This window comes from Hylobates moloch, unplaced genomic scaffold, assembly GCF_009828535.3.
Source record: "Hylobates moloch isolate HMO894 unplaced genomic scaffold, HMol_V3 SCAFFOLD_8, whole genome shotgun sequence".
NCBI classification, from domain to species: Eukaryota; Metazoa; Chordata; class Mammalia; order Primates; family Hylobatidae; genus Hylobates; species Hylobates moloch.
The window spans coordinates 77,180,098-77,297,320 of record NW_026652283.1 but is presented as its reverse complement, the minus strand read 5'-3'; the positions used below and the strand labels follow the sequence as shown (position 1 = coordinate 77,297,320).

The window sequence follows — 117,223 nt, the reverse complement described above, 5'->3', positions numbered from 1 at the left end:
GACACGTGGGTTGCTGTGACCAGATTGCCTTAAAGCACCCCCGCGCGCCGGCGCAGCCAGGTTTTCCCCGCAGGAACCTATTGAGAGCTGAGTATTCGCCCCTCGGGAACTCTCAGTGGTTCGCCCGTCCGAACGTTCTTAAGACAAGTGTCGATTTAAAATAACATGAGTTACTCGGATTCATAACCATGGAGTGGAGAGATCAAAGTTCGATTCTCAGTTCTCGCCCTGATTGGCTGTGTGTTCTCAGGAAAAACGCCTCTGCTCTGTGCCCCAGTTTCCCCATTTGTAACACGAGGGAGTGTGGTGCAGCCCGGCCCTGTCAGGATCCTTAAGGCCTGAGAAGCTGTTAGAATCCCAGTCTTTAAAAGAAGGAGAGGCCGGGCTCAGTGGCTCACGCCTGTAATCTCAGCACTTTGCCACTTTGGGAGGCCTAGGTGGGTGGATCACCTGAGGTCAGGAGTATGAGACCAGCCTGGCCAACATGGTGAAACCCCATGTCTACTAAAAATACAAAAATTAGCCGGGCGTGGTGGCACGCGCCTGTAAACCCAGCTACTCGGGAGGCTGAAGGAGGAGAATTGCTCGAACTCCGGAGGCAGAGGTTGCAGTGAGCCAAGATCTCGCCGCTGCACTCCAGCCTGGGCAACAGAGGGAGACTCCGTCTCAAAAAATAAATAAATAAATATAAAATAAAATAAAATTTGAAGGCCACCAGCAACCATCTGAATAGACTCCCTGCTTGGCCAAGGCATTCAAATTTAACCTGAAAGAGTGGTTCAGGCCATGATGGGAAGTGGGGGTTGGACATGCCTCATTATACCCTACAGCATTAACATCAACAAAAACCTTAAGTCTGATAAGAAACATTTACGATCTATTTTCTCTGAAACCTGCTACCTGGAGGCTTCATCTGCATGGTAAAACCTTGGTCTCCATAACCCCTTATCTTAACCGAGATATCCCTTTCTACTGATGATAATTCTTTCAACCAATTGCCAATCAGAATATGTTTAAATCTACCAATGACCTGGAAGTTTCCCACTTGGAGTTGTCTTGTCCTTCCAGATCAAACCAATGCAAATCTTACATGTACTGATTGATGTATTTTGTCTCCCTAAAATGTATAAAACCATGCTGTGCCCAGGCCCCTTGGGCACATGTTGTCAGGACCTCCTGAGGCTGTGTCATGGGTGCGTCCTTAACCTTAGCAAAATAAATTTTCTAAGTTGAGACCTGTCTCAGATATTTTGGGTTGACAGTTTGGCAACCACGAAAGGATTCTGAGTGGAGGTGCCCCTGACCTTTGACAGATCTCCTGTCGGTGCTTGGTACCAGCTTGAGCTATCTTTATGGCTCAAATCTACAGGACAATTTGCTAAGGCCTGGGAGCCCCCCTCCACAAAATTCCTGATCTTCCCAAATTTGGTTAACATCTAAAGTTTATTTTACTGTACAACTCCTTTTTCTGGAGTTTTACTTGTTTCCAACAAGGAAGGCAGGTTTTCCTGCTTCCCTGACGATGGAAGGCAGGTAATTCCTTTCTGGAGTTTGAGCTCGCTTCCAACAGAGAAGGCAAGTTTGAGTTTTCCCTACTTCTGGGTTGGTAGAGAGCAGTCTTTAGCCTAAGACCTGTTCTTAGGTAAGTAGCCGAATTGGAGATTTTCTTGGCTGAAGTTAAGGTTAACAACCAGCTGGTCTTAATTTTCCTTACCATTAGAGTGCTCAGTAATCATATAAATTGTGCGATCAAGCCCGGCGCGGTGGCTCACGCCTGTAATCCCAGCACTTTGGGAGGCCAAGGCGGGTGGATCACGAGGTCAGGACATCGCAGACCATCCTGGCTAACATGGTGAAACCCCATCTCTACTAAAAATACAAAAAATTAGCAGGGCGTGGTGGCTGGCACCTGTAGTCCCAGCTACTCGAGAGGCTGAGGCAGGAGAATGGCATGAACCCGGGAGGCGGAGCTTGCAGTGAGCGGAGATCAAGCCCCTGCACTCCAGCCTGGGCGACAGAACGAGACTCCGTCTCAAAAAAAAATAAAATAAATAAAATAAATAAACAAATTGTGCGATCTTTTTTTTTTTTTTTTGCTTAACTGATTTTTGTTGTTGTTTGTTTCTGTTTTTGTTGTTTCATTCTTTTTCCCATTGAGGTTGATGAATTATATCTGACTTGATCAAATCTGAAGGAAAGTTCCAAAGTTTGGGGAACAAGGCCTCTGAATTGGCTAAATTCCCACAACAGAAAAAGAAAAAACCTGGGCATGGTGGCTCATGCCTGTAATTCCAACACTTTGGGAGGCCGAGATGGGTGGATCACCTGAGGTCAGAAGTTCGAGACCAGCCTGGCCTACATGGTGAAACCCCATCTCTACTAAAAATACAAAATTAGCTGGGCATGGTGGGGGGCATCTGTAATCCCAGCTACTCAGGAGGCTGAGGCGGGAGAATCGCTTAGAACCCGGGAGGCAGAGGTTGCAGTGAGCCGAGATTGCACGACTGCACTCCAGCCTGGGCGACACAGAGAGATTCCATCTCAAAAAAAAAAAAAAAGGGAGAAAAACAGCCAGCAAAAAGAAAAAATAAGGAGAGATTTTTTATTTTGATTACCTAAGGGGCTTTATTTACATAACAAGGCCACCTTTTTGCTAACCAAGCCAAACTGAAAGAGGAATGCCATTGCCCCAAACTGCAGTCCCGTAGCTAAGGTTCTGCCCACTTTTTTTCACCAGGACAGCCTGGGTTTGGTTCCTAAATCAAGCCCTTTTTGGTTTGATATTTGTGTTACTTTTGAAATACCAGCTATTTGTTCTAGCTAAAATATGGTAATGATATTTAAAAGGATTTTTTTTAAAGGAGCTTAATGGCTAAAAGTCAGCTTACTTAAAAGCTAACATCCAAGATGATGTGTGTGTGTGTGTGTGTGTGTGTGTGTGTGTATTTAAAAGGCTTTTATGGTTTTTTCCTCTCCTAGTACTTTGGTTTCTTTCAGAAAAAAAATTATTTCTTCTCTATCAACTGAATTATTTTTTATTTTTATTATTTTTGTGTATGTGAGATGGAGTCTCACTCCCGTTGCACAGGCTGGAGTACAGTGGAGCGATCTCAGCTCACTGCAACCTCCACCTCCTGGGTTCAAACGATTCTGCTTCCTCAGCCTCCCAAGTAGCTGAGATTACAGGCGTGCACCACCACACCCAGCTAATTTTTGTATTTTTAGTACAGGCGAGGTTTTGCCATGTTGGCCAGGCTGGTCTTGAACTCCTGACCTCAGGTGATCCACCTGCCTCAGCCTCCCCAAGTGCTAGGATTACAGGCATGAGCCACCGCACCCAGCCCTGAATTCTGTTTTCTTTATTTCTTTTTTTTTTTTTTTTTGAAAAGGAGTCTTGCTCTGTCACCCAGGCAGCTGGAGTGTAGTGGCTCAATCTTGGCTCACTGTACCCTCCACTTCCTAGGTTCAAGCAATTCTCCTGCCTCAGCCTCCTGAGTAGCTGGGATTACAGGCATGCACCACCATGCCTGGCTAATTTATGTTTTTTTGTTTGTTTGTTTTTTGTTTTTTGAGATGGAGTTTCATTCTTGTTGCCCAGGCTGGAATGCAATGGTGCAACCTCAGCTCATTGCAACCTCCACCTCCCAGGTTCAAGCGATTCTCCTACCTCAGTCTCCCAAGTAGCTGTGATTACAGGCATGTGCCACCACACCCGGCTAATTTTTTTGTATTTTTAGTATAGACGGGGTTTCTCCATGTTGGTCAGGCTGGTGTCAAACTCCCGACCTCAGGTGATCCGCCTGTCTTGGCCTCCCAAAGTGCTGGAATTACAGGCATGAGCCACCGTGCCTGGCCAATTTTTATATTTTTAGTAGAGACCGCATTTCACCATGTTGGCCAGGCTGGTCTCAAACTCCGGACCCCAGGTGATCTGCCCACCTCAGCCTCCCAAAGTGCTGGGATTACAGGAATGAGCCATCGTGCCCAGCCTTTTTTTTTTTTTGAGACGGAGTCTCGCTCTGTCGCCCAGGCTGCAGTGCAGTGGCGCAATCTTGGCTCACTGCAACCTCTGCCTCCCGGGTTCACGCCATTCTCCTGCCTCAGCTTCCCGAGTAGCTGGGACTACAGGCGTCTGCCACCACGCCCAGCTAATTTTTTGTATTTTTATTAGAGACAGGGTTTCACCATGTTAGCCAGGATGGTCTCAATCGCCTGACCTCGTGATCCACCCTCCTCGGCCTCCCAAAGTGCTGGGATTACAGGCGTGAGCCACCGCGCCTGGCCTTTTTTTTTTTTTTTTGAGACAGAGTCTCACTGTGTGGGCCAGGCTGGAGTGCAGTGGCACAATCTTAGCTCACTAGAGCCTCCATCTCCTGGGCTCAAGCAATTCTCCTGCATCGGCCTCCCAAACAGCTGGGATTACAGGCATACGCCACTATGCCCAGCTAATTTTTGTGTTTTTAGTAGAGATAGGGTTTCACCGTATTGGCCAGGCTGGTCTCGACCTCCTGACATCAGGTAATCCACCCACCTCAGCCTCCCAAAGTACTGGGATTACAGGCGTGAGCCACCACTCCCAGCCTGAATTCTGCTTTCATTTATTTCTGCTGTCTCTCCTTTCTCTTGCCACCCTCTGCTGCATGAGGAACCTAAAATAGTTTCTAACAGCCTGAGATTCCTTAAAGAAAACAGAGAAGGTGTAAGACTCCCTTTTGGGGAGAAAACTCTGTTTTTCCTTAGGGAAGCCCAAGAGTGTATATGGACAAGTTTATCTCAGATCTTAAACTGCTTGCTTTTGTATTGTGTTACCTGATTTCTTTTCTTTTTTCTTTTCTTTCTTTCTTTCTTTTTCTTTTTCTTTCCTTCTTTCCTTCTTTTTCTTTCTTTCTTTCTCTCTCTCTCTATCTCTTTCTTTCAAATAGTTATTACAAGAGAGGTTACTCTTGGGTGTTTAGGAAAAGTGTGTAGTTTAGGCACTTAAAGAAATGTCTTGTTTAAAAAAAAGGTGCACTGTAAATCATCATGTGGTCTAGCCTTATAGTAACTCTCTTTTCGGAGACCCAGTATTCAGACTGGGCTCTTCCCAGAGCTCAGAGAGCCAGTTAAAAGATAAAGACTAAATTTAGAACTACCTGTCAAAATAAAAGTGGTTTCCTTATACAATCTTATGATAGATTTCTGTAATTTTATGTTTGATTTGGCATCTTTTTTTTTTTTTTTTGAGACAGAGTCTTGCTCTGTCACCCACAGCCTGGAGTACAGTGGCGTGATCTAGGCTCACTGTAAACTCTGCTTCTTGGGCTCAAGTGATTCTCCTGCCTCAGCTGTAATTACAGGTGCATACCACCACACCCAGCTAATTTTTGTATTTTTAGTAGAGATGGGGTTTTGCCATGTTGGTTTCAAACTCTTGACCTCAAGTGATCCGCCTGCCTTGGCCTCCCACAGTGCTGGGATTACAGGCACGAGCCACCACGCCTGGTTGGCATCCATCTTTAATCTCTTTAGTACCACTAGACTTTTCCTCTCTGTACCTTGAGATGTAAATTTAGCTATCCAATTTTTCACCTAAGAGTTTCCTTTATTTTTATTTTTATTTTTTTCAGACGGAGTCTTGCTCTGTCACCAGGCTGGAATGCGGTGGCACGATCTCAGCTCACTGCAACCTCCGCCTCCTAGGTTCAAGCGATTCTCGTGCCTCAGCCTCCTGAATAGCTGGGATTACAGGCACGTGCCACCACACCCAGCTAATTTTTGTATCTTTAGTAGAAAAGGGGTTTCACCATGTTGGCCAGGATGTTCTCGATCTCCTGACCTCATGATCCACCCGCCTCGGCCTCCCAAAGTGCTGGGATTACAGGCGTGAGCCACCGCGCCAGGCCAAGATTTGCCTTTAATATGCAAATTTAAGACTGTCTATCTGACAACTAACTGCCTCAGGTAATAAAATGGGTTATCAAGAAATTGGAAGTCTGAAATAGAAGGGAAAAAGGAGGACTTATGAATCTATAAGATCTATTTCTGTCTACATGTCTAATACATCTAGGCATTTATGTGTCGTGTAGATGATGTTTCACTGCTAAAAATATATATATGTAAGAGCTCTAATTAATTGGCTTAAAGGAAAAAAGGCACTTAAATCAAATACTTTATGTGAAAAAATACAGACTTTTTCTTTTTTTTTTTTTTTTTTGAGACAGAGTCTCATTCTGTCACCCTCACTGGAGTGCAATAGTATGATCTCAGCTCACTGCAACTTCCACCCCCAGGTTCAAGCAATTCTCGTGCCTCAGCCTCCCAAGTAGTTGGAATTACAGGCATGTGCCACCATGCCTGGCTAATTTTTGTATTTTTAGTAGAGAAATGGGTTTCACCATTTGGCCAGGCTGGTCTCGAACTCCTGACCTCAGGTGATCTGCCCCCCTCAGCCTCCCAAAGTGCTAGGATTACAGGTGTGAGCCACCACACCCAGCCAGAATGACTTATTTTACAATGACCCATGATCCTATTTTGTGACATAGTTACTGGATCTCTGGGATGTCAATTTTTCTGCCTGGAAGCCTCCGTGGCCACAGCACCTTTGCCCAAATTCTTGTCTTGCATCCAGGAGGAATCAGGTATGCAGACAAATGAAGGGTGAAGAAGAGTTTTTGTTGTTGTTGTTGTTGTTTTGAGATGGAGTTTTGCTCTTGTTACCCAAGGTGGAGTGCAATGCTGCAATCTCGGCTCACTGCAACCCCTGCCTCCTGGGTTCAAGTGATTCTCCTGCCTCAGCCTCCCAAGTAGCTGGGATTACAGGCACCCACCACCACGCCCAGCTAATTTTTGTATTTTAGTAGAGACAGTGTTTCATCATGTTGGCCAGGCTGGTCTCAAACTTCTGACCTCAGGTGATCCACCCACCTCGGCCTCCCAAAGTGTTAGGATTACAGGCATGAGCCACCACACCCAGCCAAAGAAGAGTTTTATTTAACGTTAGAATAGCTTAGAGGAGTGGGTAGCTCCTGTCTGTAGGCAGGTCATCCTGTTGAGTGCTCAGCTCTCAGCAGAGAGGAGGACTTAGAGAGGGTGGCTCCTCTCCGCAGGCAAGTCATTCAGATGTCTCTGCAGGTCTCTGAAGCTCTCAGCAGAGAGGGTAGTTCCTCACTGCTGGCAGGTGGTCTGTGAAGCTCTCAGCAGAGAGATTACTCCTCTCTGTAGCTGATCATCCCATCCTGTCATCTCTGCCCTCTTCATCCTTTGGCCATGCTCTGCCCTACTCTGACTGAGCCCAGGGCTTTTATGGACCTCAGAGGAGAGGAAGTGTGTGCCAATTGGTCCATGGGCAGCCATGGGTGGGCCCAGGAGAGGCACCATGAGTCCCCACTCCCCACCCCATGGGACAGGCAGCCTGGACCCCAGCCTTCAGGCCTTCTCTGCCCTGAAGGTGGGACCTTACTAGGGACCTTCCCCCTTCCATCCAGGACTCTGCCTCCCACTGCCATTCAAATCTCCGGGGCTTAGCCCCAACCCTGCTCTGAGATCAGAGCAGGCGCCAGAAGTGAAGAGAGGCCAGGCAGTGAGAGCAGACACCCCCGAGCCTGCAAGGATGGGGTTAGTGGGTGGGGGGAGGTCCTCCCTGGGGCCCCTGAGGGTGCAGGCTGCAAAGACAGCCAGGTCCTGTGCCCTAGAGGACAGCTGCACCCAGGAAGGCAGATCCTGCCTGCTCCCAGCCCTCCCCCAAGAGCACAGGGAGGTTAGGATCCATAGCTGCAGTTTGGGTGGCTGTAGCCCTGCCCAGGAGGGTGGAGCTCCTGCCTGCTCCATAAAGCAGGAGCCCTGGGTCTGCAGCTGCAGTTTGGGCAGCTTCAGTGGCACCTGAGGAGCTCCCGCCCCAACTCAGAAGAAGCGGGGCTCCCAGAGCTCCCACCATCTCCATGGTGTATGCAGCCCGAGCCGTGTCTCTGTGCTGCAGCCAGCCTGATGGCATAGCCACTGCCATCAGTATCAAGTGTTTTAAGCTTTTTATATTTGACAAACTCCCCAAAAGCACATTCTAACTTCAGTTTGCATTTTTTTAAATTAGTCACCTGAAGTCCAGAAGAGATATATTAGACTTGTTTGAGATAAATAATAAAATCATACGGGAAGTATTGTCAAATATGAAATGGTGTTTAACCTTCTTTGGATTATATTTATATAAATGTGTTATTATGTGTTCCAGAATTGTGTAAAATTCCTGTGATTCTGATATGTCTTAGCATATGTTATCAGAAGTGATTATGGGTCAGGCACGGTGGCTCATGCCTGTAATCCCAGCACTATGGGAGGCTGAGGTGGGTGGATCAACTGAGGTCAGGAGTTCAAGACCAGTGTGGCCAACATGGTGAAACCCCATCTCTGCTAAAAATACAAAAATTAGCTGGGCATCATGGCAGGCGCCTGTAATCCCAGCTACTTGGGAAGCTGAGGCAGGAGAATTGCTTGAACCCAGGAGGCAGAGGTTGCAGTGAGCTGAGATCGCGCCATTGCACTCCAGCCTGGGTGACAAGAGTGAAACTCCATCTCAAAAAAAAAAAAAAAAAAGTAATTATGGTTATTATGTAAAATTGTTGTATGCCACAGAAGTAACCAAATTTCCTTGTCAATTGTGTCTTTAACTATGACTGCTCTCAGACTTTATCATCCACAGTTGTTTTACTTTTATCCTTTACAAAAGATGTTTTTTGGCCGGGCGTGGTGGCTCACGCCTGTCATCCCAGCACTTTGGGAGGCCGAGATTTTCACCCCAACAGCAGAGATGGGGGCCAAAACTGTCCCAAAGTGGCCAAACCCATACCAGAAAATCCTTTATTGTCTCATATTTCATCTTTCATCTTTTTTGTGTGTGTGTGGCAAGGTATCACTCTGTCACCCAGGCTGGAGTGCATTGGTGCGATCTTGGCTTACTGCAACCTCCGCATCCTGGGTTCAAGCAATTCTCCTGCCTCAGCCTCCCGAGTAGTAGGGATTATAGGTCCATGCTACTACACCTGCCGAATTTTTTTTTTTTTTTTTTTTTTTTTTTTGTATTTTTGGTAGAGATGGGGTTTCACCATGTTGGCCAGGCTGGTCTTGAACTAGTGATCCTCCAGCCTCGGCCTCCCAAAGTGCTGGGATGACAGGCGTGAGCCACCATGCCCGGCCTGTCTTGTATTCCATCTTAAACAATAAGTAAGTTTAGCATCTATTCCATAGTGCAACTGCGTCTTTTTTTTTTTTTTTTTTTTTAAGGGAAAGGGTCTCATTATGTTGTCCAGGCTGGAGTACAGTGGCTATTCACAGGCGTGATCATAGCGCACTACAGCCTCAAACTCCTGGGCTCAAGTGATCCTCCTGCCTGCCCCTCCCAAGTTATCTGGGACTACAGGTGTATGCCATCGCACCAGGCACAACAGCCTCTTTTTAATATCAAATTAATATTTTAATGATGGACTAGTTAACTCCAAGTTAGGCTGATACTCAGGAACATGCACTATTTATGCTTTTATGGTTTCATGTCCTCCTCTCCATGAGTTTGAGAAGCAGGGTCACAGCTGGTCATTAAATGGGGCAAGCCAGTCAGGGCCAGGCCCACAGGGGGCTTTGAGCACAGGGTTTCCAGAATCTAGGGAATAGCTGATATAAATGCCCCTTGCCAGGACTGTCAGAGTCTGTTTTGGTGGGTCTGGGTGGGGCCAGGAGTCTGTATTTGTAACATGTCCCTTCAGTGAAAAAAACAGCCCTGCCTTGCCCTCAAGGAGCAAGGGGACTGTCACCTGGCTATGATGCCCTGGCCAGGGACACAAGACTAGACAAGTCCCAACTCTGACCCCAGCTTGCTGGAGCCCTTCTGGTTTCAATGGATGGATGTGGTTAGGGGCCTCCCTGGAGGAAGCGGCTGGAGGCCTCCTTCGCCTCCCCTTCCTCATGATGGCACACTGGCCTCCTCACTGCCCTCCCACAAGCCAAGCTCAGGCCCTCCTTAGGGCCTTTGCACAGCTATTCCCTCTGCTTGGGCTGCTCATCCGCCAGGTCATCATTCTGCTGGCTCATGATATTTCAGGCCTCAGCCTGAACATCACCTCAGAGTCGCATCCTCTGACACCGCCCCAGCACCCTCTCATGCCTCTCTGCTCCTCACTCCTGACATGTTGTGAGTTTATCATTCATTTCCCCCTATGACTATGAGCTCCCTGAAGGCAGGGACCACACCCTGCCCATCACCGGTAAATGCGGAATACTTGGCCCTGGCCTGGCACAAAGAAAGATCACTCAGATTTGTCAGACGAATCAATCCCCAGAATCAGTGAGCCTGAGTGCACCAGGGAATCCCTCCCACCATCTCCAGTGATGCTTCCACTCAGGGACTTTCTGTAGAGTGAAGAACAGGGGATTCAATTCCACAAGTGTTCGGGGAATGCTAGCTGTGTGCCGGGGCCGGTGCTGGGGTCACCAGGCTCTAATGGAGTGGCAGGTGTATACCAGCCCCTGAGCCTGCCTCAGCGGGAGAAGCAGGTGACTAGCACCAGAGTCCTTGCTCCAAGGAAGCCAGAGAGGAAAAGGACCACCAAGCAGGTTGAGCTCAGGGAGTGTCCTCACGGGGGTTCAAGCTCAGCACCAGGAGGGCCCCTCAGGTGGCAGGATCGGGGTTTCTGAGAAGAGGAGGAGAAAGCATTTGGTGTGTTCAGGGGGTACTGAAAGACAAGCAGGTATTCCACAGTGACATGGGTGCCCCAGACCATAGAAGGATAAGTGTGGGACAGAAGAGATGCACAGCTTTTTTGGGCTGAGACAGGCAGTAGCAGGCCTGTCTGGTGCAGACTCACTTCTGCTGCCTTCTGCCCATCAGCTTCCTTGCCTCTCAGGGACTGTCCTGCCCCCCACAACCCAGCTCAGCTGCAAGGAACTGAGGGGGTCATTCAGGTGACAAAGGCCCCCCTCTGATGAGTCATCTTTGGGTCTCAGGTAGGCCTAACCCCCACAAGTCATTCACACACTCACTGCGAGAGCAGCCACCCTGTGCAGGGGCGAGACTGATCCCCAGAGCGGATGGACCTTGTCTTCCAGTCCTGGACAAGCACAAAATGGACTCGGACAGACGTGGGGTGATTGTACTTGTCAGCCTCCCTGGGGCTCACTGTGTGCTCCCTCACGCAAAGCCCTTCTATGGTTCCCCATGCTCTTGGGATGAGGTCAGACTCTCCATTGCCCGCCTGCCCCACCACCTCTTCAGCCTCGCCTTGCACCCTGCCCCACCAGGATCACCCCATGGGCCAGACCTTTCCAGCCCATTACCTGCTCTAAGCTGTTCCCTCTACCTGGGAGTCTCCTGTGTCTGGGCTCTTTTGGAAAAATCCTGCCCCCAACGTTGGTTCAGATATCCCGACCTCCCATGTGCTGCCTCTCCTCTGGACCTCCCACCCCCACCCCGGGGCTCTGGCTGCTCAGCCTCCCTCAGGCCGGCTCCTCCTCCACTACGGCTACAGGAGCCAGATCTTAATCTAGCTGAGGATCCCTGTTGTCCTGGAGGGAGGGTCCTGTCAGTTCACTCTGCTGCCCTCTTTATCAGACGTGATGGATGAAGGTGTGTGCACCTGTGTCTGCATGCATGGCTGAAAGGGCGTGCATGTCTGTGCATGTGAGTGTCTGTGTGCATGCACAGGTATGCGAGTGTGGGTACAGCTGTGTCTGTGTGTCCACGGCTGTGCCTCTGTGTGCACGTGTGTGTGTGTTTGACTGTATCTGTATGTGCATCTCTGAATCTGTGTGTGCATGGCTATGTCTCTGAGTGCTGTGTGTGGTTCATGTGTGTGTGCCTATGTGAGACTCTGTGCATGATCCTGTGCCTGTGTATCTTGGTCTGGGTTCCTCTAGAGGCCAACCCTGGGAAAGGATTCAAGAATAACTGTAATTCATTTATCTGGAGGTGATTCTAGGCAACAACCGGAGGGGGGCGTTATGAAGCAAGTGACTTCTGTGGGAGAGCCGGGCTCAATCCTGCTGGAGAGCTGTGGACAGGCTGCAGACCATGCCAAGGTCACCCCAGCTGAGGCATGAGGGAGTCGAGAGGTTTTTCCACCTATTCTCGGCAGCCCTGGTTGAGATCCGGCATCTCTTGTCTGCCCTACACACAGGCCTCAAGGCCCCTGGGCAAAGAAAGCCCTCAGGCACAGGGTCTCCAGTACTGGCAGCTGGAAGTCAGGCTTGTGTCACCCAGATTTGTCTGACAAATCAATGGTGACACATTTTTTTTGTCTGACAAAAAAATGGCGAGTGGGAGGGGCCCAGGTGGAAAGTCAACACAAGCCTCTCCACTGTGTGTCCATGTTTATGTGTATGCGCTGTGCCCTGTCGTGACACCTGGACACAGGGACTCCAGTGACCTCTCCTTGCACAAGCCTCTGCTGGTTTGGGAAAGATTGGCACAACATCAGCCAAACTCTGGCCTTGCCTTTTTTCCCTCCCGGAACCAGGCTGGCTGAAGATCTGAGCCATGGATCTGCACCCACTTTGGGGAGTTCCCGCCCTTGGGCTAGAGTAGAGGCCAAGAGTCAAAGTGTGGTGGGGGCTGAGGCAGCAGGATCGCTCGAGCCCAGGAGTTCAAGGTTACAGTTATGTTTGCATCGCTGCATTCCAGCCTGGGTAAGAGAGCAAGACCCTGTCTCAAAAAAAAAAAAAGAGTGGTGGGGGTAGGGACAGGGAGATGAGGAAGGCCCTACAGTGGAGAAAGCACCAGGACCAGAACCCAGCCCTCCTTTGTCTGAATCTTGCTGCTCACAGGAGCCTGGACAGTGGCCAGGGAAGGTTCGAATGCCACACAGGTGAGCTTGGCCTCTGCCCTGTAGGCAGTGGGAAGTGCTGGGAGCTGGGCATTCCTGTAAGGCGCATAGTCAACGTTGTGAGTAGGGCTGGATGTCGAGCTGTGAGAGGGAAACTAGAAGGTGGAACATCTAGAGGAGGCTTTTAAGAGAAGCAGAGCGGCCAGGTGCAGTGGCTGACACCTGTAATCCCAGCACTTTGGGTGGCCGAGGTGGGCAGAACACTTGAGGTCAGGAGTTCGAGACCGGGGTGACCAGCGTGGTGAAACCCCATCTCTACTAAAAATACAAAAAAAATTAGCCGTGCGTGGTGCTGCATGCCTGTAGTCCCAGCTACTTGGGAGGCTGAGGCAGGAGAATTGCTTGAACCCAGGACATGGAGGTTGTAGTGAGCCAAGATCGAGCCACTGCACTCCAGCCTGGGTGACAGAGCAAGACTCTGTCTCAAAAAAAAAAAAAAAAAAAAAAAAAAAAAAGGAGCAGAGCTGGGCAGATAGGGCAAAGTCCGAAGTGTGAGAGGTGACTAGCCCAGGGCCAAAAGGTGTGTGACTGGGATGACACCGGCAGGGGGTTAGTTCTCCTCTTTGGGGAGAGGTAGTGGCCAGTTACCACTGTCTCAGCAAGGTTCAGAAATTCAGGAGCTATGGGACAGGGCCAATGACAAGGGGCCAAAGAATGAGGAAAGGGGGAGCTGCCAGGTCTCACTGGGAAAATCTAATGGTTATTGGGCCAAGGGGATTAGAAGGGGTTACGGAGGAAGTGTGAGAATAAATTCGGGAGGGTGTCAAGGAGCAGAGGAGGCTGGGGTGACACTGGAGGAGTTTCAGCACCCTCAACAAAGAGGGAGCATGGAGGCCCCTAGGCCTGGGGACCTGAGGAGCAGCAGGTAGAAGGGGGCCCAGCCCCAGGGAGACGGTGACAGCACAGAGATGCAGCAGGGGCACTGGGCAGTGCCAGGCTGTGAGGCACCAGAATATCCAAATGCACAGTTGGGAGCAGTATCAAGGACTGAGGCAGCTGTGGGGTTTAGGGAGACAGTGAGAGGCACCCCTGACGCCTACTGGGGCAGAGCAGAAAGGAGCTGGGGCTGGAGCCTAGGGAAGCCAGGACCCTGGGGGAGTCTTTAGGAGCTAGCAGGGAAGGGATGGGTCTCCCCTGAGGTTTACAGAGTGGGGTGCTGTAGAGGGTCAGGGGATGGGATCAAGAGAGAGGGTGACAGGTCAAGGGGGTCCATAGGGGTGAGCTGAGCTCATGGGCTTAGAGTTGCGTAGATAGACTCTAATCCCAGGTGCAACATTAGCTTGCTGTGTAACCCTAGGCAAGATCTTGAACTCTCTGAGCCGCAGTTGCCTCATGTGAAATGAAGATTGTAACTGAAGCCAGGTGTATTATTTTCCAAGAACTGGGTGGCTCGAAACAACAGAAATGTATTTTCTTATAATTCTGGAGACTGAAACTCAGAAATCAAGGTGTTGCCAGAGCCATTCTCCTTCCAAAGGCCCCAGAGGAGGACCCTTCCTTGACTCTTCCAGCTTCTGGTAGCCCCAGGAGCTCCTTGGATTGTGGCAGCATTACTCCAATCTCTGCCTCCTTCTTCACACGGCTGTCTTTTTTTTCTTTTTTTTTTTTAAGATAGGGTCTCGCTCTGTCACCCAGGCTGGAGTGCAGTAGTGCAATCTTGGCTCATTGCAACCTCCGCCTTCTGGGCTCAAGTGATTCTCTCGCCTCAGCCTCTCGAGTGGCTGGGATTACAGGCATGCGCCACCATGACCAGCTAATTTTTTTTTTTTTTTTTTTTTGGGATGGAGTTTCACTCTTGTTGCCCAGATTGGAGCGCAATGACGTGATCTCGGCTCACCGCAACCTCTGCCTCCTGGGTTCAAGCAAGTCTCCTGCCTCAGCCTCCCAAGTAGCTGGGATTACAGGCATGCACCACCACCCTGACTAACTTTTTGTATTTTTAGTAGAGATGGGGTTTCTCCATGTTGGTCAGGCTGGTCTTGAACTCCTAACCTCAGGTGATCCACCCACCTCGGCTTCCCAAAGTGCTCAGATTACAGGCATGAGCAACTGCGCCCGGCCTAATTTTTGTATTTTTTAGTAGAGGCAAGGTTTCACCATGTTGACCAGGCTGGTCTCAAACTCTTGACCTCAAGTAATCTACCCGCCTCAGCCTCCCAAAGTGCTGGGATTACAGGCATGAGCCACCACGTCCGTCCTATAGTAGATTGATTTATAATCCTTTATACTCAGTAATGGGATTGCTGGGTCCAATGGTATTTCTGGTCCTTGAGGAACCACCACACTGTCTCCCACAATGGCTGAACTAATTTACACTCCCACCAGCAGTGTAAAAGCGTTCCTATTTCTCCACATCCTCTCCAGCATCTGTCCTTTCCTGACTTTTTAATGATCGCCATTCTAACTGGCGTGAGATGAAAAGAAAATTTCAGGCCAATATCCCTGATGAACATCGATGCGAAAATCCTCAATAAAAGACTGGCAAACTGAATCCAGCAGCACATTAAAAAGCTTATCTACCACGATCAACTTGGCTTCATCCCTGGGATGCAAGGCTGGTTCAACATACGCAAATCAATAAACGTAATCCATCACATAAACAGAACCAAAGACAAAAACCACATGATTATCTCAATAGATGCAGAAAAGGCATTCAACAAAATTCAACAGCCCCTCATGCTAAAAACTCTCAATAAACTAGATATTGATGGTATCTCAAAATAATAAGAGCTATTTATGACAAACCCACAGCCAATATCATACTGAATGAGCAAAAGCTGGAAGCATTCCCTTTGAAAACCAGCACAAGACAAGGATGCTTTCTCTCACCACCTCTATTCAACACGGTATTGGAAGTTCCAGTCAGGGCAATCAGGCAAGAGAAAGAAATAAATGGTATTCGAATAAGAAGACAGGAAGTCAAATTGTCTCTGTTTGTAAATGACCTGATTGTATATTTAGAAAATCCCACTGTCGCAGGGCGTGGTGGCTAAGGCCAGTAATACCAGCACTTTGGGAGGCTGAGGTGGGCAGATCACGAGGTCAGGAGATCGAGACCATCCTGGCTAACATGGTGAAACCCCGTCTCTACTAAAAATACAAAAAAATTAGCCGGGCATGGTGGCAGGCGCCTGTAGTCCCAGCTACTCAGGAGGCTGAGGCAGGAGAATGGCGTGAACCCAGGGGCGGAGCTTGCGGTGAGCGGAGATCAAGCCCCTGCACTCCAGCCTGGGCGACAGAGCGAGACTCCATCTCAAAAAAAAAAAAAAAAGAAAGAAAAGAAAACCCCACCTTCTCAGCCCAAAATCTCCTTAAGCAATTTAGCAGTCTCAGGATACAAAATCAATGTACAAAAATCACAAGCATTCCTATACACCAAAAATAGACAAACAGCCAAATCATGAGTGAACTCCCATTCACAATTGCTACAAAGAGAATAAAATACCGAGGAATACAGCTAACAAGGGATGTGAAGAACCTCTTCAAGGAGAACTACAAACCACTGCTCAAGGAAATAAGAGAGGACACAAATGGAAAAACTCTTTTTAATTTAATAACATCTGCAAAGCACCTATTTCCAAATAAGGTCATATTCACAGGTACTGGATGTTAGGGTTTGAATATATCTTTATAACAACCCTAGGGCATAGGGTTGCTGTAAGGATTTAACCATAGGCCTAGAACATAGTAAACTGTCAATAAATGGTAGCTTTAAAAAGAAGGGCAGGCTAGGGGAGGCTGAGGGAGCTCAGGCTGGCAGACTTTCCCTGCATGTGTCCACATACTCACACATGCAGAGGAGGCAAAGGACCACCCATGGAATCCACCCAGGAGGGCCAGGACAGGGGACTCAGGGGCCTCAGCCTGCGCTCACCTGCTCAGCAGAGCTGAGCTCAGGGCATAACGTCAGCTTCCTGGGCAGAAGAGCTGCCAAAGTCAAAGCTTTGCTCGTCAGAAAATTCCTTGGGAATGTTGAGCAAGGCCACCACTGACATCGTGTGCAAATTCGCAGACAGCCTCTGCACCTAAGGCTACTCAGACCCACAGCCTTGGCTTGATGGGATGGCAGCCTCTGTATGCCACCAGCACACCCACCCACAGGGCAGAGGGGTCAGGACATAGAATCAGAAAGGCCCCAGGGACCCCAGTGAAGATTATAGGCAGCCATTCCCCACTCAACAGAGGAGTAGGTCAGAGCCAAGTCTGACATTCCCCCATCCCCTCTCCATACCACCCATGCATCTGGCAGTCAGACAGGCCTAAGCTAAACCTTTTCCCCCCAGGTACCCACCGGGGTCATCTCCAAGCCAGGTCAGGGCCAGTGGAGGTTGGGGTGGAGAAGACAGGCTTGGCCCTAGTTCCTGCCCAACTCAGAACCTTCTGGTTTCTGCCACAGGATGCCTTGCGAGCTTTTCAGGGTCACTGTGGGCAGCTGGGTGAGCTAAGTTCATCTGTACTGCCGTGACCTCTGTGCAGATGCATCAAGAACACAGTGCTCCAGGGTTAGGATGAGGGCAGCGCTGATAAGGTTCATGGAACCAGTGACAGAGCACATAGCTGCCCACAGGGTCACTCCCCTGTGCCCCAGCCTGGACACCTCAGCTCCCTCTCAACCCCTTCCCAAGGTGCTAGGCGTATATGGGACCAGAAAGCCCCCTCTGTGTCCTCTTGTGTGAGAGCCCAGCTGCTTAGATGTTTGTGACTCTGGGCACCTGTGGGCCTGGGATTATGTGTATCTGAGAGATATTCAGGGCATGCATCTACGAATGTGACCAACAGGCTGCCCTGCCAGAGCAGGCAGGGGTACAAGAGTAGGGGTGGAGGAATTGGGGGATGGGAACAGGTTGCCCCACCAACATCTGGGGCAGGACCATTATGGGCAGAAGGGAACAAAGGCCTGAGGTGCTCTTGAGGATTTGCAGGGTGGGTTTAAGGGACAGAAAAGTGAGTTGTGAGTGAATGTCAATGAGGTCAGTGGGCCTTGTGGACTCCTGTAAGAACTTGGCTTCTACCTTGAGTGACAGTGAGCCCTGGGAGTGCTTTGAGCAGAGAAGGAACTTCACGCAGCTTAGCTTTTAAAAGATCACTCTGGCTGCTTTGAGATAGATCAGCGGTTTTCCACGTGTGGTCCAACAGCAGCACCTGAGAACTTGCAGAAATGCAGATTCTCAGGCGCCCTGCTAAATCAGGTCACCGGGGCAGGGCACAGAGATGGCGTCACAGGAGCCCTCCAGGGATGGCTTATACTCCTCCAGCAGCCTTGCTCCAGGACTCCTGGAGAACTCCAACCCCACCAGACCCCACCAGATAGCTGCTACGAGCAGAATGAGTTCTGTGGTCAGCTGCATGTGGGAAATGAGGCTCCTGCACTCACACCCCTAAGTTCTCTCAACACACAGCTTTTTTTCTTTTTGTTTTTCTCTCTTTTTTGAGACTGAGTCTTGCTCTGTCACCCAGGCTGGAATACAGTAGTGCCATCTCGGCTCACTGCAACCTCTGCCTCCCAGGTTCAAGCGATTCTCCTGCCTCAGCCTCCTGAGTAGCTGGGATTACAGGCGCCCGCCATCACATGCTCAGCTAATTTTTGTATTTTTAGTAGAGATGGGTTTCGCCATGTTGGCCAGGCTGGTCTTGAACTCCTGACCTTAGGTGATCCACCCACCTCGGCCTCCCGAAGTGCTGGGATTACAGGCTTGAGCCACCAAACCCAGCCTAAACACACAGCCTTTTAAAGCTTCTTCAAATCCCACAAAAAAGAAACCAGTTCACCTTTGCTCAGGCCAAGTGAATTATATAATACCCTTTCTTAACTTACTTGACTATGGAATATTTTTTCCAGAGACCACTTCATGAACATAGGCCACACTGAAAAATGGTACATTTTGGTTTATTTCTCCGGGCTCCTACACTGCACCTAACACAGAGTGACCACCCAACAACTAACTGCCCTTTGAAAAATGCATGAAGCTCCCCCATGGTGACCCTGATGAAATTCAGGTGATTTATAAACCAGCTGACCTTTCCGCAAGCTCTGGAAGGACTTGGCTTCAGCACCTCATACACTGACTCCCTGGGCTGCCCTGGGAGTCCAGGGGACTGGAGGTTCCAAGCACAAGAAGGGGAAGAGGGAGGGGTTGCCGCCTTGGCTTTCACGGAACAATAACCTCTCTGGTGCTCAGGGTCCCCACCCTGCCTGAGCTCAGGGCCAAATCACAAGGCAGCTTTTGTAGAAGGCTTTTTTTTTTTTTTTTTTGCCCCGAGAACCACCCACTCAGCCCAGATGATGTGTTGTTTGTAGAAAGCTTAAGTGGGTCCCAGGAGGTCAGTCCAGCCAGCACCTGCCTCCAGGCTGGGCAGCCACTCCTCTGGTCCTTGCACACAGCCAGGCATCAGGCCTGCCTCAGGGGCCCCTTTGAGGCCTCAAGAACAACTGAGCTCTCCTTTGTTCCCAAGGAAATCTCAGTGGAGGCCCATTCATTAGTGAGAGGCACCTGGCCATGAAGTTCAAGTAGACTCAGAAGCCTGAAGGTCCAGGAAATGCCAGAGGGGCCACAGAATCATAGCTTTCCCCATCACGGGTGCCAGAAGAGCCTTGAAACCACCAGGTTTATGCCTGTATTAACAGGTGGAGAATATGTACAACTATTATATATCAATAACATTTTTTAAAAAAACAGATGGAGAATCTGAGGTCCAGAAACGAGACAGGACTGTTATGGTCACAGAGCTTGGCTCTCATGCCCTTGGGATCTCCCTGGTCCACGCTCTGGTCAGTTTAATAGTTCTCAGGGGTGTACAGAGCCATCGGGACAGACCTGAGCAGGATGGCCACAGAGGAGGCAGGCAGAGGGGGGCCCAGTCAGGGGCTCATGATAGTCCTGACTTCATCAGGAATGAGGGCAGGGGAAGGGATCACGATCCCAGGGAGCCAGGCTGCACTTGCGGTAGGGAGGTGGAGGTGAGGGGTGAAGCAGAGCAACCCTGTGGCCCTGCACAGCTCAGCCCATGTGTGTGACCCCATGCATGATGATGTCCCAGTCATGGCACACCATGGCTGCACATGTGTGCCTCTGTGACAAGGTCACAGTCCCCGGGGCACGCTGTGATTACACCATGTATCTACCTGTCACAAGGTACTGCTATCCCTATGACCGGAGCGGTTGGCCATGTGGCCATGTGTGAAAGGGTGTTTGTGACTCTGGGCACCTGTGGGCCTGGGATTATGCATGTATTTGAGAGATATTCAGGGTGTGCACCTAGGAATGTGACCAGCAGACTGAGCTGCCAGACACCAGGCCCTAAGAACTTCCAAACTTGAAATGTCACTTCAGAGTGGCCAGCAGTTTTCTGTCTGCTAAGACACAGGCAGGCTGTGGGAAACTATTTTCTAAATGTTGTTACACAAATATAGAGTTAGAGCCCTTCTGCTGCACAGCTATGGTCATCTTCTGAGGTGGTGGTCAAGGAAGACAGTGGGAGAGGGACCAGGAGGGGGAACGAGGGTCTGACTGCAGCCTCCACCCCAGCTGAGCTTCAAGGGGCTTCAGTTGACTCCTGACCACACCGTCCACAGACCAGGCTGAGATCAGAGGTGGCCTATCCCAGGGTGAGCTTAGAGAGAGCCATTGGAGAGGATGACATAGACACCCGGGAGGGCCCATGGGAGCTTGTGTATGCATGGGTGGCAGTGCGTTGGGACATGGGCACTTACAGATCTCCCCAAGGAAGGCTCCTGAAGATGCTCAACTGGGCCCCTAGTAAATTACCTTGCTCTATTTCCCTTGGCCTTCTCCAGGCCATCTGCTGACCAGCCATCTGACCCTAGCTCTCCACACTCACCTCTTTGCTGACACAACCTGCCCACAAATGGCCCCATCTCTGGGCCCACAAATGGCCCTATCTGTGGGGCCTAAGGACCCACCCACACACACTCACTTGCACATAGTTCACAGATAATCCTCGTTTATTTACCCACTCCATTCATTCATGCATTTATTCATATGTTCATTCATTCGTTCAACAAATGCTCATTGGGTACCTCTTGTGAGCCACCAGCCCTGCTGAACTTCTCCAACTCCCCAGGTCAGAGACATGAAGGCACAGTCCCAGTGGACCCCAGTGTGAGTAGCTCAGCAAAGAGGAACCTGGGGGTTGAGTGGGCTGATGGCCGTTAGCTGGGGGGAAGCACTGAGGGATGTCACAATCAGGCCACTGCATCAAGCTGGATGGGCTTTGGAGGTTGGGTAAACACTGTGGCTGCCTTCACCCAACCCCAGGCTGGATCTGGCACCTAATGAGTCGGGGTTGAGTCCCAAGGCTTCAGAGCTGTCCTCTAATCCCAAAGCCTACAGAACAAGACCTATCTCTTGGCTGGTTCTCAGGGCCCCCTCAGTTGGGCCCAGATTGCCTTAGCTGCCCCCATGCCCCCTTCCCACCAGCTACACCTGATAATGTGAGTTCCCTGAAGGCTTGGAGGACTATGGCCTTCCAGCTCCTCCGCATTGCCCCCTCCCAAGGGGGCCTGGAGCCCAGCTTCCAAGGCTCCCCATGTCCCTCCAACTTCTCTGCCATGCCTCCTTGCTCACATTTCAGTCATGATAATAGTAATCATAATTAGATCTATCCAGCACCTCCTTGGCACTGGGCATGGATGGGTGATTACTTCCAACCCTCCCATATTCCAAAGCATAGTGGCCAGAGCTGGAGGTGACCAAGAGTGTGGCACTAGATCCCCAGGCCTGGGGCACCAGTCAGCTCCTGGCCTGCTCCACCCCAAATCATCGCCAGCTTGGCTCCTCCTTCAAGACTCACTTTAAACATCCTCTCCTCAGAGAGGCCTCTCCAAGCCTCCAAACAGAGCAGCCACTGTCGTCACTCAGAACACCATGTGAGCTCTCACCCTCACAGGATGAGGGTGAGGATTATGTGTCTGGATGACGTGTCCTTCTGGACATCTGTCTCCCCCACCAGAGTGTCCACTCCGCGAGAATAGGGACTACATCTACCTTGTTCACAGCGGCCATCCCAGAACCTAGTTCAACACTAGGCAAACAGTAGGTACACAGTAAGTATTTGCTGAATAAAAAAAGCCTATTGATCCATTTCCTGGAAGCTGCCTCACTCCATCAAGGATCTGAGGCCACTCACAACAACACACTCAATTCAAGAGGAGAGAAAAAAAAAAAAACATAAAGTTGGAATAAAAGATTCTGACCTGGCCAGGCGTGGTGGCTCACCCCTGTAATCCCGGCACTTTGGGAGGCCGAGACAGGGGGATCACGAGGTCAGGAGATCAAGACCATCCTGGCTAACATGGGGAAACTCCGTCTCTACTAAAAATACAAAAAAAATTAGCCGGGCGAGGTGGCAGGTGCCTATAGTCCCAGCTACTTGGGAGGCTGAGGCAGGAGAGTGGTGTGAACCTGGGAGGCAGAGCTTGTAGTGAGCCGAGATCATGCTACTACACTCCAGCCTGGGTGACAGAGCAAGACTCCGTCTCAAAAAAAAAAAAAAGATTCTGACCTTTGACCTGGTGGTTTTGTTTCTTCTTTTTTTTTTGAGATGGAGGAGTTTCGCTCTGTCACCCAGGCTGGAGCACAATGGCGTGATCTCGGCTCACTGCAACTTCCGCCACCTGGGTTCAAGCAATTCTCCTGCCTCAGCCTCCAGAGTAGCTGGAATTATAGGCGACTACCATCACACCTGGCTAATTTTTGTATTTTTAGGAGAGATGGGGTTTCACCATGTTGGCCAGGCTGTGTTTTGTTTCTAAATACCCCACAGAAGTCCTCACCCCACATAAGGAAGCATGTTCAAGGACACTGATAGGAGTAACCCATTGGAAACTAGCAAATGAACAGTAAGGGGCTAGACAAGTGAATCATGGTGCATCAGCACAGCAGAATGCTATGCAGCTGTCAAAAAGGATGCAGCCCTCTTCAAGGCATAGTATGAAATAGAAAAAGCAAGGAGCAAATAAGAAAGACTTTTTTATATGTTCAGTGCTGGACTTGTAGTAGGTGATCAACTGATAAATGTTGAATGAATAAGTAGAATCTTTCTGAAAGGACCTATGAGAAGTCGGGAGCAGTGGTCGTGTATGGAAAGAGACCTGGATAAGGGAAATCTCTTTGTTTACTCTGTTACACTATTTGCATTATCATATGCAAATATCTATTCAAATAAGCTTTTGTTATAAAAAAAATGAAAATTCAAAGAGCTCATATAAAAATCCGGATGTGATTAGGTCAGGCCTAGTGACTCACACCTGTAATTCCAGCACTTTGGGAGGCCAAGGTGGGAGGATCACCTGAGGCCAGGGCCCGGCAACATAATGAGACCCCATCTCTATAAAAAAATAAAAAATTAGCCAGGCATGGTGGTGCACATCTGAGTCCCAGCCACTCAGGAGGCTGAGGCTAGAGGATCACTTGAGTGCAGGAGGTTGAAGCTGCAGTGAGCCATGATTGTATCACTGCACTCCATCCTGGGGGAGAGAGCGAGACCATGTGTCTTAAAAAAAAAAAATCTGGACATGAGTCTCTTCTAGAAATACAGGAAGAAGCCCTGGATGCACCAGGCCCTGTTTCTAGGGATAACAATGGCCAGAGCTGAAATGTGTCTGTCCTTCAGCCCAGGGGTCCAGGGTGCCCACTGTCCTCACCTATCTGGACCCTACAGGCCTCTGCACTGCTGATCCCAGGTCTATGCTGCAAAAGCTAAGGCTTATTAGGTCTGCAGAGTGAGGAGCAGGGCTGAAAAGGCTTCCCCAAGATAAGGGGTTGTTACTTAGCTCTCCTTTGCTGATTTCACTCTCAACTCCAAAGGCCCCATCAAGGCCATGACAATTCTAAGGCAGGTGAACGTTGGTGTTGACATCACAAGCCTGCTAATCTTGCGTAAGAATCTGTTAACTCAGTGTCAGTGGGGACACAGTGGCCTCTGGTCTCACTTCCCATACCAGGGCCTGAGGGTTTTAATTAAATTCAAAGGCAAGCCCTGGAGAGAGGATGCCACCAGCAGCCCCTTGGGCAGCTTTGTCCGAGGGTCTTGACAAGGAGGTGGATGACAAGGTGAGGACCCAGTGATTGAGGTGCAGCTGCAGGTAGGCAGGCCAGCTTACATCCTGACTTCAGCTCTGAAACTTTGAACAAGTCACCTTCCCAATGCTCAGTTCCCTCATCTGTAACCCACAGCTAATATTACCTGCATGCTATTTCCAGGAACAGGTGCCTCCACCAATCACAGCAGCAGCGTCTCATTGACCTTTCCACTCATTGAGAGTGGAAAGCATGTCAGGGTTCTCCAGATAAACAGAACCAATAGGAGAGAGAGAGAGAGATGGATTTTAAGGAATTGGTTCACATGACCGTGGAGGCTGATAAGCTGGGACTTGGTAGGGCAGGCTGGCTGGCTTGAAACTCAGACAATATCTCTACGTTACATCTTGTGACAGAACTTCTCCTTTTCCAGGAAACCTTGGTTTTTGCTCTGAAGACCTTCGGTTGATTGATTGAGGCCCACATTACTGGTGATAATCTCCTTTACTTAAAGTTAACTGGTTTTAGATATTAATTACATGTACAAAATACCTTCCCAGCAACATCTAGACTAGGTTTTTTGTTTGTTTTGTTTTGTTTTGTTTCTGTTGTTGTTGTTGTTGTTTTTGAGATGGAGTCTCACTGTCGCTGAGGCTGGAGTGCAGTGGCTTGATCTCGGCTCACTGCAACCTCCGCCTCCTGGGTTCAAGTGATCCTCCTGCCTCAGCCTCCAGAGAAGCTGGGATTACAGGCACATGCCACCATGCCCAGCTAATTTCTGTATTTTTAGTAGAGATGGGGTTTCACCATGTTGGCCAGGGCCTCGGCCTCCCAAAGTGCTGGGATTACAGGCATGAGCCACCGCACCTGGCCTAGACTAGTATTTAATCAAACAATGGGCACCATAGCCTTGCCAAGTTGACACACAGCATTTAGCCAGTACAGAAAATATCACTCCCTTTCTGTACATGAGGAAACTGAAGCTCAGAGAGGCTGTGCCAACTGCTTAAGGACATAGAGCACACAGAGGATGGAGAGGGGAGTCGAACTCAGGCAGCACACTGCCTCCACAATCTGAGAATGGGGCTGCAGGTAGCTGCTTCACAGGGGGCCTTTGAGAGCTGAAACACACAGTGCCCGGTACCACACTACAGTAGAGACACAATTCAATTTGGTAGTGACTGTTATTACTACTACGGTTAACACAGATCACTCAATAAGGGGGTGGCTGTGGGAGCAGGGAGAGGAGACAGGGAGGAGGGGCTGCTGTTCCCCACCACTGGAGATGGGTTTTAGAGTGACAGAAAACCCTTTCCTCTTTCCAGAGGGCCCCCTTTCCTCCTTCTAGGAACCTCCAAGGAGAGAGCCAAGGAGGGTGGGAGGCTTCTGCCAGGCTGCGGGCCCTGGGTGCTATGCAACTGGGCCCAGAGCAGCTGGCCAGGTGCAGGGGAGAGAGTGAGCAGTGTCCACCAGTGTGTGGGGTCTGGAAGGAGTCCTGCCTTCTGAGGATGTGGCTGGTTGCTCAGAAGTTCCTGGAAGTGGGCAACCTCTCCTGAGTTGGGTGGCCGGCAGCTGGCCAGAGCCTTGGCCAGCCTCTGCCTGTCTGAACTGGCCCTGTCACCCAGAAACAGAGAAATGCCTCCCCTGAGACCTGAGACCCTTGAAGCTGCCCCAGCCTCATTCCTCCCAGCTTCTTCACCCCGCCCCCACAGGGTGGAGCGCTGGACCAGAAGCCAGAAGGGCCAGGAGGTCAGCCACGCTCCCCACTTGCTGGCTGTATGACCTTGTGCAACTTAACCATTCTGAGCCTCTGTTCCTTGTATGGGACTGACATCTGTAGGGTGCGCTGTGCAGGGGGTCTGGGGTCGTGCACACAATCACAGAGCCGGGTCAAACATTCGCACACAGCAGCTGCTGCTGCCATCTTTGCTCAGCAGATTCTCATGCTCCCTGGCCTTCTCCTTACTGGCCCTGCCCAGCCGATCAACATTCACTCTCTTCTCACTCCTCCTCCCCTTTGTTCCAGCTCCCTTGTGTCCGGGCAGAAGGGGTGCTGGGTAGGCCTTTAAACGTCAACAGGGCCAGAGAGAAATAAGGTCCCTGAATTGGTGGATAATTGCACTGTTGATGATGGCGAGATTCTAATGTCTCCCGGCCTGGCTCTGCCACACAACCCCCCTCCCCTGCTGTCTTGACTCCAGCCTCCCTGTCTTCCTCCATGCCCCTTCTCCATATCAGGCCCCCCCAGCCTTCACTGGGGGCCCCTCAGCCTGGTCGCTCTGTCCCAGGTGGCATCTCCTTGACACCAGGGTGCAGCCCTGAGGTGGGTCCCCCTTCCCGTCTCGCCATTCTCTAATCGAGCACCCTTGTCCACACTGGTCACAGCCTGCTACGGCTTCTTTGCTGATGTCTATCTGCCCAGCAGCTCAGGAGGACAGGGAGGGAGGCTTCCCCACACTGCACATCCTCATCCCGCCAAGCCCCTGCATGTGGATCAGGCAGACCAGGGCCCCTTGAAGGTGATCAGGCAGGGGCAGGCACAGCCAGCAATAGGAGAGGGCTCAGCCTGTGCCTGCCCCTGCCCCGTTACCTTCAAGGGGCCCTGATCTGCCTGATCCACATGCAGGGGCTTGGGGGGACGATGACAAGCATGGAGGAATCCACCTCTGGGCTAGTCCGTTCCAGGGGGCCCCTCATAGCTAGCCTGATTCTTCCCCTAGCCACTGACCCCAGACCCTCCTCCAGAAGCTGTGAGTGCAGTGTGGGAGACATAGAAATCAGGACACCAGGGTCCCCCTGCAGCCCAACATCACTTTCTGTGTGACCTCGAGCAAGTCCTCTCCCCTCTCTGAGTCTTAGTCTCCCTGGCTGTAAAATGGCTTAGGGCTGGGAAAACACACTGATGCCTACAAGGCCAGGGAGGTGTCACTGCTTGGATATTACATTCCTTAGGGTTGGGGATGCACTGAAGGGAGAGCTGATAGAGAATTGGAGACAGCACACCCTGCCTGGGCTAGCCCAGGGGCTCCAGGTCTGCTGATTCCTCAAAAGAAGCTGAACATCTGAGGCTTGATGAGAAATCTCCTGCTGGTTAAATATTGACAATGAATTCACATTTTATTATAAAACAAGAATGCCGGGCGCAGTGGCTCACGCCTGTAATCCCAGCACTTTGGGAGGCCGAGGTGGGCGGATCACGAGGTCAGGAGATTGAGACCATCCTGGCTAACATGGTGAAACCCCGTCTCTACTAAAAATACACAAAATTAGCTGGGAGTGGTGGCGGACGCCTATAGCCCAGCTACTTGGGAGGCTGAGGCAGGAGGATGGCATGAACCTGGGAGGCGTCGCTTGCAGTGAGCCAAGATTGCACCACTGCACTCCAGCCTGGGTGACAGAGTGAGACTGTCTCAAAAAAAAACAAAAAAACAAAAAACAAAACAAAACAAACAAACAAAAACTACGTGGGCCACACAGAACTTATCTGGGCCACAGTTTGTGGGTGCTAGGCTGGAGGGCTGGGTTCAGGGGTCCTCTGGGGCTCTCTGGGCATTTTCTGCTCTCTAGGATGGGGGCTGCTGCTACCTGCAAAGCCCCACCCCCCCCACTCCAGACCTACCTCCTGAAGCATTTATTGGCTTTGCTCCACTCCAGCCCCTCTCTCTCTCTTCTCACAAACCAGAGTTCACCCCTTGCTCTGCAACCACAGTCTAACGGGATTCTAAAGGCAGGGTTAGGACAAGGCCAGCGCCAGAGACCTCAGAACGCTTTTGCTCTGCCAACCCCGCAATTCCATCTCACATGGTGGCTCCTGGGCCCCATCATGGTAAACTGGAACTCATGCCTCCAACTGTTCAGGGCAAAGCTGAGCTGTTTCCAGATCCTCTACCCACTGTGTGAGGCTGGCCCCCATCTACCACTGTATAGAAGGGCACTGACACCCCAAGGAGCAGCAGCAGCACAGGTTGGAGCTGTCCTATGTCCACCTGGGGTCTCCTTGAGAAGGATGCAGGATTTCTTGCTTGGCTGACAGATGTGGAAACTGAGGCCCAGAAGAAAGCAGCAGTTTTGCCAGATGGAGCTACCTCACCTTCTTGGAGGAGTGCTGCTAAAAATAGTTCCTGGGAGAAGGGGTCCTGGTGACGAGTGCTGCGTTCTCTCCTAAGTCCACTCGCCCACCTGCCACCCTCCACCACCACACCCTGCAAACCCACCCCTCTCCTGTGCCAGGAACTTGCTAACACCGGTACCATGCCCTACCAATATCCATTGCTGACCCCAGAGCAGAAGGAGCTGTCTGATACCACTCATCGCATCGTGGCTCTGGGCAAGGGCATCCTGGCTGCAGATGAGTCCACTGGGAGCATTTCCAAGTGGCTGCAGTCCATTGGCACCAAGAATACCGAGGAGAACCAGTGCTTCTACCACCAGCTGTGGCTGACAGCTGACAACCGTGTGAACCCCTGCATCAAGGGTGTCATCCTCTTCCATGAGACGCTGTACCAAAAGGCGGATGATGGGCATCCCTTCCTCCAAGTTATCAAATCCAAGGGCAGTGTTGTGGGCATCAAGGTAGACAAGGGGGTGGTACCCCTGGAAAGGGCAAATGGCAAGACCACCACCCAAGGGCTGGATGGGCTGTCTGAGCACTGTGCCCCATACAAGAAGGATGGAGTCAACTTTGCCAAGTGGCATCATGTGCTGAAGATTGGGAAACACACCCTCTCAGCCCTCACCATCATTGAAAATGCCAACAACACCTGAGCACGGTTGCTCACGCCTGTAATCCCAGCACTTTGGGAGGCCGAGGTAGGTAGATCACCTGCGGTCAGGAGTTTCAGACCAGCCTGGGCAACATGGTGAAACCCCATCTCTACTAAAAACACAAAAATGAGCTGGGCATGGTGGCACACACCTGTAGTCCCAGCTACTCAGGAGGCTGAGGCAGGAGAATCGCTTGAATCTGGGAGGTGGAGGTTGCATGAGCTGAGATTGCACCACTGCACTCCAGCCTGGGTGACAGAGTGAGACGCCATCTAAAAAAAAAAAAAAAAGAAAGAAAGAAAAGAAAAGAAAATGCCAGTGTGTCAATGTCCTGGCCCGCTATGCCAGCATCTGCCAGCAGAATGGCATTGTGCTCATCGTGGAGCCTGAGGTCCTCCCCAGTGGGGACCATAACTTGTAGTACTGCCAGTATGTAACCGAGAAGGTGTGGCTGCTCTACAAGGCTCTGAGAGACCATGACATCTACCTGGAAGGCACCTTGCTGAAGTCCAATATGGTCACCCCAGGCCATGCCTGCATCCAGAAGTTTTCTCACGAGGAGATTGCCATGGCAGCTGTCATAAGCGCTACACTCTGGGGAATAAGTGGCCTAGAAGGATCACAACTGGGCCAGAACAGGGCCCACCCAGACTCATCACTGAGGCAGGTGGGGTCAGTCTCATTTCACAGACACAAAAACTAAGTGATACACTGCACAGTGCCCCCCACTGTCCGTGGGATCACCTTCCTGTCTGGAGGCCAGAGCGAGGAAGTCTCCATCAACCTCAATGCCATTAACAAGTGCCCCCTCCTGAAGCCCTGGGGCCTAACCTTCTCCTATAGCTAAGCCCTGCAGGCCTCTGCCCTGAAGGCCTGGGGCAGGAAGAAGGAGAACCTGAAGGCTGTGCAGAAGGAGTATGTCAAGTGGGCCCTGGCAAATAGCCTCGCCTGTCAAGGAAAGGACACTCCAAGCGCTCAGGCCGGGGCTGCTGCCAGTGAGTCCCTCTTCGTCTTTAACCATGCCTAGTAAGCGGAGGTGTTCCCAGGCTTCCCCCCAACACTCCAGGCCCCATCCCCTCCCACAGTCTTGAAGAGGGGGACTCCTCCTCGGGGCTCCAGGCTGGCTTGCCCGCGCTCTTGCCTCCCTCATGACAGTGGTGTGTGTTTTCTGTGAATGCTAACTCCATCACCCTTTCTAGCACATTGCCAATAAACAGCTATTTAAGGGAGAAAAAATAGAAATAAAAAAATAGTTCCTGGGGCCCAGAATAAAAAGGGTGAATTCTAGGGGCTGGGGTTGACATTTTCCTTTTGCCTTGACCATTGGGTGGGTACTATGTGCAGCAGCCCCTGACGGTGATAGTGATGGTGACGATGACCATGATGCAGACTGGGTGGGAGGGAAAAAAGGCCCCAGCGTCATCCCTGGGATGGGGCCTAACCTTGCCTCAACTCTAGCTGCCCAGGGCCAGAGCGAGTGATAAGATGAGTTTATACTGTAGCTCTGAGAAGGAAGGGAGGGAGGGAGGGAGAAGGAGGGAAGGAGGGAAAAGGGAGGGAGGGGTAAGGGAGGGAGAAAAAGGGAGAGAAAGGGAAAAGAAGATGGGGAAGGAGGGAAGGACAAGGGAGGAGTGAGAGGCGAAGAAGAAGGAAAAGAAGAAAAAGAAAGAAGAAGAGGAGGAGTGGGCGGAGGGGGGGAAGAAGAGGCCCAGAAGGATCACAACTGGAGCAGAATAGGGCCCACCCAGACACATCACTGAGGCAGGTGGGGTCATCTCATTTCACAGACACAAAAACTAAGACTTAGGGCATGAGGTAATTTGCTCAAGATCTCAGAGTCAGGACTAGAACTCATGGCTTACGCCTTGCCCTTCAGGTCTCAAACCTTGAACCACTCAAGAAACATATCCCAAAATACCTCACCCTTACCTCATCAGAAAAGTGAGCTGGTTAAAATGCAGATTTCTGGGTCAAAATCAAAGGAGTGTGGCCCAGGAATCTGCATTTTGACCAGTACCCTGGGGGTGGTTCTTTGGGCCCTGACACTGGGAAACCCGTGGCTCATTTAGGGCCTTTCTGGTCTGACCTCTTGGCGCCAGGTCCTGACCGTACTCCCGTTGCCCAGCTATTTGGGCTGACTCACCCCCAACCACCACCCCCACAGGGCTGAGCCTTTTCCATCCAAGGCTTCACCCACAGTCTCCCAGTCGCATGTAGATCCACCCTTCCAGCCAGCACCCGCTTCTCTTCTGGAAGGCTTCCTCACGGTTGGGATCCTCCTCTTTCAGCGCCTGCTGGAGTAATAGCCTCCTCCTCTCTCTCCATCTGGAGTTGCTTACAACACTCTATTTCACTTTCCATGTGAGTCGGCCTTGTTTCCCAATCTTTCTCTATATTAAACAGGAAACTCCCAGAGGGCTAGGGACTTGCTGGTTTAAACAATAAGCCTCTGACATACAGGACTTCACCTGACCCTCCTGCCAGCCACAAGTGGCAGGACTGGGAGAGCTTTACAAATCAGAAAACCAAGCCTTGAAGAGGTTGTGGCCTGCCCAAGTCTATGGCCAAGTACGATTCAGAGCTGGGTTTGAAACCCATGCCCAACTCCACTATCCAGTTCTTTCTGCTTTGGCTTTGCCTCTGATCACCCCAAAAAAACCTTGTGCGGGCCAGGCGCAGTGGCTCATGCCTATAATCCCAGACCTTTGGGAAGCTGAGGGTGATCACTTGAGGTCAGGAGTTCAAGACCAGCCTGGCCAACATGGCGAAACCCCATCTCTACTAAAAATACAAAAATTAGCTGGGCGTGGTGGTGTAATCCCAGCTGCTCAGGAGGCTGAGGCAGGAGAATCACTGTTACCTGGGAGGCAGAGGTTGCAGTGAGCCGAGATTGTGCCACTGCACTCCAGCCTGGGCAACAGAGGGAGACTCTGTCTCAAACAAACAAACAAAACAACAACAACAACAAAAACAACCTGTGAGGCAGGCATTTCAGGGATTATGATCCTATTGCCCAGATAAGGAAAGCAAGGCCCAAAGATGAGCAAAGCACTCAATATCATCCTTATTCTGTTCTCACTTCCAGCTGCACTTGGGTCCAAGTCCAAGTGCTGACCTTTTTTCTCTCATCTTCTCTGGGTGATGGGCACTGCCCAGGATCTCTTGGCTGAATGGCACAGAACTGGGTCTCGAGCTCTCAGACCAAAGCCCTCATCCTGGACTGGTCCCACTGCCACTCTGAACCCAGGTGCCTCCTCTGAAGGTGGAGACTCACCTCACCTGCCTTGCAACCAGCTGGGTGCTCAGAGACGGAAATGCAAAGTACCTGAACACACCCTAGTCACCATCATTCTGGACTTTGTCCCTCTTGTTAATGCTCAGCTGGGAAAGGAATACCCTCAAAGGCCCTTTCCTCAAGAATGGAGGAGAGTACCTTTGAGACGGAGTCTTGCTCTGTCGCCCAGGCTGGAGTGCAGTGGCGCGATCTCGGCTCACTGCAAGCTCCACCTCCCGGGTTCACGCCATTCTCCTGCCTCAGCCTCTCCGAGTAGCTGGGACTACAGGCGCCCGCCACCACGCCCGGCCAATTTTTTTGTATTTTTAGTAGAGACGGGGTTTCACCGTGGTCTCGATCTCCTGACCTCGTGATCCGCCCGCCTCAGCCTCCCAAAGTGCTGGGATTACAAGCGTGAGCCACCGCGCCCGGCCGAGGAGAGTACCTTTCAGCCTGGCACAGGCCCAGCCCAACACAGCCCAAGCGAAGCTGGGAAGGGTGTGGAGCAAGGAAGCCAGACTGGCATTCCTGAGAGGGGTTTGCCAAGCCCTACTCTTCATGTGTTGTACCGGGGAAACTCAATGGAGGTATGGTCCAATGCTGACCTTTGGGATGGAGGCCTAAGCCACCCTGCTGGTGCCCAGGGTGGCCAGCAAGGGGCTTCAGACAACCCTGGGTGGAAAATTAAAAGTGGCTAATATTTGTTACGCGCTATTGACAGGCCCTGTGCCTTCCCCTCCTCCCCAAGTGCTCAGAGCTGTGGAGTGGATGGGTTCCATCCTAGCCCTGTTCCTCTGTCCCCTCTAGATCATCTTAGACCAGAAAGTGCCACAGCTGAGTGTCCCGCTTCCAGCTGAGTGTCTCGCTTCTTCCGCATCCTGCCAGGACCACTCCATCTGTGGGCGATACAGCCAGCTCCACCTCCTCCGGGGAGCCCTTGTTCACAGTTTCCAAAGCAAGCCGCAGGTGGGATGGATCCTGCTTAACACACCGGCCCAGAACCCCGTGGATCTCCTTCTTCCTCCATGTCCAAGACACCCAGCTTAACAACCCTGTATCCCTCAACTTGGCCCTAGCGGCACCTCGCCTGGACCTTGCCATTTTATACCCCACAATCGGGGCGTAGGGTTCTGAAGCCCAGGGTAGTTGGTGGGGAGGCAGCACGAGGGTGCAGGATGAGGTCGGGAAAAGAGACCTCGTCCGCCCGCCGCCTGACGCTTCCTACTCCCAGCAGGCGAGCCGGGGAATCCCCGGCGGCACCGATATCCGCAGAGCCCAAGAAGTGGCCCTCTCTGCCCCACCCCCCCGGCTCGCCGAGGGCTACGCGGCGCGCCTGCGCGGAAGAAGGCAGCGCCCATGGCGCAGGCGCAGCGGTCACTCCCGCTGTATATTAAGGCGCCGGCGATCGCGGCCTGAGACTACTCCCGGACAAGGGCAACGAACGTTTCGTTTGGACTTCTCGGCTTGAGTGCCCACCTCCTTCGCCGCCGCCTCCGCAGAGTCCCCAGTGCAGGTGAGGGCCCGCGCGGTAGGTGCGGCGCCGGCCGAGGAAGCCCCGGGGTATCCTGCCAGCCGGGACACCGCTCCCCCGGGAGCTGGGACCCCATCCCCCACTGTCCCAGTCACCCACCGCCTTGAGGTCAGCGTTTATCCTCCAGATCTTTTGCCTAGACGGCCGCCTCAGTTTCCCCCTTTCGGACCCTTCCGGCTATTCCCGGTTGAACCCGCCTCTTTAGAATTCCCTTCTCATACCCCTCCCGTCATTCTCGAGACCTCGACCGCGGGTCACCTCTGACCCCCACTGCCGGAGGACTGCCTTCTTTCTCCAGACTCCACTCCCTCGACTTTATAAGCCCTTGCGCTCCCCAGTGAGTCCCGAGGCGCTGGCCCTCATACCCCTACCCTCATTTATGCCCCTCCTTTCTCAGTTATGCCCAGTTCTTCCCGCTGTGGGGACACGATCGCGGAGGAATCCTAGCTTCAGGGACTCGGGACCCTGCTGGACCCCTTCCTCGGGTTTAGGGGATGTGGGGACCAGGAGAAAGTCAGGATCCCTAAGAGTCTTCCCTGCCTGGATGGATGAGTGGCTTCTTCCCTACCACCCCTTCTCCAGCTAGATGTAAGCCAAGATGTCTTATCTGCACTGTGCATCTCCCTAAGAAACCTCTGGCCTCCCAAACCTGTTCTTGACGTTTCCCCCATCCTTCCGCCCCCTTGGTTATGTACTGTCAGTATTTACTTCATTTGGTGAAGTTGCTTTGCAGATGCCTTTGTGTAGCGCTGGGGAATGAAGAAGCTGGTGACCCGGGTAAAGTGTGGTCACCATTCCTTAGCTGAGTCTCACATCGGTGCTGTCCTTAGGCATTTTTGAGGGAGAAGTGTTAGTATTCCAGGGTACCCTTTATATAAACTGCAGTTGACACCTGAATCCAGTGAGCTTGCGGTGATATTTGCCTGATTATTAACAACTGTTGATGTCACTCATCATCAGTCTTTCCACAGGAGCCAGCATATTTCTTGAACATGGAGACTGTTGTTCGCCGCTGCCCATTCTTATCCCGAGTCCCCCAGGCCTTTCTGCAGAAAGCAGGCAAATCTCTGTTGTTCTATGCCCAAAACTGCCCCAAGATGATGGAAGTCGGGGCCAAGCCAACCCCTCGGGCATTGTCCACTGCAGCAGTACACTATCAACAGATCAAAGAAACCCCTCCGGCCAGTGAGAGTAAGTGTCATTGACAATGAAGGAGCAGGTATGGGTGTTTGTGCTCATTGGTAGACTAGAAGCAGTCCCCACAGTGGTGGTGAGGGTCACACTCAACTCACAGAGGTCTGCTATGTGCAGGCTGGGCTCTGAGCACAGATTATCTCATATGATTGTTGCCCCAAGGGTAGGCACTTTTAGCTTTTCCATCTTTAAAGGTGAAATAGTGGCCAGTGTTGCACATTACGGGTTTTTGGATTGCATGTTAGTGTCTGTTGGGGTTTTAGTGTTTCCTCAGTGCCTCGTTCACGTAAATATTAAATTGGAATGTTCTAATTTCCCTCATTAAACATTTGGCCATCGGCTTTTTATTTATCTATTTTTTCTTTTTTGAGACAGAGTCTTGCTCTGTCGCCCAGGTTGGAGTGGTGATGCAATCTCGGCTTACTGCAACCTCCACCTCCCAGGTTCAAGCGATTCTCCTGCCTCAGCCTTCCAAGTATCTGGAATTACAGGCATGCACCACCACGCCCGGCTAATTTTTGTACTTTTAGTAGGGTTTCACCTTGTTGGCCAGGCTGGTCTCGAACTCCTGACCTCAAATGATCCACCTGCCTCAGCCTCCCAGAGTGCTGGGATTGCAGGCGTGAGCCACCGTGCCTGGTCCCTTTGGCTTTTTAAAGTAGTGATTTTTTTTTCTTTAAAAGTTTTTGTTTTATTGTGGTAAAATGCCCAAGAAAAAACTACCATTTTAAGCACTTAAAAATGTGCAGTTCAGTGGTACATTCATATTGTTGTGTCATCACCACCATCCATCTCCAGAACTTTTTTCATCTTCCCAAACTGAAATTCTATACCCATCAAACAGTAACTCTCCATTCCTCTCTCCCCAACCCCTGGCAACCACCATTCTGCTTTCTGTCTCTATGAATTTGACTATTCTAGGTACCTCATATAAGTGAAATTGTACAGTATTTATTAGTGATTTTTAAAAACAAATTTATCCTAGCTGTATGCAGTGGCTCACTCCTGTAATTCCAATGCTTTGGGAGGCTGAGGCGGTTTGATCACCTGAGGCCAGGAGTTCGAGACCAGCCTGGCCACATGGTGAAACCCCATTGTTACAAAACATACAAAAATTAGCTGGATGTGGTGGTGTACGCCTGTAATCCCAGCTATTTGGGAGGCTGAGGCATGAGAATTGCTTGAACCCGGGAGGTGGAGGTTGCAGTGAGCTGAGATCATGCCATGTATCTTTATTTGTATATACATTTGTTGTTGTTGTTTTTAACAAAGAGAGTAGAGTTGAATTTAGTTTGCTCTGGTTCTGATAGGAGAGAACAAAGCTTTTCAGGTTCCACTTAATCCTAGAGAATATCTTACAGGTTTTTCTTAGGCGTGTTCTCTGGGTGTGGGCTTGTAAGAAAAGAAATTTTTTTTTTCTTTAAGCAAAAAGGATTTAATCCTTTGTAGGGTTTATTTTCAAGAGTTAGTTATGTCTTTTTTACCAAAATGCTTGCAATGGTTATGTTTTAAATGATAGGATTTTTTTTCTTTTTCTAGACTTTAATGAATATGTGTTACTTTTATAATAAATGAAATTAACTTCAAAATAATTTTTTTGGCCTTCCTTTATAGAAGATTTTAATGAAAACTTTATTGAGACATCTTACCCAAAATTATAGGAAAGGCTAGCCAGTGACTCACAGGAGTATTCCAGAATGATGAAGAAAGACTTTTCTAGAAAGAAGGTGAATGAATTTGCTCAAGGGGAGAGGGAAGTCACTGTAACTAGAATTATAATTACCAGCCAACTGTGTTAAGTCAGCAGACTTTGATGAATTTAGATGAGAAAGTAGATGAGGTATGTGAATGTGATATACCCCTATTTTGCTTACTTTATTAGCAATCTAAAGACCTAAGTTTTAGTCTAATTTCTTTTGTTTAGATGAAAACCAATAGCTTTTATGTTAAGCAACAGCAAGCCTCTTTGTCAAGAATCTGTTTAGAAAATGTCAGCAGGGACAAGATGTGGTGGCTCATGCCTGTAATTCCAGCACTTTGGGAGGCTGAGGTGGGAGGATTGCTTGAGCCTAGGAGTTTGATAGAAGCTAGGGCCACATAACAAGACTCTGTCTCTACAAAAAATAAAAAATAAAAGAATCAGCTGGGCGCAGTAGAACACCTGCAGTCCAAGCTACTTGGAGGGCTAAGGTGAGAGGATCACTTGAGCCTGGAGGTCAAAGCTGCAGTTAGCTATGATTGCACCATGCACTCTAGCCTGGTTGACAGAGTGAGATCCTGTTTCAAAAAAAAGGAAAAGAAAATGTTAGCAGAGAAAAAAATGTGTGTGAATATTTCCATTTACCTTACAGAGTGTGTCCTCTCATAAAATAAGCTGAGTGTAGTTGGGGTAGAAATTACTGGAAATGATCCAACTCAAGGATTGCGAGTTGTCTAAAACTAGAAAATGGTACTTTTTTGGATTTATGAAGAGAAATACTATGGGTTTAAGAGGCAACTGGAATGTGCCAGTTAACTCTTCATAGAAGCATTGTTTCCTGTGAAGCAGATGAAAAACTAGAGAGATTAGCAGAACTTAATAACAATAAGCTTGTGGCTGAGTGCAGTGGTTCATGCCTATAATCCCAGCACTTTGGGAGGCCAAGGCAGGTGGATAACCTGAGGTCAGGAGTTCAAGACCAGCCTGGACAACATGGTGAAACCCCATCTCTACTAAAAATACACAAATTGGCCAGGCATGGTGGTGCACACCTGTAATCCCAGCTACTTGGGAGGCTGAGGCACGAGAATCACTTGAACCCAGGAGGTGGAAGTTGTAATGAGCCAAGATTGTGCCACTGCACTCCAACCTGGGGTACAGAGCAAGACTCCATCTTAAAAAAACAAACAAACAAACAAACAAACAAAAACTTGTGTCTGGATGGTGGGGTAGAGTAAGTATTACGTTTATCTTTGAGGCAATAAAAGAAAGAAGTGGTTTTCTTACACACTGTGCAACCAGATCTGATGCTTCACTTTTTCCATTTCCTCCCTCAGAAGACAAAACTGCCAAGGCCAAGGTCCAGCAGACTCCTGACGGATCCCAGCAGAGTCCAGATGGCATGCAGCTTCCGTCTGGACACCCCTTGCCTGCCGCAAGCCAGGGCACTGCAAGCAAATGCCCTTTCCTGGCAGCACAGATGAATCAGAGAGGCAGCAGTGTCTTCTGCAAAGCCAGTCTTGAGCTTCAGGAGGATGTGCAGGAAATGAATGCCGTGAGGAAAGGTAAAAGATGAGTTATGAACCATCAGTGGTAGTGAAGGGGTCCTTTTAGTTCTTTTGGGCCCTCAGATTTGTGTATGAGCTATTATTAGGGTAATATTTGTGGAAACACCTTCCTCTTTTAGGGCCAGAGAGGAAGGTCTTCAAGATAGACAGTCAAGGGACTGTATTGCGAAAGTGGGACTTTCTTTCTGGTGCGTGTGTAGGATGTGACCAGCTTTTATAGTTACTACTTAATTTCTGAAAATAACCTGCAGTCTTGAGCTGCCACCAGCTGCCTTTTGTCCCTTTGGTCTTTCCCATCATCTGGTAGGATAAAGATAGAAAACAATGGTTTTACTGCAGTAAGTGCTGGTCCTAGGGCTCCCAAGCTGTGTGTCTTACTGATGGTCATTGAATTGCAACCTTAACTCCACAATATATAGGTGTGGCTATATCTGCAGAGAACTCAAGGCTCCCCAAAAGCCTAACCAGCAGAAATTATGCATATGGCCAAAATTGTTTTCTGTGAAGAAAGTTGAGATTAGGACCAGGCCCAGTGGCTCACACCTATAATCCTGGCACTTTGGGAGGCCAAGGCAGGTGGATCACTTGAGGCCAGGAGTTTAAGACCAGCCAGGCCAACATGGCGAAACCCCATCCCTACCAAAAATACAAAGATTAGCTGGGCGTGATGGCACAGGCCTATAGTCCCATCTACTCAGGAGGTTGAGGAGGGAGGATCGCTTGAACCCAGGAGACAGAGGTTGCAGTGAGTCGAGATCGTGCCACTGCTCTCCAGCCTGGGTGACAGAATGGGACTCTGTCTCAAAAAAGAAAAAAAAAAAGAAAATTGAGATTAGGATTCGGGTGGGGATGTAGTGGAGTGAATAAAACATGCCAACCAGCAAGAAAGCTTTGGACTTTATTGTTCATTAAAGCTGGCCAGTAGCTCTGAAAACAACACCAAGAGTCTGCCATTACAGTAACTAAAATAGAAGAGATGCTTTGTACACTCAGTTACAACTAACTTTGGTTATGCTTGGCCTGTTTTGTGAACTAGGCCATAAGCCATTTTTGACAATATGTTTGGAGAAGATATTGTGAACTCAGAATAGAAAGTTGGTCCCATTTGTTTCTTGTTACTTTTGTTCCAGAGATTGCTGAAACCTCAGCAGGCCCCAGTGTGGTTAGTGTGAAAACCGATGGAGGGGAGGATCCCAGTGGACTGCTGAAGAACTTCCAGGACATCATGCAAAAGCAAAGACCAGAAAGAGTGTCTCATCTTCTTCAAGATAACTTGCCAAAATGTAAGTCTCCTTGTTATTTGCCTGAGGTAGGAGAGAATTTATAATTTAAATGTGCATTAGATTAAATATAAAATTGCATGGTGAGGCTGGGCACAGTGGCTCATACCCATAATCCCAGCACTTTGGGAGGCTGAGGCGGGAGAAGATCACTTGAGGCCAGGAGTTTGAGACCAGCCTTGGCAACATAGCAAGACGCTATCTCTACAAAAACAATTTTTTTAATTAGCCAGGCATGATGGCTTGCATCTATAGTCCCAGCTACTCAGGAGGCTAAGATAGGAAGATTGCTTAAGCCCAAGACTTCAAAGTTCAGTGAGCTATGATCACGCTATTGCACTGCAGCCTGAATGACAGAGAGAGACTCTGTCTCTAGGAAAAACAAAAAAATGTATGGTGAGTTGAGGCTTGAAAGCCATATCCCTTGCTTGCGTGAGCAGGTGCTTTTGGTCGTGGTGACGACAGGCGCTGTCGGTAGCCTGCCTTCTGTCCTTTAATACCTACCGTCTACACATGGCACTGGGCCAAACACGACATACAGTCTTTCTTACTTACAAGATGAGGACATCAAATAAGCTGCCCAGAATCTCCCTCAGTTGCCAAGCTGAGACTTGTTGTCTTTCACCAAAACGCAGCTGTGTTTCACAACCATCATTCTGTACTGTCTTTTGTTCAATTTTTAGCTGTTTCCACTTTTCAGTATGATCGTTTCTTTGAGAAAAAAATTGATGAGAAAAAGAATGACCACACCTATCGAGTTTTTAAAACTGTGAACCGGCGAGCACACCTCTTCCCCATGGCAGATGACTATTCAGACTCCCTCATCACCAAAAAGCAGGTGTCAGTCTGGTGCAGTAATGACTACCTAGGAATGAGTCGCCACCCACGGGTTTGTGGGGCAGTTATGTAAGTAGCCCTTGGCTTTCAAATATTACTGGTGTTATTTGGCAAGCCAATGATGCTGTATAGGGGTTGGATCTTTTATGGAGGGAACATTCAGTAGCTGAAAGTGTGCCATAGCAAAATACTATTCTTAGCTTCTGAAAAATATCTACAGATTACTTTTAAAGGAACTCTAATATGCAGGTAGCTGCTGGAGCCCCTTAGCTTGTGAGGGTTCAAGCTTATAGGCTCAACGACCACGCACGTCAGTCCACTTTCTATCACTTTGCAAGTGAGTGTGCCTTTAACACCAGGCAGTCTTTCACAGAGACATCCTTGGATGTGGCTGTGAGCGGAGAAATACGAATCTAGCAGCGCTAGAGAAAAAGCTACTTCAAAAGACCTGTTAAAAAAGATGGTAGATCCCATCACTCGTCCTTCAGGAGGCTCACCATCCTAGGGATGCTGGAGAGAGTTGCTTGCCAGATTCTCCAAAGGCTTGCTAAAGAGGATCTCGGTTTGAGGTTTAATGATAGTGATGTATCCTAACATTACATGACTGGCTTGCAGAGGGTAACCACCATCCAGGATGTCCCTCTAGAGTTTGCTTTTTCTTAAGCTAACATGTTATTGGAAAAAATAATGTTTCTCAGAGAAAATAAACCTTAGTTTCTTAGAAAAGAAACTCAGCTAATACCAAGCACTTACTGACTGTTAAATGAACACTTGTTCTTGATGATTCCTGGAGGTATCATCACCCTAGCATTGACACCTTGTCCCACCTAGTCTGAAGATGAAATCAGTTGAAATTTCTGACCCCAGGTTTCACAGTGAGAGAGTTGCTACATCAACATGTTTCAGTCTCCTGGATCCTAGAAAGAGGAAAAAATTCACATGGTGTTTAGAACCATGAGCTTTATTTTCTGGTTTTGTTTGTTTGTATTTTTAAACAGGGACACTTTGAAACAACATGGTGCTGGGGCAGGTGGTACTAGAAATATTTCTGGAACTAGTAAATTCCACGTGGACTTAGAGAGGGAGCTGGCAGACCTCCATGGGAAAGATGCCGCACTCCTGTTTTCCTCGTGCTTTGTGGCCAATGACTCAACCCTCTTCACCCTGGCCAAGATGATGCCAGGTAAGGAAGCCTGGCATGGGTGCCTTAGAGTTTTTTGGGTTTCTTAGTAATAACAAGAATATTGGCAACAAAGAAGGCTTACTAGAACCTCTCCATTGAAAATCATAATCCTATCTGGGCATTTGTTCTGGGGTCAAGCATGAAATGCTAACTGTACATTATGGGTTCCAGGAGAACGTGATACCAGTGAAAATTCAAACTTGAAACGTCTCGTCCTTGAGCTAATTGCCTCAGATATGTTTTATATTCTAAGATGATCCTTTGGAGAAGTCTCTCTTTCTTTTTTTTTTTTTTTTTTTTTTTTTATGAGACGAAGTCTTGCTCTGTCGCCCAGGCTGGAGTGCAGTGGCGCAATCTCGGCTCACTGCAAGGTTCGCCTCCCAGGTTCACGCCATTCTCCTGCCTCAGCCTCTCCAAGTAGCTGGGACTACAGGCGCCCGCCACCACACCCGGCTAATTTTTTGTATTTTTAGTAGAGACAGGGTTTCATCGTGGTCTCGATCTCCTGACCTCGTGATCCACCCGCCTCGGCCTCCCAAAGTGCTGGGATTACAAGCGTGAGCCACCGCGCCCGGCCTGGAGAAGTCTCTTAATCATTTAGTTAGCTCTTGATTGAGTTTGGAGTGAGGCAGTCAGATTTAAGAGCAGATTAATTGCCTGCCACAAGGTTATTCTACACCTTTGGGCCTTCTCACAGGGGAAGCACTAACTAGTTATTTTGCCAGGAAGAAACTGGCACACAGTGTCTTTTTCCTACTAGGCATTTTCAAAGCATCATTTCCAAGGAAAAGTCTATTAGTCTCTCTCTAGGAAATAATTTGTCTTCGATGACATGGCAATAAATAGCATTTTTGTTGTCTTAGGCTGTGAGATTTACTCTGATTCTGGGAACCATGCCTCCATGATCCAAGGGATTCGAAACAGCCGAGTGCCAAAGTACATCTTCCGCCACAATGATGTCAGCCATCTCAGAGAACTACTGCAAAGATCTGACCCCTCAGTCCCCAAGATTGTAGCATTTGAAACTGTCCATTCAATGGATGGTAAGTGTGGATAGAGGTTCCTCTGAAACCTAAGATGAGAAACTACGCCTGAACTCTTTAAAAGTATGGTGTTTTGTTGTGTTTTTTATTTTTTATTTTTATTTTTTTATTTTTTTGTGACGGAGTCTCACTCTGTTGCCCAGGCTGGAGTGCAGTGGCGTGATCTTGGCTCACTGCAAGCTCTGCCTCCTGGGTTCACGCCATTCTCCTGCCTCAGCCTCCCGAGTAGCTGGGACTACAGGCACCTGCCACCATGCCTGGCTAATTTTTTCTTTCTTTCTTTCTTTTTTTTTTTTTTTTTTTTGAGACAGAGTCTCACTCTGTCACCCAGGCTGGAGTACAGTGGCGCGATCTCAGCTCACTGCAAGCTCCACCTCCTGGGTTCACGCCATTCTCCTGCCTCAGCTTCCTGAGTAGCTGGGACTACAGGTGCCCGCCACCACACCCAGCTAATTTTTTGTATTTTTAGTAGAGACAGGGTTTCACCGTGTTAGCTAGGATGGTCTCGATCTCCTGACCTCATGATCCGCCCGCCTCAGCCTCCCAAAGAGCTGGGATTATAGGTGTGAGCCACCGCAACTGGCCTAACTTTTTGTATTTTTAGTAGACGGGGTTTCACCGTGTTAGTCAGGATGGTCTCAATCTCCTGACCTTGTGATCTGCCCGCCTTGGCCTCCCAACGTGCTGGGATTACAGGCGTGAGCCACCGCGCCTGGCTTGTTGTGTTTTTTAATTTTCTTTTCCTTTCTGCCAGGATTTTTTTTTCTTCTTCCAACTTTTAGGTTCAGTGGGTACACGTGCAGGTTTATTATATGGGTAAATTATGTGTCACAGGGTGTTAGTGTACAAATTATTTCATCACCTAGGTAATAAGCATAGTACTCGATAGGTAGTTTTTGATCTCACCCTCCTCCTACCCTCCACCCTCAAGTAGGTCCCTAGTGTCTGTTGTTCCCTTCTTTGTGTCCATGTGTTCTCAATGTTTAGCTTCCACTTATAAGTGAGAGCAATACTTGGTTTTTCCGTTCCTGTATTAATTCACTTAGGATGGCCTCTAGCTCCATCCATATTGCTGTAAAGGACATGGTCTCATTCTTTTTTTATTGCTGTGTAGTATTGCATTCTGCCAAGATTTGTAATTGGCGGACGTTTTTTAAATAGATTTGGGTGAAAGTGGATTTTCTATTCTGGCTTTTACTAGGCTCTGGGACCCCAGGTAACCTAGAAATTGGAGGAAGTTCATTTTCTTTCCAATATTGAAAATGATACCTTAGAATATAAGTTTACATTGTTCTGACTCTAACCAAAACAGAAATTTCTGAAGTGGCAAGCTCTTCAGAGCAGTCTCTGGTCTTTCCTCAGGGGCAGTGTGCCCACTGGAAGAGCTGTGCGATGTGGCCCATGAGTTTGGAGCAATCACCTTCGTGGATGAGGTCCATGCAGTGGGGCTGTATGGGGCTCGAGGCGGAGGGATTGGGGATCGGGATGGAGTCATGCCAAAAATGGACATCATTTCTGGAACACTTGGTATGTATACATTGCATTACATACACTAAAATTCCATTATCCTAACAAGGCCAAGGACTAACTAGTCTAACTGGGATCAGGTGAGGAGACAGCCTGACAGCATATGAAGCCTGGGCCACTCTTTCTTTTGGCCCAGCTTAGTGGAATCCCTTGGGTCATGGAGGCATGGGTCTTAGAATCAAAGTAAATCCCACAGCCTAACACACAGATAGACCATTTATTGCCATCTGAGCTCATTTCAGACATAGTCGTGGGTCTAGCCACATGCCATGGCAAGAGCCTGTACTCTGTATGCCTCAGGCTGTTCTTATTTAAAAAGAAAAAGAATTCTAGTACTTTTCTCCTGGAGCACTTGTTAGGTTCAGGTGTTGTGAAGTGCTGAGCTCTGTGCCTGCCATGTGGGAACATTCTAATTCATCCTGGTTTTCCTCTGCTCTTCCTCATACAGAGGCTCTGTCTCGTGGTAGGTGGGAGCTAGACTTTGGAGTCCTGCCACCTCACTAGTTGTGTGACCTTGAGTTGGTAGTTAACCTTTCTATACCTCAGTTTCATCATCAATATAATGGAGAAAACAATAGGACCTAAATCAAAATTTGTGTGGAGAAGGTAAATAAGTTGTATGCAAACAGTTACTATAGACATTCCCTCTGAGAACCTATGAGAACCCTAAAGAGATGAAAGTTACATAAATTTGAAGGTTTTTTTTTTAAGCCTTCAAAAGTGGGCAAGGCAGTTGGAAACCCATCTAGCAGTTAGCTAAAATGCCAGTTTATAGCCTACGCTTGGTAAAGGAAGGGCAGGCTTTTTAAAAAGTGTCCTTCAGCACCGTCAAGGGGTATGAGAACCTAGTGCAGACCCAGAAAGCCTGGGAGTTCTAAGGGTGGAACCCCTACCAGGAGAAAAGCACCTGATCACGTGTCCTAATTCAAGAAGCTCTTTTCTTTTCTTTTCTTTTTCTTTTTTTTTTTTTGAGACGGAGTCTCGCTCTGTTGCCCAGGCTGGAGTGCAATGGCGCAATCTCAGCTCACTGCAAGCTCCACCTCCCGGGTTCATGCCATTCTACTGCCTCAGCCTCCCGAGTAGCTGGGACTATAGGCACCCACCACCATGCCTGGCTAATTTTTTGTATTTTTAGTAGAGACGGAGTTTCACCGTGTTAGCCAGGATGGTCTCAATCTCCTGATCTCGTGATCTGCCCGCCTCAGCCTCCCAAAGTGCTGGGATTACAGGCGTGGGCCACTGTCCCTGGCCAGAAGCTCTTTTCTTTTAATGATGTCTCCTGATGTGGGCTCTTTGAAGATATGGTCATTGTCAGATGGAAAAGGCTGGAGAGAGAAACTTTGTACCATAGGAGATTGAACCAACCCAGCTTTGCATGTGGTTTTAGCAAAAACATTAATTATAGAATGTAATATTAAGATCTATGAAGACTCTTCTGGAGTTCTTTTTGTTTTTTGAGACAGGCTCTCACTCTGTCACCCAGGTGTGATCACAGCTCATCTGCAGCCTCCACCTCCTGGGCTCAAGTGATCCTCCCACCTCAACCTCCTGAATAACTGAGACTACAGGTGTACGCTAGCATGCCTGGCTAATTATTGTATTTTTAGTAGAAACGGGGTTTCACCAGTTGGCCAGGCTGTTCTCTAACTCCTGAGCTCAAGCGAGTTGCCTACCTCGGCCTCCCAAAGTGCTGGGACTATAGGTGTGAGCCACTGCGCCTGGCCTCTTCTGGAGTTTTTAATCCTGAAACTTGAGATGTAAATTATACAAAAGGACTCAATGAGAATTGAAAACCAAGTCCGGCCCTAAATCAATCCTAACAGGCTCTGAGTTTTCATATTTATCTAGCAAATGCATTAATTGTCAAGAGTTTTGTTCTTAAGTAGGAAATAACACCAGTCACACCAAAATAGTTAATGCCTTAGCTGGGTAAAATTCCAGCTTCTGGGATAATGTTCGCTGTGGGAGGATGGTGCAAGCACTGCAGAGCCAGTCTTGTTCCAAAGAGCACATGCAGTGCAGACATGGGGAGTGGAGCTGTGCTGGCTGTCAGAGCAGCAAGCCTGGGTGAGAAAGGGAAAGGAGGATAAGATGGTGGGAAGGGAGGCAGCAGCAGGGTATTTGGGCACACTGGGACCAGTCACTGAGGTTTCAGGTCTGATTGGAAGACCTGCATTTTGATCCTGGTTAGACATCAGCTTGGCCATATGACTTTGGGCAAGACCCTTTTGTAACTTTCCTTAGCTTTTTTACCCTTTTAAAAATGAGTAGTCAGGCACGATAGCTCACACCTGAATCCCAGCACTTTGGGAGGCTGAGACAGGAGGATCACTTGAGCCCAGGAGTTTGAGACCAGCCCTGGGCAACGAAGCATGGCCTCCTCTTTACACAAAATAAAAATTTTAAAAATTAGCCAGGCATGGTGGTTGGCTGTCCTAGCTACATGGGAGGCTGAGGCGGAAGGAATACTTGAGCCCAGGAGGTTGAGGCTGCAGAGAGCTATGATCATGCCACTGCACTCCAGCCTGGGTGACAGAGCAAGACCTTGTCTCTAAAAAAAAAAAAAAAGGAAGATTAGATATCCTTTTATAGTCATGCGTCGTTGCTTAACGATGGGGGATGCGTTCTGAGAATTGCATCACTAGGCAATTTCATCATTGTGCAAACACCATAGAGTGTACTTACATAAACCTAGATGGTATAGCGTACTGCACACCTAGGCTTTGTGGTATGGCCTGTTGCTCCTAGGCTGCAAACCTGTACAACATGTTACTGTATTGGATACTGTTGGCAACACCATGGTATTTGTGTATCTAAACATACCTAAACATAGAAAAGGTACAGTAAAAATACGGTATTATAATCTTATGGGACCACCATCATATATGTGGTCGTCATTGACTGAGACATCATTTATGCGGTGCATGACTACTCCAATCAGTCCAGGAACAAATTAAGAAGATAAGGAGAAAAGTCAGTGCTTTGAGGCTCCACAACACCTTGCTGTGTCCATTTAGAGGCTGTTGCTGTAATTAATGAAGCTGTCTCCTCCCAGGCAAAGCCTTTGGCTGTGTTGGAGGGTACATCGCCAGCACGAGTTCTCTGATTGACACCGTACGGTCCTATGCTGCTGGCTTCATCTTCACCACCTCTCTGCCACCCATGCTGCTGGCTGGAGCCCTGGAGTCTGTGCGGATCCTGAAGAGCGCTGAGGGACGGGTGCTTCGCCGCCAGCACCAGCGCAACGTCAAACTCATGAGACAGATGCTAATGGATGCCGGCCTCCCTGTTGTCCACTGCCCCAGCCACATCATCCCTGTGCGGGTAATGGCCTGTCTCTGATTGGACTTGCTGTGGGGTGTGCCTCTACACATGATGTACGGATGTTCTGCTTCATACCTTCCTGAAGTTGGGCTTCAGCGGGGCGACTGCCAGGGCAGGGTTATAGCCAGCCACCCTCTGTCATGTTTCTGCCATTGGCTGACTTCACCTTGAGAAGAAAGCCTTTGAACCCAGCAGGCTGGGGCAAAAGTTCCCTCTCTGGAGCACTGACCTTAACAGGGTAAACACAGAGCTTGTATCTAGAAAGCTCCAGAAGCCTGAGCTTGGCCAGCTTTGAAGTATGGCTTTCTACTTAGTAAATTTCAAAATAGGTTTTGCCCTTCCTACTACAAATGGTAGCACTGTTGATGTCACAGTTGAATTAGTGTAATGAATACAGCTAGTATAACTGAATCTAGATTATACATCCTGGGTACGAGAGTCTGCTGGTATGAACAGAACCAGTGTTTTCTCATTAAAAATGTATTTCTTTTTAATAAGGTTTTGGTTCTCTGGTGTTCACGAAACAATACTGGCTCCTTTTAAATGACAGGTGTTTGGGCAGCGCTTTCCCTCTGCCCCAAGCTTGCGTATGTTGCTACAGTCTGGTCTTGAGCCTGAGCATTGTGGGGACTGTGTTCGTTAGAATCTCTGCTAAGAGGTGGTCCTTCTGTTGTGACCTTACCTTCTGCTCTCATTGAACTTAGGTTGCAGATGCTGCTAAAAACACAGAAGTCTGTGATGAACTAATGAGCAGACATAACATCTACGTGCAAGCAATCAATTACCCTACGGTGCCCCGGGGAGAAGAGCTCCTACGGATTGCCCCCACCCCTCACCACACACCCCAGATGATGAACTACTTCCTTGGTGAGTACCTGGGGAGCTGCTGGTGCCTCACTGAGGAGTTGCATAAAGCTGTCTTTGCAGTGTTTACAATTGAAGCCCTTCAGAGGCATTCAGATTTGTTTCTTCTTCGTTTTTCAGTTTTGTTTTTGAGACAGAGTTTCGCTCTTGTTGCCCAGGCTGGAGTACAATGGCACAATCTCGGCTCACCGCAACCTCTGCCTCCCAGGTTCAAGTGATTCTCCTGCCTCAGCCTCCCGAGTAGCTGGGATTACAGGCATGTGCCACCATGCCTGGCTGATTTTGTATTTTTAGTAGAGATGGGGTTTCTCCATGTTGGTCAGGCTGGTCTTGAACTCCCGACCTCAGGTGATTCGCCCACCTCAGCATCCCAAAGTGCTGGGATTACAGGTGTGAGCCACGGCGCCCGGCCTGTTTCTTCTTTTTCCAAGTAACTAAGCATGCCCTCAAATGGTTCAAAACCCTAAAAGATATTTATTGTCTGATTCACATCAAGAGGGTGGAGAGTCATTTTGGGAGCTCTGAGGGAGCCTGGGAATCCGCTCAGTGTTCCCAGTGCCCCGTTGTCTACGTGGCTAAAGGATGCACGGTAATGACTTGCAGGGAGAAGAGGCCTCTGAAGGCTTGAGTCCCTGCTGGCCCTCCAGAGTCCAGCTCACATTTGTCTTCGCCACTGCCCTCTACTCCGTGATGTTGTATAATCCTTGAATAACCCCACACCTAATCGCCTCTGATAAGAGGAATTGCTAATATTTTCAACTGCCCCATGGTTCTATACTGCCCCACCCATGTCCAACCTAAAGGCAGAGACGGAAGGGGGCTGTTAGCCACAGGTCACCTCTGCCTCAAAGGTACCTTGCCCTCCCAAGCCCGCCCAGCATGGCTCAGCTTCCTCACGGGCTCTCTGTCCTGTTGGAAATGCTGCGTTTAAACTGTCACGTGGCGGTGTTGAAACAGCTTCTTCCCTACAGGCCTGTGAAATCAAGCCCAACTCTAGGTTTTATTTTTCTCTTTATTTATTTTTATAAAAGCCTTAAAATTTTTATAAAAGCCTTATCTCAATAGAGATATAACTCACATACCATAAAATTCACCCTTTTAAAGTATCCAAGTCCATGATTTTTAAGTACACTCCCAGTGTTATGCAGCCATCACTTCTATCTGATTCTAAAACATTTTCATCACCTCAGAAGCCCCTACCCATTAGGAGTCACTCCTCTTTTCCCCATCCCCAGCCCCTGTCAACCATGGGTCTTTCTGTCTCTATGGATTTGCCTTTTCTGGACCTTGTGTCTAAGTGGAATCATACGGCCTGTGCTCCTTTGTGTCTGCCTTCTTCCAGCATCATGTCTGCAAGGCTCATCCATGCTGTAGCATTCATCAGCACTTCATTTCTTTCTATTACCAAATAACCTTCCATTGTATAGATTTACCACATTTTGTTTATCCGTCTATTGGTGGACATTTGGTTGTTTCTCTTGTTAACTATTATGAATAATGCTGCTATGAACATTTGTGTACAAGTTTTTGTGTGGACATATGTTTTCATTTCTCTTGTGTATATTACTCCCTTTGATATTTAAAAACTGTTTCTTCTCAGAGAATCTGCTAGTCACATGGAAGCAAGTGGGGCTGGAACTGAAGCCGCATTCCTCAGCTGAGTGCAACTTCTGCAGGAGGCCACTGCATTTTGAAGTGATGAGTGAAAGAGAGAAGTCCTATTTCTCAGGCTTGAGCAAGTTGGTATCTGCTCAGGCCTGAGCATGACCTCAATTATTCCACTTAACCCCAGGCCATTATCATATCCAGATAGTCTTCAGAGTTGTCTTTATATGTGAATTAAGTTATATTAAATTTTAATCTATAGTAAAAACATAGTCCTGGAAATAAATTCTTGCTTAAGTGGTGGTTCTTTCTGCTATTGGCTACTGAATAAAATTCTTCATTGGCTAGACACAGTGGCTCACACCTGTAATCACAACACTTGGGAGGCCAAAGCAAGAGGATCACTTGAGGCTGGGAGTTTGAAGCTGCAGTGAGCTATGATTGCTCCACTGCACTCCAGCCTGGGTGACAGAGCAAGACTGCCTCTAAAATAAAAAATAATGGTCATCATCCCTGTAAGTTCAGTCTGTATTCTAGGAATGAATAAACTGAATAAAGTACTGGAGCTCTGGTAATGGCTTCAGAGCAGGAGCGGCAGAACCTCCCACTGCTTGAGCCCTGCTACCTCCTTAATGCCTAGTGTATCCAGTGGCTGACCCAGCCGCACCCGGCAACTGAACAGTTTTGAGTGACACCACCTTGGCGGCCAGTTTCACTTTAAACTTCTCACTTCACATCTTCAATGGACAGTCAGTGCTGCCCAGCAGTCCTGCTACAGCTGCCTCCCCCCGACTTTCAGCTACTGCCTTGACCCCATTCTTCCCTGTGAAAGTCTGGGCGTCAGAAGACTGGCTTGTCTGTCACCACCCCGTCCTCCAGCCTGTCGGCTTCCTTCACCTGTAGTTGTGTCCCATCCAGCAAAAGCGGAGGGGTTTGTGCTCCTCACCCTGCCTCTCTCCATTTGTATTTCAGGTCCTGTTGTTTCTTGTATGGTCCTGCAGCCATCTCTTTGCCACAGAATTTCTCCCCCTCTGCTAGTTCATTCTCCTTGGCCTGCAGAGGCTTTGTCCCCCTTCTGAAAAATAAGCTCGCTCTGTCTAGACCCCCTTCTTGCTGCCCCTGCCCCTCTGTGCTGCCCCTGTTCTAAGCAGTGGCCCTTTCATCTCTGTTCTCTAGGAAGGCTGCTCGTCTCTCACATCTGTCTCTATCTTGCCAAGTCCAGTGGCCAGTTCTGTCTTCCTTTGTTGGATCTCAGTGGTATTTGCAGTGGTTGTCCTTGGCCTTTTTGAAGCTTCTCCTCTAAGCGTCTGTGCCACTAACCTCTGCTGATTGTTTTCCCCCTACCTCATGAGCTGGTCCTTGCTCCATTTGGGTGGGTCTTCCTATGAATGTTGATGGCCCCACCAGGCTCGTCTCTTAACTGTACTCAACTCCCCCACCCCACGGAATCTCTCGCAGCCTGGGCTTTAAGCTGCATCTGTGCACTGCCATCTCTGCCTGGGTGTCAAACAGGCACCGCCAACCACACAGGCACGGAGGGCACCCCGGGTCTGCCGCCCCTCCCTGCTTGGTCTTCTTCTTGCCTTATGATCTGCCCAGGCACCCAGACCTCTCCTGTGGAAATCAACCCTTTCCCTCACATGCACACTACTAGCAAGTCCTGTAAGTTCCACCTCTGAAGTGCATCTCAGGCCAGGCCACGTCTCATTCCCTCCTCTGCCACCACCCTCGTCATGCCACCATATGGCATCTGCCCAACTCACCCCAAGAGCAGCCTGAGAGATCTTTTAAAAATGAAATCAGATCATGTCCCTGCCCTGCAGAAAACTTTCCTGGGTCTTCCAGTCACGCTAAGGTTAAATTCTAAATTCAGGCTGGGCATGGTGGCTGATGCCTGTATCCCAGCACTTTGGGAGGCTGAGGTGGGAGAATGGTTTGAGCCCAGGAGTTTGTGAGAGCAGGCTGGGCAACAATGGGAAATCTTATCTCTACAAATAATTTAAAAATTAGCCAGGTGTGGTGGTGCACACCTGTAGTCCAGCTGCTCGGGAGGCTGAGGCGTGAGGATCGTTTGAGCCCAGGCGATCGAGGCTGCAGTGAGCTGAGACTGCATCACTGCACTCCAGCCTGGGAGACAGAGCAAGACCCTGACTCAAAAACCCTAGGCCAGGCATGGTGGCTCACACCTGTAAGTAATCCCAGCACTTCGGGAGGGCAAGGCAGGTAGATCACTTGAGGTCAGGAGTTCGAGACCAGCCTGGCCAAGATGGTGAAACCCCCTCTCTACTAAAAATACAACAAATTAGCCAGGCGTAGTGGCATGCACCTGTAATCCCAGCTACTCGGGAGGCTAGGCAAGAGAATCACTTGAGCCCAGGAGGTGGAGGTTGTAGTGAGCCGAGATCATGCCACTGCACTCCAGCCTGGGTGACAGAGTGAGATTCCATCTCAAAACAAAACAAAACCCTAAGCTCCTCACACAGGCTGACAAAGTTGGGATCAAGGTCCCATCCAGTTCTCCAGACCCGTCTCCCATCCTACCCTCGTTTGTTCACTGTGGGCCTCAAATACCTAGGTTCTCTGCAACTTCCAGGCCCTGGTGTGAGCCATTCTTTCTCTGCCAGTATGCTTCTCCCCTGGATCATGGTGTGGCTGCCTCTCTTCACTCAGACAAGGGTCCCCAAGGAGACCCCCACTGAGCATGCCGGCTAAGGCAGACCATCTTGCAGTCTCACCATTGCTTGGCCTCTGACGTGATGCCCTTCAGAGCTCTCGTCACCACTCACAATGACTTTTCCCCTGCTGGCCATTTGCCCTGTTGTAATGTCATCTCCCTGAGGACAGATGCCCTGTATTCTCGCTTCCGTGTCCTCAAAGTCCAGCACAGTGCCTGATACATAGTGGATGCTAAACAAATGTGTACTGAACGAAAGAAAAAGAAACCCAATGGCAACAGGTCAAGTTTACTAGAAAGACTGAGACAGCTGAAGCAAAACCAAGCAGCTGGAGTTGAGCAGAGTCCTTTGACCTTGCCTCCCTTCTCGTAGCTCTAGAAACGGCAGCTGTGTTTTCTCCTCTCTGTACAGAGTTGGGCTGGCACCCCTTCCCAGGAAGCTGGCAGTGGGCCTGGGGCACACACCCTCAGAGCTCGGCTGAGTCACACTCCCATCAGATAAAACCATACACCTAGGCAGGCTACAGGGCTTGATGGAAGCCACATCACCTCGGAATCATGATTCAGTTCCTTCCTGCTCAGGAAACGAGCCTCGCTCAGCATTCCTGGCTCTGCTGCCTCACAGGAGCTTTCAGGGCTTTCCACTGTCCCTCTCATTCCCACGCCCAGGACCCCATCACCTCCCTTCCTTCAAATGGGATTGTTTTCCTCCAGCTGGGGTAATGTTGCTACCTGAATGCTTAGGAAGATCCACTCTTCCTTCGTAAGACCCAGAGCCAGCAGAAGCAAGGCCCTCAGGTGCATGTGCCCCTCCCTGCTTCTTGGGGTTATGAGAACAAAGGACCAGGTGATCTGCAGGAAGTAGGCGGGATTCGTGAACTGCTTAAAAATGGAAGTTTGGGCCCGGCTCCATGGCTCACGCCTGTAATCCCAACACTCTGGGAGGCCAAAGCAGGTGGATCACTTGAGGTCAGGTGTTCGAGACCAGCCTGGCCAACATGATGAAACCCCATCTCTACTAAAAATACAATAAATTAGCCAGGCGTGGTGGTGCGCCCTTGTAATCCCAGCTACTTGGGAGGCTGAGGCAGGAGAATCGCTTGAACCTGGGAGGTGGAGGTTGCAGTGAACCAAGATCACACCACTACACTCCAGCCTGGGTAACAGAGCGAGACTCCATCTTAAAAAAAAAAAAAAGAAGGAAAGAAAAAAAGGAAGTTTGGCTTTTATAAGCAACTCTAGTGTGAAACTACGATGTCATGAAAGTTCTCTAAGGATATTTAGAAGCTGACGGCATTAAATAAGGTGTCCTAAAGGGAAAAGGGCGAACTGTATTTGAAATCTTAGTGAACAGACATTCCTCACCTTGAAGTTTTCCTCCTGTCAGGTTGCCTGAGTCTCATGCCTGCTCCTCTACTTCCTTGTGCTGGGGAGCGCTCTCTGCTCCCCAACACGAGGGGACGACACCAGGTCCATGGACTTTCCCAGGAGCCCTGGTCCTGCTCCCAGAGTCAGGTACTGTCCCAGCTTCATGTGCCTCTGATGCAACCACATCTGAACCCTGTCAGTGCCCTGGGAGGCACCGGGTGGAGAGAGAAACACTGAAGCCACATCAGTTGAGGGTCCTGCGTGTAAATCCCATCACCTAATAATAACTCAGGCCTGCTCAGCGTTTCAGACCTTTACCCATAGTATACAAACCCCTCCAACGTCCTGCAGAGTGGCGCTGCGCATTCCCATTTATAGAGCAAGCAAGCTGAGGCTCCAGAAGGGGAGGTCACCTGCCCGAGACAACCTAAATGGCAGAACTGGCAGGCAAGCCTAGGCAATCTGGCCTGAGTCCTGTCTCTTTCCTGGCCGTGCTGACGGGCAAGGATGGCCGCTGTGTGGAGGAGAGAGCCTGGAGCCATCTCTGAGCACCCTTCCTGACTACAGTGCAGAGGGCGCTGCCTCCCACCCAGCCCCACCCTGGCCCAGCTCCAACCACTTCCTGCAGGACCTGAGATAGTGGTGCTCGGCTTCTCTGATCACGTAGGTAGCACAGAGCCAAGTGCCACAGACCCCCAGACTCACTCGAGCCGAGCCCAACAGCCCCCCACCATGGCCCGTGTGCTTCCTCTCCAAATGCTGTCCTGAATCTCCAGCCCCAAAAGCATCAGGACTGTGAGCGTGGACAGGGGATGGGGAGATGGAAGGTCCACCAGGAACTGCTGGAGGGTGGGCCTGGCAATCCCGAGAGAGGCAGGTCTGCCTTGCCTCCCACATGCAAAATGCGGTTCCCTGAATGGGACTCTGTTTCCAGCTTCCTGGCCCTGCCCCTGATTGTGGCCAGAATAGTCTCAGAGACACTCAACAGGGGACTCCCCTAGACTCCAGCCTGGGGGAAAGGACTGATGTTTTCTTTTCTCTGCAGGCAGCCAAGGAAGGATGATAGGTTGGGTCAGAGCCCACGTGGGGTACGGGGCTTCCGATTGGAAGGTCGGAGACCCTCCTTCTTTCAGATGAGCAGATAACAGCGATCTACAGCCCACCACAGGAGCCCCTGTACCCAAGTCAGAAAGAGGATGGCAGCCTAGACTTCCCCCACAGCCATGCCCTGGGGAGTGGGGCAAAAGCAACCCTCCAAGGGCCTGCCCATGATCAGCCCACCAAGTTAGCTGTCTGCTGCCAGCTCCAGCTCTCCCCTCCAGAGGCCCTGAGTGGACGAGCAGATCTCAAACTGGCCTGGACCGGCCAAACCGGGCCCCAGCTCCGACCTGTCAGCCTGCATATTTCTCCCCTGCTCCTCAAAGTGCAGGTTTGGCAGTGGTAATGGTGTAGGCTGCCAGCCCAAGAGAGGGCCCCTCGGGGGCTCCAGGCCTGATGCTCCTCATGGCTCCACGCAGAGTGTGGAGGAGATCCTGCTGAGGACAGACCCTGACCTCCCCAAACACTGGTCATTGGGGCTCCCAGCTCTATCCTGAAATGTACACTATCACATATAGACGCCGGGTGCAGTGGCTCACACATGTAATCCCAGCACTTTGGGAGGCCGAGGCAGGAGGATTGCTTGAGCCCAGGAGCTTAAGACCAGCCTGGGCAACATGGTGAAACCTGGTCTCTACTAAAAATATAAAATTTAGCTGGGTGTGGCCTGTAGTCTCAGCTACATGGGAGGGTGAGGTGGAGCACCTGGTCCCAGAAGGTTGAGGCTGCAGTGAGCTGTGATCCCACCATTGCATTGCACTCCAGCCTGGGTGACAGAGCAAGACTGTGGCAAAAAAAAAAAAAAAAGTCAGCCTTGGTGGCTCACGCCTATAATCCCAGCATTTTGTGGGGCTGAGGCCGGAGGATCACTTGCATCCAGGAGTTTGAGACCAGCCTAAGCAACATAGTGAGATCCTGTTTCTACAAAAAAATAAAAAATTAGCTGGGTATGGTGGGCACCCCTGTGGTCCCTAGCTACTCAGGAGGCTGAGGTGGGAGGATCGCTTGAGCCCTGGAGGTCAAGGCTGCAGTGTTCATGCCACTGTACTCCAGCCTGGGTGACAGAGTGAGACCTTGCCTCAGAAAGGAAGGAGAGAGAGAGAGAGAGAGAAAGGAAGGAAGGAGGGATGGAGGGAAGGAGGGAGGGAGGGAGGTAGGTGGCTTGCCTAGGTGTCCCTTTAATATCAGAATGGAGAGACCCAGCAAGCACCTGTAGGTGGAAAGAGAAAGGAGTGGATTCTCCTGTCTGCGGCTCCCAGCTCCCTGCTGCAGGGATGCACCCACAGGCCTTCCTCTCCCCACCCTGAACCAGCCTTCTCCGCCTGGCACAGGCATGGCCACCAGAGGGCGAAATCACCCCTCCACCCTTGCTGCAATTCATTCTCCCCCTCCGTTTTGGAATGAACAGTCCCCATAGCTGCTGCCACTCAAGACTTTGCTGAGCGCCAGAAAGGAACCAAGCCTGCAGCTTCTCTGCCCTCAAGGCATTCCAGTCCAGTAGGTGAGGGAGACAGACAACCTGAGACCCATACACAACAAAGGGGTGCTGCCAAGTCTGTCAGGGGCTGCCCGGTTCTGCATGGGAAAGGTAGGGCAGGGCATTCTGCGAGGGGCTAAAAAGAGGCCCCTGCTTGGAAAAGAGGGTCCTTGGAAGGACCAAGACCACATCCAGTGACCATCATCAGACTCCCCAGAGAACAGAGCTTAGCAGCTTCCTCCCCTGCAGACCTCTGTCCCGTCTTTATGGCAATTTTCCCTGAGCTGCTTCGTGGAGGCCTGGAGAATTCTCCCTTCCCTCCTCCTGTCCATGCCTCCAGGGAGCTCAGGGTTAGCCATCTAGCCTTCGGTAGCATTTATTGAGTGCCTGCTCTGTGCCAGGTATGGGGTGAGGGAGGCAAGCAGGGGAGGGTCAGAGCCAGGCAGGCAGAGGTGAAGTGAGTGTGGAGGTGGCACCGTGCAGGATTCCGGCTCAGGGCTATTCGGCCGTGGGTCCCTGGCAGAAGTTCTGGTTATAGAAGTGGTGGTTGTCTCTGGTCAGGGCCATGCCCAGCTGGGCCCAGAAGCTGCGCTGACCACTGGGCTGGTGGGGCCAGAGGAGGACACTCTGGCGGCAGAGGCGCTGGCGCAGCCGCACGTAGCGGGAGCGGCGGCCGTCGGGGCTCAGGATCACCAGCACCACGACGTCCTTGCGGTCCTCCAGCAGGCGCTGCTGGGCCAGCAGGAAGCTGGCGCGCAAGAGACCACTGACCCGGTCCGTGTGGGCCAGCACAAACAGCGTCTTGCGGCTGCCATAGACCGAGGCCCACAGGTTCTCAAAGAGGGTCTTGCCAGGCAGCCAGTCACGCTCCTCCAGGCACAGGCGGAGTGCCCAGCGCCCACGGCGCTCCTCCAGCTGCCCCCGAAGCTCGTTGTACACCCAGTCTGCCACTGCGCTCTGCGTCTTGTCGAAGACCACGAAGGCATCGTAGGGCAGGGCATCCTCACCTTGCCCACTTTGCCGCCCCCGCCAGGGAAGCCAGGCCAGGCACAGGTGGAAGCAGTACCAGAGGTCCCAGCCACAGAGGTGATGCAGCATGGGCACACCCAGGCCCAGAGCGACAGCCAGCAGCGAGAGGGCGAAACAGTCCCAGGAGAGGGCCTCATCCAGGCAGAGGCGCAGGTCCTGCGCAAAGATGCTGAGGCCCTGGAGCTGGCCCGGACTGCCACACTTCACCCGGCTGGGCAGACCAGGCACGGCAGCCTGCACCTCCAGCAGGAAGTCCATAAAGGCCGCCCCACAGGCGCAGTGCAGAGGGTTGGCGCTTACATCTAGTGTTTTCAGGGCACTCGCCAGGGGCCCAAACCAGGCGTGGTCCACTGTTTTGAGGGCGTTGGCGCTGAGGTTGAGCTCTCGCAGCTCCTTGGCCTTGGAAAAGAAGCCGGGGGCCACGAAGCTGATGCTGTTGCAGCTGACGTCCAGCCTCCGGAGCCGGGTGCCAGCAGGCAGGCTGCCATTGGTCAGGGCCTTCAGCTGGTTTCCCGCAAGGTCGAGGACTTCCAGTTTGGGCAGGTATTTGAGGCTCCACCACTTAAAGAAGGCCAGGTAATTGTCACGGAGACGCAGCACCTGTAGGCTCTTGGGGAGGTTCTGCAGCGTGCGGGGCAGGAGGGTGTGCAGGCGATTCTGGGACAAGTCCAGCCAGATCAAGCCGCTCAGGCCTTGGAAGAAGTGCAGATAGAGGTCTCCCTCGGCCCACATATGGCCCAGCGCATTGCCGCTGAAGTCCAGGGCCCGCAGCGATGTGCTGCAGAGCTGCTGGGACACTTGGCTGTGGATGTTGTTGTGGGCCAGGCTGAGGTGGCGCAGGGTACGCAGGTGAGCCACGAAGCTGAAGTTGTGGCCCACGCCCTGCATGCCAAAGGGCTGGCTGTTATAGCTGAGGTCCAGGGCCTCCAGTCGCGGTAGCTCCGTGAATGAGTGCTCGTGGTACAGGTCCAGCTTATTGTGGGACAGGTCTAGCACCTGCAGATCAGTCAGCGGCAGGAACTGGGAGCCATTGACTGCCTGCGAGATGCAGTTGTAGCTCAGGCGCAGGCACTGCAGGTGCGAGAGCTGGGCAAACATCTCCGGCTGCACGGTCACCAGGTTGTTCCGTGACAGATCCAAGGTGAAGTTGAGGGTGCTGCAGTTGGGCCTGAAGTCTTCAGAGCTGGGAGTGTCCACCGGGGCCGGAGCAAGGTCCCCGGGATGCAGCCAGACCTTCTCCCCTCCATCTGCCTCCCCCATGGTGGCTGTCAGCTTCGAAGCTCCGCTGATGCGGTTGTCCGACAGGTCCACATAGCGCAGGCCAGGGAAGGCCCTGAAGATGCCGAGCTGGGCCTGGTTGATGAAGTTCATCTGCAGATGCAGAGTCTGGAGCATGGGCAGGCGGGCCAGCGGCCGGAGCGTGGTCTCATCGAGTGAGCGGAAGAAGATGCCGTGCATGTCCAGCTCCTTCAGTGCGACCAGGCTCCCGAAGGAAGGGGCCAGAGACAGGTGGGCAAAGGACACCCTCTTTTGGTAATTGAAGGACAGGTTAAGCTTGCGCAGCTGTGTTAGGCCCTGGAAGGCCTTGGTTTTGGTGATGCATTTGTAGAGGAAGTTCTCACTCAGGTCCAGCACTCGGAGGTTTCCCAGCCCACGGAACCAACTGGCATTCAGCCAGGAGAGAGAACTGTCCTTCAACACCAGGCCTTCGAGACGGCTCAGGTGGCTGAAGGTATCGGGATGTAGCTGGGGAAAGTGACGAGGGCACTCCATGCAGGGGTTGGGGGCGTGGTCGCAGCGGCGGCAATTTCCGCCCACATCGAGCACACGCAGGGCGGTCAGATTGGCCAGGTCCTCAGGCGCCAGTTTGACGATGCGGTTATAGGACAATAGCAGATACTCCAGGCTGGAAGGCAGGTTGCGGGGCACTACAGTGAGGTTGTTGTACTTGAGTGACAGGTGGGTGAGGTTGCCCAGGCCAAGGAGGGCACCTGGGGCCACCTCCAGTGCCTGCCTGCAGGGGTTCTTGTAATAACAGTTGCCATCCATGAATAGGAAGCGCAGGGCATGCAGGCCGGCGAGGCTGGCAGAGTCTAGCATCAGGATGTTGGTATGGCTGAGGGACAGGAATATGAGGGATTTGGGCAGCGCAGGCACAGTCATGATGTTGTTGTAGCTCAGGTTTAGCTCTTCCAGGGTGGGCACAGCCAAGAGGGTGCTAGGCTCGATTGTCATGTGGCAGGGGAAGTGCATGGGGCTGAGGCCAACCGGCGGGCAGTTCCACTTGAGGTTGAGACGCCGCAGGCTAGGCAGGTGGGCAAAGTCAGAATCATGGAGGTGGTGGATGCGGTTGGAGGACAAGGACAGGCTGGTGACGTTGCCACGGGGTGCTGCCGCGGAGAAGTGGGGCACAGACTTCAGGAACAGCCAGTTGCAGTTCACCAGGCCGTGGGGCTGGAGCTCACAGGGTAGGAAGGCAGGCAAGGTACCCAGGGCCAGGGTCATGGCCAGCACGATGGCCTGTACCAGGAGAGACAGCGGGTGCAGGGCAGTGCGGCAGAAACCCTGTGGGGGTGGGAGGGCTGTGTGAGTGGCCGGCCCCCAGCTCCACCTCCATCCACTCCACTTCATGGGCATCTTCCAGCATCTTCCAATCCCCCTCTCCAAGCCCTACCTGCAGAAGTTCTTCCCTGGCTGCCAAGCCCCATTCCCATCCTCCATGGCTTGTGGGGAACCTGAACTCGGTCTCAGACTCAGTCCTGGACTCAGAATTAGGCCTCAGAACCAGGACTGAGACCTAGAATCCAGACTTATGATCTGGAGCTTTCACCGTAACCAATCCCTAGCTATACAAGGCCAGGCAAAGTGGCCCACGGCCCCCCCTGGTCTCTCCTCAACTTTCCCTTCCTGCTCCTGAGCAAGGTGGCAGCTGGCTCCCTCCCCTCCAGCTGCCGTGAAATCCACTCTCTGCCCTCCACCAGCCACCCACAACCCCTTCCTTTCCCTTCGGCCAAGATTCAGGCAGGTGTGAGAGTCTCCCACTATGGCCCAGGCCGGCTGCCTCCCAGGTACCCTGGCCAGTGGGCACTGCACAGCTCCATCACTCTCTGCCTGCCTCACCTAGCCCGAGAGCCCTTGCCTTATGGGTCAGAACAGATGGAGAGAGGGGTGGCCAGAAAAGTGCCACACAGAGCCAGCCACAAGCTACAGGCCCAGTGAGACCCAAACCCAGGCTCCAGCCCCAGCTCCATCAGTGCCCCAGCTCCATCAGTGCCTCAGCCTCCTCGTCCCCTCTGGGGGTTTGCGTCTCATTGCTCAGAAGAGGGCTTCAGTGGCCAGGCACGGTGTCTCACACCTGTAATCCCAGCAGTTTGGGAGGCCGAAGTGGGTGGATCACCTGAGGTCGGGAGTTTAAGATCAGCCTGACCAACATGGAGAAACCCTGGCTCTACTAAAAATACAAAATTAGCCGGGCATGGTGGCACAAGCCTGTAATCCCAGCTACTTGGGAGGCTGAGGCAGGAGAATCGCTTGAACCCAGGAGGTGGAGATTGCAGTGAGCGGAGATCAAGCCACTGCACTCCAGCCTGGGCAACAAGAGCAAAACTCCGTCTCAAAAAAAAAAAAAGAAGAGGGCTTCAGCTCTGAAGTCTTCAGGATTCAGCGAGTGTCCCCAGGGCCATGTGGGTGACAACCCGTCACTGTTGCTTGCAGCTGCCAAGCCCACCTCTTTCCCCACCCCTTCCCAGGATATCCCCTTTCCCAGGGGACTGAGAGCTGTTGTCCTACCATGCTGGGGGGCAGGGGCTTCTCCAGAGGGTCTGGCGGGCAGACTGGACAGCAGCTGCAGGGAAGGATGCTTCACACTCGAGGTCCCTTCCCACGGGGGCAGCAGCGGCTCAGAGAATAGAGGAAGTAAGACTTTTATACCAGCCTAGTAGCTCCCCCTCCACTCCACCCTGCCCACAGTGAGGAGGACAGGGTCCCATGAGTCAAAGGCCATTTGCATAGTCAAGTGGCAGACAGCTCCTTCACCCCTTCCTCTTTCCACTCCCCTCTCAGACAGCCTACATCCCATGAGGGCCTCACACCTGTCCCCTACCAAACCCAGGGAGGAGCTAAGGCCCAGAGCTCAGGCAGAGAGCAGGCAGAGATGGGAATTCGGGGTAGCACCAGTAGTGGGTACACCTTTCTGGGCACTCCCCATTCGAAGAGGACTCTTCCACCCTCAGGTCTTGGCTCCCGCACCACAGCTGTTACGCTCAGGACAGCGGCTACCGACTTGTCCTTTCCTGCCCTTGTGGGCACCATCTCCAGAGTTCTGCAGGGCCTCGTGCATGGAGGGCCAGGGTGTAGCTTGAGTGGGGGGCTGGGCTGCACCTGCCTTCACCACAGCCTTGCAACCTCTTCCGGAAACAAGACCTCCTCCTCCGCATTCCCAAAACCCCTGGGGCCCCATCAGAGCACACACCACATCACTCCAGATGGGGCTCCTAGAGGCCAGGTGTGCGCTGGCCCAGCGGGGCCCCCAGCCAGTCCTCCCCGTCAGTTCTTCCCACACTCCTTCTGACCTAGGTGACAAGACTCAGATTCCTCAGGCCCAAAGCCTCGGGTGACCCCGGGCCCCTCAGCAAGTTCTGCTGGGTCCACCACGCTGAAGGGTGTGCCCGCAGCCCACCGCCCCCATGTCCACCAGCCCCCATCCTCCCTCCTGGACCCATGCAGGTGCCACCGCCCTTCTGGCTGTCCTGCCCTGCTCTCCACCCTCCAGGGGCTGGTCACATTCAGCCCCTGGAGGGACCTGTTCAAACCTAAGTCACACTGGGTCTCTCCTCTGCTCAGATCCCTCCCTGGCTGACTCTGGAGTCAAAGCCACAGTCCACAGATGGCCAACAAGGCCCTATGGGACTTGCCTCCCGCTGTTCCCCTGAGTGTTCTCCAGACCCACTGGCCTGCTTGCAGTTGACTGAGTAGCATTCTCCTGCCTCAGGGCCTTGGGATGTGCTGTTCCCTCAGCCTGGAAACTCTCCCAAGTCTCACATGACCCCTCCTTCGCCTCCATTATGTCTCTGCTCCCATGTTACCCTCTCAGTAGGGCCATCCGGCCTTCTTACAAACCTCCCACCCCAGATCTGGCACTCCTGAGCTCCTTTGCCTGCTCTGTGTTTCTCTTTGTCCTAACATTTTTTAACTGCTAGCACACCGGATCATTGATCTTTCATGGTTTATTGTATATTGTCTTATTCCCCTGCTGGAATGTCAGCTTCTTGAGGGCAGTGATCTTTTATCTGCATCCCCAGGATCCAGCACAGTGCCCAGCACATGGTAAGTCCTTGATATCTGCTGAATTATGTGTACCCAGCAGTCAGCTCTGGGCAGGCACAGACAGGGTATTTCTGAGTGAACGCTGAATGAATGAATGAATGGTTGCTGCTGGGAGGAGGCAGGCTGCACATCTGCCAGCCTGCTCCCCCCAGGCCCACTCTGGGTGGTATCCTGGCAGGCAGCCTCCAAAGTGCCAGGCATCTGGGTGGCTCAGCAGCAGGGGGCGATGGCATCGTCTTCCTGCCCACCTGGGAGTATTTAGGCTGGGCAAGGACAAGCCTCCTCTGGGTCCTAGCTAGGGTCTGGCTCCCCTCTCTACAATTCTAGGGGCTTGAGCAGGGGCTCAGAAAGGCGCCAGGGATAGAATGTTGCCCTGAGCCAGGAGGGAGAGCAGTGCCCACTCAGTAGCTGGGCTGCAGGCATCAACCCCATGCTTCCACTCCTGCCTGCCTGGGGTGGAAGGCACCTGCAATTCACTCCCTCCATCCACCTCAGAGGCATACACCAAAGCTCGGGCTCCTGTGGAGCCCCAAGCCCGAGACTTTCCCGGAGTCCCTTGGACCAGGGACCCAGATCCCCATACCCAGCAGTGGCCCTGCCTTCCTTGGAGGCAGAAAACCAGAGAGGCCAGTAAGCTGACAGAGGGGTCTGCACACACATGTACAGACCCATGCACGTGGACACACTCAGCTTGGAGACACCGACACCAATGTCCACAGAAAAACTTGTCCTGGCCTCAGCCCAGGGAGGCTGGGAAGCCTTCGAGGAGGAGCCCTTATCCCATGTGGGAGGCTGCATAAAGTCCCTCTTAGAGATCCTTGTCCTAATTCCCCAAACCTGCAAACACATGACCCCAACGCCCCACATAGAGTGTGGCAAAAAGGACCTCGCAGATGTGATTAAGTTACCCATCTTGAGGGGGGTAGGTGGTGGGGTCGGGGAGGGTGAATGCAATTACAATGTCCCTTATGAAATGGAGACAGAGGGATATTCGACTACAAAAGGCCACAAGAGCCCAGAGGCCCAGGGAAGCAGAATCAGAGATATCACCTCTGGCTTTGAAGGTGGAGGAAGGGGCCCCAAGCCAAGGAATGCAGCCAGAAAAGGCCAGGAGATGGGTTCTTCCGAGGGGCCCAGACAGAGCCAGCCCTGCCAACACCTTAATTTTGGCCCTGTGAGACCCATCTCAGTCTTTCAGCCTCCAGAACTGTAAGAGAATACACTTGGGTTTCTTCTAAGCCACTTAGTTGGTGGTAATTTGTTACGGCAGCCTCAGCAAATGACCATATGCAGATCCCTCATGTCACAGTGGAGGCGCGCCTGCCTCTCCAGCAGGGCTCCTGTTGACTGGGAGACCTAAGTGAGGCTGCACCCCCCCTCACAGGCACAGCCTCTCCCACACACCTGGCGGCGGAGTGCTGGGGCTCCACCTCGCAGGCCGGCAGTCCCCTCTCCCCTGTTAGGAAAGGACAGTTATATGCACAAGACTGCCCAATTCCCAGGGCCAGAGACGGTCTCTCAGGGCCAAGCACAAGTCTTGATTTAAAAATATTTTATTCTTTAGAAAATACAGCATTCAACCATCCCAAACTGCAGTGACCCCTGCCCCAGCCCTGACTGACCCCACCTCTTGTGGCCAAAGGCTTCTGGGCTGTGCTGGGACCCTAGTCTCAGCTCCCCGGGAGGCCAGGTTCATTCCAGGCCCCTGACCCAGCCCCCTTAAGCCAGCCAGGCTGGGTCCCTGGACACCCTGGGCACACAGATGAGATGCAGGGACAGCAACAGGGAAGGGTCACAAAATGCCAGCCCGGTGGCCCTCGGACGCTGCAAGTGCGTTCAGCTGCCAGCCCTCCTGCCCTCCCAGAAACACTTTCCTGGAGCCCAGGAAGGAGGATGGTGGCAGGGAGCGGAAGGCGGGCAGCCCCACAGTCCACACGCGGCCGGCCCTGCTCCAGCCTCCTAGCTGTCATCCCCATTTTCACCCGGGCCGCGGATGAGGCGCTTATGGCCCCGCTTGCCCCCTGGGCCCTTGGGCTTGGCGAAGGCCTGCTTGAAGGCATGTTGCTTGGGGTGCACCTCGTCGTAGAGGAACTCTGCCGTCAGCTCTGCCCCATCGCCAATCTCAATCTGCATGGGGCAAGGCAGTGGTCACCCCAGTGGGAGGGGCTCTGACACACACCACCCCTGGTAGCCCCCACTCCTGGGGCACCCCTTGATCTCACATCCTAGCCCTGGGGTCTCCTGGGGTCTCCCCTTGAATCCCCACCTGGAATGCCACCCCCAGGAAAACAAGAGCTTAGGGCCTGCTGCCCTGCATGCCTTGGACTCTGCTCGCCGGGGTCACCTCCTCCATGTCTCCAGGCCCAGGGAAAGGACATGACATGGTAGCCAGGACTTGGACTTTTCTGAGCCGCCAATCAGCTGGGCAGCCTTGGGCCATGCATGTCGCCCCTTGGGCCTCAGATGCCCTGTGATCAACACGGCAGCAATGATTCCTGCTCTGCTGTCATCTCAGGACCCCAGCGCCCCACATGGAGATTGGGGTGATAGGACCTGGGGAGGCGAGGCCCTGGGGAGGGCGCCTACTTTCTTGGCGATCTCCAGATGAAAGTCCTGCTCCACAGAGTCGAGGAGGCGGCTCTTGCAGCTGGAGTAGAGCATGCGCTCCTTGATGCTGCACTTGTACCCCGGCATGGAGTAGATGAACACTGTGGGGGGGGGCAGGAGGTGAGTCTGGGAAGCCTGGGAAACCTGCTGACCTTCGCACCCAGAGCGGGCCCGCCCCACTGCAGACCAGCCCTGCTCCCACCCAGCCACAGGCTTGGTGGCCCTGCCATGGCCACTCACCTACAGACTCAAGGGGGTCGCCCTCATGGGTGTGCTTGTAGAGGAAGAAGTGGTAGCGGGCAGCATCTCGGGGCACCCGGGAGGGCAGCTGGGCCACATCCGTGGGCTCTGTGTGCACCAGCTCAATGGTTTCCCGCTCTAGGTCCAGCTTCTGCCCAGGGCCAAGGGAAGATGGGAGAGCACCAGGTTGGGGCGGGCCCAGGCCCCTCTCCCCAAGAAGCCCTCAAACAGGATTAGCTGGTGGGCAGGAGCCTGATGTGACCTCCCTCTCCCAAGACTCCTCTGCAATGGCCATCCCTCCATGGGGGTCCCTCTGAAGAGGCCAGTCCTGGGCCCAGCCCAAACTCTGCCCCTTTGAAGGTTGTGCTAGAGAAGGAACTCCCACCAAGGGTAGTAAACAGTAGTGACTCCTGGGACAGGATGGTGTGGAGGGTCTCAGCCTCAGGGAGATACTGCCACTGGGCCAGCCCATCCTCAGAGGCAAGGCCTCTGGCAGAAGCATCTTGGAAGGGAGGAGCCGTTTTGCTTGAAAGGGGCAGCCAGAACGGCCAGGGCAGAAGGACCCCGCCTAGGGAAACGGGGTGGCCAAGGAGACAACAGAGGGAATCTGTGACAGGAAAGGCCTCAGGGCTGAGGGGTCAGTGTGACCCCAGGGGTATGGGTGGAGGGCAGAATGGGGCAGTGTGCTCACGGGTGTACCTGTGTATAAGCAGGGCCTGGGGACAAGGGACCAGAGTGCATCTATGTGCACACAGTGGCTGCGCCCGAGGTGGAACAGGTAGGGATCAGGGAGAGGTGGGGTGGACCATGTGTTCCCAAGAGCACATGGACAAGCTGAAGGGGACAGACTGCAGGCTGGTGGGGTGGGGACTCCATGTACATCTGCGCACATGCATGGGCAGGAGTAGGGGTGGCGGCAGCGTGTCCCAGGGTAGGGAGCAGGCACCCACCATCTGGATGTAGTTGACCATCTTCTGCTTGAGCTGCTGGAGTGCCCGCTGGGCCTCAGGCTGCAGGGGGAAGGCGAGGCCCTGCAGGGTCTGGTGCTTGCTTTCCACACTGATCTCTGTCTTCACCTGTGGGTAGGGGAATGGTGAGGGAGGCCCTCACTGGCCCAAAGCAGGGTGTGGCTCCCAGGCAGCACAGGCTGCCACTGGGCCGATATGACCCTGAGGGCTCAAGGCTGGGGCCTCTGCTCCCCACCCACCTCATTAATGCGGATCTGCTGGAGCTCTCTCTCGGCGGAGGTCAGCGGGGCAGGTGCCGCACAGGATGACAGGTGTTTCTGGTACCCAGCAAAAGAGAGGTCGTCCTGCAGGGGTGGGGGTGAACGCAGAGCCATAAATGGGCACCTGGGGATGGGCTAGAGGAGGCCCACCAAGCACGCCAGCTTGCAGCCCTTAGACTCCCCCAGCGCCCCCATCTTCCTCCCGAGTCTGGCACTAGCTTGCTCTCTGACCCTGCACAGTGACCCCTCTCTGTGGGCCCAGGATTGTGTCCTGGTAAGTCCTGGCTTAGGGTTACCTTCACAGTCCCGAAGAGCTCATCCTTGATGTGGCCACCTCCAAATTCCTTTTTCACTGTGGCCCGTGTGGCCGCATACAGCATCTTCAGCCGCACCTGAAGGGCAAGGGCCAAACCGTGAGAGGCCTCTGGGCAGGGCTGCCTCTCCCGGAACAGACAGGTGCCTCTGGAGGAACCCGGTGGGCTCATTGTGCTGGCACACCTGGCAGAGGGCCAGCCCGGGGCCAGGACGCAGCAGGTGGCCCCAGCTAGCAGGGGGAGCCCTCGTCCAGCCTGATCACAGCCTCCGGAGCCAGGCTGATGCCTGGAGAACGAGAGGTACCCAGGCTGTGGGCACAGGGCCTTGACCCTCTCTCAGACTCCCTCGGGCAGGGCCTGACAGCTCTTCCCCCACCCTCCAGGGGCAGGCCTGTGTCCCCTCTTAGATCCCCCAGGGCAAGGCCTTGTTGTCTGGCTCAGCCCCAGCTCCCCCTCCTCACTCCCCACTGGCCCAGGACTCACGGGGGAGTTATCAGGCGACCAGGCGAGGAAGAGCCATTCGAAGCCCTGAGCATTCTGTGAGTCGAGGCGGTAGAGCAGGTAGCAGGGCTGCTGGGCGTCCAGCAGTGGCAGCACAGCCCTGTCATAGTCCTGGTCCCAGCGGCCCACCGGCTCCTGCGAGGCACCGAGCACGAGCTGCTCTGGGGGCAGAGGCTGGGTAAGCAGCCACTCCCAGCTCCCACTGCACCTCCCACTGCAGAACTCCAGCCTCGCCGTGGCTGCCCAACTGGCTCAGAGCCGCCGGCTGCCCCTCACTTTCCCTGGAGCCCCCAGGTCCCAGAAGTGTGAGGCTGTGTGGCTGAATGAGTGAGCAGGGGAAGGCACAAAGCTGCCACCTGGGGGCTGCCCCCCTGCACATCCCCAGCGCGTGCACACCCCTGCACACCCACACACACACACACACGTGCACAGATCACCAACAGAAACAGCCACACAAAGACACACAGCCGTCAGCCCCTCACGGACACCACACCCCTGGGTGCTCCCTTGGACCCCACCCCCACCGCACAGCTGCTCAGCCCACAGTCCCCACGAAACTGCCTCCTGCTCGCCTCCTCCCCTGGGGCTCCAGCAGAAGAACTGCAGCAGACCCCCCTCAGGACAAATGTGCTGAGGGGCAGGTCACAGCCCCAGGCCACAGGGACCTGCAGGGGCAAAAGCCTCTGGGAAGGAGGAGCAAGGGCTCCTACCAGACCTTGCATAAACAGACATCCTGCAGCTACCTGCCAGCTGCAGTCCCCTCGAAAATGTCACAGATCCTTGCCGGGCGCGGAAGCTCACGCCTATAATCTCAGCACTTTGGGAGGCAGAGGCGGGCGGATCACCTGAGGTTGGGAGTTCTAGACCACCCTGACCAACATGGAGAAACCCCGTCTCTACTAAAAATACAAAATTAGCTGGGTGTAGTGGCCTGTAATCCCAGCTGCTCGGGAGGCTGAGGTGGGAGAATCACTTGAACCCAGGAGGCGGAGGTTGTGGTGAGCCGGAGATCGCGCCATTGCACTCCAGCCTGGGCAACAAGAGCAAAACTCCATCTCAAAAAAAAAAGAAAGAAAGAAAGAAAGAAAATGTCACAGATCCAAAGCAGCCACCATTTAAGTGCCTAGGCACTACAGGCCTGCCAGCTCCTTGGCTGAATGGGGCATCCAGCTGCACTTGTAGACTGGGACCTCATCTGGGCACCAGACACCAGCCTGGGTATACACAGGTCTAGCCTGGAGCAATAACTGGGGCAAAGGGGCAGTCAGCCTGGCTGGGGGTCCCGGTGTCAGTCCACCAGACTCTCCTGATGGGGGCAGGGGCCCCGATGCCTGGACGCCCCAACAGACCAGGCCCTCTGAGGCCTCGGCCTCCTCACCTGCCCACCCAGAACTCAGACGGGATCACAGTCACAGTGACTTTGAGTAGTCACGGCCTGTGTTGGCCCCTACAGCACTGTCAACATCGCTTAATTTGTTGCTAACATTTTCAAACTGGGAAATTTTACATAAGAAGTAGAATTCTCAGCCTCTCTAGAAAAATCAGGCCCTCTGGCCACACTGGAGCCACCCTCAGTTGGAGGTGGACAGTGGCTGCCCATCGGGGGCCTGGACCCTCCTGGGCACTCCCAGGTACCCCAACAACTGTCATGCAGAACTGAGATAAAAGTCAATCCAGAGATTCCTCCTGCTTACAATCTTCAGGGACGGCCGGGCGCGGTGGCTCACGCCTGTAATCCCAGCACTCTGGGAGGCCGAGGCGGGCAGATCATGAGATCAGGAGATCGACACCATGGTGAAACCCCATCTCTACTAAAAATACAAAATTAGCTGGGCGCAGCGGTGATCGCCTGTAGTCCCAGCTACTCGGGAGGCTGAAGCAGGAGAATGGCGTGAACCCGAGAGGCAGAGCTTGCAGTGAGCCGAGATCGCGCCACTGCACTCCAGCCTGGGCGACAGAGCGAGACTCCGTCTCAAAAAAAAAAAAAAAAAAAAACAGTTTGCAGGGACATCTTGTCTGGGAGGCAACAGGGAAGGCCGAGGACTGGGGTCAATGAGTGCAACTGCCTTTTTAAGGGTGGGTGGCTGTGGCCTGTCACTCCAGGAAGCCGTCACTAATATCCTGCCACAGTGACCCCTGCCCAGTCTCTGAGGGCATCAGAATTTGGAGTCCCTGGGCAAAGCACAGCCAAAGCCCTAAAACTTGGAATGGCAGACCCTGCTTTGAGCCAACACAACGCGTGAAAAGTCAGCTGAGCACCAGGCCCATTTGGGCAGCCATCCAAAGTGCGCGCTGCTGAATGGCTACTGAGAAGAGCTGGGAGGACCTCTGGGGAGCCTGGCTCACCCCAGTCCCAAAGTCTGTACTCCTCACCCAAAGGGACAGTCCGTTGGCAGGGAGGAAAGGGGAAAAAATGTTCTCTGGCCTCTGACCTCCCAATCCTCCTCAGTTTAATCCTCTGCCTCCCCAAACCCTCCCCACTTCAGGCCTCAGCTCAAGTCCCAGTGTCCCCAGCACTGCTCTCTATACAGCTCCCAGGTCCTCAGGGGCGAGGCCAAGGCCCAGCCAAGCCTAGAACCCTCCCATCCTGCTCTCAGATGAGCCAGACACTGGTCCCTTCTCCCCATCATGGGGGCACTTCCAAGAGAAGGGTGCAGGATCTCCTTAGGTCTCCCCTCGGCCAGCAGCTGAGCCAGGCCAGGCCACAAACAAATAGGGGCGGGTGGCACCAGCCACAAGGGGCGGTGCTGGATTCACTTATCCCCTGCCCCTCTGCCTAGCCCAGCTCGGCATCCTGACCAGGCCCATCTGAATATCCATGCAGCCTCTGGGAGGTGGCAGGATCCCAGGACAGGGCTCTGTTTGCTGACCCCAGCTTCGGCTTCCCACTCCGCGTACAGAGGTGACAATCGCGCCCACCTCTGATGCTGACCTGTGAGGTTCTCCTTTGTAAGGATGGCCTCACACCCATTTCCAGAGTGGGAAATTGAGGTCCCGGCAGGCCAGGGGCCAACATCCTCCTTCCCCCACCCACAGAGGCAGCAGAGTCCACCCCCAAGCCTATGCCCTGGCCTGTGAGGGGCACTCACCGTCCTCAATCACAACCTTGATGAGCCGCACAGACCCAGCCCGTGCCTTGGCAAAGAATTCCTTCAGCTCTTCTGTGGCTATAAGAACAAGAAACATGGTGGGGGATGAGTGGGCAGAGTGGACAGAGACGAGTATGGGGCCTGCTCTGTCCCACAGGGTCTGGTGGCTGAGCTGGGAACCAGGTCAAATACAGCCCCCCATGTGACTGGGAACCTGAGACAGCCACTAACACAAGCTCCCAAATTTAGCCAGCAGAGGTGGCAGGCGAGTGGCCTGCTGGCTGGGATAGGTCTGATGATGGGGCGGGGTGGGCAGGGATGGGACAGCCCACCAGAAGATGGGCAGGCTCTGGCATAAGCCAGGCCAGCCACAGTGAATAGCCTCCATCTGCCCCGTCCCCCAGGATGGCCGAGCTATGGGCTGGCCTGGGCACACTCAGCACGGTCATATACACAGACAAAGGAACACAGACAAAGGAACACAGACAAATGCCCCCACTGTGCAATGACCACTATGCCCATTCACTCACACACACATAGCTCAATCCAGCATGTGTGAATGTAACACACAACACGCATGTGTGACAGAGGAACAGAAATTCAAACACCCTCATACATGAACACATGCTCAGTTGCTCAAACACAAATAGACACACACATTTAGATACGCAAACACACACAGAGATATAGTCCCTGGCTTGCTAACACGCACACAGGCAGGCAAGTGCAGAGCTTGGCTGAGACGTGTGTGCAGGCAACAGGATGTATCAAAGTGTACACAGACGCACATGGACACGCATGACAGCCATGTGTGCAGCCCCAGTCCCAGCCCTCCAGCCAGGCTGTCTAACCCTGAGACCCTGAGGAGCCACAGCCAGCCCAGACACAGCCCTGTGGGGGGTGGGGGGATAACATGCCCTTAACCCTCAGGCAGTCGGGGCAGCTTCTAGGAGAAGGAGTGGCCCCCCGAAACTCACTAAGAGACTCCATCTTGGTCAGGTGCGGTGGCTCTTGCCTGTAATCCCAGCACTTTGGGAGGCCAAGGCAGGCAGATCACCTGAGGTCAGGAGTTCAAGACCAGCTTGGCCAACATGGCAAAACCCCGTCTCTACTAAAAATACAAAAATTAGCCAGGCATGGTGGCATGCGCCTTTAATCCCAGCTACTTGGGAGGCTGAGGCAGGAGAATCGCTTGAACCCAGAAGGCGGAAGTTACAGTGAGCTGAGATCACACCATTGCACTCCAGCCTGGGCAACAAGAGCGAAACTCTGCCTCAGGAAAAAAAAAAAGAGAGACTCCATCTTGGTCATTGGGCTGTAGAGCTGGAAAGTGACAGCCAGTGAGTGACCAAGGACCCCAGGGCAGAGGTGAGGACCATGGTGAGAGCTAGGGAGCCATAAGTGGTGGATCTACTAGTGGACAGGGAAACCACCATGGTCCACGTGGGGAAGGGCCCTGCTTGAGTCCCTGGGTGAGCAGGGCTAGGCCAGTGTGACCTTGAGGCTGCCCAAAGGTCAGGGGAATTCTGTCAGGAACACAGCTGGAGGCCTGAGGTCAGAGAATATTTATAGGGCCAGGACTGGGCAACTCAGGGGCAGGGGGGGCCTTTAGGAAAACAAACTCTGGTTATGTCCTCAGGTGCCTCCCCTTGCAGAGTGACTGTTAATCTGAGACCTCAGGCTATGCACCACTCTCCAAGGCCACTGGGTGGGCTGGGCCCCAACAAAGCTCAGCAGGCCCTTAGGGCTCAGAGAAACACGGCATGGAACTGCAGGCAGGTGGACACCGTCCCACTGGGCCAGGACAGAACTTTCCATTGGCAGATCCCAAGCAGGTCTCTGAGGCCCCAAGCCTGGCCTCTGGGGCTCCACCTCTCCCTCAGCTGTGTGACCCCTGACCTCTCTGAACTTCAGTGTATAAAATGGAGATAATAGCCCCAAACTTGGCAGGGCTGTGGTGAGGGGTAAATGGGAGAAAGGGCTTGGCAATGGTGGCCTCTATTAATAACAATTAATCTTTTATTACGATAGTAACAGCAAGCTGACTGTGCTGAGCTGCCCCTTCTACCTGCCCAGACCTTCCCAGAAGGAAGGCCAAGAAGCTCCCCTAAGGGACAGGCCGACGGGCCCCTTCTAGTGTTACCAGGGCAAACTGACATCCCAGCAGGGAAAGGCACATCCCTGCCCACCCCAGCCCCAATGCCTGCCCAGCCACCATCAATAATCCAGAGGCCAGGCCTGGGACACTTGAGCCTCTATTATCAATGATTCATGAACACCCTCCCTCCGACTCCAGTGAGCCTCACGTTACAGGTCCCTTTCCTGCCCTGCTCTGAGGTCAGCAGATCCACACCTATGGTCGGGACAGGGCTGGCACTTGGTCCTCCAGGGCGATCTCTGCTGCCAACTTCCCTGGCCAGAAATGGGAAGGAGTAGGCTGCTCACGGGTGGAAGGAGGGCTGGGGGCAGCCCAGTCCCCAGTGACCCCCTCAGTGGGCCTGTCTCACTATGGGAAAGGAGGGAGTGAGGCAACAGGGAAGGGGTATGGGGTGGCTAACTTCCTGGGATCTCCTCCACCACGGCTGGAGGCTAGGAGGCAGCAGCTATGACCAAACAAAGGGGAAGGAAGAAGCTGGCCAGGAGGCAGTTCCCTCCTGTGGGGCTGAGTCATGAAGCCCGGCCGCCAGCTCCTCCTGGAGAAAGGCTGGCCCATCTGGGAGCCCTGGCCCTGACCCAGGCCCCTGCCTTCGCGGGGCCAGGGAAACCTTCTCAGGGCAGCCCAGCCACCAAGTGGCCACAACCGCACCAGGATTCAGGTGGTCAGGCAGGTCGATGGTGGCAGCCCCAAGCAGGGGATCCTAGTGTGGTGGGAGGGGTGGCTGATGGCCAAACCCGCCAAGCTGTCTGGGCAAACCGCCTGGGCCTTCCCCACAGGCCAGGCAGTCCTCTCAGGCCAGTGACAGATGAGGACACTGAGCCCCAGGTAGAGTCAGGGCACCTGGCTCCCAGCCATTGCTTCTCTCACAGCCTGTCCAAGAAGGAAACTGGGACCCCTGGGGGAGGGGGGTGGTGTGATGCTAGGGGATGGTGAAGCTTCCTAGGGCTGGGGGCTGGGGGTGGGAGTTGGCCTGGATTCTTTAGGGCCAGGACTATCCCCCAAAAACCCCATATCTGGACCTCTTCCCTGTCTGCAGCCTGGAGCTGGGATCTTCCAACCAGACTGAGGCAGACTCAGAAAGTCACAGTGGAAAATGGGAGGGAGGTCAGAGGTCAAGGTCAGATAGGCAGCTTTCTCCATCCCACGTAGAAGTCTCCGTTCCGGGTTTTCCCTAGCCTGGGGAGAGTGAGTGTCCTGGAAGGAGCAAAGGTCAGGGCCTTCTCCTTACACACATACACAAGCCCATTCAAGTCAGACACATGCGGTATATGCATCCTTGGCAACAAATGCACACTGAGATGCGCTCCAACTGTGCACACACACAGACACCCACATACATGTGCACACTGCCATGAAACACTGATGTCTAAAGAGGGTCCTATGCGACCTACAGTGTCCATTCAGCCACTAGTGCCAGTGCATGAATGACCCTAGATGTGCACAAACGAGTCACATCCAGAGGTGCACAGGCAGGACTGTACACGGAAGACGTGTGCACATGCGTGTACAGCCACTCCCGGAAAGGAACAAAAATATACAGATGGGCACACACAGCCACATTCATCTCCAGGTAGGCACACAGATACTTCCACCCCAGTTGTGTACGTACATGTACACCCACTCCTAGCTATGCACACCACGTCCGTACTCCCCTAGATGTGCCCACCCCAGGCGACCCGCGGCTGCAAAAGAGAACAGGAAGCTTTCTCCCGGCTGGTGCGGGGTGGAGGGAGGGGCCGAGAGCCGGGGAGGGGGCGCTTCCGAGAGCCGAGACCGAGGCCCCCTGCCCGCCCGCCATCCGCCCTCACCGTGGATGCCCGTCTGGTGCGCCATGGCTCGGCGCTTCGCTCCGTCCAAGCCCTCCGCTTGACCCTGGCCCGGCTCCGCTCGCTGGACCAACAGAGGAGGAGGATGTGGCGGAGGCTGTCGAGCCTCGCGCAGCTTCCCGGGCGGTGCCGCAGGACCCGCCCCCAGCGGCGCCCCGCCCCTGACAGGCGCGGCTGGGAGGCGGGCACTCGGGGCCGCGCGTGCGCGCAGCCTGTGCCTTGGTCCGGGTGGGTCTGAGGGTGATGATTGATCCGCCGTGCGCACGCCAACGCGTTCCTCTGTAGCAGGAGAGGGGGCCTGCGTGCGACCGAGCGTGCGTGGGAGGACGCGCGTGTGTGTCTGTGCGCCCTGATCACGGTGGTCTGTGGGTGGGGCGGATCGTGCGCGCGCGCCCGATCTGTGCGCCCCAAGCCAGGTGGGTCTCCGAATAGGAGCGGGTCCCAGCATACACAGGTTTGCACCCAGGAAGAGGTCTGCCTGTGGATGGGCGCGCCAGCTCTTCCCCAGGGGCCGTTTCCTGAGCGCCTCCCGTGGGGTCCTGGGCACCTCGGGGTGGTCATGGCCGCTAGGCTTTGCCCTCACGGGCTCAGGCCCGCCTTCATCCACTAGATGGAGTGTATGGTGGTGAGAGCCCGTCGAGACAATGTGAGGGGCTGCCAGGAGAAGGCGAAGATTGGAAGCCTAGAGGGGAGAATGAAACAGTCCAGCAGAGTGGAGGGAAAAGTTTTCTTTCTTTCTTTTTTTGTTTTTGTGGTTTTTTTTTTTAATTTGAGATGGAGTTTCGCTCTTGTTGTCCAGGCTGGAGTGCAATGGCGCGACCTCGGCTCACTGCAACCTCCGCCTTCTGGGTTCAAGCGATTCTCCTGCCTCCGCCTCCTGAGTGGCTAGGATTACAGGCATGCGCCACCATGCCTGGCTAATTTTGTATTTTTAGTAGAGACGGGGTTTCTCCGTGTTGGTCAGTCTGATCTCGAACTCCCGACCTCAGGTGATCTGCCCGCCTCGGACTCCCAAAGCGTTGGGATTACAGGCGTGAGCCACTCACTAGTCCCAGCCAGAAAGGTTTTCTGAGAAGAGGGCACTGCATGTGCAAAGGCCCAGAAGTTGAAAGAGGGCCAGAGCCTGGTGAGGAACTTCCCATGTCCTAATGACCTTCTGTGTCTATATCCAGCAGCCTTGCCTTACTGGTACCAGTACCTGCCTGCTGCTACCAACCGGTCAACATGTGGCATCTTCCAGGCCACTGTGATGAGTCAGGGATGAGCATCTGACTCTGGTTGCTCCAATCAGCTTGTCCAGGGGCTTTGGCTGGGAAGATTGGAAAGGAGGCCAGCTTTTTGGGCTGGGGTTGCTTAGAGACATGATGATGAACTGTGTGGCCTACCTGGCATCTGGCCCCAGCTTCAGCTCCGTTTACTGTCTTGCTCCCCACCCTCACTAGCCTGCATTGAGGCCTCCTCTGTGCCCCCCAACCCCTGAGTTTCTCATCCCCAGAGAGCCCAGCATACACAGAATTGAAGGGTTTTCTCATTCATCTTCCTGTGCTCACCCTGAGGACTGGGCCTATGTCATCTGCTAACTACTGTCCCCCTAGCACTCACAGTGGAAAATGGAGTGCTATGCACTCCTGCAGCTTGCCTTCTAGAACAGTTCATGGGCAAGGCCTCCCACACTGAACCCTGCTACAGCCAAATGGTGCCAGCAACACAGAGCTACTTGTTACATCAGCTCAGACTAAGCCACATCCACAGGAGCATTTGGTGATTCCACAGAACCACAAGAGACTTGACCTCCTGGAAACGAATTAACCAAGATTAATGAAACAGATTAAGGTCATGTGCCCTGTAAAAATGTCCCTCACTGGATGAGCTGTGACAAGGTAGGGTACTGCGTGGTCTCCCCGGCTGACCCTCTCCATGGGTCATTCTTTGCTTTTATCACTACCTGGCACATATCTTTACGTATTTGTTTATTGTCTTCCCTCCACCAGTAGTTAGGTGTTTGCCCTTGCTGTATCCCCTGTGCCTAGAACAGTGCCCAACATTGGCAGGTGGCCAATAATTGCAAAATAAGCAAATGTATGAATGAACCATTAGAGGCTTTGTGTTGTACACTTACTACCTGCTGGGCACATTTATTTAATCCTCATGACAGCCCCTGAAGTAGGTGTTACTTTTTCCATCTTAGAGATAAAGACTCTGAGGTTTGGAGAGGTGAAGTGATTTGATCAATGTCACATGGTAGTGAGTGTGCCCAAGAATCATAGTTTCATTTTATTCAAGAAGTTGGGGGCCAGGTGCAGTGGTTCATGCCTGTAATCCCAACACTTTGGGAGGCCAGGGTGGGAAGATCTCTTGAGCCTAGGAGTTTGAGACCAGCCTGGGCAACAACATGGTGAGACTCCATCTCTACAAAAAAAAAAGAATTACTGGTGGCCGGGCGGGGTGGCTCAAGCCTGTAATCCCAGCACTTTGGGAGGCCGAGGCGGGTGGATCACGAGGTCAGGAGATCGAGACCATCCTGGCTAACACGGTGAAACCCCGTCTCTACTAAAAATACAAAAAATTAGCCGGACGTGTTGGCGGGCGCCTGTAGTCCCAGCTACTCGGGAGGCTGAGGCAGGAGAATGGTGTGAACCCGGGAGGCGGAGCTTGCAGTGAGCTGAGATCGCGCCATTGCACTCCAGCCTGGGGGACACAGCATGACTCCGTCTCAAAAAAAAATTATTTTAAAATTAGCCAGGCATGGTGATGTACACCTGTAGTCCCAACTACTCGGCTGAGACAGGAGGACTGCTTGAGGCCAGGAATTCAAGACCAGCCTGGTCAAGATGGCAAGACCCCATCTCTACATATACATATCTATAGATAGATAGATAGATAGATAGATAGATAGATAGATAGATAGATAATTAATAGATATGTATTAGCCAGGCATAGTCACACGTTTGTAGTCCCAGCTGCTTGGGAGGCTAAGGCAGGAGGATCACCTGAGCCCAGGAGTTAAGGGCTGTAGTGAGCTGTGATCACACCACTGCATTCCAGTTTGGGTGACAGAGTGAGACTCTCTAAAAAAATTTAAAAATACTAAAGAAACAAAGGGAGCAGTTTGTAGAATCTTGGAGTGGAGGAAACTTCTGTGTCACCAAACACAGAAACCATCAAAGAAAATCTTTCAGTTCCAAAATTAGTCTATAGAAAAAAAAAAAGAAAATCTTAACCCAAATAAGAGACTGAGGCAAGAGCTTCAATCAATCGAGGTTTACTGAGCCAGAGTTGGAGCATGCCCAGGAAAGCAACACAAGTCACAGAAACGTCTGTGGCCTGTGCTCTCCCAAGAAGTTTTCAGGAGGCTCAATATTTGTACATTTCTTTAAAGGGGAGAAGACAGTGAGGCAAATGGTTATGTTTTTGTGAGACTCTTAATTAGTGTCCCGTAAATCTAGGCTATATGGAAGATAGGGTGAACACTGGAAGAACAGGGAGTAACAGAAGAGCCAATTATGCAGAGGTCTCAGGGTAGGTGGAGGAATAATTGATCTCATCCTATCCTTGTTCTGCATCCGGGCAGATAAACTTGTAATTGACATTGTCAGTGTGAAATTTAACAGACTTTGGTTTTAGGAGTTAGGTTTAGGTTGCAGACCTAAAGTTGCAGTTGACATGTCCTTGTTTTATAGGAGGATATACATCCTGAAAGTTTTAGGGACTGGCAAAGAATTTACTGCTGAGCAATTTGTGAATGCAGTCACCTGGAGATTCATGAGGCTTTTTGCCTTTTTGTGGGGATCTGGTTAATGCATAATATTTTGACACAATTTTGCAAGGTAACAGGTATCCATTTGGGAAAAGAATGACAGTTTTGGAGAACATTAGTTCTACAGCATAGAATGAAGTGTTGCCGGAATAAAATTAAAAAAAAAAAAAAAAAAAGGCTGGGTGCGGTGGCTCATGCCTGTAATCCTAGCATGCCTGTAATCCCAGCACTTTGGGAGGCCGAGGTGGGTGGATCACCTGAGGTCAGGAGTTCCAGACCAGCCTGACCAATATGGGGAAACTCCGTCTCTACTAAAAATACAAAAATTAGCTGGGCATGGTGGCGGGTGCCTGTAATCCCAGCTACTGGGGAGGCTTAGGCAGAAGAATTGCTTGAACCCGGGAGGCGGAGGTTGCAGTGAGCCGAGATCGTGCCACTGCACTCCAGCCTGGGTGACAGAGCAAGACTCTGTCTCAAAAAAAAAAAAAAAAGGAATGCCAGTGTTGTGTGACTCAGTCTCCACGCTTAACTCTCCCTTTAGCATAACAAATTTGGGGGTCCTAAAGTTTTTATTTTCCTTTATGAAAAGATCAATAATGCATTTGCATTAAAAATAAAGTCTATATGGAAAAAGCCACCATCACAGCCAAAACACAAATAACAAACAGTAACTTGTTACAAACAGCATACTTGTAACTCATTTCAAAATAAAGAGCTGATTTCTCTAATATATAAAGAGCTCTCATAGGTCAATAAGAAAAAGACCAATGGTAGCCAGGCGTGGTGGCACATGCCTGTAATCCCAGCTACTCAGGAGGCTGAGGCAGGAGAATTGCTTGAGCCCAGGAGGCAGAGGTTGTGGGGAGTGGAGATCACACCATTGCACTTCAGCCTGGGCGAAAAGAGCAAAACTCCGTATCAAAAAAAAAAAAGAAAAAGAAAAAGACGAATGGCCCAGTAGAAAGTGTGGCAAAGGATACAAACAGACCATTCACAGAAAAAGATAGATAAATAATATCTCTCAGGAAAGTACCTCCCAGTCACCCTTTCTTCGAAAGCTGTTGAAGGATGCACTTCAGCAAAATGAGGGAGTAAACCAAGAGACATAGGCTTAAGATCCAGGCAAGAGTGAGGTGCTCAGGAGCCCTGGTAGCCAGAAAAGCCTGGTGGCACTGAAGGAACACTCAGGCCACCTTGTAACAGAGGGGATGGGATTGCCATGTGGTTCCACATGGCTCTGAAAATAGGCAATGGCTAAGCTGTGCAACAGACTGCCTATGACATCTGGTTGCCCAGAGCTTCTGTGAAAATACTTTAGGACACGGCTTTCCCCCACCCAGGGGTGGGTTGGGGAATAGAGTGTATGCACTTTGTTCTGTCCAATTTTAGACTTTAAAATCCTCTGAGGCATCAACTGGTGAGGGTGAGGAAGTGACCCCATAGACTGAATTGGGCCTGCCCCACCCTGGTACATTTCTGTTCTGTCACAGTGACAGTTCTCAGATCAGAGGTCCTTTGGGAAACTTTATCTGACGTCGCCCCTATCCCCTTGCCAGCTGGATGAAGCAGCATCCACCAGAACTGCTACCATCACTGCAGGGGGCTCGGTGGGCAGAGGCCTGGCTAATCTCCATTAGCACTGTGTTCCTGTGCCCAGTGTGGCCTTCAGTCAATCAGCCCCCAGGCTGCTCTGGGACTGAGTCATCGGAGGGAGTGGGTGTTGAGCACAGCTCCCTGCCCTAAGAACCTTCCTTCTTGGGCCCGAGGAACTCCCACTGGGGCAGGGCTAGCTGCTGGGAGGAAGTGGGGCCTACTGAGCGTCTGCCTGGGCTAGGGAGTGGAGGTGAAGGTGGACTCCTCATATAGCTCATATGGGGGCACTGGGCTGTGGAGCCTTAGCCGCTTTCAATTGGCAAGCCCTGGCTTCCTGGAGGAGGAAAGGGGAAGAGAAGTGCCCTGGGGGCGAGGATTGAGTCAGCTGCATTGTCATAATGGAAATAGTACAGCCCTGGGTGTCCAAGACTTCCCTTCCATGGGCCTCAGAATCGTCCATATGAAGTAACACTCTTTTTTCTTTCTTTCTTTTTTTTTTTTTTGAGACTGAGTCTCGCTCTATCGCCCTGGCTGGAGTGCAGTGGCTCCATCTCGGCTCACTGCAACTTCTGCCTCCTGGGTTCAACCGATTCTTGTGCCCCAGCCTTCTGAGTAACTGGGATTACAGGCGCACACCACCATGTCTGACTAATTTTTGTATTTTTAGTACAGACGGGGTTTCACCATATTGGCCAGGCTGGTCTCGAACTCCTGACCTCAAGTGATCCACCCGCCTCGGCCTCCCAAAGCACTGGGATTACAGGCGTGAGCCACTGCCTCCGGTCAAAGTAACACTTTTGCACAGGGAGTTGGACTTGAGTGACAAACGGGTGACAAAGTGCTTTGTTAACTCGCAGATGTGAAGGGGACACTGCCGCTGACCGCCTGGTGACAGCTAGCCAGTGGTTGAGAGACCGCAAGATGGTTCCTCGTCTTTCACTTCCCTTCGTCCCAGGTCTGAACTCGGACCAGCTGGAGCCTTTGGGGGACCACGGATTCCCCTTTACACTCACACGCATTTCTCTTGTCCGTCACTCACTCACAGTCCAGTAAGGATCCTGCTGTCTATTCCGCAAAGACATCTTGAATGCAGGGACAGCCATGTGGAAGACTGTCCTCGAGGGTGGCAGCAGCCTCTCAGGACGGGGAAAGCCAAGGTGACCACTAAGTCCGTCTGGGGTGGAGAAGATTGAAGGCCACCTGAAGGAACCTGTGCTCGGTGGCATTTACTTAATGGGCAGGTCTGACACCTCCCAGCTCATCTTGTCCCCATCTTCCCCTTGCGTCAGGTCCCCACCCAGCAGGAGGAGGTCCGAGGCTCTGCGCGACGCTGGCCCCGCGGAGTGTGGGGGACTTTTCCTCTCAACCACCAGTGCCCTGCAAGCGTGGGTGAACAGTCCTCCCTGGCTACTGTGGGATGCTGGGCAGGCGACTTCGCTTCTCTGGGCCTCGGTTTTCCTGCTTGTCAAATGGGGCTGATGCTGGCGTGGGCTTCTTCGGGCGGTCGCAAGGGTTGACCCCTGGAGTCAACGAGCCAGCCACGCACGCACTCCCGGGCGGAGGTCGGGGCCTGGGGGCGTCACCTCCCGCCTACGCGCCCCCGGCCCCGCCTCCCGCCGGCGCACCCCTCCCCCGGCCCCGCCCCCGGCCCGCTTCCTCCTCCCGCGGGCGGCGCAGCCCTAGCGCCCCGCGCTCCGCGGGCAGCCCCCTGCCGCCGCGCCATGTCCGCCGGCTGGTTCCGGCGCCGCTTCCTGCCTGGGGAGCCGCTCCCCGCGCCGCGGCCGCCCGGGCCGCGTGCCAGCCCCGTGCCCTACCGACGGCCCCGCTTCCTGCGCGGCTCCAGCTCCAGCCCTGGGGCAGCCGACGCCTCGCGCCGCCCAGACTCCCGGGCCGTGCGCAGCCCGGCACGAGGACGCACGCTACCCTGGAATGCAGGCTACGCCGAGTGAGTGCCCCTCCCCAACCCCCAGCTCGGGCGCGGGCCTGAGCCCGCTTCGGGTCCTGCGCCGGCCTAGGAAGTGGGAGGAGCTGAGTGAGTGACAGCCCCCACCCACCTGTGGACAGCCCCTTCTTGCCCTCACCTCCGAATCCTGACAACTTCCCCATCATCCCGACCCAGCGTTTTCCTTGGGATTCCGACCTCCCCCTCAGAGAAGACAGGAGGAGGTCGGGAAGGACCTGCAGCCCAGGGGCTTCCAAGATGAGGCCCAGAGACTCGGTAGAATTCCAGCATTCGGGGCTTTGAAGATTTCCCCTCGCCCCCTACCCCCACCATCTCACCCTGGGTATGACCTGCGCTGTATGGGACAGGGCTTTGGGCTGCGACAGGACAGGGACAGGACCGGAACCTACCCTTACCTTCTAGCCCTGGGTCACCAGGTAGGCTCCAGAGGAGCTGAGCCCTGACTTTTACCTTAGCCGTGAGGCCACTGAAGTTAGGAAGCTTATATCGTGGTTGTCTAAATGTGTGTTAGGGACGGCACTGGGGAGCTGTTGCCCCAGAGGGAGGGGTCCTCTCCCTGTGCTGGCTCGGGTCCCTGTGCCCATGGGGACATAGGTGTGTCCCTGGAGGGTCGCTTACCATTTCCCGGCCTCAGGATTATCAATGCAGAGAAATCTGAATTCAATGAGGATCAAGCTGCCTGTGGGAAGCTGTGCATCCGGAGATGTGAGTTTGGGGCTGAAGAAGAGTGGCTGACCCTGTGCCCAGAGGAGGTGAGTGCAGTCTGAGTTCTTGGCTGGAATCCCTTCTACAGGCTGGGGCTACGACCTGCAGGCTGAAGTTCTTACCCTGCTGCCCCAGGTCCTAGTTAGGTTGCGTCAGGGGACAACTGGGGAAGTCAGGCAGAGGCTGACACTGAGCCTTTCCTGTGCAGTTCCTGACAGGCCATTACTGGGCACTGTTCGATGGGCACGGCGGTCCTGCAGCAGCTATCTTGGCTGCCAACACCCTGCACTCCTGCTTGCGCCAGCAGCTGGAGGCCGTGGTAGAAGGCTTGGTGGCCACTCAGCCCCCCATGCACCTCAGTGGCCGCTGCATCTGCCCCAGTGACCCTCAGTTTGTGGAGGAAAAGGGCATCAGGGCAGAAGACTTGGTGATCGGGGCATTGGAGAGTGCCTTTCAGGAATGTGTGAGTTTGTGGCTTTTGGCTGGGGAAGAAGTGGAGATTTTGCCCCTAGGGATCTCGGGAAATGGCATCTCTGTATACCCATGGTCATCACACCAGATCCTTGGATTGGGAGGATGAGATTGGGTTGGTTGGATTGTTACTAACGGCCATCACTATCAGCATAACCCTTCTCATTTATCCAGTGCCTACTGTGTGCTAACTGCTTTTACCTGCATCATCTAATTGAATACCCTATTGGTCCTTGGTGCAGGGGCTGGTTTCTCTTCCTATTTTGAGTAGCACTTCCCTTGTCTAGATCTCCTGACTGCAGGGATCTTGGAGGCATGGCTGGACTTTGGGCTGGGACTGTCAGGCCTGCTGGTGGAAGTGAACTGTAGGGTAGGGTGGGGATTGAGAGACAAAGCAGTATGGTGGCAGAACAGGCAGCAGCTAAAGTGGCCTCGGTTTGCCCCAGGATGAGGTGATCGGGCGGGAGCTGGAGGCCTCAGGCCAGGTGGGCGGCTGCACAGCCCTGGTGGCTGTGTCCCTGCAGGGAAAGCTGTACGTGGCCAATGCTGGGGATAGCAGGTGAGTGAGTCACCCCTTGGAGGGTGGGCAAGGGTGGGATGGGGAGGGCACAAGTAGCAATGGGGACAAGCAAAGGTGGCTAGAAGTGGAGGGATAGTAGGAAGGATTGACTGGCTGAATTGTGTGTGTACTTGGTATGTGTCGAGTGTGGACAGTGGCTGCTGGGGAGGGCAGGGACCTCAAAGGCCCCGCTAAAGGGCTAAGCCTTCACCCTTGCAGGTCTTAGGTAGTCACGGAGGGCTTTAAGGGATCATCATGGACAGAGCTGGGTCCTGGTGGTTGGAGGAGGGACTGGTAGGAGGGTGGCCATGGGTGAGGGTGGAGGCCCCCTCCTAGACCTCTCCCTTCTCTCCTCAATCCAGGGCCATCTTGGTGCGGAGAGATGAGATACGGCCACTGAGCTTCGAGTTCACCCCAGAGACTGAGCGGCAGCGGATCCAGCAGCTGGTAGGTGCCCTTGGCAGCATGGAGGCTGTGAAGCCCCAACTCCTGGGTCCAGGGCCATAAGAAGTATGACCTGAGCGCAGCCTCCCCACCCCAGGCCTTTGTCTACCCTGAGCTTCTGGCTGGCGAGTTCACCCGACTGGAGTTCCCTCGGCGGCTGAAGGGGGATGACTTGGGACAGAAGGTTTTGTTCAGGGATCACCACATGAGTGGCTGGTGAGTGGGGATGGGGGACAGGTGGGAAGGGAGACCCCTGGGATCCAGGCCCAGCTGTATGGCCTGGGGCCCCCCTCCACCTTGGCAGGGTGGCTGTGAGGGTGTGACAGCTGGGCCCTGAGTTGGGGAAAGATGAGATGGGGCACAGGGCTTGGGTTGATGCTGGCTCTGCTCCTGGTAGGAGCTACAAACGTGTGGAGAAATCTGATCTCAAGTACCCACTGATCCACGGACAGGGTAGGCAGGTCAGTGCCCGGTCCCCCTCAACCCCAAGAATCCTTCTTCATTGTCCCCTGCAGAGGTGGGAGCTCCTTTGCCTCTTGCTGGTAGCTGTGGCTGGCGGCCTGGGATTTGCTCTGAGACTAGGAATTTTCTCTCAATCCAAGGCTTCCAAGGGCCACAGTCCACCTCTCCCTGTGTGCTCTGCAGTGCTAGGGCCTGGTACTTGTGCATTTGCTGGAGCCGTTTGCCATCGCTTCACACCTCACTTTCCCTCAGGCTCGGTTACTAGGAACACTGGCTGTCTCCCGGGGCCTGGGAGACCATCAGCTCAGAGTCCTGGACACGAACATCCAGCTCAAGCCCTTCTTGCTCTCTGTCCCACAGGTAAGGAGGCAACGCTGTCCAACCCAGCTTCCATCTGCCTAGAAAGGCAGACAGTGAGGCTGGTGGGAGTCAGGAAGGGAGTGTGCAGGATCCTCAGGCTTAACTTGTAGGTGACTGTGCTGGATGTGGACCAGCTGGAGCTACAGGAGGATGATGTGGTTGTCATGGCGACTGATGGACTCTGGGATGTCCTGTCCAACGAGCAGGTGGCATGGCTGGTGCGGAGCTTCCTCCCTGGGAACCAAGAGGACCCACACAGGTACTGTAGCTGCTGGGGACCTGCCTGGGCCTGGGTTGGTGCCAGCAGCAAGCCCAAGTAGTTATGGCTGAGAAGACAGAGCACTGACAATGAGCTGGCAGCTGGCCAGGATCAGGGCTGTCTGAAGCTTCTTGGAGGAGGAGGGGAGACCGTGGGTTCCAAAAACCACTGGATCTAGACTCTCATGGTCCAGCCCGTGGCCCTCCCAGACTTGCTGCTTGCTTGGTCCACAGTCGGACTGCATTGCTTGGGTCCCCATGTTCAGCCTTGTGCAGTGAGTTCTCCTAAGGTCTGGCCTTGCCCCTTTGCTCTGCCCCTGAAGTCTATCTGCAGGATGGTCTTCACAGGTTCTCAAAGCTGGCCCAGATGCTGATACACAGCACACAGGGAAAGGAAGACAGTCCCACAGAGGAAGGGCAGGTGTCCTACGATGATGTCTCTGTGTTCGTGATTCCCTTGCACAGTCAGGGCCAAGAGAGCAGTGGCCACTGAGGATTCAAGACACTGTATCCCAGAACTGCTCTAGTGCCCGGGTGTGGTCTGGGCATCCCTCCACTGTGACCAAGAGCGAATCCTGCCTGCCCTATCCCTAGCCACAGCCCAGTGCTCTCACTATCCACCTCAACACACATCCATCTCAAGAGGAACATTTATACCAGGCAGTCAGAGCTGGAAGTGTATGGAGAGCCCAGCCCACCAGGTCCTGCCTTTTGCAGTGATAACCTTCTCTGGCAGAGTGACTTTACAACTTAACTAGGAAACCCATGTGAGGCTCCTCAGACAGGATCTTCAACAGCCCAAAGTATCATTCTCAGATAGGGGCACCCAGGCTAAGGGTATTAGCCAAAGATGCCAGGATGAGCAGCTAGCCCATGTTTAGATCCAGGTCTCCAATTCATAGATGTCAGGGCATGTGTTCAACAACCCCCAAAGTCCATGCAGGGTGGCTTGTAGAAACCGTTGGGCAGCCTCATGTCTGCTAAAACAGCCATCTTCAAGACAGCCCCTGAAACGAGACCAGTTCAGGTCCTGCCCTGCTGTTCTTTGCTGGAGATGAGGAACAGGCGCTGGGGCTAAAGTTTGGAGTAGAGCACAAGGGACAAGAGGAACTCTTGGAGTTGGCTGGGTGAGAGGGCTCTCCATTTGCTACCTGTAGTAGCCTGCCTCCTAACTGGTTGCTTCTCCCTAGTTCCAGCCCTGCCCTGGTCTGATGCCCCAACACTGCCCTTGCTTTGTTTTCCCTGTCACCTCCTTATTATTAAATGTTTTCTACAGAAGAGCCTTGTGAGTCATGAATTGCTGTACAGCTTGGATTAAGGATACCTATTGCTATTTCTTGTTACCTTTCAGTGGATTAGTTTTAGCTCCACCTTGTAAGCCTGCATATAATCAGGACTATGTTTTCTTTGCAGTTTCCCTAGTTCTCAGCTTGGGTGAGCCCCAGTGAGATAATTTTTGGCCAGGAAACAGAAAAGTCTCTACCACCACTTTTTTTTTTTTTCCTTTTGAGATGGAGTCTCGCTCTGTCACCCAGGCTGGAGTGCGGTGGCATGGTATAGGCTCACTGCAACCTCCAACCTCCACCTCCCGGGTTCAAGCCATTCTCCTGCCTCAGCTTCCCAAGTAGCTGGGATTGAAGACATGTGCCATCACATTCAGCTAATTTTTGTATTTTTAGTAGAGACAGGGTTTCACCATGTTGGCCAGGCTGGTCTTGAATGCGACTCCAAGTGATCTACCTGCCTCAGCCTCCAAAGTGCTGGGGTTACAGGTGTGAGCCACCGCACTAGCTTTTTGTTTTGTTTTGTTTTGTTTTTTTTGGGAGACAGGGTCTCACTCTGTCACCCAGGTTGGAGTGCAGTGGTGTGATCAAAGCTCACTGCAGTTTTGACCTCCTGGGCTCAAGTGATCCTCCCACCTCAGCACTCCAAGTAGCCGGGACCACAGATACGCACCACCACACCCTGCTAACTTTTTATTTTTTGTAGAGACAGGGTCTGTGTTGCCCAGACTGGCTCAAACTCCTGGATGCAAGTGATAATCCCACCTCAGCCTCTCTGGGATTACAGGCGTGAGCGACCATGCCCAGCCTCCACTACTTGTAGGCTCTGGGCTTGAGATACTGCAAGGGTGGTCTTTTCACTTAAAAAAAAAAAAATAAAATGTAGGGCCAGGTATGGTGGCTCACACCTGTAATCCCAGCACTTTGGAAGGCTGAAGCAGGCCGATCGTGAAGTCAGTTCAAGACCAGCCTGGCCAATATGGTGAAACCGTCTCTACTAAAAATACAAAAATTAGCCAGGCATGGTCACGCGTGCCTGTAGTACCAGCTGCTCAGGAGGCTGAGGCAGAAGAATCGTTTGAACCTGGGAGGTGGAGGTTGCAGTAAGCTGAGATTGTGCCACTGCATTCCAGCCTGGGCAACAGAGCGAGACTCCATCTCAAAAAACTAAAAAGTAATGAGACAGGGTCTATTTTGCCCAGGATAGTCTCAAACTGCTGGGTTCAAGCAGTCCTCCCAGCCTGTAGCTGGAAGGACTAAGGACTAAGCTGGAAGGAAAAAGTCACAGTGTAGATGTACACTGTGACTTTTTCACTTACTTTTGAATGCAAATTTCCATAAAGCTAGAATTAGCTGGATAAAAGTTAGGGCCTTAGGGCTTGCTGTTTAATAAGCAGCTTAGTTCATCTTCTCCAAAAAGACTATGCTGTCATCTTGGCTGGGCACAGTGGCTCATGCCTATAATCCCAGGACTTTGGGAGGCTGAGGCAGGCAGATCACTTGAGCTCAGGAGTTTGAGACCATCCTGAACAATATAGTGAAACCCCATCTCTATCAAAAATACAGAAAATTAGCAGGGCATGGTGATATATGCCTGTGGTCCCAGCTACTTGGGAGGCTGAGGTGGGAGGATCACCCAAACCCAGGAGGTGGAGGTTGCAGTGAGCGGAGATTGTGCCACTCCACTCCAGCCCGGGCAACACAGTGAGATTCTGTCTCAAAAAATAAAAATAAAAAATAAAAATAAAAAAATAAAAAACGGGGCCTGGTGTGGTGGCTCAGGCATGTCATCCAGCACTTTGGGAGGCTGAGCAGGCGGGATCACCTGAGATCTGGAGTTTGAGACCAGCCTGACCAACATGTTGAAACCCTGTCTCTACTAAAAATACAAAATTAGCCAGGTGCGGTGGCGCATGCCTGTAATCCCAGCTACTCGGGAGGCTGAGGCAGGAGAATCGCTTGAACCCGGGAGGGAGAGGTTGCAGTGAGCCAAGATCGCACCGTTGTACTCCAGCCTGGGCAACAAGAGCAAAACTCTGTCTCAAAAACAAAACAACACAAAACAAAAAACAAAACAAAACAAAACAAAACCAGCTATGCTGTCAACTAGAACGTACCAAAGCTCAAGTGCTCAGGAATTATCTATTGAATTACAACCGCCTTCATGACCTCAGCTTTACTTGACCCTTCCCTGATTTACTCCTACTTTATAATTTAGGTGAATTCTCTTACCAGGCAACTGACAGCCCAAAATTGCAGCCAAGAATATCCAACAGGTCACAGAGCCAATGGTAAAACCTGTATAATTAACTCAACTCAACTGAGAGGCTCTCAGAACCCACCCCACCCCAGCTTTTTTTTTGTTTGAGATGGAGCTTCGCTCTTGTCGCCCAGGCTGGAGTGCAATGGTGCAATCTCAGCTCACTGCAACCTCTAGCCTCCTGGGTTCAAGTGATTCTCCTGCCTCAGCCTCCTGAATAGTTGGAATTACAGGCACACACCACCACACCCAATATTTTTAGTAGAGATGGGGTTTCATTATGTTGGCCAGCCTGGTCTCAAACTCCTGACCCCAGGTGATCCACCCACCTCGGTCTCCCAAAGTGCTGGGATTACAGGCGTGAGCCACTGCGCCCGGCCTCAGACCCCCTTTCCTACCCATTAACTCTAGATTTCATTTCCTACACGTTCTCCAGGGAAGACTGGAAAAACCGCATCAGACATTTCCCACTGCTATATTCCACAGTGCAGGACTTCAGGGTTGAACCTGTCCACAGCTGGGCCCTATGGTAGTCTCGCCAGAACTCCTCTAGCCAGGCAGCTTGAGTGCTGTCGTACCAGCCTGTAGGAGTGTCACTTCCTCTTTCCTCACCACAGCCCCCACTACCTCACCACTCCGCCTGAGCAAAAAAAAAAAAGTGTGGGCAGCATCCTGTGCCTGCTTCTCTTACCCACATCAACTGCTGAGCCAGCTCGCCCCCACAGCCTGCTTGCCTAGCTTGCTACCATGCCTGCTGTTGTTCTCACATCACAAGGCTGAATGAAGCCTGGGGAGTGGGTGAAGTGGGTCTTTGAGTTGCAAGCAGGCCAGAGACCAGAGTGGCTGCTGTAAGGGCAGCCATGCTCACCTACTTCTTCATGTCTCCCAGCAGAGCTGAACACGGCAGCAGTCCTCCCACCAGACCAGGAGGGGGGTCTCTTCCTACATACGTAGTCTGTGTCAGAAGAGCCTATGCATGGCCTGTCACACACAAGCTAGGATGTTCTCTCCGCCACTGTTGCAGAGTCCCATGAGCAATGTGAAAATGTGGCAGGCCCGAGGTTTTCTTCTCTGGTCCAGAGAGGGCGAGACAAGAGCAGGAAGCAGGTTCTACAGCTCTGAGAATGCTGAGCTAGAGCAGCAGCCTCCAGGCAAATGGGTTACCAAAGCAACTGCCTTCTGCCAGACTGGGTGGTGGGGCCTCAGAGACACTCCAGTATTCTTGCCCTCCTGAAGCCAGGGCCTTAGCAGGACAAAACGTATTCCAACTAGAGGTTGTCAGTCTGGTCAAGGGTTGAGGTAAACAGTAGGGGATCCAAGGCAGCCTGAGGTAAGTGCCAGACAGTCTCCGAAGATTCAGGCTGGCTCAGGCTTGCCTTTCCCAGTCATTGCTGGCTCTATGGCTATTACAGCCTGGGGCTGAAGGTTGGTTCTAGGGGTTCCTCCCACCAGCCCATAATCTCAGTTACCAAGGGGCAGTCAGAGGCAGTCCCAGGGAGCCCAGCAATCCGTCCACACAGCATTACAGCAAGCTGCAGTGTGAGCCAGGAGAACTAACAGGAGACGACCCAAGCCTCCCTCCAGCTCTGGGAACCAGGCAAACAATGCCACAGAAACTCAAATCAAAGAGGCTGCAGCCATAAAATTCTGTTTAAGACTGTAACATGGAAAAATGTTTATACGTTAAGTACAAAAGGGACATAAAATTGTATATACAGAATAATGACTATGTAAACACACCAAAAATCTATGCACAGAAATGTCTAGGGGGAACATTTAACACCAAAAGATTAACAGTGGTAGCATTTGGGTGGCAAACTTGATTCTTTCTAAAATTCCCAAATTTTCCTTAATAAGCAATAATTATAATCGCAACGGGAAATAATTTCTTTAAGTACCCAGTGCAGTGTTGCTGTCAAATAAACATCAGTGGCTTTGGCCCCGATTCCTAAGGTGGCAAACGCCGCTGCCCCACTCCCCACCCATCCCCAATAGGGCAAGTACCTCTAGCTCTGCTGAGCACATCTGTGCAGCCCCAGCCCTCAGCATCTCTTCCACTCACTTCCAGCTATATTTTTTCCCTTTCCTTCTTAATTCAGGAGGCAGCTTTGCAACCACAGGGCCCAACGATAGAGACCGTGAGGTGGCATGTTTTTTTTTTTGAGACGGAGTTTTGCTGTTGTTGCCCAGGCCGGAGTGCAATGGCATGATCTCAACTCACCGCAACTTCCGCCTCCCGGGTTCAAGCAATTCTCCTGCCTCAGCCTCCTGAGTAGCTGAGATTATAGGCGCATGCCACCACGCCTGGCTAATTTTGTATTTTTAGTAGAGACAGGGTTTCTCCATGTTGGTCAGGCTGGTCTCGAACTCCCGACCTCCGGTGATCCGCCCGCCTCAGCCTCCCAAAGTACTGGGATTACAGGCGTGACCCACTGCGCCTGGCCTTGAAGTGGCATGTTTTCAAAGAACATGGTGCCTCAGTTTTGGACACACAGGAACTCAAATACAATCATTTTCCTGCTGCTAAGTAATGCTTGGTGGCTGCTCTGGTTGCAGATATGTGAAGTTAGGTAGCCTTTCCTGTTAACCCACAGTTCCAAGCACTCTCTCTTAACAATCATTCCTATTGTGAATTTTCTACCCTGAAAAGCCAGGGGTGGGCAGTAACAATTAAGATCATTTGGTTTCCAAAAGTTCTTCCTCTCTGGGAAAGCAGAGCTATACAGTGGGTGGCATCCTGCAGATTCTAGTCTACATTTGGGAAAGGTGTATGCCTCTTGCACTTTCAGTTGGAGGAACAAGTCAAAAAGTAATTGCTTAAAAAAAAAAAAGTGCTAGCAATTCACAGCCTATTCCTGCCTGCTGAAGAGAAGTTGTGATGCCTTGATTTACCCCCTAGCAGCTACATATTCTTGAGCAAATCATAACCCTATTGTGCCTCAGTTTCTGGATCTGCAAGGAGTGTTGCCTGTATAAATGTTTGTTTAGGAACTTAGTAAAATGACATACCACTCTCTCTGCTCTAAGAAGGCCATGAGCCAGCTGCAGCTCATCTCACTCAGCCTGGGCCTGACCAGAGTCCCTTCCTCTTCCAAGAGAAGGCAAGGAAAAGCAGCAAGCAAGCAGGCATATCAGGTCAACGGGAGTGATCTATCATTGGCAACGAGGCCTCAAACAAACTGCAAATGCTCTGGCTTCAGCACCTTATCCCCAAATGCCACAAACCAGACACGGAAGCCATGCAAGAGTGACTATCACACACACACAGGCACAGACAGAGTACCACCAAGCAAAAAGGGGGCTAATACTGCAGAGATGGCCCCAAAGTGCAGCTTGAGGAACACAGCGAGTCATCCCAAGAACCTCACTTAGCTGCCAAAGAAACAGCAAACACCATAAGCTTTGCTTCAGTCTTCTGAAATGAAAATATTAATAAGGAAGACTCACTAATACTTGTGGCAAACACTATTAGCAGGGATGCAGTGTGTCTCCTGAGCTGCAGGACTCCATCTGCTTCAGCTGAACTCTCAGAAACTACCGATGAGAGATATATGCATACGCACACACATATATGCATATCTGTATGCACACAGATGTATTTAAATGAAGGTGCATACACTGTGCTAAAATACAAACAACAGAAATCAAAGGTCATATATAAAAAGGCTAAATATGACATATAACACAGGCCTCGAACTAGCTCTTCGCTGGGAGCTGGGGAAAGGGGTGGTATCATCTGAAGACTATGTACACAATCTGTGGTGGGCAGGGAAGGCATCAGTGTAAACAACTCAGACTCACTTCACAATACTGGCCCACAGGAAAGTGTGATGTATCTCATGTACAAAAATAGACTCCCACCTTGCTTTTGTACAAACCAAGCTTGGTAGGCACCCAGGAGGACCGTGGGTTTGTCTTGATGACAGGGCACTGCACCAGGCTGCTGCGAAACCTTCCTAGACCTTCCAGCCCTAGGAACTCACCTGCTACCCTCCCACTACCCTCCCCTTTCCCTCCCTTTCAGGCCCTTGGGTCTTTTCCCACCCAACACCTAAAGCCTGAGGCCTGCCCGACCACCTAGCCTCACACGACTAACTGCAGAAACTAACTGCATGGCGTCCTGCAAGCAAGGTCCTTCTGTATCTGTCCCTTTCTCTGACCCCAGGATATATGAAAATGTTTCTGTAAATGTTTGGCACCTAAGAAACATGATGGTTGTGGATAATGCCACAAGTACACAGGGAGACCCAGTAACAAGACATGCAGGGTGAGGGCAAGCGGCTGAGCTGCCTAAGCGTTTCAAAACCAGGACTTTGGCTTCCCATGCAGTTGGAGGGTAGGAGAAGGGATGTGCGGAACTGATGACTTCACCGGCTCCTCAGCAGCATGTACATTCAAATTGAAGATGCTTGAGAGCCCCACTATACCAAATCGTGAGTCTGGTCACTCCTCTAGCAGAGCTTGGTGCAGTGACAGCTAGAAAAGCTGAGTTCCAACTGAGTCTGTTGCACCAAGAGTCCTTTTGAAGACGCTCATCAAAGTAATTATTTTCTTTTGAGCACATGTACAGCACATCCATGGGAAGGCCATGTAAAAGGATGTTCTCCAGCCCAGTCAAATGATCCAATCCCACTATTATCTCAGTTCCCTCTGAGTTTCTTTCTGCTGGCCGCCCTCACTGTACAGAAATAGCCGAGCAGCAACAGGGTCAGTCATCAATGGTGGGCAACCAAAAGGCCTAGAAGGAGAACATAAATCAACTTTAAAAAGCCAAGCATCTCTTCACTGCCAACGGTTCTTCACATCCCACCTCACAGCAAAAATGTGCCCAACCCCAATGGCTCTGGTAGCCCTCCCTCCTAACCAACCAACTGCTCTAAGGAGACAGAAACACTCTTCCCTCTATGTGAAAGTAAACTGGTTCTGTTTTTCGCCAATAATCACTGTCCACCTTCCACCAGAGTAGACCCCCCCCTTTTTTTTTTTAAAGGAAGGGAAAAAAAGGAGTGCTGCCTGGGAGGTGGGTGAATAGGTAACCTGCCCTCATTGCTAATCCACCAGGTTACCTCCAACAGGCCCCCTCCTTCCTGGGCTGTAAAAAGTAAGGAACTGGATGGTTTTGCTACATTTTTTCTAACATTTTTTTGTTGGTTAAAAAAAAAAAAAGCAAGGGGGCAGTGTGCTCTGGGTAGGCTAGTAATGAAATGTCTCATCCCCGAATACCCAGGCAGGTTTAGGAGATCACAAGGGAAAATCGGAGCTGAGACTCACTGATCCTTTGTTCTGTTAGTATTATGTAGGAAGAGACAAGGGCCTGGAGTTAATTCTAAGTGGTGAGTTATGACCAACTGTAGAAATTTCTGGGAATTTGGCGTAAACCAACAGGAATGGAAAACTGAAACCACAAAAGGCCAGTTCAGAGTATTTTAAGGAGCAAAAAAATTGCCAAGCGTAGCCCAGGTAGTTTGGACCTAAAATTAGGGTCCAGAGCAAAAACTGGCCTATGATCTCCTTGGAGCTCAAAGGTGATTCCTGATCACCTCTAGGAAGAATAAAAATGAAAGACAAGACCAGCCCAGCCAGAGATCAAGTAATAGGAGGTGAAATAGGGAAACCACCAGTTGAGAAACATGTACTTGGATGCTTGTAATGTACCTATGTAGAACACAGCTTGCTGTGCTTGTTGAGGCACTGACCACCCCAACTGGAAAGGGTCCCTGAGTGGCAGATACCTCTTACTGTTCACATACCATGTTGGAACACGCGCTGGCAAAAGTCATGAACTTGGGGTTGAATTGCAAACAGGTAATCGGGCCTGTGTGTTTACCATCCAACACAGCTACTTTTATACCGCTCTCTCCATTCCAGACATGGATCTTGCCATCCTCTGAACCTAAAGAGGATATTCAAGGAAAATGTAACAGCTCAAGGCACAATACAAAGACAACTGGAAATGAGACATGGATTGAGATCTGAGGATACGCCAAGCTTTAGGACACATCCCTCAGGCAAAATTGAGAGGGAGGAGAGGCAGTGAAGGAAGGACACTTTGGAAATTGATCTTGACCCTAGCTATTTGTTCACAGGCATGTCACTTCCCCTCTAACTTCAGTTTTCTCATCTAAAAAAGGGGCCGAATACCATTACCCTACCAACAGGCAGCCACTAAGATGACTGAATGTAGGGTTACACCAGGACATTAGTATTACTAATAAGGTACTGCTTGTGGAGTTTGACTCAAATTTTGGTCCAGTCAGGGCAGTTAAAAGACACTGTGTCATTGGCATAATGTGCTATACAGAAATCTGAGAACATCTATCAAATAGATAATAATGTCTCAGTTAATAATTTAAACAAAGAAATGCATAGTACCAGAGAAATAACCCCCACAGGGGATAAAGGAAACTCACCAATCATAATGAACTGAGAGTCTGGAGTAAATGAAGCCTCCAGTGTGACAGCTTTGCTGTTGGCATAACCCTAAAACAGAGCAGTTCTTTTGTTGTTACAGAGCCATTAATAAAAACAGCTGCCTACAAACACTGACTCAGCACATGCATCACCTTCCTTTCCATGAAACCCTTTCCTTGTCATGTACTACACCACCAAGCTTCCAAATGTGGTTGCCATCCTTGACAATCCACTCCCACCCTCAACTCTGTATTCAAGGTATACTCAAGGGGGCAAGAAAACTTTATTGTTAGGAAATTATTTTATATCTAAATACCAAACTTGGGTCACTTGGTGAGAAATGAACGTCTACGAAATCCAAGAGAGGTAAGTTCATGAGCAGGAAGAAAATACAAGTGCATGCCTTCATGAGTACGTCAAGAGTAACTGTTGGTCTCCACCAACCAGCTAACATAATTCTTAGCATAGGAAGTATGAGCATGGAAATAGCCATGCTTGAAGGCTGTCAGCTCACCCCAAACGTGTCTTAGCATAGGAAGTATGAGCATGGAAATAGCCATGCTTGAAGGCTGTCAGCTCACCCCAAACGTGTCTTAGCATAGGAAGTATGAGCATGGAAATAGCCATGCTTGAAGGCTGTCAGCTCACCCCAAACGTGTGCATCACCACTCCTTTGAATGCATCAATCAGACGAATGAAGCTGCCGTTGGTGGAAATGAGGATGAGCTTGCCGTCGTTGCTGAATTTAAGTCCTGTCCACTCACAAGTTCGATCATACTGCATCTTAAAGGTAGCAAAGGGCCCCTGCAAAAGATAAAAAACAGTAGCCCCAGGCCCAAGGCATATTAATAATTTCTTCTGCTACAGCCAATTCCCATCCTATTCCTTTAGCTTACTTTTTGACTAAGGAAAGCAGAGAATGAGCTACTTCTCTGCCACTCTCTAATATGTACCATATTTTTCCTTTTGTAGAAAAGGCTCTTACAGGGCTGGGCGCGGTGGCTCATGCCTGTAATCCCAGCACTTTGGGAGGCCGAGGTGGGTGGATCACCAGAGGTGAGGAGTTTGAGACCAGCCTGACCAACATGGTGAAACCCGTCTCTACCAAATACAAAAAATTAGCCAGGTGTGGTGGCGGACATGTGTAATCCCAGCTACTTGGGAGGCTGAGGCAGGAGAAATCACTTGAACCCAGGAGGCAGAGGTTGCAGTGAGCTGAGATTACACCACTGCACTCCAGCCTGGGCAATAAGAGCAAAACTCTGTCTCACAAAAACAAACAAACAAACAAACAAAACCAGCTCAAAGATCTCAAAGATTCAAAGATTTACCTTATCAAAAGAACGAAGGTCATAAAGCTTGACCATTTCAGAGTTGACACCTGCAGCGAAAATTAACCCTTCTGGATCAAAAGAACAAACTGGCTTCCCCTGCAGATGCATGAGGCCCTAAGAGAAAAGAAATAAGAAATACACTAAAACACACATACCACAACCCATATCTGGAATAACCAAAGACTGCTAGTACAATGGGGAAAAAAAAAATGAATCCAGGACCTTACCACACTATATAATTTACTTTTCCCAATTAAAACTAAGAAAGGCATACAAATATCAGCCTACCTACAGAACAGAAAAAGCAAACATAAAACTAAAATGAAGCTTTTAAAACAGGTCTCTAGACAATTTCTGGTCAACTCTAACTGCACAATATTATAGACACATAATTCAAATAAAAATAAATCCCTTGAGGGCCGGGCGCGGTGGCTCACGCTTGTAATCCCAGCACTTTGGGAGGCCGAGGCGGGCGGATCACGAGGTCAGGAGATCGAGACCACAGTGAAACTCCGTCTCTACTAAAAATACAAAAAATTAGCCGGGCGTGGTGGCGGGCGCCTGTAGTCCCAGCTACTCGGAGAGGCTGAGGCAGGAGAATGGCGTGAACCCGGGATGCGGAGCTTGCAGTGAGCCGAGATCGCGCCACTGCACTCCAGCCTGGGCGACAGAGCGAGACTCTGTCTCAAAAAAAAAAAAAAATAAATAAATCCCTTGAAGCTAAAAGCTCTAGGAACACTTTTAAAAACATTAAGCCGGCTGGGTGCAGTGGCTCATGCCTATAATCCCAGAACTTTGGGAGGCCAAGGTAGGAGGATCACCTGAGGTCAGGAGACCAGCCTGACCAACATGGAGAAACCCCATCTCTGCTAAAAATACAAAATTAGCCAGACATGGTGGTGCATGCCTGTAATCTCAGCTACTCGGGAGGCTGAGGCAGAAGAATCACTTGAACCCTGGAGGTGGAGGTTGCGGTGAGCCAAGATTGCGCCATTGCACTCCAGCCTGGGCAACAAGAGCGAAACCCTGTCTCAAAACAAAAACAAAAACAAAACAAAACAAAACAACAAAAAACCCACAACAATTAAGCCACAGAGTATAATGCAATCTGCACTAGATTAGGGTATGTGCTTAGCAGCTACCAACTAAAAAAACAGATTTTCTCCAAAGTTTAAAAAGACCCTGTGATCCCAGAATGGAACCACTGTTTTCTCCCTTCTTTGAGAGGTGGAGTTCATTACAGCGCCTACCAAAGAAAATGCTCAAAAAGTGTAACTGTGAGGTACCATTACCTGGCAGTTAGGAGACCGGAGATCCCAGAGTCGAATGGTCTTATCAAGAGACCCAGAAATGAAAGTGTCATCCACAGGTGACATGGACAAGGCCACCACCCTGCAATACATCGAGATAAATAGGAGTTGATGTGAAATATTAGCAAAAATTGGATGTGAATTCTAAACCACTCTGCCTACCTATATATATATACCTGTTCTCCCAAAATTGCCATTTTAAGAAACACACTAAAACACACATACCACAACCATATCTGGAACAAACAAAGGCAACTAGTATAACGCAAAAAATTTTTTTAAAGCTATAAAATAAAAATATATGATTCCAATGCAAATCAAAACCACAATGAGACTACTCCACACCCTCTAGCATAGCTATAATAAGAGAGATAACAAGTGTTGGTGAGGATGTAGAGAAATTGGAACCCTCATACATTGCTAATGGAAATGTAAAAATTGTACAGTTGCTTTGGAAAAGTTTTTCCAAAAAAAGTTACCATGTGACCCAGAAATTCCACTCCTAGGTATTTACCCAAGATAACTGAAAATATATGTCCACACACAAAAATGTACACATATGTTCAGAGCTGCACTATTCATAATAGCCAAAAAGTGGAAATAACCCAAATGTCCATTAACTAATGGATGGACAAACAAAATGTGCTACATCTATATACTGCAATATTGTTTGGCAATAAAAAGTAATAAAGTACTGCTTCATGTGACAACATGGAGGAACCTTGGGAACACCATGCTAAGTAAAAGAAACCAGGCACAAAAGATCAGATATTAACTGATCCATTTACACAAAATGTCTAGAATAGGCAAATCTACAGAGACAGAAGTAGATCAGCGGTTGGCAGGGGCTGAGGGAGTGATTGCTAATGGGTACAGAGTTTCTCTGTGGAGTGATAAAAATGTTCTGAAGTTAGATGATGGTGATAGTTGTCCAACTTTGCAAATATAGTAAAAACCACTGAATTGTACATTTTTAAAGGAATCATTTACAGTATGTAGACTGTATCTCAATTAAAAAAAACACAAAAAAGCATGATTCCTTATCAAGATGTGTGAGGACTACACAGATATTCTCAAACCTAAGTGGCATCAGCATCACCTGGAGGGTGGGTTAAAACAGATTGCTAGGATCTACTCCCAGAGCCTCTAATCCAGTAGGCCTGACTTGGGGTCTGTGAATCTGAGCTTCTAACTAGCCCCCAGGTGATGGGTGAGGCTGCTGTTTGGGGCACCACACCTAGAGAACCACAAGCCTACGCTAACAGGAACTGTATTCCTTTTTTGGTCCCCTTTTGTGGTTATACCATCAAGAGACACTCACTTAAAAACACTTTCTTCCAATGTAACTCAACTAACATCTGCACCAGCTCCTCAACTTAAAATTTTAAAAGGTATTGTTAAAAGCCAAAATTTCCTGAGAATGCCAAGGAGGTAATAAAACACAATGAGCAGGCCGGGTGCGGTGGCTCACACCTGTAATCCCAGCACTTTGGGAGGCCAAGGTGGGCAGATCACCTGAGGTCAGGAGTTTGAAACCAGCTTGGCCAACATGGTGAAATCCCATCTCTACTAAAAATACAAAAATTAGCCGGGCCTGGTGGCGTGCACCTGTAATCCCAGCTACTCAAGAGGCTGAGGCGGGAGAATCGCTTAAACCCCAGAAATGGAGGCTGCAGTGAGCTGAGATCACACCACTGCACTCCAGCCTGGGAAACAGAGCAAGGCACCGTCTCAAAAAACAAAAACCAGAATGAGCAGAACATATTGTGGACATGTAATTTTATGCCATGGCATTCAGCCCAAGAGCTCAGCACAAGACTCTGTGCTGAGAAGTACAGGGAACATATGGAGAAGTAAGACCCCGACCATAAGGAATTTTAACTGTCCAGTCCACATGACTCCAAGAGGACCAGAGAAGGCTTCTGGAAAGATACAACATCTGAGGTGGAAAGGATTTCAAAGGGAGACGCCTTTCTGAAAGGTGCCAGACAGGAAGGCATGAGGCCCAAGTTCAAGAAGTAGCCCAGAGTTCACCTTAATGGGAATGGTAGGAGAAAATGCTGGGAAAATGGGTCAGAGCCAGAAGGGACAGAATCTGACTACAAGGGGAAGGAGCAATGAAAATGTAGAGAACCATTAAGGGAGATTGTGAAGCAATCAAACTGCAATCCAGGATGCTGAAGCAGGATGTTAAGCGATGGGATGATTAATTAGGAGCTAACGATAATTTACCTCACAGGGCATGAGCCAGGGCAGAAGCAAAGGAGAGAACACAGAGGAAAGTGACACATGAGGTTAAACCTAGGGAGAACTAAATAGTTTAACAACTCACTGAATATGATGGCATGGGAAAAAGAGTGAACTGACAACAGATGCTTTGAGCCAGAATTGGAAGAGACAGAGATGAAGAAATATGAGGAAGATAGAGAGAAGCTGGCCCAAAAAATGTCACAATGATGGACAGAGTACTACACCTAAGTATTGGAAAGAGTATTGGACAGAAGAGACAGCTACAAAGATGTGTATAAAACATGTAGGTGGTGCTGGGCGCTGTGGCTCATGCCTGTAATCCCAGCACTTTGGGAGGCCGAGGCGGGTGGATCACCTGAGGTCAGGAGTTTGAGACCAGCCTGGCTAACATGGTGAAACCCTGTCTCTACAAAAACACAAAAATTAGCCGGGCATGATGGTGCACACCTGTAATCCCAGCTACTCGGGAGGTTGAGGCAGGAGAATCGTTTGAACTCAGGAGGTGGAGGTTGCAGTGAGCCAAGATCAGGCCATTGCACTCCAGCCTGGGTGACACAGTGAGGCTCCATCTCAAAAAAACAAAAAAACAAACAAAACCTGTAGGTGGAAGGTGGGTCTGAAATTCATAACAGACATGAGATAAAAATACTGATTTGGGAAGCCACCTGAATGGAGGTGAATGAAATCAGCGATGGAGATTAGAAAGCAGATAAAATATTTGTTTATTTTAGAGTCAAAACAAAGGCTGAGAACTACAAGAACAGAACCAACATGGGAAAAGTCACCTGCCACGGGAAAGTAAGTTTTACTGAGAGGTTAAGCACCAAGAAAAGCCCAAACTAGTGGGTTTTTAACTAGAGGCAGCAGGGAATGAAGGATAAAGGTTTGGATAAAGCCCCATAGACGATTCTGGGACTAGTGCAAAAATGATTTCAACAGTGAACGTGCGTGAGGACGTGGAGATGGGAATGTACAGATTCTTCTTTGAAGTTTGATAGTGACAAGGAGTGGGTGATAGGGTCAATAAGTAGATTTAAGATAAGAAAGACCAAGTAAATTTGTAGGCAGCAAAGGAAAGGCCAATTAAGGAGATGGAAGCAAGCAGAAAGAGGAAGGTTTGTTTTGTGAAAGAAGGACCACAGCTTTCTCAAGGAAAGGATTCCAAGGAAGAGAGGAATTTAGGTGGAAGGGATAGATGTTTAAAAGAACTCTTTTTTTTGGAGACATGGTCTTGCTTTGTCACCCAGGCTGGAGTACAGTGGCACAATCATGGCTCACTGCAGCCTCAACCTCCCAGACTCAAGGGATCCTCTCACCTCAGCCTCCCAAAGTGCTGATAACAGGCCTGAACCACCACACCCAGCTGAAAGAACTCATTTTGCATAGCCTTGATTTTCTCATAAAAGGAGGGACAAAGTCATCTATCAAGAATCAGGAGGTCGCCCGGCCAGGTGCGGTGGCTCACGTCTGTAATCCCAGCACTTTGGGAGGCTGAGGCGGGCGGATCACGAGACCATCCTGGGTAACACGGTAAAATCTCGTCTCTACTAAAAATACAAAAAACTAGCCGGGCTTGGTGGCGGGTGCCTGTGGTCCCAGCTACTCGGGAGGCTGAGGCAGGAGAATGGCGTGAACCCGAGAGGCGGAGCCTGCAGTGAGCCAACATTGCACCACTGCACTCCAGCCTGGGCGACAGAGCGAGACTCCATCTCAAAAAAAAAAAAAAAAAAAAAAAATCAGGAGGTCAAGAGGCTGAATAATTCGGAAGACTGGAAAGCATGTCAAACAACTGCATCAACTCTTAATTACAAACAGTACATTTGTGAACATTAATTTGAATAAAAACAAGCAAAAACATCTACTTATCATGAGCCATCCTTTGTCTGAAACCAGTTACCACTGGCTGCCACCTTATTTCACAGAAGGGACAGAATCTGACTACAAGGGGAAGGAGCAATGAATAAAAACAAGCAAAAACATCAGCAACACAAATGGCCTGCCCAACTGGAAGTGCAACTTTTTTTTTTTTTTTTTTTTTGAGACAGGGTCTCGCTCTGTCACCCAGGCTGGATGGAGTGCAGTGGCGCCACCTTGGCTCACTGCAGCCTCTGTCTCGCGGGTTCAAGCAATTCTCGTGCCTGAGCCTCCGAAGTAGTAGGAATTACAGGCACACACCACCACTCCTGGCTAATTTTTGTATTTTTTGTAGAGGCAGGGTTTCACCATGTTGCCTAGGCTGGTTTCGAACTCCTGCACTCAAGCAATCTGTCCTCAGCCTTCCAAAGAGCTGAGATTACAGGCATTAAGCCACCATGCCCAGCCTGGAAGTGCAATTTCTAACAGGAGGCTCTCAGGCCATCTCCTGTCAGGGCTCCATACCAATCGAAACCATCCTGGGTTACTGTACATTTGCAAATGGATGCAGGAAAAAATCTCTCAAATGGTTAAAATATTATCCAGGGGAAAATGTGTTTAACATTCAAACAAAAGTTGAAAAATTTGAGAAAAAAGTAACTAGGGGCATTAGGGTGAAGAACAGAGAGAAGCAACCTGCATTACAATACAGAAAAAGGAGATAAACCTCTTGATTTTAAAAAAAGGACTTTCTTTTGCATTCTCATTAAGATCTTTAAATGGAACATTTTTACATAGGGGCCTGCTGAAATGGGGCCCACATATATTGGAAGGCCTCATAAACACAAATAGTCCTTTATTAAGGGATATGTGAGATTTGGTATTCCTAAATGCCAAATCTAATTTTTACTACATAGGTTTTCACTGAATATCTTTAATCCACATTTTTTCTAGTTTTATATATATATATATATAACTAGAAATATATATCTATAACTAGAAAAAATATATATATCCTTCCTTCCTTCCTTCTTTCTTTTCTTTCTTTCCTTCCTTCCTTCTTTCTTTTTTTCTTTTTTCTTCCCTCCATGGCCCAGGCTGGAGTATACTCAACTTGCTGCAGACTCCCTGCGTCCGGCTCCCGTGATTCTCCTGCCTCGGCCTGCGGGCTGCCTGGGATTGCGGGTGCGTGCCACCACCCCTGCCTGCTTTTTGTCCTTTGGCTGGAGGCGCAGTTTCGCCATGTTGGCCACGCTGCTCTCCAGCTCCTGACCTCGAGTGGTCTGCCCGCCTCGGCCTCCCGAGGTGCTGGGACTGCAGACGGAGTCTCGCTTACTCGGTGCTCCGTGTTGCCCGGGCTGGAGTGCGGTGGCGTGGTCTTGGCTCGCTGCAGCCTCCGCCCGGCCGCCGCCCCGTCTGGCAGGTGGGGAGCATCTCTGCCTGGCCGCCCATCGTCTGGGATGTGAGGAGCGCCTCTGCCCAGCCGCCCATCGTCTGGGAAGTGAGGAGCGCCTCTGCCCGGCCGCCCATCGTCTGGGAAGTGAGGAGCATCTCTGCCCGGCCGCCCCGTCTGGGAGGTCTACCACGGAGGCCAGATGCAATGTGGGGGCTGGACGTGGTGGCTCACGCCTGTAGTCCCAGCACTCTAGGAGGCTGAGGCGGGTTGATCACTTGAGGCTAGGGGTTCGAGACCAGCCTGGCCAACATGGCAAAACATATGAAAAACACAACAGACCAACCAACCAACCCAGCAACAACAAAACAGGTCTACCCTGGAGTCATACTCTAATTTTTTCTATTTTCCTCCCTTTCTGATCCTTTATCCCACTTTCTTTTTCTTCCTCTTCCTTCTCCTTCTTCTTTGTCAAATAGAGGATTGAGTTATTATCATTGATCCATACAAAGTCCCTCTCTCATTTATTTTCTTTAATTCCTACCCCCCATTTCTATTCCCCGTCTTCCCATGTGCAACCTTCCTAATATGTTTGATATGCATCTTTTTGTATGTATTTTTCGAAAATGTTTATTGTTTTGTGTGCAAAAAAAAAAATAATAAGAAAACTGGCATGTCTTCAGAAAAAAAAAAAAAAAAAAAGAAAAAAATATATGTATCTTTGAGACGGAGTCTTGCTCTGTTGCCCAAGCTGGAGTGCACTGGCGCGATCAAGGCTCATTGCAACCTCTGCCTCCTGGGTTTAAGCGATTCTCCTGCCTCAGCCTCCCGAGTAGCTGGGATTGCAGGTGCCCGCCACCATACCTGGCTAATTTTTGTATTTTTAGTAGAGATGGGGTTTTGCCATGTTGGCCTGGCTGGTTTCAAACTCCCGGCCTCAAGTGATCCACCCGCCTCAGCCTCCCAAAGTGCTGGGATTACAGGTGTGAGCCACTGCACTGGGCCTAGTTATATTTTAACTGAGGTATCTCTGAACACCTACCCCTGTACCTCTATAACCTCAGTAAATCAAGAGTTGACTATTTAAGAGAAGATGAAGAATGCCAAGCAGTAGTGAGGAAGTAGCTTCAGTTCACTAATAAGCTCTCTCTAGCCTTCTATTCTCTGGGTAACCTCAGGGATAAAAGAACTATCTGCTTCTATAATACGTGGATCTTACCTTTTGCTATGTCCAGGAAAGTATCTGATGTATTTGTTGTCATGCAAGGACAAGTAACGAATAGTATCTGTAAAAAGACAAACAAGGTATGATGATATCATACTATTTAAAAGAAATTTACTTTGCATTTTCATCTTGAAAAGACAAGGTCAAATAATCCATTGTATTCTATATCCTAAGCAAGGCAAGAATAAATAATGGTGAATAATTCTACTCTGCAGCTAAAGAGTGGGTATGTAGATTTCACCTAACTCAAAAGCAGAGTTCTTAAGCTGACAGCATAGAAAGCAATGTTTGAAATGACCTTTTATTACCAATTTGGCTTCTTCATAATTACAATGCAACTCCCACCCTGCAAATATACCCTGGCCAAAAAACAAAAAGAGTAAAGCACACATGATAATTTTAGATACTGGTCTAGTGTCCACAGAATGGCAAACCTTAAAGAAAAATATGTGGCTGTTGAGCGAACAGACTTAAAGAGGTAAGCAGCCACGGCAGTTAAACTGAAGATTAGGTTGAACCCTGGCAGCAATTTTTGTCTAGAGTTCTCCATCAGTGTGTTGACCCACCCTCAACTCATCTGAACATTCTTCAATTGGACACACAAATTACAATGAAAATAAACAAAACGTCAGAGAAGTGATGTCAAGATCTGGGTTAAAAAGATCTTAAGAATTAAAAAAATCAAATTCTTATACCAATGAGTAATAGCAGTGAGATTTTGACAATATTAAAGACAGGAACAATCAGAGATTTGTGCTTGGGGAAAAATAAGACAAACACTCTTAACCAAATGATTCTATCTGAAAGAGTAAACAAACAAAAAAGATGGTGGCGATAGAGAAATGAAGCGCCATAAAGAATAAAACTGCAAAATAGAAAAGTATTATCCCCTTAAAAAGACTAGGAATAAGGAAAAATTGTTGAGAAACAGCTAAGGGAAAATGGTACCAAAATGCAGAAAGAAAAGCACAGAAAGAACATTCTGAAGGCAAACAGAACATAGGAATAAAGGAGTTGAAAGCATCGAGTCATCCCAGGGGTTCACAGGGGTGCTTTCTAATAAGAGGGCATTTAACTTGGGAGGGGGAATAGGGGAATAGGGATATTTGTATATTCCATAACTTGAACACTACGCAATTTTCCTTGAAAACATCTTCAAACTTCTTGAATGACACCTACAAAGTATTTCTAGTTATTCTACTGCTAACAATGACTCACCTGCCCTAAGAAGAAAAAGACTTCCTCCCCATTACCTGGTTTCCCAGAGATGAGCAGGGTGACGCCATCCTCTCAGCCCCACTTAGCAGCTGGTGCGCTGTTCCTGGCAAGGCAGTGGCCTGTACAGTTATCTCCTGTACCGGGTGGTATCATAGACCCTCAAACTGTACAAACTACTACCTCAGCCTGGAATCAGGCAAAAGGAAACGGAGCACTGGAGGAATTCTTCAGGATGCACTTGAGACAGGAAAGGGAACATCCTCACAGCAGAGGCCTGGCAGCAAAGCTACAAGTGCCACACATTTGCCTCATCTTGCACCACATTTGGAGAATCCTCATTTAATCACTCAGAAAACAGCCCAACAGAAGAAATAAACCAGTCATTCAGATGATCACATAGACACGTTTCCTCAGGATCCTAAGGTTTTACATTCTTGTCCAAAATCATTAACTACACTGCTTCCTTAGAAAACCACTTCTGAAATACAGGCATGAAAAGTAGAAATGATATACTTAACTAAAAATCAGTACAGGCAGAAGAGTCTCATTAAAAAAAAAAAAAAAAAAAAGAAACGGAAAAAAAAGGACTTCCGCCCATTCTGCTCTGAGATAGGCACAGCCAAAATAGTAGTATAAGCTATCCTTATGGAATGACATTAGAAAAATCTTTTTTGTTTTTTTGAGATGGAGCCTCACGCTGTCACCCAGGCTGGAGTGCAGTGGTATGATCACAGCTCACGACACTCTAGACCTCCAGGGCTCAAGCAATCCTCCCACCTCAGCCTTACAAGTGGCTGGGACTACAGGCACGTCCCATCACATCTGGCTAATTTTTGTATTTTTTGTAGAGACAGGGTTTTCCCACGTTGCCCAGGCTAATCTCGAACTTCTGGGCTCAAGTGATCCACTCTCCTAGGCCTCCCTAAGTGCTGGGATTACAGGCATGAGCCACTATTTAGCCACTGGCCTAAAAAAAAACCCTACTGCAAAACGTGAGATGATCACCAATAAACCACTGAAGTAAGTTTAAACAGAATCCTGGCCGGGCGTGGTGGTTCACACCTGTAATCCCAGTACTTTGGGAGGCTGAGGCAGGCAGATCACTTGAGGTCAGGAGTTCGAGACCAGCCCGACTAACATGGTGAAGTCCCATCTCTACTAAAAATACAAAAATTAGCCGGGCGTGTTGGTGGGCGCCTGTAATACCAGCTACTTGGGAGGCTGAGGCAGGAGCATCACTTGAACCCAGGAGGCTGAGGTTGCAGTGAGCCGAGACTGCACCATTGCACTCCAGCCTGGGCAACAAGAGCAGGACTCCGTCTCAAAAGAATAAAGAATAGGCCGGGCACGGTGGCTCACAAGGTCAGGAGATCAAGACCCATCCTGGCTAACATGGTGAAACTCTGTCTCTACTAAAAATACAAAAAATTAGCTGGGCATGGTGGCGTGCGCCTGTAGTCCCAGCTACTTGGGAGGTTGAGGCGGGAGAATTACTTGAACCCGGGAGGCGGAGGTTGCAGCGAGCTAAGATCGTGCCACTGCACTTCAGCCTAGGCAACAGAGTGAGACTCCATCTCAAAAAATAAAAAATAAATAAAAAGAAAAACAAATAGAAAATAAACAAAATAAAAAATTAAAGAATCCTAACATGAAAATAAGTGTTACAGTTCAGTTACCAAGACAATCTGTTAACTTAGGACTTCTCTCAAGAAATGAAATGCAGGCAAAAACAGAAATTGTTTATTATACAAAGAAACTCGGCCGGGCGCGGTGGCTCAAGCCTGTAATCCCAGCACTTTGGGAGGCCGAGGCGGGCGGATCACGAGGTCAGGAGATCGAGACCATCCTGGCTAACACGGTGAAATCCCGTCTCTACTAAAAATACAAAAAATTAGCCGGGTGTGTTGGCGGGCGCCTGTAGTCCCAGCTACTCGGGAGGCTGAGGCAGGAGAATGGCGTGAACCCGGGAGGCGGAGCTTGCAGTGAGCCGAGATCGCGCCACTGCACTCCAGCCTGGGGCACAGAGCAAGACTCCGTCTCAAAAAAAAAAAAAAAAAAAAAAAAGAAACTCACAAGTTCAATTTCTAAAAGTAACTCTTTACTCTTTAGATCAAAAAACATTCCTGGAATCAGAAGTGACTAAGGTTGGGAAAACACCAAAACTGTTCTAACTTCCCTTAAACTATCATAGTTCAAGCATTTGTGAAACTTTTCTCAAATTTCTATCATTTTGAAAGAAAAAGTCCTGTTGTTTATCACTTGCTGTGTATCAAGTGTTCTTTCCTTTTATTTGTTCTAAAAGTGTTCTTTTTGGAGATGGAGTCTCGCTCTGTCGCCCAGGCTAGAGTGCAATGGCGTGATCTTGGCTCACCACAACCTCTGCCTCCCGGGTTCAAGCGATTCCCCTGCCTCAGCCTCCCGAGTAGCTGGGATTATAGGCGTTCACCACTGTCCCCAGCTAACTTCTGTATTTTTAGTAGAGACGAGGTTTCACCATATTGGCCAGGCTGGTCTTGAACTCCTGACCTCAAGTGATCCACCCACCTCGGCCTCCCAAAGTGTTGGGATTACAGGCGCGAGCCACTACGCCCGGCTTTAAAAGTGTTCTTTTAAGTTTCAGGAAGTACAAATCATAAATACAATCAGTTGCTTCCTTTTTCTACTCCCCACTCTGAATTGAAGACTTTTCATACTCAGTCCCAAGTCCTTCAAAAGTGCTAATGGCTTGCTTCCAGCGTTCCTTCAGTCAAAACAATGTAATTAACATTACTAACATTATATGAAAATAGTTAAACTAAAGTAACTATAGTCAAACCAGAAGTAGTCACAAAGATTCCATGAACTATTTAACAAAAGAAACCATGACCTTGACTTCCTAAAAAGAAGGCTTGCTTACCGTCTATTTTGTTAGAGCTGTAAACAACTGTGTTTGCTGCATGAGTGTATCTGATGAGGTCCACGCCATATTTCTTACTGTACAGGGTTCTCTTTGGTCTGATAAGAAAATAGAGACAGAAAATCATGAACATTCTCCATCATCAAAATCTGGGATCTCCACATAAAGAGAAGCACTTGAATGATGTGGCAAAGGTGAGGATTTTTGGTAAGTTCTAATACTGGAAAGAAACAACTTCTTCCAAAAGGGAAAAAACAACGCTCAAGCAACAGCCATCTGAAGAAGCTTTCCACCTTAGAACACCTAATGGCAAGGTTAGGTAAGAAGTAAAAGTAAATCTGGGGATTCAATTCGGTCTTTACTACAATGTTCAAAAGTAAGCTTTGAGAAAAAATACAGTCATGTGCCATGTGATGACATTTTTATCAACAACAGACAGCACATAGGGTAATGGTCTCATAAGATTATAATGGAGCTGCCCTCTACAACAGATGTTTCATTTTTTAAATCCCTTAAACTGTTTTACGGTAACTTTTCTATGTTTAGATACACAAACACTTAACGCTGTATTATAATTGCCTACAGTATTCAGTACTGTAAAATGCTGTACAGGTTTGTAGCCTAGAGCAATGGGCCATACCAAACAGCTTAGGTGTGTACAGATTATACCGTCAGGTTTGTGTAAGTACACTCTATGATGCTGGTGCAACAAAAACTCACGTGATTATCCCCATCTAAGTGATGCATGGCTGTACATCTACTTGGGAAGTAAGGCACACAAAACAAGTCCTAACTTACAACAAAGAGGGATATGAGAATATGTCAAACCCAAGAGGCCAAACTTTTCTTCTTAAGACATTCATTTAGAAAGAAGCTCTGTTTTTTTTTGTTTTTGTTTTTGTTTTCAAGACAGCAGTGATTTCTCAAAACTGAAACCAGATGCAAAACTGCTTGCCTTTGCTAATGTAACCTGCTCTTGCAGAAGACATCATCCTTCCTATCCTACAGATCAAAAGCACTTGATGAGTCTTTTAGAAGGCAAGCCTAACTTTCTCTAGCAAAACCAGTTAAATAGTTCCTTTGCTTTACTTTAATGCAAAAATCACACATTTCTGGCCACAAGGTGGTGGCTCACATCTGTAATCACAGCACTTTGGGAAGCCGAGCCAGGCAAATCACCTGTAGTCAGAAGTTCAAGAGCGGCCCAACACGGTGAAACCCTGTCTCTACTAAAAATACAAAAATTAGCCGGGTGTGGTGGCACGCACTTGTAATCCCAGCTACTCGAGAGGCTGAGGCAGGAGAATTCCTTGAACCCAGGAGGCAGAGGTTGCAGTAAGCCAAGATCGTGGCACTGCAATACAGCCTCTGCGACAGAGTGAGACTCCACTTCAAAAACAGACAAAAAATCACACATTTCCAAGCTAGAGGTTACCAATCTCCATTTGCTGAAGTTCCTTAAATGTCTCCCTCTACAGAACCTTGAAGAGCAAGGCTAAAACTGGTCTCGGCAGAACCTTTAACCAAAAACTCTAACACATACTGGTTAAGTTAGAAAAATTTTAGGCCGGGCGTGGTGGCTCACGCCTGTAATCCCGGCACTTTGGGAGGCCGAGGAGGGTGGATCACCTGAGGTCAGGAGTTTGAGACCAGCCTGGCCAACATGGCGAAATGCCATCTCTACTAAAAATACAAAAATTAGCCAGGCGTGGTGGCCAGCGCCTGTAGTCCCAGCTACTCAGGAGGCTGAGGCATGAGAATCGCTTGAGCCTGGGAGGCAGAGATTGTAGTGAGCTGAGATCGCGCCACTGCACTCTAGCCTGGGCAACAGAGCAGGACTCTATCTCAAAAAAAAAAAAAAAGAAAAAAAAGAAAAAGAAAAATTTGAGACTTAAATATCTATGTAAATCTAGATTTAAATGCTAAAATAACTCTCCAATATGACCAATTCAAAAAACAGGAAAGCCTTTAACATAATGTCCTACATTTAGTTCTTTAAAAAGATTTCATAAATCCTGTATCAATGTTAACCAAGAGTTCCAACTTATGAAAAGGAAAGCTAACCCTCTCAATGTAAAATCCTCTCAGAATCTAGATGCTAAACAATCACATGACTCAAGCAGTCTTTAAGAAGTCAGTTATTTGCACTTTCAATTTTTGTTAAAGTGAGGCCAAGGGCTTCCCTACATGAAACCCATTTCCAAAAGACTTCTCACTACAAATACACTGGATTTTCTACATTCTTACCTGTACTGAAATTAATACTTAACTCCTAAAAAGATGAGCAAAGGCTATTTTGCCAAGTCCACTGTCTGGGGTTCTGATGTGGGGTTACTGTGTGGTAACCAGTGAGGGAGTCTGAGTGTGTGGCTGTATACTTACTCTCTAGATAGTTGACTTTGCTTCTACCAGTGGAAGAAGTTTGTATCAGTTATTTCATCCCATCTACAATAGCAAAGACAGAACCTGGCCGGGCACAGTGGCTCACACCTGTAATCTCAGGCTTTGGGAAGCCAAGGTGGGTGGATCACCTGAGGTCAGGAGTCTGAGACCAGCCTGGCTAACAGGGTGAAATCCCATCTCTACTAAAAATTAAAAAAATTAGCCAGGTGTGGTGGCGGGCACCTGTAATCCCAGTTACTCAGGAGGCTGAGGTAGAAGAATCACTGGAACCCGTGAGGTGGAGGTTGCATTGAGCCAGGTTTGCGGCATTGTACTCCGACCTGGGCAACAAGAGCGAAACTCCGTCTTAAAAAAAAAAAAAAAAAAGACAGAACATGAAGAGCCAACTCTAACTTGACAAGTTGAACGGGAATAGTGTCAGGAAAATTTCTGGTTCCACTTAGATCTGGTCTATTTGTCTCAAATTTATCAAAAACAGTAACCTGAGATTTTTTTTCCTGATAACAGAAATCTAGTGCCTCATTTCATTTCCCAATTTGATTTTTATTATTTTTGTTTTTGAGACATTCTCGCTCTGTTACCCTGGCTGGAGTGCAGTGGCACGATCTTGGCTCACTGCAACCTCTGTGTCCCCGGTTCAAGCAATTCTCCCTGCCTCAGCCTCCTGAGTAGCTGGGATTACAGGCCCCCGCCACCAGGCTCAGCTAATTTTTGTATTTTTCTGTAGAGACAGTGTTTCACCACATTGGCCAGGCTGGTTTTGAACTCCTGACCCAGGCGATCCGCCCGCCTCAGCCTCCCAAAGTGCTGGGATTACAAGTGTGAGCCACCACACCTGGACTCATTTCCTAATTTGAAAGTAAGATTATACTGTACTGCATCCATGTGGGTCTTACAAAGTACATGCACAGCATTTTTCAAATATTTTGGTAAGCTTCCTTCCTCAAACTATAATTCTGGTGATCAAGCATCAACAAGGAAAATAATATTAACCTTTCGTTTTGAGTAATTTGCTTCAGCTACCACAAACAATATCCTTTATATTCTTCCAAGCTGAAATATCACTCAATAGGCGAACTCCATTGTAAAGAAAATTTAAATGACCAGTAAACTGGAAAATACTAAGCACACAAAACCTTGCGTTAGCCATTTTCAAACTCCCAAATTCTAACATTAGGGTCATCTAATAAAGATACTATGCCTTCGGCCGGTCACAGTAGCTAACACCTGTAATCCCAGCACTTTGGGAGGCCTAGGTGAGAGGATCGCTTGAGTTCAGGAGTTTGAGACCAGCCTGGGCAACCTGGTGAGACCTTGCCTCCACTAAAAATAAAAATAGCCAAGTAAGTTGGCGAGTGCTTGTAGGCCCAACTACTTCGGAGATTGAGGTGGGAGGATCACTTGAGCCCGGAAGATGAAGGCTTTAGTGAGCTATAAGCATGCTACTGCACTCCAGCCTCAGCAACAGGGGAAGACCTTTGTCTTTAAAACACACACACACACACACACACACACACACACACACACACACACACAACACACACACACACACACACACACACACACACACACACACACACACACACAAAACAAAAAAAAAAAAACAGGGCCGGGTGCGGAGGCTCACATCTGTAATCCCAGCACTCTGGGAGGCCAAGGTGGGCGGATCACTTGAAGTAAGACGTTGAGACCAAGGTGGCCAACATTGTGAAACCCCATCTCTACTAAAAGTACAAAAATTAGTGGGCACACCGATGGATGCCTGTAATCCCAGCTACTCGGGAGGCTGAGGCACGAGAATCGCTTGAATCCAGGAGCGAGGTTGCAGCAGTGAGCCAAGATTACGCCACTGCACTCCAGCCTAGGAAAGAGTGAGGCCGTCTCAAAAACAAACAAACAAACAAAAAAACAAAGGCCGGGCGCAGTGGCTCATGCCTGTAATCCCAGCACTTTGGGAGGCCAAGGTGGCGGATCACCTGAGGTCGGGAGTTCGAGACCAGCCTGACCAACACGGAGAAATTCCGCATCTACTAAAAATACAAAATTAGCCAGGCGTGGTGGCATCTGCCTGTAATCCCAGCTACTCAGGAGGCTGAGGCAGGAGAATTGCTTGAACTCGGGAGGCGGAGGTTGCAGTGAGCCGAGATGGAGCCACTGCACTCCAGCCTGGGCAACAAGAGTGAAAGTCCGTATCAAAAAAAAAAAAAAAAAAAAAAGATACAATACCATGCCTTCCAAGGAAATACTTCTTTTCTTCTGAGGTTGCTTTGACCTATACTAGTGACAGAATTTTTCGTCATATTGCCTAGAATGGAAACTAAAGAGGTTGTCTAATATCCAAAGAAGTAATCTGACCAATGTCACATACCTAGTCACAGGCCAAACTAGAACCCAGTTCCCTCCTAAGTACCGGGCCACTCCTTCACCACAGATAATGAAACAAGGTCACAATTAATTGATCAGAGAAAACTCAAAAGAGCATGCCCTGTAGTATTGTATCAATACTAAATTTCCTAATTTGGATAACTGTGCTCTGGTTATGTAAGAATGTCTTTGTGCTTAGAAAATTCATGTTGAGCCGGGCGCGGTGGCTCACGCCTGTAATCCCAACACTTTGGGAGGCCGAGGCAGGTAGATCACGAGATCGGGAGTTCAAGACCTGCCTGACCAACATGGTGAAACTCCGCCTCTACTAAAGATACAAAAATTAGCCAGGGATGGTGGCACGCACCTGTAATCCCAACTACTCAGGAGGCTGAGGCAGGAGAATCGCTTGAACCCAGGAGCCGGAGGTTGCAGTGAGCCAAGATCACGCCACTGCACTCCAGCCTGGGCGACTGAGCGAGACTCCATCTCAAAAAACAAAGAAAACCCATAATGAAGTGTTTAGGGATAAAGAGGCTTGATACCTCCAACTGTAAGCGTGGAGGGAGGCACACAGTACATATGAATATTTACCTACAGTGATGAAGCAAATGCAAAAAATGTAACCAGTTATTGAATCATATGGGAGTTCTTTGAAACGTTGTAACTTTCTGTTAGTTTGTAATTATGTAAAAATGCTACATGAGTAAATAAACTGCCTTACGTCATAAAACTAGCATTTTACTTTTTTTTTTTTTTTTTTTTTTGAGAAGGAGTCTTGCTCTGTCACCCAGGCTGGAGTGCGGTGGCCCGATCTCGGCTCACTGCAAGCTCCGCCTCCCGGGTTCACGCCATTCTCCTGCCTCAGCCTCTCCGAGTAGCTGGGACTACAGGCGCCCGCCACCACGCCCGGCTAATTTTTTGTATTTTTAGTAGAGACGGGGTTTCACCGTGGTCTCGATCTCCTGACCTCGTGATCCGCCCGCCTCGGCCTCCCAAAGTGCTGGGATTATAAGCGTGAGCCACCGCGCCCGGCCAGCATTTTACTTTTAACAAGACAGGATTTGGCCAGGCGCGGCAGCTCATGCCTGTAATCCTAGCACTTTGGGAGGCCAAGGCGGGCAGATCACTTGAGGTCAGGAGTTCAAGACCAGCCTGGTCAACATGGTGAAACCCCATCTCTACTAAAAATACAAAAGTTAGGGCATGGTGGCAGACGCCTGTAATCCCAGCTATTTGTGAGGTTGAGGCAGGAGAATCGCTTGAACCCGGGAGGCAGAGGTTGCAGTGAGCCAAGATCGTGCCACTGCACTCCAGCCTGGGCGATGGAGAGAGACTCCGTCCCCCACCCCACCGCCCCCCCCAAAAAAAAAAAAAAAGACAGGACTTTATGTCAAAGTCATCCTTCCCAAATCAAAATTACGCCAAATTTGGGGACAAACTGCAAAGAAATGCCATCACAACCTTCATTTCCTTTAAATGAGGATATACATCTCCATCCTCAGGTTCTGGGAAGAGGTTCTAATCTGTGCATAAGCACTATACATTTCATGCAAGCCAGCTTCAAATTACTCCTCCAGGTCCCCACAATGCTGACCCTACTACCACATCTTTAAATGTTACTTCCTCTTCTAAACTGATTCAAGTGACCAGACCAGGACAGAAATCTGTCTACTCGATGAGTAACACTGACTCAAATAACTTAAGTATTTGTCCAGCTAACAATTCCCTCTTTCTTAAGACCACCACCGCAGACCACTCTGCCACATACTGCAGGCAAATCCAGAGCCAGTTACATAATACTTTCTCACAGCCCCAGTGGGAAAAAAATTGGGGGGATATACCATTATAGCTCAGTCCAAACTAGCATTACTTCAGATAATCAAATTCACAAATGAAGAGATATGTTCCAAAATTAAGACACCAGTTTAAAAAACAAAAAAAAAGGCAAAAGGAACAGCTGGAGAAGGTAGAGAAAGACCCAATATCTAAAAAAAAAAAAAAAAAAAAAAAAAGATCTGTTACTAGGTAACAAAATCAAGTCTGAAAAAACCAGGGGCCACCGAATTAAACCAAACATCAGCAAGCCTTCTTGGGGAAGGTGGCTAAGGGTAAAGCGAATTTAATCTAAACTAGTTTTGGCTCCAAGGAGCTGCAAGTCCACAAGCGTGCGGTGAGGGGGGCTGACAAGGACCCCCAGGGAAAAAGGCAAAGTGCTGTGCTTAGATTTTGCGAAAAGATGTAGGTATGGTGGGTCTCCAGATGACTTGTGGCAACATAAAAGTTTCATGATCAGAATTGGAATTCAAAGTGGACCAAAAAGTATAATAGAAAAAAAAAGTATGAAAGGAAACCTGAAATTGTTTTACGATGGTTGCTTTGTTTTAACGGAAGCTCACATTCAGGTCAGGATGGGACGACCAAGTTCGTTTGTGTGTGGCAAAAAAGAAGTTTTAGATGTTGCTGAAAAGTTCACTTATGAACGTGGGCACCGAGTCTGAATGAGTAAGAGAAAGGCTAGCAGCAGGAAGAAAAAGCAAGGGGGCTCAAAGATGTACAACAAATAAATCCTGACAGCTAAGAACTGCAACCCACAAGGTCTGACGGCAGAAAGGCCGCGGGAAGCTGAGGGGCAGGGGATGGGCGGAGTGCCAGGGCGGAATCGAGGTCATAGTGGAGAGAGCACAAGAGAGAGCTCACGCTGCCGAAGGAGGCAGGAAAGCAGCCCCTGCAGTCCTGCGTCGAGGCCGGAGCAGACCAGCACCTTTGACAGCCTGAGGAGCTGAAAACGCTACCTGATGGGCCCAGGGTGGGCGGACCGGGCGTTTAAAGGTCAAGGTCAAGGTGGGGTTTGGCAAGTGATGCATAGCGCTCAAAGGAGACCGAAGACATACAAATAATAGTAATATAAAATTGTGACTATCGTTATCTTTTTTTTAAGAAGAAAAAATAAAAGGTCTCCTGGACGGCTGCGGGGTGGAGGCGGCCCTGGCAGGAACGCGTGCAAAATAGGCTGGGGGCTGAAGTCGGGACGGAGGGCGGGCCGAGGGACCTGTGCTGGGCCACCGGAGGGAGGGAGGCACTGAGACTCGGGCCCAGGGCCTCCGCCGCACTCACTTGCCCTCCTGGCAGTCATAGAGCACGATGGAGTCGTCGTCGCTACTCGAGATGACCGTCTCGCCGTTGGGGCTGAAATCGAAGCAGTTAATCTTGTCCGAGTTTTCGCGGAACACCTTAGCGACGCGGAAGCTCCGCAGCACGCTGTCGGTCAGCTTCATGGCGGCGGCTGGGGAAGGCAGCGGCGGCGCAGGGCCGGGGCGGGGCCCGGCGGCGAGCGGGCGGGCTGCCGAGGGGCCAACCCAGGCGGGGCGGGCGCCGCGCCGGCGGCTAGCGGGAAGTCGGCCAACAGTTGGGCCGCCTCCTCCTCTTCCTCCTGCTTGGACGAGGGTCTTCTGCCTGGACGGTGGAGCCTCGCCGACTGTTCGTCCTCACAGCCACCTCACGGACAACCAGCGCGTCGCCGGCTCATTGTGTCCGCCATTTTGGGGCGACAGGCAGAAGCTGAGGGCGAGGAGCCTTAGCAGCGGCGCACGCCGGGAAAGGGGGCGGGGCGGGAACGGCGGCGCGAGGCGGGGAGGAGGGGTGGTGACGTCAGCGCGGCCGCGGCGGAGAGTAGTGGCAGGGCGGGCTGCTGGCAGGGAGCGGCCGAGAGGTGCAGGGCCTTCCCCGGGGGTCGGAAGGTTGCGGGTGCCTTGGGAGCCGGGGGCCCTTGCGCGGGATTGCAACCCCCGCGAAGACTCTGGCGCCTCCTGCAGGCGCCCCGATCGCAGGCCGCGTGGGAGGGGGTACTGCAGGATCGGGTACGCCGCTGGAGGCCGGTTTTGGGGGTGACTCAGGTGAGCTGCTCGCAGGCAGACCTGACCGCTAGTCCACTGCAGCGCCCGC

General features: G+C 50.7%; 4 protein-coding genes and 1 pseudogene across 9 annotated transcripts; 3 read left to right on the top strand and 2 right to left on the bottom strand.

Moving 5' to 3' along the window:
- Nucleotides 1–28,114: 28,114 nt before the first annotated feature.
- On the top strand, nt 28,115–29,669 carry LOC116473410 (fructose-bisphosphate aldolase A-like; annotated as a pseudogene).
- Nucleotides 29,670–33,256: 3,587 nt separating this feature from the next.
- Nucleotides 33,257–49,979, top strand: ALAS1 (5'-aminolevulinate synthase 1). Of its 3 annotated transcripts, none has more exons than XM_032161375.2 (11): nt 33,257–33,429; nt 34,419–34,638; nt 37,678–37,905; nt 39,039–39,191; nt 39,872–40,094; nt 41,024–41,208; nt 42,072–42,251; nt 43,614–43,778; nt 46,834–47,102; nt 47,807–47,969; nt 49,567–49,978. In XM_032161375.2, the coding sequence occupies exons 2-11, from the start codon at nt 34,440–34,442 to the stop codon at nt 49,725–49,727; spliced, it is 1,926 nt and encodes a 641-aa protein (XP_032017266.1). In that variant the 5' UTR covers nt 33,257–33,429; nt 34,419–34,439; the 3' UTR covers nt 49,728–49,978. The 3 variants fall into 3 exon arrangements, with proteins under 3 accessions (XP_032017266.1, XP_032017265.1, XP_058299101.1); XM_032161374.2 differs by having other exon boundaries at nt 34,408–34,638; XM_058443118.1 differs by lacking the exon at nt 33,257–33,429 and having other exon boundaries at nt 49,567–49,979.
- Nucleotides 49,980–56,375: 6,396 nt separating this feature from the next.
- Nucleotides 56,376–74,726, bottom strand: LOC116473405 (twinfilin-2). 3 transcript variants are annotated; one of them, XM_032161367.2, is made up of 9 exons: nt 74,488–74,726; nt 70,522–70,599; nt 67,415–67,593; nt 66,914–67,009; nt 66,597–66,701; nt 66,340–66,465; nt 65,390–65,540; nt 65,129–65,250; nt 56,435–59,782 (listed from the first exon to the last, which is right to left on the bottom strand). In XM_032161367.2, the coding sequence occupies exons 1-9, from the start codon at nt 74,510–74,512 to the stop codon at nt 56,687–56,689; spliced, it is 3,978 nt and encodes a 1,325-aa protein (XP_032017258.2). In that variant the 5' UTR covers nt 74,513–74,726; the 3' UTR covers nt 56,435–56,686. The 3 variants fall into 3 exon arrangements, with proteins under 3 accessions (XP_032017256.1, XP_032017258.2, XP_032017257.1); XM_032161366.2 differs by lacking the exon at nt 56,435–59,782 and adding an exon at nt 64,080–64,669 and having other exon boundaries at nt 74,488–74,655; XM_032161365.2 differs by lacking the exons at nt 65,129–65,250; nt 65,390–65,540; nt 66,340–66,465; ... (3 more) ...; nt 70,522–70,599; nt 74,488–74,726 and adding an exon at nt 61,007–61,203 and having other exon boundaries at nt 56,376–59,782.
- A 113-nt stretch (nt 74,727–74,839) lies between these two features.
- Nucleotides 74,840–86,355, top strand: PPM1M (protein phosphatase, Mg2+/Mn2+ dependent 1M). Of its 2 annotated transcripts, XM_032161368.2 has the most exons (14): nt 74,840–74,921; nt 75,678–76,385; nt 80,713–80,810; nt 80,901–81,012; nt 81,145–81,800; nt 82,453–82,570; nt 82,732–82,986; nt 83,441–83,553; nt 83,916–84,000; nt 84,095–84,213; nt 84,395–84,458; nt 84,712–84,819; nt 84,930–85,078; nt 85,426–86,355. In XM_032161368.2, the coding sequence occupies exons 5-14, from the start codon at nt 81,577–81,579 to the stop codon at nt 85,568–85,570; spliced, it is 1,380 nt and encodes a 459-aa protein (XP_032017259.1). In that variant the 5' UTR covers nt 74,840–74,921; nt 75,678–76,385; nt 80,713–80,810; nt 80,901–81,012; nt 81,145–81,576; the 3' UTR covers nt 85,571–86,355. The 2 variants fall into 2 exon arrangements, with proteins under 2 accessions (XP_032017259.1, XP_032017261.1); XM_032161370.2 differs by lacking the exon at nt 84,712–84,819.
- Nucleotides 86,356–90,265: 3,910 nt separating this feature from the next.
- Nucleotides 90,266–116,888, bottom strand: WDR82 (WD repeat domain 82). The gene is made up of 9 exons (XM_032161364.2): nt 116,396–116,888; nt 108,512–108,609; nt 104,392–104,458; nt 97,658–97,757; nt 96,363–96,479; nt 95,680–95,835; nt 95,031–95,100; nt 94,371–94,513; nt 90,266–93,358 (listed from the first exon to the last, which is right to left on the bottom strand). The coding sequence occupies exons 1-9, from the start codon at nt 116,554–116,556 to the stop codon at nt 93,329–93,331; spliced, it is 942 nt and encodes a 313-aa protein (XP_032017255.1). The 5' UTR covers nt 116,557–116,888; the 3' UTR covers nt 90,266–93,328.
- Nucleotides 116,889–117,223: the final 335 nt, after the last annotated feature.

Excerpts from the sequence above, each read along its gene's own strand:
- ALAS1 (XM_058443118.1), top strand. The coding sequence starts at position 34,440 with ATGGAGACTGTTGTTCGCCGCTGCCCATTCTTATCCCGAGTCCCCCAG. Across the intron at positions 37,906-39,038 it reads AATGAATGCCGTGAGGAAAG|AGATTGCTGAAACCTCAGCA; the intron begins GTAAAAGATGAG and ends CTTTTGTTCCAG. Across the intron at positions 39,192-39,871 it reads TCAAGATAACTTGCCAAAAT|CTGTTTCCACTTTTCAGTAT; the intron begins GTAAGTCTCCTT and ends TTCAATTTTTAG.
- LOC116473405 (XM_032161367.2), bottom strand. The coding sequence starts at position 74,512 with ATGGCGCACCAGACGGGCATCCACG. Across the intron at positions 65,251-65,389 it reads CGACCCCCTTGAGTCTGTAG|TGTTCATCTACTCCATGCCG; the intron begins GTGAGTGGCCAT and ends CCCCCCCCACAG. Across the intron at positions 59,783-65,128 it reads ATCTGGAGATCGCCAAGAAA|GGTTTCTGCCGCACTGCCCT; the intron begins GTAGGCGCCCTC and ends CCACCCCCACAG.
- PPM1M (XM_032161368.2), top strand. The coding sequence starts at position 81,577 with ATGTCCGCCGGCTGGTTCCGGCGCCGCTTCCTGCCTGGGGAGCCGCTC. Across the intron at positions 82,987-83,440 it reads AGAGTGCCTTTCAGGAATGT|GATGAGGTGATCGGGCGGGA; the intron begins GTGAGTTTGTGG and ends GGTTTGCCCCAG. Across the intron at positions 84,001-84,094 it reads GGCAGCGGATCCAGCAGCTG|GCCTTTGTCTACCCTGAGCT; the intron begins GTAGGTGCCCTT and ends TCCCCACCCCAG.
- WDR82 (XM_032161364.2), bottom strand. The coding sequence starts at position 116,556 with ATGAAGCTGACCGACAGCGTGCTGCGGAGCTTCCGCGTCGCTAAGGTG. Across the intron at positions 108,610-116,395 it reads TATGACTGCCAGGAGGGCAA|ACCAAAGAGAACCCTGTACA; the intron begins GTGAGTGCGGCG and ends TTTTCTTATCAG. Across the intron at positions 93,359-94,370 it reads CCAGCGCGTGTTCCAACATG|GCCTTTTGGTTGCCCACCAT; the intron begins GTATGTGAACAG and ends TTCTCCTTCTAG.